The 144,179-nt window shown below is 44.6% G+C and overlaps 1 protein-coding gene across 1 annotated transcript in view; it reads left to right on the top strand.

Moving 5' to 3' along the window:
- Window positions 1-136,939: 136,939 nt before the first annotated feature.
- Window positions 136,940-144,179, top strand: part of SLC24A3 (solute carrier family 24 member 3) — a 654,625-nt gene continuing 647,385 nt past the window's right edge. Inside the window, exon 1 of the mRNA XM_066234658.1 lies at window positions 136,940-136,998. The gene's annotated coding sequence lies outside the window, so the exon portion shown is untranslated. The remainder of the gene's footprint in view (window positions 136,999-144,179) is intronic.

Here is a 144,179-nt window from a genome sequence, read left to right as displayed (position 1 = left end):
ATTCTATTGACAACCCTGAGGACAACGGCAGGGAGATACTTCCTTCTTGAAAAGAAGCTTTTTGGGTGACGCAGTTCCAACCCTCAGGTCCAAAAGATGAGGGTAAATAACTTAGGTTGCTGCTGCGTGGAAGCTAGAGCAAGTTGAAGAGTGGACTTTCTAGAGACCTTTCCCAGTGGCTTTAGTTTCTTTCTCCTCCCCCACATCTACTTAGGTATAACTAACAGATAAATGTGTGTATATACTTAATGTACACAATGTGATGATTTGATATATGGATACATTGTGAAATGATTACCATTATCAAGTTAATTAACATATTTATCACCTCACAGAGCTACCTTTTTCTGGTGCTAGAATGCTTAAGATCTATTATCTTCAATAATGTATTATTAACTATATAGCCACTCTGTTTTCCATTAGATCTCCAGAACATATTCATTTTATAACTGAAATTGTATACCTTTTGGCCAACATCTCCCTGTATCCCCCACCCCCAGGTCCTAGCATCCACTATTCTACTTGCTGTTTCTACGAGTTCAACCTCCTTTTCTTTTCTTTTAGATTCCACGTTTAAGTGGCACGACACAGCATTTGTGTTTGTTTGGCTGAACATCAGTTTCTATTCACTTTGAGTGAGAGAGACTGAAACAAGATCCAGGAGCAAAGATGGACCTTCCTGCACGAAGGGCAGGCCATTCTGGAAAACAAAAGCATTTCCCGGTGGCCCTGCACCTCTGAGGATTGGGCTGCACTGTAGAAACACCCTCACCAGCGCATGTGATTCATAGTCAACCTTGAAACATGTATGCCTTGCTGAATAGAAAAACAAAATGCAGATTATACAAGGAGAACATCCTCCTGGTTTGAGGTGATGGATCACACAGCTCCAACCTCATCCTCCTAAAAATGACCTTCTTTTTTTGTTTGTTTGTTTTTTGTTAGTTTTTTTTTTCATTTTCCTGAAGTTGGAAATGGGGAGGCAGTCAGACAGACTCCCGTATACGCCTGATCGGGATCCACCTGGCATGCCCACCAGGGGGCGATGCTCTGCCCATCTGGGGCATTGCTCTGTTGCAACCAGAGCCATTCTAGCACCTGAGGCAGAGGCCATGGAGCCATCCTCAGCGCCCAGGCCAACTTTGCTCCAATGGAGCCTCAGCTGTGGGAGGGGAAGAGAGAGACAGAGAGGAAGGAGAGAGGGAGGGGTGGAGAAGCAGATGGGCACTTCTCCTGTGTGCCCTGGCCGGGAATTGAACCCGGGACTCCTGCACACCAGGCCGATGCTCTACCACTGAGCCAACCGGCCAGGGAAAAATGACCTTCTTGATGGAGATTTCTCTCTCCTTCTCTGGCCTGAGTAGGGACACAGCCTGAATCCATAATAGCATATTTTGTCAGAAAGAGACTGAAAATCAACAAAACTTTCCTAAAGGCTTCTGGATGACAAAATAACAATGCACACTGAAAGGAACCACAAATTAGACAACCTGGTTATAAGGTTTGTCCTGTTTTATATTATTGTTGGGATGCTTTGCAAAGGATGCACTCTTCTTAGGCTCCAGCTTGCTGTTGTGTCAGACCCTCAGAGGAAGTTGGGAAGTTCATGAAGAACTTCCCAGGCACCATTGACTCCCTGAAATGGAAATTGAATATCTGTGTGCCTGTACATTTTTTGGGAATAGAGTCTATAGCTTTCATGAAATTTTGAATGATGTTTTGGCATCTCCAACTGGTAGGTACCATCTTAGCCCCTATAACTGAGTCCCACACTCCTGGACAATTCAACTCCTCAAATCCAAAAGATTGAATGCAAGAGACAATGGGTGGATCTTGTCTCCAGTTTCCTTCAATGGGTGACTGACCCCACGAACAACCATCTCTTTCAAGGGGGACAAAACCACACTGATGACCAGTTCAGGACACAACCCCAGTAGAAGTGGTGCTTCGACTTTTGGTATTAATGTTTGATGGCAGAGCCAACCTCTGACTGGCTCTTGACAAGACTGCATACAAACTGAAGCTCCTTATTTTATGCTGTAAAAACAGGAAATAATTTTGCTTAAACTTCTCACATCTTTTCTTCCCAGACTCCAGTTGAATTGAGTTTTTAGAATGTTTAGCTAATTTTATTTTTATACACACTCAAAAGTGGGGATAGCTTTAACTCTAATCTGTTTTATGTCCTCAGATGTTTAGAACAATTAATATTATGAAAACAATAGCACATAGCCCCAGGGGTAGCTGTGCATAGAAAATGACACATTGGTATAATTTCCCCAATAAATGGCTTATCATTTTTGTCAGCAAATGTGGCTCATGCATAATTGGCAAAATTGCACAACTACTTTTGCAAAGAATCCACATTGGGGTGTCAAAAATAACTGATCCCAGTGTGATTTCTCAAATATCAAAAGTGATTGATGGGCATCTGCAAACTAAAATAATGGTTTTGAGTTCCCACAGGAAAAACAATGCTATTCTTGGGATGGAGAGGCCAGAATTATGGTGCTGCATTAGGCAGCAACCAGTATGTAAATTTAGGTGATTCACATTGTCTGTCCAGATGCTGGTCTGGGAACTCGTCTATAGAGTGAGGCTCTCCAAGGTCCAGTGTGACTTTGATTTCTGTAATTCGATTGGCTATGAAGAAGCCTTGCAGGGAACATATGGCCTTAAATATGCGCAAAAGGAACAAGGGACAAGATTGGTGTTGTATTAAGAAAGGTTTTAGGCAGTAGCTGATTTAAAAAAAAAAATGGGACAATGATGATCTTCATTAACTATCTGGAATGTTCAAGTGGACAGTCCCAAATCTATACAAGGATTGTGTAATTTCCCACCTATCTTTGACTCCATCAAAGCAAGTAAACATGAGCGGATCTGCAGAAACAAGAAAGAAGTCTCAGCACTTGGGATAATTAGGGTCACACTTTCACTGGCACTCTCATGTATTTGACCCACTGTACTCTCTCCCGTACTCACGGCAGGATCATTTCAGATTGGACAACTATGGGATACATTTCTCAGGATGATTCATAATCACTCAGTGTCTACCCCTGGAGAAGGCACAAGATCCTAAGCCAGTGGTTCTCAAAGTGTGTGCCAGGGTGCACTGGTGCGCCCTATGGTATTCCAGAGAAATATGTGCCTGTTGAGGACCAAAAAATCAAAAGGGTTTCTGGAGTTTAGATTTTGGGGGACAGAGGTGTGGGGAATTGGCTGTAAACTGACAGTCTGCCCAACCCCCCACCTCACTTGCCTAATTAGGTTGCAAAAGGCTGTTAAGCTGTGGTGCTGGATTGTTTACACTACCCCCCATGTTCCCCAGAAAGACTGGAGGCAAGTTTCTTCTATCCTTTGATTGGTGTAAAGTTAAGATTATATGTATGTTGGAAGTTTTCTGCACTCAACACAATTAAGAGTAAAAAGAGAGAAATTCTTCAATGTAGTGATGAAGAAATGAGAGTTTGCCTTTCAAATATATGCCCAAACATGAAGAAATCGCTGGGACACATCAGTCTCTAGTTTCTCATAAACACAAGAATGAAAAAACTTAACACATTCACACTGGGACCTGCTGAATTTACTAAATCTTATTAAGAATGTATCTGTATATATAAAAAGATAACTTTTTTGTTGTTTTTTTTTAAAATTTTTTAACCCCTCTTTTTTACGAATCTAAAAAGCATAACTCAAAATATGTTTTTTAATGTCAGAATAAATTTTGTCATATTTATTTTGTTTAATTACCATAAAAGCACGATTGGACTTTATATATTTTTTCTTTAATATTTGACTTAATTATTATAACATATTTCTCAGAAATTTGTATATAGTGTGCCTACAATTATTTGTAGAATTTTAAATGCACCCCAACTTCAAAAAGTTTGAGAACCACTGTCCTAAGCTAAGGAAACAGTGTCTTTCTAGGTAGCTCTAGATAGGGATCTGCTGAGTGATATTCACTTGTAGACACTGGGCAGCAGTCCTGCCAACGGTCTGCATGCTTCCTCCAGGTCTCACTTGATAACTTACTATTGGGCCCTGACTGGTTTGCTCAGTGGTATAGCATCAGCCTAGTGTATGAATATCCTAGGTTTGAGTCCTGGTCAGGGCACACAGGAGAAGCACCCATCTGCTTCTACACCCCTCCCCCTCTTGCAGCCATGACTTGATTGAAGCAAGTTAACACTGGGCACTGAGGATGGCTCCATGACCTCTGCCTCAGGGGCTAAGAAGAGCTCAGTAGCTGAGCAATGGTGCAATGCCCCAGATGGGCAGAGCATCACCCCCTAGTGGCCTTACCAGGTGGATCCTGGTCTGAGTGCACATGGGAGTCTGTCTCTGCCTCCTATCCTCTCACTGAATAAAAAAAATAATAATTATTGTTGGCAAAACCTAAAGTCAGCTTGGCCCAGTGGTGATGTGGCAATAGCTGAGTGTTCATCTGTGGTGTCTAGTAGCAAACTCAGGTTTGAGTTTCAGAAATGTTTGTAATAGATGAAAGTCGCAGTGACTCCATTAAAACTGGGATCTAACAGAAGGCATCATTTTAGAGGATTTTTCAGTGGGGCCAAGCAGAGCTGAGTACAAAAAACAAAGAGGCAGCTTGGTGAAAATAAAACTCAATTATTTTATCCCTCATATATCGAATGTTTTCTTTTAGGCCCAGCCAGTGAGTGACCTAGAAATTTATGGCTAAGAAAGTGATATTTCAGCATGTTTCTGAGTAAAGCAATTTCCTGTAAATATTATCGTCAAACATAAATATTATGCTAAACATGACACAAACGCCAATCAGGTACAGAAAGCCTATCCTAAGTGAGCTTCCAGGGAAGCTGAGTCTATAGATAACCAGCACACGTAGTGACAGGGGTGGGGGTGTTTGAAGAGCAGGAACCGTGACAGGATGGGGGAGCCTGTCAGGACTTCCACAGGATGTTGCACAGGACACTGTGAGCACAGCTCAGTCAGGAACCAGGTTGGAAGGGCAGACTGGAGCCAGTGCCCATTTGGGTTGTTTTCTTGTCACAGGCTGCGATAGCGTTAACCTTTGTAAAACTGACATTGACTCACATAACAATGTTGAGCTGTTGGAGGCCCCTGGTGGTCAGTAGGTTCCCAGGGGACCATATCCCAGCCAGCCTGTCTTTTGAAACTTTTCAGCTATTTATCGAACAGCTCTTACATAAAAAAGCTCTACAAGGCATTACAAAAAAATTCTAGAATTACTTTAAGTATCTTGAAGTGTGGAGACAATTAATTATAAGTGTCTTAAGACAGATGCAAGGACAGAGAAAATCAATGCTGAGGAGACAGCTGATGATTGTCACTATCTGCCTCTGATAGAACTCTGAACTAGACAGCGAAGGCTGGACCTGAATTTGATAAAATGATTGTAGGTGACATTCACTGGTTAGGATCACTCCCTGTCTATTTTCTAATTGGCTTAAGCCAGTTAGCATAACCTGTCCACTTGGCCATAATGGCTTGTCTAGGAACGAGAAAGTGTCCACTGGGCTGATGTGACATAAAGATATTTCTTTTGGTTCCTGGGAAAGCAGTTACCTGGGGGCATGTTTCCTTTCTGTTAAATGTGAACAAGAAAACATGCAGCCGTTAGAGGCCTCTGGCAGCCATCTTGGGACCCGGAGGAGAAGAGGCTTCAGAATTAAGGCTGAGAGGTGAGTGACAGGCTGAGCCCGGCCGGAACTTGCTGCGGGACTTCTCATTCACCTCGTAGTGCCGCTCGCATGTAGTTCTCTGTTACCTACAACAGATGAAAGAGCGCAAACTTACTAAAACGCCGGTTTTAAATTAAGAAAAAACATCACATTTAATGGAGAAACATTCAGAACGTTCTCATTAAAGTCAGAAACAAGAAAAGATTGCCAAGGTGCCTCCTATAATTCAATATTGTTGTACACTGCATTAGCCAATGAAGTATGACAGATAATGAGAAATGATTTTTGGAAAGGAAGACTTACAGATATTATTATTTATAAATCAGGCTATTTTCTATTTGGAAAACTTAAAATAGTCAATCAGAAAACTATTGTAAGAATGTTCAGAAATATGCCTGAAAATCAAATAGAGGGAAAAAAATCTGTAATTCTTCTACATATCAGTAATAGCCAGTTATAAAATATAATAAAAAATGAGTTTGCTCACAATTGTAACAAATAATATATAGAAATCATACTTAAAAATAACCGGATTTAACAAAAGGCAGATATTTTAGAAATATATTTGAATAACCCACAATGTTAGTGGGTAGGCAGCACACTCAGATATTGCTGTCAATTTTAACAAAAATGGTATATTCATTTTCGGAACTCAGTGAGACAATGATTACCAAAAGCTTCCACAACCTAAAAGCACTTTATTTTCTAGCCTTTATTTGTCTAGTAATTTCTCTGAAGGAAATTGCTTTGATCTGTTGAAAGATTTAGTTCCAAGGATGTTCATAGAACTATCTTTTATAAATACAGGAAATCATTACAATGTAGCACAAAAGGATTAGGTAAATTCATTCTGGTATATTGTATTCATACACAATGGGCTAGTTTGCAATTACTGAAAACATGTAGTAAAAGGATATTTATTGGTGGAAAAAGATATAGATGATACAGTAATTGAAAAAGCAGATGACTAAGCACTACGTCCAATGTAACCTCATTTTATAACAGAGGTGACATCCAGTGGGTAGGGATGGGGAGGAAAGGACTGGACTAGATGTTCCACGGATTGGCACGTGGCACTGAGGCATATGTGAGTCTCTACAAGGTGGCAGTTCTGAAAGGAAGGATGTGCAGAGAGACGACAGAAAGGAAGTGCTCCTTGCTTCTGTTATGGAACTCTTCTCCCGGGGCTTCCTATATGATCAAACACACTAGTTCCTTCCTTTTTTTTTTCCTTTTTGGTGACAGAGACAGAGAGACAGACAGAGAGAGGGACAGAGAGACAGACAGACAGAAAGGGAGAGAGAAGCATCAATTCTTCATTGCGGCTCCTTAATTCAATGATTGCTTTCTCATATGTGCCTTGATGGGGGGGGGTGTTCACCAGAGTGAGTGACCCCTTGCTCAAGCCAGTGACCTTGGGCTCAAGCAAGCAACCTTGGGCTTCAAGCCAGCAACCTTTGGGCCTAAGCCAGTGACCTTTAGGCTCAAGGCAGCGATCATGGGGTCATGTCTCTGATCCCGCACTCAAGCCAACAACCTCAGGGTTTTGAAGCTGGGACAAATTGCATCCCAGTCCAAATCTCTATCCACTGCACCACCACCTGGTCAGGCACTAGTTTCTTCACTTTGAGAGACATTCTTCTGTCTTTTCATGCTTTTTGACTTTCTATGTTTGTTTATGTGAATTAGACAAAATAGCTTCTCTTTCAGTGTTGGAAACGTGGCCTCACAGGGAAGTGGCGTCTGAGCCGACTACATATGCAGGGTGGTTTGGAAGTTGGTTGGAAGCCAGTGGCTGCTTAAAGCATCTGGGCACTGGCTTATGGAGCTGGCGCACCTGCATGGAACCCTCACCACCCTATGGAGGTGGGACGGGGTGGAAACAATGCTCTCACGGCGCTTCTAACCCCGGACACTCCTGCAGCGCTGGAAGGCTCCTTTGGCTTCCCAGTCTCTTCTCTTGTTTGCTGTCAGCAACTGTTCATTCAGTGCTCAGTTGTCTTGCAGGAGTAATTGCTACCTACATACATGTATTTTTTATTTTGCTCATGAAAGCAAGTTCAGCATTCTCCTACGCCACTGCCATCTTGGACCTCCAATCAACATTGGTGTTACGGTCAATGTCTTCTGTGAACCTGAAGTCCACAGGGAAAGGAGAGCAAGTTAACTGCAGGACCCTTCCACAAGAAGCACATGTCTGTGTTTCTAATGCAGCAGGGAAGCAGGAAGGCTTGGCCTTAGTCTGGGGACAAAGCAGATGGTTTTGTATAGGGCAGTCTTTAGGTTGGTGACTATCTCTACACTCCAGGAAAAATAATTGCACTTTAGCTAGGCCTTTCTTGATTAATTCTAGTAGAGGGGATTTTGGTGGCATGCTGGTTAATGGGGCAACCTGTTGATTGAGTCTGAGCTTCCTTCATATGACAATGCTGAGCTGGCCACTAGCCAGGTGGAGTTAGTGCCTCTCTCTGCTTTCCTTTAAGATTTATCATCTACTGAGCAAATATTGACTTCTTGACTGAACTTGTAATGTCACTTGCCAACAGAATCAATATTTGTTTGATTACATATCTGGTGACTGAGTGCAGGGAAGTGCACTGTCTGTCCATCAGCTGGAAAACCTGTTATGGGAACTTCCTTTTCTTATTTTTTTCTTAATGGGAATAGTGTATTTTCATTGTTTATATACAAAATATCATTTCAATGTGAAATCAGATTTATTTAGATATTTGACAGTTTTTCTTATAACATCTTTCAAATCCCATGTGTATTATATCACAACACATTTTTTTTAAAGTTTATTGAGGGATAGTTGACAAATAGGATTGTATATAAAATGTATAATGTTATGTGATATTCACATGCATTGTAGAACGTTTGCCAAGATTGAGATAATTAACACATTCATCACCTCCACAGTTAACTCTTTGAGTGTGTGCTGAAAATACTTAAGATCTACTCTCAGCAACTTTCAAACATACCGTACTGTAATATTAACTGTAGTCACCATGCTGTACATGTTAAATCCTCAGAATTTCTCTTCCTAGAACTGAAAATTTTTACTCTTTGACTTACATCGCCCCATTTTTCCTTCTGCTCAGCCTCTGGTAACCATTATTTTATTCTCTGTTTCCATGAAATCAGCTTTTTTTTTTAGATTCCATGTACAAGTGAAATCATATAGTATTATCTTTTTTTGTCTGGTTTATTTCACTTAGCATAATACATTCTAGGTCCATCCATGTTGTTGTGAATAGTGGGATTTCCTTCTTTATTATAACTGAATAATATTCATATATATATATGTATATATATTCGTCCATTCATCTGTTGATGGTCACTTAGATTGTTTCTATGTCTTGGTTATTATAATCAATGTTTCAATAACATGATGAACATGTGGTGCAGATATTTCTTTGAGATACTGATTTTATTTCCTCTGGATATATACCCAAGAAGGGGATTGCTGGATCATATGGTAGTTCTATTTTTGATTTTTTGAGGCACCTCCATCCTGGTTTGCATAGTGGCTGCACATAGTGGATACATTCTTATCAACAGTGTATAAGGGTTCCCTTTTCTCCAGTCCTTCCCAATACTTGTTATCTCTTGTCTTCTTTCTTTCTTTCTTTCTTTCTTTCTTTCTTTCTTTCTTTCTCCTTCCTTCTTTCCTTCCTTCCTTCCTTCCTTCCTTCCTTCCTTCCTTCCTTCCTTCCTTCCTTCCTTCCTATTTCTTTCTTTCTTAAAATATTTATTTATTTTAGAGGGTAAGGGAGTGAGAGAGGGAGCAAGAAGCATCAACTCCCATATGTGCCTTGACCAGGCAAGCCCAGGGTTTTGAACCAGTGACCTCAGCATTCCAGGTTGACTCTCTATGCACTATGCCACCACAGGCCAGGCTCTTGTCTTCTTTTTTCTGAATTAAAATTTTGGCAGTACTATTTTTTAATAATATATAGATTTCAGGTGTTCAACCTGAAAATACAACATCTGCACATTGCATCCATTGTGTGCTCACCACCTGATGTCTGGTCTTCTCGTACTATATATTTGACCCCCTTAACCCTCTTCATCCTCTCCCTACCCCCTTCCCTTCTGGTAACCACCATACTGATGTCTGTACCTATGAGTTTGTTTGTTTTTGTTTGTTCATTTGTTGATTTTTGTTTTATATCTCATATGTGAGTGAAATCATATGGTTCCTGTCCTTTTCCATCTGACTTATTTTACTTCCATGATACTATGAAGATCCATCTATGTTGACGTGTTTTGGTAATAACTCTTCTAACAGAGTGAGGTGATATCTTATAGTGGTTTTAAGCTTCCTTTTCTTTTTTTTTCTTTTTCTTTTCTTTTTTTTTAAAGAGACAGAGCTAGAGTCAGAGAGAGGGACAGACAGGGACAGACAGACTGGAATGCAGAGAGATGAGAAGCATCAATTATCAGTTTTTCGTTGTGACACCTAGTTGTTTATTGATTGCTTTCTCATATGTGTCTTGACCGTGGGCCTTCAGCAGACCGAGTAACCCCTTGCTCAAGCCAGCAACCTTGGGCTCAAGCTGGTGAGCTTTGCTCAAACCAGATGAACCCGCTCTCCAGCTAGCGACCTCGGAGTCTCGAACCTGGGTCCTCCACATCACTAGTCCGACGCTCTATCCACTGTGCCACTGCCTGGTCAGGCAAGCCTTCTTTTCTTTTAAGTCAGATGCTCTCCAGTTCATTGAGAGAGGCCCTCAGAACAGCAGGATTAGTATTCCTGAGTAACTTTTTGGAAAGGCAAATTCTTGGGTCTCACTCCTGTCCTGCTGAACCTGGAGCTTCAGGGTGAGGCCAGCTTGTGGAGTGCTAGCAAATGTTTAACAACTGAAAAAAAAAGCGTATATTTATGTACATAAGCTTATTATAAGTCTTACTGATATGTAGAATATGTAGCACATAAGTTACCAATTATAATATAAAATATTCAATACTTCTTACTATAAATTTAATGTGGCAAATTTATTTTCACAGAATTCTTTTGTGTCACATACAACCGATGGTTGCAAGTGATGAATGAGTATAGTTCCAACATGAATCTTGGTTGTTATTTTTGTTTCTATTAAGGAGTAAGATGAAAGTAAAACCAATGAAGATTTATATTGTTTCAGAATGTCACTTGTTTGTCAATGACATGAGCAACTTCTTTGCTAAATCAGATAATAGTTTCCATATACTGGAAGACTGTTTCCTCTAAATTATTATTTTTTATTCACAATGAAATAGCTACAGGCTAACACACATTTCAGTTTAATCTATTTTATTAAAAACTTCTCTATTACTTTGTTACATCTATACAATCAACAAAATAATAAACTAAGTCCAAACTTGTAGCATTTTCCCATTTCTGTGCTGTGAATACTTCTAACATGACCAATTTCAAGCCACATACACCGTAGAATGCGAAGGCAAGAGATGTGCACACCATTTTGTTACATTTCCATCATACGGATGCAATAGACACCCTCAAGAGCAGACATAACAGAAACATGTAGTAAAATAATTAAGAAATGCTTTTAATGTAGTTCTCAAAAATATACTTTATTTTTTCAAGGAATTGTAGGTTCACAGCAAAATTAAGCCCCATATTTGCACAGCCTCCCTCCCTCCCCCCCCCCCCCCCCCCGTCAATATCCCACACCAAAGCAGGAAAGTTGTTAACAGTCGATGAATCTACATGCTATTATCACCCAACTTCAAGAGTTTCCATTAGGATTCACTCTTGGAGTTGTACATTCTTAGGGTTAGCACAACTGTGTAATGACACTTATTCATCACTATGTGTCATGCAGACTAGTCTCACTGCCCTTGGAATCCTTCGCTCTCTGCCTATTCATTCATTGCTCTTTCTCCTCAAACTCTTGGCAACCACAGATCTTTTTACTGTCTCCATAGTTTTACCTTTTCAGAAGGAATTACCTAGTTTGTAAAAACATTATTTTACTTTATACATTTGAATCATTTACTTTTTTAAATGATAGCTGTGATTCACAACTGCCTTGCAAATTTTCTGCAAATGTAACAACCCACTCTCATGAGGTGTTACAAATTGCTTCAGTACACCACTGGGCCAGTAATGGGTGTTTCAACAACCTTTCCAGGTGATTCTGATAATGTTAAACATTGAGACCCACAGCTTGAGCAGATGCTGAGGACAAGAAACGCATTGAGCTTGGATCTGGCCAACCAAATACTGCCCTTCAATGTTTAAGCAAATTCAGATTTGGGGAGGAAGGGAGGAGTGTGTCTAAAAAGGAAGAGAGGAATGAGAGTAGGTTTTGACTTTAAATCTGATTTTTTTTCTTCCATATTTGGTAAACTATTAATAGATATCCAAATAAACCTGAGACGAAATTATGACTCAGTTTGTCCTCTCTAAACAAAACGGCAGCTGATACAACCACTCAAATAACTTGCCTTCTAGAGTCTAAAAAATGGGTTGATTTATTCAACAAATACTTATTAAACATCTACAATGTGCGAAGCACTACTTTGGATGTTGGTGATACAGAACACTGAACAGAGAGACAAGGACCCTGACTACAAAGAGTTTATATTCAGGATGAAGACAGTGAAAACATCAAGTAAAAGTCAGATAAGCACAATAACGGCTGGGTCTCACTCCTGTCCTCCTGTGATGTTGAAGCAACATCACATGCTTCAATGTAAACTGAAGAAAATTATGCTGTAGAGGGCGATGGGTGAGAAAGAGCCATATTTTGGGTGGAGTGCTTATGGAGAGGCTCTTTGAGGAGGGGATAGTTCAGAGAACAACTTAATGGTGAAAGGAATCCAGACATGAAGCTACCTGAGTGAAGAGCACTCAGGCAGGAGGGACCACAGTTGTAAAAGTCTACAGGGGAGACAGGCTCGATGTGTCCCAGGTCTGCCTGGCAAGGAGGCCAATGTGGCTGCAACAGAGTGAACAGGAGAGAGTGATGAAGAGGTCAGGAAGACAGGCAGGGGCCAGATCAGGTAGGATCTTTTAGACCATGGCAAAAGTTTTGCATTTCATTCTAAGTGACAGAAAGCCTTTGGGAGCCTGTGGCAGGGGAATGACTGGTGTCATTTCTGCTTTAAAAAGATCTCTGGCTGCTCAGTGGAGAATGGGCTTAGGAAGCAGGAGTGGAAGCTGAGAAATGTATCAGGAAACTGTAGGAAGAGCTCTGGGGGCAGGTAACTCACCTTGGGGTGGAAGTGGCCAGGTACGAGGGGCAGTGGAGGGATTGGACTAGTTGAGGGATTGTGACAAATTCTTTTTTTTGTATTTTTCTGAAGCTGGAAACGGGGAGAGACAGTCAGACAGACTCCCGCATGCGCCCGACCGGGATCCACCCAGCACGCCCACCAGGGGCGACGCTCTGCCCACCAGGGGGCGATGCTCTGCCCCTCCGGGGCATCGCTCTGCCGCAACCAGAGCCACTCTAGCGCCTGGGCCAGAGGCCAAGGAGCCATCCCCAGCGCCCAGGCCATCTTTGCTCCAATGGAGCCTTGGCTGCGGGAGGGGAAGAGAGAGACAGAGAGGAAGGGGGGGGGTGGAGAAGCAAATGGGCGCTTCTCCTATGTGCCCTGGTCAGGAATCGAACCTGGGTCCCCTGCACGCCAGGCCGATGCTCTACCACTGAGCCAACCAGCCAGGGCCTGTGACAAATTCTTTTAAAAAACAAAATGGACCATTAACCCTACCATCTTTAGCAAACTGGACTAAATTTATTATGTTTATATAAGCTAATGTCTTACCCATATTGGTCAATTGATCACTTTCTACCTTTTTATAGAATCATGTGTACAGGGTCTTAGGAGGGTGGAGTCCTCTTAACAGGGTTGGTGGCTGAGGAGGCAACACTCAGCAGACTCTCCATGAAGCTAAATATAAACCCCAAGTCCAGCAAGGGCTTAGGTCGGTAAGGGCCATGCAGAAAGTCAGAATGGAGATCACGTCACCAAGCCCTTGCACCTGTGAGCAGGTGGGAACCGCTAGTCCTGGTGTGCATTTGTAGCATTCCCTCCCTGCTTGGATTGGTCGGGTGAGCCCCTGCCAGGGTCTGGGGACGACGTCTTTCTCATGCAACCTGGCCAAGTTTGGTGTTTGCGTTTTGCCAGGAATGGGCTTGGAGGGTAACTCTGCCGGACTCCGGCCTGCAGATTGCTTCATCTGTGGTGAGCGGTCAATGTCCTGTGATGTATATGGAGAAGGTGCTGTCACCAGGGGATTCACAGGGATTCGCTTTCTGAAGCTGAGGTCAGTACTGTGATGCAGATTTTTTTTTTTTTTGTATTTTTCTGAAGCTGGAAACGGGGAGAGACAGTCAGACAGACTCCCTCATGTGCCCGATCGGGATCCACCCGGCACGCCCACCAGGGGCGATGCTCTGCCCCTCCGGGGTGTCGCTCTGCCGCGACCAGAGCCACTCTAGCGCCTGGGGCAGAGGCCAAGGAGCCATCCCCAGCGCCCAGGCCATCCTTGCTCCAATGGAGCCTTGGCTGCGGGAGGGGAAGAGAGAGACAGAGAGGAAGGAGGGGGTGGGGGTGGAGAAGCAAATGGGCGCTTCTCCTATGTGCCCTGGCGGGGAATCGAACCCGGGTCCCCCGCATGCCAGGCCGACGCTCTACCGCTGAGCCAACCGGCCACGGCCTGTGATGCAGATTTTGTAACGTGTTCAACATAATTAATTGTGTTCACTGATTTGAAAAAAAAAAACCCCACACAAAACACCACGAACACAGAAACACCTCAGTATTCAGGACAGGCGCACCTCGCCTTGCGGCCTTCATCGGTGCGCTTTGCAGAGTGTTCTCATCGTCGGGGCAGGCCCCCGCCAGCAGAAGATTACAACTCGCTAAGGCTCAGATGATGGTCAGCATTTTCTAGCAATAAAGTACTTTTAAATTAAGGTATGTAGGTTTTTAAAAACATAATGTTATTGCACTCTTAATAGACTACAGTATAGTGTAAACACAACTTTTAGGTGCACTGGAAAACCAAAAAATTCATCACTTGCCTTATTGCAATATTTACTTTTTTAAAAAATTTAATTTTATTTTAATTTATTGAGTGTACATAGATTCTAGTGTCCCCCCGAATACCTCCCTACCCCGTCCCCTGTGTTCCCCACCACACCCCCCTTGCCCTCCTCCCAGCAATGCTCCCCCCCTCTCGGGTACGCAGAGGGGATCAGAGGACCCAGAGGGAAAGGGATGAGAGGATGGGATGAGAACAGAAAAACGATTATTTGCTTTCTTACGGTTGTCTGACACCAAACCCGTACTATCTCTGAGGTGTCTCTGTATTCGCTGAGATTATGGCATTTCATGTAAATGAACTAATTATAGATGCCTTTAAATGTCAAGGCAACTTGACATTTTTGAGCATTTTGTAGAGAAATCTTCCTAAAGGAGAGAGGAGGCTCTTAAGCAGAGTGCCTCCAAGGTTTAACTTCCCTGATGACTCGAGTTCACCATCCTGACCATCAGTTACTACTTCACATTGTACAGCAGCTACACGGTGACTCCACACCCCGTGAGGCCGACTACTGTGTCCATTCCTTCATTCTCTCTGTGGAGAACTAGGCCCTCTGTTGAGTGTTTTAGGTCACTAGCACCTATTAATGGTACTCAGGGTGAGAATACAAGCAGTCAAGTCACCCTTCACTGTTTCTTGTTAGAAAACTGGAGCTTTTAAGAAGATGGTTTTGTTTGAGAGGTTTTGTCTAAGTTAGCTAGCCTGCTGTTACTGCAGCAGGATCTCCGGAAGTTATATGTTTATGTTTTTCTATCCATCTGACTAGTGTGCACTATGTGTACCCCACCCACATTTGTCTCAATATAAAATCTTTTTCTTGCCTGACCTGTGGTGGCACAGTGGATAAAGCGTCGACCTGGAAATGCAGATGTCGCCGGTTCGAAACCCTGGGTTTACCTGGTCAAGGCACATATGGGAGTTGATGCTTCCAGCTCCTTCCCACCTTTTCTTTCTCTCTCTCCCTCTCTGTCTCTTTCTCTCTCCTCTCTAAAATGAATAAAATAAATAAATTAAAAAAAAGAAATCTTAAAAAAAAATCTTTTTCTTATTGACTGGTTCCTATAAACTGAAGAATAAAGATGAGTCATCAGGATGATAAAGTAAGATGCCTCCTGGACCATCCAAGTGGAAATCAAAGGAAGAAATTGGACTGGCACAGACCGGGACCCCCACCCCTACCTCCCAGTATGGAAAATAATGTCCGTGAGTCCCATGTCACCAGTCCCCACTACTGGGCACACACCACCCTCTCCCAGCCAGCGACAGCTTGGGCAGCCATGTATGGATGCAGACTGGAGTGCTGGGGCAAGCAGTCACAGCTGTACGGCATTGTAAGTTTTCTTAGAACTGGATCATGCACTAAAAAGAACTTGGCTCCCTTGGGGAGGTGACATCATGGAATCTTCTGGCAGTCCCACCACCCTGCAGTGATGTGTGAGAGCTGCCCCGCTCCAGAATTTGTGACAGAAAGCATGTGATGCAGTCATTTACATGAAAACATAAGTGATGTCTTCTTTCCAGTCCCTGATTTTGGCACGCAGCCGTTCTTTCTAGTGCGCTGTGATGGATGTTCTTATCTTTAGCGGCAGCTAAGCCTCCAACAGTGAAATTACAGGCAGCGCACGGACAAGTTTCCCCTGACCGGCCAGACACCAGTGGAGGTGGGAAGGTTCAGGGCTGTCTTTTGAACCAAAACAGAAGAGAGATGAACAAAGAAAGTGTCTGTGTTTTGCCTGCTGTTTGTTCCCTTCTTTTTGGGAAAATATGTAATTATCTTGTAACTATTTATATACAGATGCAGGTAACTTTTTTAAGTTTTCTTTCTTTTTTTTTTTTTTAAAGAGAAAGATCAAAGCCTGTCACCATCTGTGTCACATCAAACTGGAATAGCTTCCGCGTCCTTCCTCTGTATTTCTGCAGTAATTGGTCAGTGAGCTACACAGAGAGCAGATGTGGACAGAGGAGGATGAGACCATCTGGGGCAAGTGCACTCGCTGGGTGGAGGAGGGGGCCAGGCTGCCTTGGGCTGCTAGCTCCTACTTGAGAGAAATCTATGGTCTAAAGACTTCCCTCTGTTCCTCATTTTTCATCCAGACCCAAGGACAGGCACCCTCCTCTGTCCTTTAGGGGCAGATGTGGGCAAAGTCTCTGTGTCCTGTAGATGGTGTAAGTGAACCCATGACTGACATAGGTTTATAGAGCACCTGTGGGTGAGTGAGGCCGTGTGCTTGAGCTGCTGCAGAAGATCCAGGAGCCATCCTTCAAGGGGCTTACAGTTTGGTTAAAAAATACACGACAAAACCAAAATAGAACAACGAAACAATCGGACAAACCACCAAAATTAAATCGTCAAACAGCCACCATCTCAGCATCCCTCCCCGCCTCACCCCTGCAGTGGAAGCACATTCATTCTGTGACTGGTCTCTCTGCTCTTACAGGGATGCTTGTTTGTTCATTGGGGGCAGCAGGGCTTGTGCATTTCTCGAGCTGGAGATGATTAACACATAAAGCCCAATTAATGCGGTCAGGCCTCTCTGTTTTCCAGGTGCAGGGAACTCTGTCTGTAAATCACAGCTATCCAGCGAATGCTTTACAAAGAGTTTTCTGAGCCCTGTATTTCATTTGTGGAGGGAAAAATGCCTGCATTTAACTTCTGCCTTCTAATCTTCAGTTGACAGAAACCAGGAAACTGCTCAATTTCATATGTTTACTTCAAAATACCCTATCTTAGCCAAGTGTCTGGTGTTCCGTTCCATAAATGCAAGGCGCCACCATCATGCCTCATACTTTTTTCCTCTCTCCCTGGGTTGGCTGGTGCTTATGTTCAAAAGGCAGGCTTTCAACACACTGCATTCTGATAGACTGACCTGGATTTCTGCTGGGAGCTGAACACTGCAGCCGAATGGATTTGACCAAACTTGTTTTGCTAGGGGTTTTTTATAGTCTTTTTCAGAAGTGGCCTTGGACATGTTTTATGAGAGGAATAAAGAATATTATTATTATTATTTTTTTTTTCTACAGAGAGAGAGTCAGAGAGAGGGATAGACAGGGACAGACAGACAGGAACAGAGAGATGAGAAGCATCAATCATTAGTTTCTCATTGCGCATTGTGACACCTTAGTTGTTCATTGATTGCTTTCTCATATGTGCCTTGACCGCGGGCCTTCAGCAGACCGAGTAACCCCTTGCTGGAGCCAGCGACCTTGAGTCCAAGCTGGTGAGTTTTGCTCAAACCAGATGAGCCCGCGCTCAAGCTGGCGACCTTGAGGTCTCGAATCTGGGTCCTTCTGCATCCCAGTCCGGCGCTCTATCTACTGTGCCACCGCCTGGTCAGGCATAAAGAATATTATTTAAGAATAATGATACAAGTCAGTCACAGTAAAGAGGGTTTAGAGTTGGATAGAATCTGAGGTTATCTGTCCCATACTTTTAGCTGTTCAAGAAGACTCATGGTCTTCTTTGGGTAACATCTGTTGAGACCAAGTGTCTAAATTAAAAACTTATAACAAATTAGAGCTTGTCTTTTGACTGTCTGTTGTTCTGAGCTTGAATCTCGTAGCTATTTTAATCTATCTAACCAAGGATACTTGTATCCAAAGCGAGGTATGGTCCCTAAAAAAGGAAAGAAACAGATTCTACCTTGAAGCTTCCAGAAGAAATGCAGCTAGCCTGACCCGATTTTAGACTTCTTACCACCAGTACTGTAAGAGAGTAAATTCATGTTGTTCTAAGCCATTAAGTTTGTAGTAATATTTCAGCAACCATGGGAAATCAATGTAGATTTTGGTGTCTGGGAATGCAGTGCTCCTGTAACAGATACCTAAAAATGTGGACGTACCTTTGGGATTGTGTGCTGGGCAAAAGCTGGAAGAATGTTGAGGACCATGATAGAAAAAATTAAGGTTGCCTTGAACAGACTGTTGGTTAGAAATGTGGGTGTTAAAGACCTTGCCTATGAGGGCTCAGGAGGAAGTGAGGGGCATGATAGAGAAAGCCTGTGTTGTCTTGGAGAATATCTACATCGTCATAAATATAACATTGGTAGAGAGAGGAACGTTAAAGATTCTTCTGGTGAGGGCTTGGAAGGCAATGGGAATCAAGTAGTTGGAAACTGGAGGAAAAGAAATCCTTGTTATATAGTGTTGGAAAATTTACCTGACTTTGTCCTACAGGTGTGTAGAGAGCAGAACTTGTAAGTGATGAACTTAGATATTTATCCGAAGAGATTTCCAAGCATCGTGTTGAAAGGGCAGCCTAGTTCCTTCTTGCTGAAAAGAAACAGGTAAATTGAAGAAAGAATTATTAAACAAAAATTAATGAGGACTTAAAATTTTGGAAATTTTTAGCTTAGTCTGATTGCAAAAGACACCAAAATTGGAAGGTCCATTGTTGGGAAAGTGTGCTCTGGAAAGAAGTCAAGTTGTAGCTGGACAAAGTCTTCAGACGGAAACAAAGAACACAATGTTTACAGAGATCTCTGAGTTGATTGGTTTTGTGCTTCATGAATCCCTCAGCCATCTCAGCAGAAGCCAAAAACAGACATGGAATTATCCAGGAAAGATCTCTAGCAGAGTCTCTTGTTTAATGTAGCAAATCCCCATGACATACATGGGAGAACTACCGGTTTTTGAATAGTATGCCATCAGAAACATCAACAGCCATTATGTTTGTGATAATTTGTTTTATAACAATAGAAAATGAATACATCTAACCAATAGCCATATTTCTTGTCTTCATCAGAGTACCTTTCTTTGTTTGTTTGTTTTTAAAAAGACTTTGTTTACAGCAGTTGAATGTTTACAGCAAAATTGAGGGAAAGATCCAGAGATTTCCCATATACCCCTCCCTCCACCCATGCACAGCCTTCCAGGTTATCAACATCCCACCAGAGTGGTACATTTGTTTCAACTGATGTATTTACATTGACACATCATAATTACCAAATCCACAGTTTATATTATGGTTCACTCTTGGTGTTGTATATTATAGGGGTTTGAACAAATATATGTTGGCATGTATTTGTCATTATGGTGTCATACAAAGTATTTTTACTGCCCTGTGTTCTGTCCATTCATCCCTCCCCTATCCTCCAACTTCTGGCAACCACTAAGTTTTACTGTTAGCTTTGTCCTTTCCAGAATATCATATCTTTGGAATTATGCAGTATGTAACCTTTTCATACTTTTCTTTGCTTTTTTTTTCCTTAGAGCTTCATAGTATTTTATTTTGGGGGTGCTAATGTAAATGATACTGTGTTTTTAATTTCAAATTCCATTTGTTAATTGCTAATATATAAGAAAGCAATGGACTCTGTATAGTAACCTTGTATCATTGTATACTCCAAATTTACTATAATTGCTTATTAGTTCCAGGAGGTTGTTGTTGATTCTTTCATGTTTTTACATAGATGGTCATGTCATCTGTAAACAAAAGTTCTACTTCTTCTCAATCTGTATACCTTCTGTTTCTTTTTCTTGTCTTACTGCGTTAGCTAAAACTTCTAATACAATCTTGAAAAGGAGTGCTGAGGGTGGTGCAAAATAATATCTTTGCCTTATTCCTGATCTTAGTGGAAAGCTTGTCTGTGTGTGTGCATTTGCCAATAGTTTTTATCAAGTTGAGGAAGGTCCTCTACTCCTAGTTTGCTGAGAATTTTTGTCAGGAGTGGGTATTTGATTTTTAATATCAACAATTATGCACAGCTCATTTTCTCAGTTTCCTCCCAGCTAGGTGTTACCATGTGAGTAAGTTTTGGCCATTGATAAGCAAGCAGAAGATGTGAGGCAAGACTTCTAAGCTTGTTCCTTAAGTGGGGAAGAGATGACTAGGGAATACCTCTTTGGCCTTTCTAGCCTTTCATTTTACTGTACCTGGAATGTAGATAAGATGGCTAGAGATTAAACCACCATTTTGGACCATGAGGTAAGCCATATATGAAGATAGAAGTCGTGTGATAAAAAAAGGTGGAACAGAAAGAGCCAAGGAACTTATGTTCTTGTGAGTTTATACCATAACTGTCATACCCACTGCAGACTACCAACCTCTGGGTTTGGCATCTGTAATATAACAAATCACCACAAATGTGGCAGTTTAGATCAACACAAACTTATTATATTATACTTTCTTCAAGAGTCAAGAGTTCAGGGATAGCTGGGTTCTCTCCTTAGGATCTTGCCAGGCTGAAATCAACATGTTGGCTGGGGCTGCAATCTCATCTAAGGCTTGGCTGAGGTCTTCTTCTAAGATTACTGGTTATTGGTGGAATTCTTTCCCTTGTAGGACTGAAGTCTCTGTCGTCCCAGGACGACTTTCAGCATCTAGAAGCTACTTTCAGCTTTTTTTCCATGTATGTAGCTTTCAGAAGTAGTTCACAGCATGAATGGCTTTCTTCCAGGGCAGCAGAAATGTGTCTCTCTGACTTTTGATCTCTCCCCAGTCTACAATGATAGAGTTTTATGTAATCTAACCTAATGGAGAGATTCGAATAACCCATCATATTCATCCTGAAGGAAAGGGGATCATACAAGGTATGTATACCATGGAGCAGGAAGCTTGAGTTTATCTAAGAATTTACCTATCACAGTTGACAAGCCCCCAATGTCTGAAACAAGGGTTGGTTGGAAAGTTGGCTTTTTCATCCTGGAATGGGGTTTCTAGCCAGTCCTATGGCCCCCTGGCTGCCAGAATTGCTACAGCCCAGCTCCTCAACTCTCCAGCTCAGAGAGTGCGAGCCATGGCAGAGAGAGAGTAGGGGTCTTCTCGTATTTCTGCAGAGTTTGGGCAGGTCAATAAAAATAATTATAAAAACAACAGCCATGAAAATTTACCAAGAGTTAAATGGTATGCTGGATACTTTGCTAAGTGCTTAGCATGTTGAACTAATTGAATTCTCATAGTAAATGTGCACAGTGGGTACTATCATTATCCCCATTTTGCAAATGAAAAAACAGAAACAGAGAGAAACTGATAACTTTTTCAGGTTCTCACAACTAGCAAGTAGCAGAGCCAGCTTTTGAACGCAGACAGTCTGGAGTCAATGCCTATATGTACACATGAATCAGCTGGGAACCTTGTTAAGACACCACCAGTTCTAATTCAGAAGGTCTCAAATAAGGCCTGAAATACAGTGTTTCTGACTGACTCCAGGTGATGCAGGTCCATGGACCACACTTTGAGTAACAAGGATATAAGCTGTTCTGTGTCTCAGCAACATTGTTGGGCATGTACAACCCTAATTTGAGTGCGGGAGTAGAAGGTGTAAATGCATAAATCTGCACAGATATTGTCAAATTATCCGCATGGGAAGATGTAAGGGTGAAGGTTGGGGGCTAAGCTTCACATATTTAAAGGGGTCCTAAGAAAAATTTCTAGGATTGTAGATGTTCAGAAAGGGCCAATTCTGAATTTACTTATTTCCACCTTTCCCAGGTGGTTCAACTCTAGCGGACACAGAAACTGTCTCCAGGCCCACCCCTTGACTTACCCAGAAAGAGGCCATGTCCCGGTATTTGCTGGTGGTCTGGATGACACATGGGGAAGGTAGAGAAATGTACCCCCAAATGATATAGGTGTGGGAGTTTATTATAATCTTGCTTATAGCCTCTGAACCAGGAGATCATGAACCTTCTCAGGTGAGGTGGAGTCAATAGGGGTGGCTTTTCAGGGATCAGAGCATAGAAGGCTGAGTGGCCTCTAATTGTTACTCAAGTATGAACTGCAAAGTTGTCAGTAGGTCCAGGATGGGTGAGAGGAGGTGAGAGAAAGGAGAGAGACTTAGGCCAGTGTGGACCAGCTTGTTTGGAGGGGGTAGGCTGTGAGGGCAGACTCAGAAGGAGCAGTGGTTCGCAGAGGAACACCCTCCTCAGTTGCTTCACTCTGGCTGGCTGTGGGAAGTGGATGGGAGGTACACCTTAGACAGCTGTGCCTCCTCCACCTGACCACCTACTGCCCAGCTGCTCAGCTGGAGCCGCAGTGGTGTCCCTCTTGTTCTCTCTCCTATGCTTGGAGATTCTTTTTCCTGTCATTCTTCCTCCTGGCTCATTCTGATGCTCATCAACCTCCTGTCTAGACCTTTGCAATGAGCTTTCCACTTGGGTCTCTTTTCTTTCAGCATCTTCTGTCTTGATTGCATCATTGGTCCCAATTCTTTACTCCTCTGTCATAGAGTTATTTACCCATCCCCTTGCCACGGCCTCATGGTGAATGGTGCCTGATGTGGGGCTTGGTCATGTGTCTTGCTTTGACCCCCTAGGATCTTCACAAGTGTGATATAAGTAGAGGCTGAAATGTGCTTGTGCAGTTGGTCTTGCCTTCTTGTGCTTCTGCTATCACCATGAGAAGAAAATGCTCTGGCTAGCTTCAGGTCCAGGGAGGATGAGAGACATATGAAGCAGACCTGGACCCCATTTATAGTCTGAAGCCCAATAGAGCCAATCCTGGCCAAGGTCACTTAGCCAACATGCAAGACTGAGAAATAAATGCGTTTTGTTGTATGCCACTATGATTTTGGAGTGTTTGTTAGTCAGCAAAAGTTGACTAATACATAGTTCTTGTCTATTCTCTCCACTGCCAAAGTCTCCACGGTGAGACACAGATCTATCTTGTTGCTGGTTTGCAATGTCTGATTTTTCCTGCAGGATAAAATCACAAACACTTATCCTGAGGTGTCACCCTGCCTGGCCATTTCCATCTCACTCCACCATAACCCTGACTCACTTGCCATTCAGAGTACTTGACGGTCTGAAGCATGCTTTGGACTTTGACTCCTTCATACCTTTGTTTCCTTTTTCCTTCTCCCTGCATTCTCACCCCGTACCTGTTTTTCCTCTTCCTACTCATTCTTCAAGGTCAGCTCAAATGCCACCACACTGTGAGGCCTTGCTTTACTCTTCCAGAAGTGGCCTGCCTGTTGATAACCACCTGGCACTTCATAGATGATGCTGTAAGGGCACTCATTTCATGGCATTGCAACAGACTGTGCCTGTGACCTGGCCGAGGCTGATAGCTTCAGGGAAGTGACTCTACCTGTTCATGCTTGTGTCCCTCATATCTATGCCTAACTCATCTCCTGGCACATGGTCGATGCTTGAAACAGGTGTAACAAATACATTTTAAGGGCATAATTTGTCAGTCTTCCCTTCCGGGCAGTGTGTTGAGCTTGCGAACAGGAGGTTGATTCTGAGGTCTCATGCAAGCAGCATTCCTGTGGTTCTCAGAGTGACTCCTCCGGGAAAGGAGTTGTGCTTGGCAGGATCTGTGTTAAAGACGCTGCTTGCTCTGTTTCGGGACAGATGGGGGAGCTTGTGGTGCTATCACTGGAACACAATACTTAGAGACAAAAGAGCCAAACTGAAGCCCTGGCCATCACCAGCTAATCCCTTATCTCTTTGAGTTCAGGGTCTTTGTATAATGAAGGTCTTGGATTGGAGATTCTCTTCAGGCTCTCCTGACTGATGTACCGGTGTTGCATTCTGTAGGAGTTTGGAAGCAAGGGGTCCCTCCAGAGTTCCCCGGACCCCAGGACACATGAGGAGCTGTGAAGGATGAGCAGCTGAATTGTGGGAACCAGCCTTTACTGTGGGCAGGGGGCTTGATTCTTACCAACTTCCCCTGTACGTGTGTACCCTGTTCTCCTATTTATTGGATAAAAATGGCACTAAACTTGGTGGCTGAAAACAATAATTTGTTCTTATTTCTCATGCTTTTCTGGAGTGACTGGACTTCCTCGGACAGGCTTTGGTCTTGTGCATTTGCAGTCAGATGTGGCTGGGTGCAGTTATTGGAGGGCTTGACCGGGCTGGATGTCCAAGGTGCCATATCCACATGGTTGGTGGTTGATGCTGGCTGACAGCTGGGGCTGTCCCCAGAGCACTGATGTGGGGATCTCCATGTGGCTTGGGCCTCTTAGGATATGATGGCTTGTTCCTGAGTAGGAACCTCCCAAGAATGAGGTTTCTAGTGAGAGTCCCAGGCAGAAGCTGTAAAATTTTTTATGGCCTAGGCTCAGAATTCTAAGAATATATAATTTTTGCCACTTTCTTTTGGGTGGGCAAGTCACTAAGTCCTCTCTAGACTTAAGTGACAGGGCACAGGCCCCCACCTTGGGAGGAATGTTGAGGAATCTGTAGCTGTCTTCAGTTCAGCCTGGGAATGTGCCAGGAAGAATCTGGGGGTCAGGAAATCTTTTAAGACTGAAGAAACCCAGCAAGCAAACATTTTGGGGTGTCTTAGGAGCTGTTCCAAAGACTGAGAAGAGGAGACTTTAGATTTCGTCCCCTTTAATCAGAACATCTGTCTGAGGTTCAGCTTCAGATAAGGGTTTGTTTGTTTTTTAAGGGTCCCATGGCTTTTAAAGAGAATGCACAATGGAGGCAGAGATGCAGGCATGGCCTGACCTTACGGAAGGAGGTGCTTTCTCAGACAGGGGTTCCCCAGGAGCCTGGGCACAGCTTGGGGGAGCACCCTCCTCTTCCCATAGAAAAACACTTTGGCTCTTGGGTAAATTTCCCCCTGGTCCATATGTCTCTTAGTGTCTGTTGTTAAGTTTAAATACAAAAAAGAGGCCAGACTTGAGAATTCCCCAAGTAGACAAAACCATTAAACCACATAAGTAAACTAAATCTTTCTTGTTTCATAAACATAAGCAAAACTTAGGCTATTTTTTATAAGTGCCTCTGATAATCATAAAACAAAACTTGTCATCTTCCTAAAAATGGGATGAGATAATCACTTTTAATCAATTCTCCGGCATTTGGAGACCCCCATTGTAATAACTAATTATTGTAAAGAAAACAACTTCCTCATTTGCCCTTTGTGAGTCACCCTGTAACAGCGTGCCCCTGAACTTCACGTAAGTTTTAAACTTGAAAACGCCCAGTTCACAAACTGCTCTTATATGCCCAATATACTCTTACTAAATATTATTTATTGATTTGGTGGTTTTAATTTTGCCATGTCTTGATTTTGGACACTGTTCACTCAGTTTCCACGGTGACCTGGGTCTGCAGGGGACCCTGCAGCACTCGTCACACGTCTGTCCTCTGGTGCATCCAGAGCTTACACAGGAGACATTCACTGAAAGTCCTTTCTGAAAAAGCTTACAAGCATCATCTTCTGTGCTGTGACTTGTCATTTGCCCCATGAGACTGAAGTCTCACTGAGGGTTGGGACTGGCTTTTCCTCATCTCTTTGTCCCACTGTTCCCATTCGCACACAGGGGCTCTCGATGCGGCTTAGACCCGGGTTGGAGAGACTGGGAGCTCTGAACCATCTATGGATGGTTTTCTTGGGAGTCTCAGAATAACTCTAACTTCAGTGCTTTGAAGAAGATGTTTTGCTCCTAAAAGGAAGAGAGCTGTCTTTTCTCCTTTGATGGCTCAGCGGCCAGGCTACAGGGAGGAGAGGTGACTCACCGCAAAGGTCAGGGTGGACAGGGAGGGGAGGAGGTCTTGGCTGGCCATGCTGCTGGGGGAACCACTCCAAGGCTGGGCTTGTCATGTTTCTTGCCTGCTTTTAGTCATGGGGTCATTAAGTTCTGTGGCATGTGGCCATGACTCTCAACTCTTAGAAGCATGGAAAGATGGGTTAAAGGCTATCCAGGTCCAAAACCTGTCATAAATTTGTCATGAGTTGATTTCCCTTTTTAAACACTGCGCTGTGCATGTTTATTTGTATGTGTCCAATGCAGGCCTGGGAATTAGATAACTTGAGGACAGTTGGCTGCTCACCACATGCTCTTGGCTCCGCTGGGTGTTAATGGCAGTGGAAAAAATGCAGAAGCATAACTAGTCCCTTGTGAGGGCAGTGTTTGCTCTGCTACTTCCCTATCCCTGAAATTACAGTTGATTCAACTCTTTAAAATGACCAAACTGAATGGTTCTTCCTGGTGTGTGCAGCTGTTTCCTGGTGGCACACATGGAAACCGGAGTGGATCTTTCTGAACTGATGAACCCAGACAGTATTAAGGTCCTGAGCCTTGAATAATTGACTCTGTCTTGGTTTGGGTTTTCCCTCAAAAGTAAAGTCTGAGACCAGGGCTTAAGTACAGGTAGTTTTGTGGGAAGGGAACCCAGGAGGCAAAAGGGAGGAGCAAGAAGGATGAGACAAGGGAGGAGAAAGAATTGAAAGAGTAACATGCTACTGTGAGCAGCAGGGCTCGCTTCTTCAGACATCTGAGAAGCATAGAGACGTCCCCTTGAAGGATGAAACACTGGCACTTGCAACTGGCTTCTCACTCCCTGTTTGGTGGTGGGTGAGCCTCTGGTCGACTTCCCTGCCATCCTGGCTGCTCCTGTGCTGGGCTTAGAAGGTCTTGCTGTGCTGTAGAAGAAAAAAGTGGAAACATAGGTGGATGTGCTCGAGGTGGATGGCTGTCATGAGAGATGAGTTTACACTCTCAAGGAACTCTCCATAAAACTGACTCTATAAAACTTGTACTCAGAGGTGGGCTGAGCAGACATGATGTAGGTCATATTTTTCTTCCAGTAGGGACAACTTTGGATGATGTCTTGAATCATAAGGAGTGTTTAAAATTGACTTGTTATTAGTTAGAAGACCCACCACTTTTGTCTACTCCTGGCCCTACTTCTACCAACTTAAGGTATTTTTTCTCATCTGAGACCAAAAAATTCTATAAAAAACATGTGCTTAATATTTACCTTCAGGCTTACCATATTTATTTTTTGTTTCTTTAAGTAAATCAAAATATTTGAAATATTTAAAAATATAATGGCCAAGAATTTTCTAAAATTAGACACACAAGCAAGAGGCTCAGTGTACCCAGACCAGAAAAATTAACACACACACACACACACACACACACACACACACACGTCACACTGCTAAAATCCAAAAATAAAAATTTGAAGGCAGCCATAGAAAAAAGAAATATTACATAAAGAAGAATAAAATAAGAGTATTCCTTCTGTTTCATTCTTTCCCTCTTTTCTCTTCTTGGGACTTCAATTACATGTATGTCAGACTGCTTGTCCCACAGCTTTTACAGGTTCGCTCTATATTTCACTCTTTCTTCTTTTTGGATTTCATTATGTGTAATTTTTATTGATCTACCTTCCAGTTCATTGATTCCTTGTTCAGCTGTGTCCAGTCTGCTGACAAGCTTAGAGAAAGACTTAATCTCTGAAATTGCTCTTTGTGTTTCTAGCATTTTTATTTGACTTTTTAAATAAAGTAAATTTTACCATATTTATTTATTTTCATTGATTTTAGAGAAGGGGGGAAGAGAAACATCAATATTTCTCTGTACGTGCCCTGATCTGAAATTAAACTGGCAATCTCTGTGTTACCGGGACAACACTCTAACCAGCTGAGCTATCTGGCCAGGGCTCTTTTTGACTCTGACTCTGCTGAAATTCCCTATCTCTTGGCTCATGTTACTCTTAGGTTTATTAGATCCATGTTCATTTTTTTCATCAGGTTTTTAAACATAATAATCATAGTTGAAATCTGTATCTGACAGTTCAAATATCTGAGTTTTGGGAGTCTGGTTCTGTTGGTTGTTTTATCTCCCTACAATGAGTTGTGGGGGTTTTTTTTGTGTGTGTGCATCCCAAAAATTTTTATTGCATGCCAAACATTTGTTGTGAAAAGCAGTAGAGACTGAAGTAAGTAGTATTTACACTTACTTCATAAATAAAGGGCATGCCTCTATTTTCAGGCTGTTAACAAAAGCGGTTGTGTCAATCAACTTAGGAATCAAGCTGGGTTTTGATTATGTTTCTGCTATCATTTCCTTCATCACAGGCTTCAGGTTCCTCTATCAGTGGGAGGCTGATATCTTATGCTTTATGTGGGAAACGGTGTGCCTGGGAGGTTGTTTGTGTTCCTGGTTCATATTCAGCTTTCAACTGTACCTGTGTGGTCAACTTCTCCAACATCTGGACACTCCTTAGTAATAGACTTTGCTGCTCATGATGAGCACTGTGGATGGGGAGTGTCTCACTTTTCCTGCTCTAGCCTCAGGCTTAGACAGGGGCTGTGCACATGAGTTTCAGGGAAAGAAGGGTATCAGTATATTCTTCACCATCACCGTGGAATCCGAACTTTGTATAGTTTAGCTGTGTTGGAGCTTGGTTGGGAGGAAGCTTCTGCTCTTTCCCCAGTGATAGCAAGCCTCTATTTTGTATTAGTGCAAGATCCTGGACTCGTTTTCTTTCTGTACTCCAGCAGTTTAAGGCCATTGCTTCATCTGAAGGAGGGTCTGGGAGGTAGGTAGGATGATGCCACATCTGCGCTGCTGTGCACACCTGCATCACCTGGGGGCACTCACTCCAGTCTCCTTTCTTGCACCAATCCTTCCCATGGGCTCCTGGTGAAGGCTCCTGGCAAAGATACTGTGATGACTGTAAACTTCATTTGTGTCTGGGATTCCCAGTAATTCTAACCTGACATGTGGACCCACACTTAACTTTTTAGAATTCACTAAAGTTGTGGCTCACTTTTTCTTACCTGCTGTTGTGGCGGCCTCCTCCACAGGCCGTTGCACTCTGACAGAGGTGAAACCGAGTATGTCCCAGCTCTCCTCAGAGAGGCTTTCCAGCTTTTGGAATTTAGTTCATTGGGTTGTCTATAACCTTAACTTTTTGATGGGCTCAAAAAGTCATGTTTTTGTAGATTTCCTAGCTTTTCCTCATTGTTAGGGTAGAAGAAGTACTCTCTTGTAAATCTTGACTTCTTTCATGGAAGTGGAGTAACTATTATTTGAACGTCTATTATGTGTAGGAAACTGGGCCAGGCCTTGTTTCTGACTTTGCACCATGACTCACTCCTTTTGACCAGACCCCTGAGATGGGGAACTTACTGGCCACCTTTTTGATTTGTGGAAAAACCATATCCAGGACTTCTCTCTCAACTTTAAGCATCACAACTTTTGGGAAAGAAAGGCTCTGTCCAATTCTGTATCCAATGTTCTGAGATACCGGTCCTCTTGTCTCTGTCCCTGTCTCTGGAGGGCACAGTGGGCACATCTATTTTACCATCTAAAGGCAGTGTGGTAAAGTAGGAAGAGATCAGACATGTTGTCAAACTGCTAACTCCATGAGAGGGTTGACCAGATGTCCCTTCACTTGGGACTGGTTCATACCTTCCAGGTGTGAGAGTTTAAGCAACTCTCTTCAACTCTGGATCTTGGTTTTCTTCTCTGTAAAATTAGAGGTTGGACTAAATTCTCTTAGAATGAATGACCTTCAGACCATGGTGGGCTAATGATTCCTGGGGCTTTGGAATCTACATATACATATGCATTTTGTCACTCAATCGATAATAAAAGAGTAACTGCTATCTTGTGGGGTGATGAGAAATGCTCTGTGTTAAAATCAGTGCTTATATTTGGGAAGGAGAAAACCACTGCTAAGCTCCTGTGGTTTTCAAACAGCCTTTCAACCTCCACCTCCTAACCCCCTCCCCATTTCATCCAGGATGGCTCAGACTTCAAGTAGCTTATTTCTTGAGCTTCCCTTCAAGTGCCTGTTTGAATAAAAAGTTTTGTGAAAAACAATCAGTCTACTCAGAAATCTGAGCAGTAGTCGCCTAGAGGCAGGGGTTGGGGAAGGAGACGAGCTTCTGGAAACAGTGGAAGTGTTCTGTGTTCTGACTGTGGTGGTTGTTATATGGGTGCATTGTGTACTTGGTGAAACTCATTGAATTGTGTATTAAAATGGGTGAAATGTGTTGTATGGAAATTAGACTTCAATAAAGTTGATTTAAAAATCAAAAGCCTCTGCTTCTGATTAGTGTTTTTCAAATTGTTAAATATCCATGCTCCTCTTGATTAGACTAAAAACCTCACGGTTCTTTAGTTACTTAAAATTTCAACAACAAAAAATTAATTACAGTGGGAAAGAGTAAATCGAAACAAAGGTAATTTTAAAACATGCTCTGTTAATTTGGAGATAAGAATAATAAAGCAAGTCCCTGGCTTCCAACTACTCAGAATTTGTGTTTGCATTTTATACTTTTAATTTCATTGTGGGCGTGCTTGTGTAAAAACAAAGGATACTGATGCACTTAAAGTTCCCTTGGCTCCCACCGCTTCATCTAGTTCTGTTTTTGACCTTCTTCCTTGCCTCCCCACCCTTTCTTCCTAGAGGCGATAGTACAAAAGTCTGGTATGCAGTTTTCCAGTACATTTTTTGGACACACACACACTACATAGACTTGTTTTGAACTTTTATTTGAAAATTTATGCAGTTGCTTTCAGGGTACACAGCTCCTTCTGCAAGTTGCTTTTTTCAATCAACATTATATTTTTGAGATCTCACCTTGATATGTATCTAGGTCTAGGTAACTTTTATTACTGTTGTGCAGATTTCTATCATACTAATATACCACAATTAGTTTCCAATTATCCTTTTTTTTGGTTATTGTTAAGAACAGTGTGGTCATGATCATCTTTTTTATAAGCAGATGATTTCTCTAGGCTGCACCTGCAACTGGAGTTTCTTGATCAGGGGACCAGACATGCTTTTTCAACTATACAGTGCATCCCAGCTCCTGCCCAAGGATGCTGATGGTCACACTTTCCCTTTGGTTCTAAAACAGGGTTGGCAAAGGTTCTCTTAAAGGGCCAGAGAGTAAATATTTCAAGCTTTTCTGGCCAACAAGCAAAATTGAGACTATTATGTAGCTATATAAAAGGTTGTTATATAGGATATTAAATGATTATAACCATTTGAAACGTAGAAACCGTTCTTAGCTCTCAGGCTGTGGCAAAGCAGTGGCTGTTGCATCTGGCTCATGTGCTCTGGTTTGCTGGCCCTGCTCTAGACTCTTCCAGTTCTTGACAATTTGCTAATTTTAGCATAATTTACTAATTAACAGATAAATTAATATAGGTACACACACAGCATAAGAAGTTTGGGTGTTGGCACATGCACACTTTGTTTTTTTCCTTTTTTATTGTTAATTTTAATGGGGTGACATTGATAAATCAGGGTACATAGGTTCAGAGAAAATATCTCCAGGTTATTTTGACATTTGATTATGTTGCATACCCATCACCCAAAGTCAAATTGTTTTCCGTCACCTTCTATCTGGTTTTCTTTGTGCCAATCCCCTCCCTCCACCTCCTCTGTCTCTCCCCAACCCCAAGTAACTACCATAATCTTGTCCATGTCCCTGAGTCTCATTTTTATGTCCCACCTATGTATGGAATCGTATAGTTCTTTGTTTTTTCTGATTTATGTATTTCACTCAGTGTAATGTTATCAAGGTCCATTCATGTTGTTGTAAATGATCTGATATCATCATTACTTATGGCTGAGTAGTATTCCATAGTATATATGTACCACATCTTTTTTATCCAGTCATCTATTGAAGGGCTTTTTGGTTGTTTCCATGTCTTGGCCACTGTGAACAATGCTGCAATGAACATCGGGCTGCATGTGTCTTTACATACCAATGTTTTTGAATTTTGGGGGTATATGCCCAGTAGAGGGATTGCTGGGTCATATGGTAGTTCTATTCTTAATTTTTTGAGGAACCACCATACTTTCTTCTATAATGGTTGTACTACTTTACATTCCCACCAACAGTGAATGACGGTTTCTTTTTCTCCACAGCCTCTCCAACACTTTTTATTACCTGTCTTGTTGATAATAGCTAATCTAACAGGCACGAGGTGGTATCTCATTGTAGTTTTGATTTGCATTTCTCTAACAGCTAATGAAGCATCTTTTCATATATCTGTTGGCCATTTGTATTTCTTCCTGGGAGAAGTGTCTGTTCATGTCCTCTTCCCATTTTTTTTATTGGATTGTTTGTCTGTTTGTTGTTGAGTTTTATGAGTTCTTTGTATATTTTGGATATTAGGCCCTTATCTGTGCAGTTGTTTGAAAATATCATCTCCCATTTAGTTGGCTGTCTGTTTTGTTGTCAGTTTCTCTTGCTGTGCAAAAGCTTCTTAGTCTGATGTGGTCCCATTCATTTATCTTTGCCTTCACTTCCCTTGCCTTTGGAGTCAAATTCATAAAGTGCTCTTTATAACCAAGGTCCATGAGTTTAGTACCTATGTTTTCTTCTATGTAATTTATTGTTTCAGGTCTTTTATTTAGGTCTTTGATCCATTTTGAATTAATTTTAGTACAGGGGTATAAACTGTAGTCGAGTTTCATTATTTTGCATGTGGCTTTCCAGTTTTCCCAGCACCATTTGTTGAAGAGGCTTTTCTTTCTCCATTGTGTATTGTTGGCCCCTTTATCAAAAATTATTTGACCATATATATGTGGTTTTAATTCTGGGCTTTCTATTCTGTTCCATTGTTCTGAGTGTCTATTTTTCTGCTAACATCATGCTGTTTTGATTATCATGGCTCTATAATATAATTTGAAGTCAGGTATTGTAATGCCCCCAGCTTTGTTCTTTTTCCTTAGGATTACTTTGGCTATTCGGGGATTTTTATAGTTTCATATAAACCTGATGATTTTTTGTTTCATTTCATTAAAAAATGACATTGGAATTTTGATAGAAATTGCATTAAATTTATATATTGCTTTGAGTAATATAGTCATTTTGACTATATTTATTCTTCCTATCCAAGAACAAAGAATACTTTTTCATTTCATTGTATCTTTTTCTATTTCCCTTAACAATACTTTGTAGTTTTTATTATATAGATCCTTTACATTCTTTGTTATGTTTATTTTTAGGTATTTTATTTTTTTTTGTTACAACCATGAAGGGAATTATTTTTTTGAGTTTGTTTTCTGATGTTTCATTGTTGGCACATAGGAAGGCAATGGACTTTTGTATATTAATTTTGTATTCTGTGACCTTACTATACTCGTTTATTGTTTCTAGTAGTCTTTTTGTGAAGTCTTTGGGGTTTTTGATGTACAGGATCATATCACCTGCAAAAAGTTAAACTTTTACTTTCTCTTTCCCAATATGAATGCCTTTTATTTCTTTTTCTTGTCTGATTGCTCTGGCTAGAACTTTCAGCACTATGTTGAATAAAAGCAAAGAACGTGGACAGCCCTGTCTTATTCCTGGTCTAAGGGTAAAAGTCCTCAGTTTTATGCCATTTAATATAATGTTAACTGATGGTTTATCATAAATGGCCTTTATTATGTTGAGATATTTTCCTTCTATACCCATTTTGTTGAGTGTTTTAAACATAAAATAGTGTTGTATTTTATCGAATTCCTTTTCTGCATCTATTGATAAGATCATATGGTTTTTGTTTTTTGTTTTGTTGCTCTGGTGTATTACGTTAACCATTTTATGTATGTTGAACCATCCTTGTGATTCTGGAATGAATCCCACTTGGTCATGATGAATTATTTTTTAATGTGTTGTTGTATTTAATTTGCTAGTATTTTGTTTAGTATTTTAGCATTTGTATTCATTAGAGATATTGGTCTGTAGTTTTCTTTTTTTGTGTTGTCCTTGCCAGGTTTTGGTATGAGGGTTATGTTGGCCTCATAAAATGTGTTTGGGAGTATTGCTTCTCCTTCAATTTTTTGGAAGACTTTGAGTAGAATAGGAACTAAGTCTTCTTTGAATGTTTGATAAAATTCACTGGTATAGCCGTCTGAGCCTGGACTTTTATTTTTGGGGAAGTTTTTGATAGTTGTTTCTATTTCCTCCCTGCTTATAGGTCTGTTTAGGCTTTTTGCTTCTTCATGACTCAGTCTAGGAAGATTGTATTGTTCTAGAAATTTATCTATTTCTTCTAGATTGTTAAATTTGGTGGCATACAGTTTTTCATAGTATTCTACAATAATCCTTTGTATATCTATGGTATCTGTGGTAATTTCTCCTCTTTCATTCTGGATTTTGTTTATATGAGTCCTTTCTCTTTTTTCCTTAGTGAGTCTTGCCAAGGGTTTGTCAATTTTGTTGATCTTTTCAAAGAACCAGCTCCTTGTTTTATTAATTTTTTCTATAGTTTTTCTGTTCTCTATTTCATTGATTTTCTTTCTTCTGCTGGATTTGGGTTGCCTTTGTTCTTCTTTTCCTAGTTCTTTATGATGTGAAGTTAAGTTGTTTACTTGGGATCTCCCTTGTTTGTTCATATAGGCCTGTTGTTATATGAACTTTCCTCTTATTACTGCTTTTGCTTCATCCCTGAGATTCTGTTATGTCTTATTGTTATTTTCATTTCTCTGTATGTAACTTTTGATCTCTGCTTTTATTTCTTCTTTGACTCACTCATTTTTTAAAAGTATGTTGTTTAGTTTCCACATTTTTGTGGGTTTGTTTACCTCTTTTTTTTAGTTGAATTCTAGTTTCAAGGCTTTATGATCAGAGAATATGCTTGGTATAATGTCAGTCTTTCTGAATTTGTTGATGTTATTTTTGTGGCCCAACATATGGTCAATTCTTGAGAATGTTTCATGTACACTAGAGAAAAATATATAATCTGGGACTTTGGGATGAAATGTCCTGTAGATGTCTATCATATCCAATTGTTCTAGTGTTTTGTTTAAGGTCAATATTTCTTTATTGATTTTCTGTTTGGATGAACAATCTAGAGCCATCTGTGGTGTATTGAGATCTCCAAGTATGATTGTATTTTTGTTGGTTTTTGTTTTTAGGTCAGTCAGTAGCTGTCTTATATATTTTGGTGCTCCTTGGTTTGGTGCATATATATTAAGAATTGTTATGTCTTCTTCATTCAATGTCCCCTATATCATTATGAAATGACCTGTTTTTGTCTCTGATTACCTTTGTTGTCTTGTAGTCAGCATCGTTAGATATGAGTGTTGCTACACTTTTTTTTTTTTTTTTTGGATGTTATTTGCTTAGAAGTATTGTTTTCCAACCTTTCACTTTGAATTTGTTTTTATCCTTGTAACTTAGATGTGTTTCTTGTAGGCAGCATACAGTTGGATTTCCTTTCTTAATCCATTCTGCTACTCTGTGTCTTTTTATTGGTGAGCCCAATCCATTTACATTTAGTTTAATTATTGACATTTGAGGGTTTCCTATTGCCATTTTATATATTGCTTTCTGATAGTTTTGTATCTTGTTTGATTATTCTCTTTTGTTTTTCTATTATTTGTTTTTGTTTGATTTTAATCCATACTTCTTTCCTTTGTTGCTTCTTTTTTCAAGCCATGTGCTTCTGTGGTGGTTTTTCCAGGGTTGGTTACCATTTAGTAATGGTAAGGATACATATCATATTTATTGTAGTACATTATCTCAGAGTGCTTCTGCACTCCATCCTCCTTTGCTACTGTTAATCTTTGTCCTCTTCCCTTTTTTTTTTTTTTTTTTTGTTGTCACAGATTAAACTTGTTTTTATTGTGATCTTGATGGAGCTTTTACTTGTAGTTTTGTTCTTTGTATCCGGTTGGAAAACCCCTTTTAATACTTCATAAAGTGGGTATTTTCTCATGATAAATTTCCTCATCTTTTTGTATCTGTGAATGTTTTTATTTTTCCTTTATATTTGAAGGATAGCTTTGATGGGTATAGGATTCTTGGCTGGAAGTTCCTCTATTTCAGAACTTTAAATATTGGGGTCCACTCTCTTCTAGCTTGTAGAGTTTCTGCTGAGAAATCTGATGATAATCTAATGGGCCTTCCTTTATATGTTGTATTCTTCTTTTCCCTGGCTGCCTTGAGAATTTTTTCTTTGTCATTGGTTTGTGCCAATTTCATTATAATGTTCCTTGGAGTAATTTTTTTGGGTTAAGATAACTTGGTCTTCTGTTTGCTTCTTGAATTCATGCTTTAGCTCTTTCCACAGGCTTGGGAAGTTCTCATCTATTATTTGTTTGAATATGTTCTACATTCCATTTTCTCTCTCTTCTCCTTCTGATATACCCATTATTTTTATGTTGCTCTTTTTGATGGAGTCAGATAATTCCTGTAGGGCTTTCTCATTTTTTTTCTTAAATTCGTGAGCCTCTCTCCTCTTCTCTCAGTAGTGCCTCTAGTTGCCTGTCTTCTATGTCACTAATTGTTTCCTCTATCTGGCCTGTTCTATTAGCTTGTTACCTCGTTTTTTAGTACATGAATTTAGTTTTTCATCTCTGTTTGATTCATTTTCATAGTTTTAATTTCCTTGGTGATGAATTCTTTCTGTTCATTTAATTTTTTTTTGAGTTCCCTTAACCATCTTTCTGTGCTTTCTTGTATATCCCTGCATATTTTTAGGTCTTCAATTTTATATTCTCTGTCATTTAACTCCATGGTTTCCAAGCTATTGAAATTTTTTTCTATAGATTTTTTTCTCATCTATCTGAGCTACATCTCTGTCTTTTGTATCCATGATATTTGATTTTTTTAATGGCATTTGAGAGTGGTATTGTTGATAAAAATAATAAAAAAAAATTTTATAGTGAGATAGAGAAGAAGAAAGAAAGAAAAAGAAAAAATACAGTGAAAAATAAAAATTCTATTGTATTAAGTGGAACAAAAACTACCTAGAATGGAGAGCCAGAGTTGGGGGAAATGCTAATGATATGAAAAGTGAAGTAAAAAGCTCACAAAATGCCACAAAAAAATTTGAATCCAGAATAAAATAATTTGTTTGTGAGTGAGGATCAAATGAGAGAAAAAGTGAATGAGAAAAGAAGAAACCAAGAGAGAGAGAGAGAAAAGAAAAAAAGAGTTAAGGTTTTTGGATTATAAACCTCATAGAATAAAAAAGAATGGAAAATGTAACACCTATGGGTAATGAAGTTCAAAATGAAAAGAAAAGAGTAAAATGGAAAGAGGATAAAATGATCAAGGTGGAAGAAAAAAGATCAAAAATGAAAGAATAAATGGAAAATGTTATAAAGACTGGATTTTTCCTGGTTTTGAGAGGTTATCTTCTTTCCTTTTCTTCTTTCTCTCTCTTTATGGCCAGTGGCACTGTACTCCAGGTTCTGCCCCTATGACACTCTTAGGCAGAGCTTTGCAGTTGATGTGTTGCTATGGTGATGACATAAATTAGGCCTCAGTCCCATTGGTAGATGGGGTTTGTTAGCATTTGCACGCTCTGACAATGGGAGAATTCGTTTTCCCGGAGCCTCTCCCCAGATATCTCCTTCTGGAACCAGCAGCCTAAAGACCCAGCTGTGAAGTTGCCCCAGCCAATGCCTGGAGAGTAAGAGGCTCTAAAAGCTGCCAAATCCTCTCTTTATCCCCACTCAATGCAGGGTTCTGGGTAAGGCCTTGCCAGCCAGAGCCACCAGTGTAATCAGGTAGGGCTGGGAGCTGATTGCTTGCTGGTAGGAAGATGTCTCCATCACTGCCTGCAGAGCAAGAGGTTTTAAAAGCTGCCAAGTCCCTCTTCCAGGTTCACTGAAAGCACAGCTCTGGATGGAAGCTTTGTCAACCAGAGCCACTAGCTTAAGCAGGTAGAGGGGAGAGTTGACTTCAGGTCAAGCTCCTTTATAAGGTTCCCCAGATATGTCACGTTAAATCTGCCTCAGCGCTTCATGGGTCTGCTCTCCACAGGCTTCTCCTTTTTTGGGAAGCCTACAGCCCAGCCCACCCAACTTTCACAGTGTTCTCTGAGGTCTGTTCCATGGGAGGGTGCTATTTAACCTGTATTGGCTGATAGGAAGTTGTCCCAGCCACTGCCTGTAGAGCAAGAGGCCCTAAGAACTATCAAGTCCCTCCTCCAGGTCCACTTAAATGGCAGCCCTGGGAAAGAATGCTTTGTCAGCCAGAGCCACCAGCATAAGCCAGCAGGGCAGTGAGCAGACTGCGGGTTAGGCTCCTTTCAGCGTTTGGTGGGTCTGCTCTCCAAAGGCTGCCTGCAAGTTGCCTGAGTGCCCTTCCCCCCAGCCTTTCCTTCATTCTCTTCCACAAGAATGTGCTTTGTTAGCCTGTATGGTTGGTGGAGGTGTCCCGGACAGGTCTGGCATAGGGAAGCCAGTTCTTGTGCACTTCATGCACGCCATTGTTCAGGGAGCAGGGATTATACAGAAACCCTGGCTACAGCCCACGCAGAAGGCCACTGCTGAAGTCCCCGACCTGGCCCCTCCCTCCAGGAACATGGGCACCCACGCCCGAGGCACCAGATGGATCCACTCGCACACTGTCCATGGTCGTCGACTGGGAGACCAGGAGTAACAAAGCTCAAAATAACTCTGGTGTCAGTCTCCACAAGCAACCCAGTCAACCACCTCTGCCATGGTTTGCTGCTGGTGTTAGCTATGTGTTGGCTGATCCGCGGGCATACGCTCTCCTCAGCTTGAATATCTCTGCCCTAGCCAGCCTATTCCCTTGCCCCTCACCCTCCCTTCCTCTCAGTTCCAAGTGAAAGCAGCCCTTCCTCAGGTCAGTGAGAAAAGCAGAATACTCCGTTCTCCATCTTATTGATATTTCCTTCAGAGTGGATTACATATTCAGCCACCCTTTTGCCCAATCGTATCTTTGTTTGATGTATGTGTATTTCAGATGCTCCTGCGATTGTTTTTCTGTCTCTAGTTGTTGGATTTGTTTAAATTTCAAGGAGAGGTATCGGAAGCACCCTTCATGGCACCATTTCTCTGATGTCACTCCGGCACATGCACACTTTGATTGAAGAAATCCCCAGACTAAATGGCACCATTTTCAAAAAAGTTGCTGTCCTGGGTTTTTAGGAACAGTAGCTGAAAAATGGCCCCATTTCGAACCCCAAGGCGTTCGCATACTGCTGTACCCTCAGTGTGTGGTGTGCCCCTTTCCTGGTTGAGCCAACACATAGTAGTGATGCTTCTGTCTCCGTAGGTGTTTGTAGTTGTACAAGGACCTGTGTTTCACACATACTATGATTCTCGCAAGCAATGTGACGTGTGTGTTGGGCAGAATTTCTCCAATGATCTCGAGGAAAAATGCAGTGAAGTATTGGAGGAGAGTAGAAGGAACAGTCTCAAAAACAGGCAGAGTCCTGAGAAACACAGACATGAAGAAGTATCAAAGGGTTTGACTTCATCTTTCTAAAGATGGAGGGATGTGAGATAGGCAAGGCTGAAATAGGGGTGACCAACCTCACTCTGTTTCCTGGGACAACTAGAGGAGGCGAGATTAGTGGAATAGATGGCAATAAAAAAAAGGCTCATGTTAAAGCAGTTTTTCATAAAACCCTGGTCTTAGGCAGTATTTGGTATGGCCATTTCGTGTTCTTCTAATGACTGCATTCAGATTCACCGTGATAGTGGACATCCACCTACTCCTTACTATTTCTTGTCAAGGGTCGCTATGATCTCTTCCTCCAGGGACTTTAATGGCAACCTCTGGGAGATGGCTGCCTTGGGGGACTGTGTAAGTTTCCTCATTGGTATGAGGACAATCATTTCTGGGGGAGATGTTTCAGGGAGGGGCAAAGAAAGAGTGGGTGTGCTCCTGTGCACCAGATAGAGGGTGACTAGAAAGTCTATCCCTTTTCAAAATGTCAAACTAACGTAGAAAACACTCCTCCAAGTCTCAGTGCCTCTAACATCCTGTCAACCCCACCAAGGTGGATCCACCTAATGCCACAGGCTTCCTGTCCCTGATAGATACATGAATTACAACTGCCCTTTTGCTGTTCCTCTTTGCTGCTTGACCCCACCCTTAATTACCAGACAATCTCCCCTGGGACAAAGGAATTTCAGGAAGCTGGTCAATCACCCCAAAGAGGAGTATTCCAGAAAGCCGAACATACCAGCACACCCTTGCTCGAGGCTATCCCCAACCCTATAAAGTTTTACCTCAGTCTGCTTTTGGGACCCTTCTTTCGGAGAAGTGTCCCAGCAGGTCTTTCTTCTCTAATAAAGCCTGCACACCTGGAGTTCGAGTGCCGTCTCATTCTTACAGTCCCCACATCCTCACCGCCTCTTGCAGTCCTCCTCTGCAGATGATGACCACCACCTTGCTTTCCTCTCCAGCAAGCACACTCCCCACTCCTGTCCTAGCCCCAGTGGTCTGACAGCTCAGAGAAGACATGGCAATGGAAAGAGGAGGGCAATTCACTGGAGCGCTTCAAGGCCAGTCTCCCGAAGAGGGGGGAACTGTATCCCTGAGGGGGTGGGCTTGTGCCAGGGCTAGGTGAGGCAACCTCATGGAGAGACGAGCTGGAATTGTTGGAGCTGGTGGACTAAGTGAGACTCCTGCTTTCTTTTCTGGAACTTTCTACTTATGCCCTCTGTCCTTGCAGCAATGACTGTGCAGGGTCTGGGGTGGTAGCTAGTGGGGTAGGTAATCAGGTGCCAGTTTCTAATCACTGGTTGTGTGATCTACTGACTCAGGTATTCTGCCCTCTACCTTGAGCAAATAGCTCAGCAATGAGCCCAAATCCCTGGAGCTCAAATTTGCTGCTGCCCACATAGAGGGTTAAATGAGACTGTTTGCACCTTGGTGGAAGTCTTCTGAATGGTTCTATGAATAATGAAGTAAGCATATTCCCTACAGTGTGGGAGAGATATAGAGGGAGGAACTCAGAGGTGGGGGCTCTGTGAAGAAATGTAGCTCATTAGTGAAAATATAGCTCATAGAGGGTGTGAAACTTGTCATCACTCACAAGTTTCAATATTTAAATTCTAATTTCATTAAATATTGTCAGGCTCTTGTGTTGATTCCCAACATATAACCCGGGTTTGCGGGAGAGTCTTTCACCTGTCTGCCTTTGGAGATGCTGCTGCGTGAGCCAGAAGCAGGCGTCTCTCTCCTGCTCCTCCCCTGGTCCTTATTCATAGCCTTGGGCACCCCTCTCCATCCCTCCTGTGCTCCCGCAGCACTGGACACCTGCCACAGCATCTCGCAATGGGCTGTAAATGCTTACGCACATATCTGCATCCTCCAAGAGGTGAGGAATAGCTTCTTCATTGCCGTCCTCACAGCCAGCACTATGCCTAGGACTGGGCTGGATGGAGCTGCAGCGACCTCCGAAATGGCCAAAGGCACAGACTCAAAGGGAGTCTTGCCCCACCCCCGGTCCTCAGAGAATCAGAGTGAGGACAGCGAGAGTAGTCATCAAAGCAGGTGGTGCAGGTGAAGCCAGGCAGGAGGTCAGAGCCGAGGTCTGTGAGGACCAGGTCCTGGGATGAGTTCCGGAGGCTGACTGGGAACCTTGCCAGAGTGCCCAGGCTCATCTGTCTCTGTGGGCAGAGGATGAGGAGGTCAGGCAGGGGTCTGAGGTGTTGGGATGGGCCAGAGACTCTGCACTGGGGCATGTAGGGTCCAAAGTAGGTTCTAGAGGTTCACCCTAAGGGGTGCCCAACCTGCAGGGCAGGTCCAGAGCATATAGAAAGCTCAGGAGTGGCTCCAACCGGAAGCTTCCACAACTCGGGCACGTGAGGCAGATTAGCATGTGCCAGACACCAGCCAAGCTTGGCTGCCATCCAGCTTCATCCAGGGCTGACCAGGTGATGTGCAGGACTCGGGTCTGGAGGGGGCAGGAGACACAAAGAGGTGGGCCTCTCTCAAGTGGAGCTCAAGAGAAAAAGCAACATGGCTTTTATTAGCCTGGATGCCCCCAGAAGCAGGCCCTGAGACAAGGGTTCCAGGACAGGCGGTTAATTTGGGAGGTGAAGGGTACATTGGTTAGAGAGTAGGGAGGGAGGCAGGACAGGGAAGGCAGCCGAACAGGTGTGGTATAGCATGGGGTCCCTCTGGCGGCCCTGGAGCTCTGTCTTGCTGGCAGCCAGTAGAGCATTCCCAGTGCCGCCTTCATGAGGAGTGAGGGAGCTCGGGTCTTACCCACCAATTCCCATCTGTCGTTGGTTGATTTCTTGTCCTCCATGGATGTGATGTTAGCTAAGTGATGTTAGCACCAGAGCCCTCAGGCTAAGAGGTTCCATGTGCTGGGACTTTGGGGGTGGTGTGCCTGAGTTGATGGGGACAAAGGTCTGGGCAGTGCCAACAGCATCTGCTACAGACTTTGCTGCGAAAGCTCGTCCCTGGGCTGTCAGACACCGGGACAATTGTTTTTCTTCCTTTTCAAGTGAGGGAGAGGGGAGATCGAGAGATAGACTCCCACCTGGTCCTTGACCAGGATCCACTAGGCACCCCTCGTCTGGGGCCGATGCTTTGCTCATCTGGGGCCATGCTCGCAACCAAGCTATTCTGAGCACCTGAGGTGGAGGCCATGGAGCTATCCTCAGCACCCAGGGCCGATGTGCTTGATCCAATTGAGCCATGGCTGCAGGAGGGGAAGAAAGAGACAGAAAGAGAGAGAAAGAGAAGGGGAGTGAGAGGGAGAGAGAAGCAGATGGTTACCTCTCCTGTGTGCCCTGACTGAGGATTGAATCCAGGACATCTACATGCCAGGCTGATGCTCTACCACTATGCCAATTGGCCAGGGCGGCCACCAGGGCCAGTTTTGAGCAGCTGCATGTGCGCCTACAAGTACACTTGAGCCAGCTGCTGATGCATGCCCTACCCACTGACCTGCTGTGGCTGAACCTGCAGGTGTTTCCGCTTGACTGAGCCCCTTGAGCAGAGAGGCCTACTCCTGACTCCTCTACCGTCCTCTGTCTTCCAGGCTTGCTGTGGAGAAGATCCTGAAGAGCTCTGGATGGCACAGAACTAAATCCAGCTTGGGATGGTCAGAGAGGAGAGGGGACCATCTGCTTGCTTCGGGCCTCTGAGTCCACCATCAGTGACCAGTGTTTCCAGGTGAGATGCCTGCCCCACCTGAGCCCCTGTGAGCAGCAGCAGCAGCAACAGCAGCTAATATCTGTCGAGGTCCTTCTATCTGCCAGAGACTGTGCTTTACATACTTGTCTCATTAGGTCACTGTTACCTTTGGAGCAAAACTCACAAATCCAATGATTCTATTTTTCTTGAGCCTCTATTCTTTGACATCACTTCTGCATGGGACACTTACCTGTTACTGTGAATGGGCAGCTGTGCTACCACCAAACCCAGAGCTGGTTGTGCCACAGAGGGCTCAGAGCAGGAAAACAGAGGTGGCCAGACTGAAGACCTCATCACTGAGCATGGCCTGCTCCAAGGTCACATAGCCCAGTCTAGAGCTCCACCCCACCTTACTATGGATTTAAGAGCAGAATTGCATTCATTCCTCCTTCACACAGCCTCTCCTGCTGGTACGGGGCACTTTCTAACAAAATTTTGTTTATGTATAGAAAATGTGTTTGCCTGGTGTCTGGGCATTTTCCTGGTATTTTCTTAGATTATTATTATTATTTGTCTGTGTGTGTAGGTGAATGTCATAGAATTGTCATGTAATCTTTTGTCTAGGAGAAAAGGTGAATTTCTGGCAAGAATTCTGTGCCTATTAGAAAGAGCTTCTTGACTGGCAAGGCTGGCTCTTGGGAAAGAACACTGAGGGAGACTGAGCAGTCCTGCCTTGAGCACCTGCAGCTGCCCACAGCTTGGGGGCGGCGGCCTGGAGGCAGGGCTAGGTGGGGTCCTCAGGGGCCTGCTCTGCCCGATCCCTCGTTCACGAGAGCTGCATGTTCACTCCAGCATGAGGGCATTCCAGGAACAGGATTTGGACCGCTGCTAGAAAGGATTTTTCTTCCCCAGATTTTTTTTTTTTTCTAAAGCTGGAAACGGGGAGAGACAGTCAGACAGACTCCCGCATGCACCCGACCGGGATCCACCCGGCACGCCCACCAGGGGGCGATGCTCTGCCCCTCCGGGGCGTCGCTCTGTCGTGACCAGAGCCACTCTAGCGCCTGAGGCAGAGGCCAAGGAGCCATCCCCAGTGCCAGGGCCATCTTTGCTCCAATGGAGCCTTGCTGCGGGAGTTCCCCAGATGTTTTAATGTGTTTTATTTTCCAATTTTGAAAAGTGAGAGTGAGGTTTTCCCGGCTGACTGTGGGGGGAAGGAGCAGGGTCGTGGTCACTCCCTGGCTGCTGTCCTTCCCTTCACCTCCCACATGCTCATCCCGGCTGTGGGCCAGAGAGCCCAGGCCCCCACAGGGCTGCCAGCCTTCTCCTTCCAGGCTCCCAGGATGTGTGGCTCTGTCCTGATGAGCCAACCTCCCTTCGGCTTGGGTTTCCAGGAGACAGAAACCCTGAGGGTCTCATATCTATGTCTTCTACTCGTCCACATCCAACAGAAAGCTATTCCGTGGTTATTTTTCCTGACTGCTCCCCAATATCATCTGTCCCTGGAGTTAACATGAAAGAAAGATGCCAAACCTTTCCATCAGTCCCTGGGCCAGACCAACATTCCAGGCTGGGCCTCATTCGCTCTGGGAACTGAGCACGAGAAGACCTGGGTGCAGGGGTGCCTCTGGAGCCCACCCTCACCACGCTCTACTCCGTCATCAAGGCCATAGCCATGCCCACACAATGACGCCCGGAGGAAAGGGTGGTAGGGGGCAGTGATGGAGGTGAATGTATCATGGGTTGCCAGGCCAGACTGCATCGTCAGATACACCAAGAAGGTTTAAAAAATGATAGGATCTTGAGTTTTATATCAGTTAGCTTTTGCTGTATAATAAATGACTTCAAAACTGAATGGTTTAAAACATCAGCCATTTATTTAGCTCATGGTCCTGTTTGGGGTGGAGGGTTCTTCTGCTCTGCACCTGCTCATCCGATCTTGTTCGGGGTGCTTGGGCACCATGGTCAGCTGGCAGGTTGGCTGAGGCCTGACTCCTCTGGAATGGCCTCCCTCACATGGCCGGTGGTTTCAGGTGTCAGCTGGGTGCCCACTGCACCTGGGCCACAGGCCTCTCTTCCTCCAGCTGGCCAGCTCAGACTCATCCATGTGGAGCCACTGAGTCCAGGAGCAGCCAGAGTGGGGTCCCTTTCAAGTCTCTGCCTGTGTCACATTGACTGAGGCCCTGGTGGTGAAGCAAGTCACACGGACAAGCCTAGAGTTGTGGGACAGGACCACCTAAGGGTGTGTCTATGAGGGGTATAGACCAATTGTATTTGTGTTATAGCAAATATCTACCACAGAGTTTTACTTCAGACTCACTGAAACAGGCTCTGGGAGGGGGGCAAGCCCTAGTTTTAACCAGTCCCCTGGGGAATTCTCACACAGCTGCTCTACAGAAAGTCAGCTGGGACCACTGAAGACAATGAGTGTGAACTGAGACACCTGCAGCGGCCAGCATGTTACAGAAAGATGAGACATCCCAGGTGGTGGATGACAGGGCCTTCTCAGTCGGGGCAAACAGGATAGTGCCCGGATGTAAGAAATTCAAATTCAGTTTTCTTAATGTACAGACCATGCCAAACCCCACAGGTGTCCACGTGGCATGTGGCTGTAAGCCAGTGTCCCTCATAGACTCAGTTTTATTAAGATGATTTCCCAACCATTAGAAAGACAGGTGGCCAGGAATGAGGGACCGAGCGTTACTTCACAAAGACCCCCATGCCCAGCCCAGCCGCCCAGCCGTTGGTCTTCACACTGGAAGCTGGCATCTGGGAGTCCTCTCTTCCTGTCCTGGACTCAGCTTCACTCTCCTGTGAAAATCTCCCGGCTGTCCCCTACTTTATTTTTCCTCTTAGCACTCATCACCATTTGACATCTGCTTTCTCCGTTTATTGGTTTACTGCTGTCCCTCTCTCTCCCACAAGGGCATAAGCTCCACGGATTCCTGTCTGTTTTGCTCACTTTGGTGGGCACTTGATGAATATTTCCTCAGTGATGGAACCCCTATGCTATTGTTTTTCAGTCTGATCATGTCTCTGTGGGGGCCAGAGTCTGGCCTCAGGAATGGTGCCAGCCTGGCCTCTGGCCTCTCTCCGCGCTTGCTCTGTGGCCCGAAGCCGTGCTGACAGATAGGTTCCTCTCACACATGCCCATCTTCCTCCAAATCCACTTGCACTGCAAGAATTTTTCCTTGCAGATTCTCAGAAGGTGAAACCTCCCATTTCCTCCGAGCCAGAGATGGTCTGGAGGCATAGAAAGGAGGGAGAAAACACTGGGCCTGAGAGCAGAAGCTGTGGCAGACCTTTGCTTTAGGTGCTGCCCCGCCAGCTTCGTCATGAATTTATTCGATGAGAACATTTAAGTTCTGCTCTCTTGACAAATCTGTTATACAATACAGTGTTATCACTACATAGGCAGTCCCCCGGTTACGAACGAGATAGGTTCTGTAGGTTTGTTCTTAAGCTGGATTTGTATATAAGTTGAAATAGCTACATTTACCTATTAAATGCAACTTAGACAGATCTTTGTCTTAACACTGTATTTATTTTTACCTTCTTGTGTGTATAAATACTTAAACATTTTCAAATACAACCTTAAACAATCTTGGATGATGCAGAAGATGATGGGCTTTTTGGAGAGGGTGGGTCTGGTGTTAGAGAGTCAGGGTTTGATTCTCGTGCTGGAGTCAGTTTCTTGAAGCAGGCATCAGGGGAAGTTTGTACAGAGCTTCCCTTTTTCTCATCATAAATGGCCCTGGAGCATCTCAGACCTTCCGTAACTGTACGGTAAACTCTGGTGAACTTCTCTGTATCAGGATCTTGCTCCTCTAACTTTGCCATTCCTGCTTCAATGAGACAAAATGTATCAGCTAACTCTTTTGTAGAAAATTTTTTGGTTCTGGAGTTTCTAGGTCCCTCTTTTTTCCTCTCAATTCTATCATCAGCATGTTCTAGTTTCATATGGTCTTCAATGGTTAGTTCTTTGCCAGGGGAGTTGAGTAACTCTGCGATGTCATCTTCACCAACGTCTAATTGCAGCTGATCACCGACAGCCCTTATGGCCAGGTCAGGGGAGGCCAGTGGGTCCACCAGCTGGGGCTGAGCCCAGGTGACCTGAGGAGATCTGTGCTATGCTTCTGTGCTCCTCTGTGGGACAAGAGTTCCCCATCTTCTCCTGCTCAGAGCTCGGCAGGAGGGCAGGCTGGCCCACCCGCTACAGCGCCCCAGTGTTAACCAGATCTTTGGATTGGGCCCCATGTTGCACAAGGACTGTGTTTGCTCAACTTGGCTTCTGCCTCCCGAGTGTCCTTGGCTTCAATGTTGAAAGGCCAATCCCAGAGGCCAGTGGGTGTTGACTCTGTAGAAGGCACATGGGGAGGGCAGGGGCCTCTCTCACCTCCCTCCCGGAGGTGTCAGCAGCCCTGCGGGAGCTCCTACAAGAAAAGACTGAGGACGAGAGACCGACAGAGGCAGGAAAAGGAGACACGGCAGTATGAGTGCGAGCTCAGCCCTCGGCCTGGGCATCCGAGCCGAGAAGTTGGCCTTGTTTTCCCGCTAAAGGAAGTCTACGTGGCTGTCTGAACACTGAGGCAGGAATCCTATAAGGCTGCCAGTGGATTCATAGTCAACTTCAAAATGAACCATTTGACCCAAGGATGATCGCGGGGGGAGGGAGAGGCACCCACCACTTCAACTCTCTGTGTCCAGCCCAGACCTCAGACCTGAACTCCAGGTTTGTCTATACAACTGCCTACCTGGCATCACCACTCAGCTATCTCATAGACACCCCACATTTCATATCCCCCCAACAAGCTCCTGACCCACTGCAGCCTCCTGTCTGCACCGGAGCCTCCCAGTCTTTCCTGTCTCCATCAATGGCAGAGCCTCCCTCCCAGGAGCTCAGGGAAAACCCCTTCCATTCACCACCGACTCTTCTCTCGTCCACCGCACATGCAATCCATCGGCACATCCTGCTCGCTGGGCCTTCAGATATTCCAGAATCTGTGCACATCTTTACGCCTCATGGCCACCATCCTGGCCTGAGCCATCATCACCTCTCGTTTACTGTGTGGCAGTCTCCTGTCACCGACTCCTTACCACCTTTCTTCAGCACAACAGCCTGAACAAATCCTGAGAAGGTTGGGTTGTGGCATCCTCTTCTAAACCATCCACGACTTTTCCTCTCACTGAGTAAAATGCATAGTCCTCGCTGTGGTCCTGCCCATTCTGGCCTGCACCCTCTTTGACGTCTCCTCCCAGCCTGATTCCCATGTTCCTGCCGCAGGACCTCTGTGCTGGCTGCACTGTCCTCCCTGAGCCAGCACATGATGGCTCCTCCCAGCTCTGCTCAGGCAGGTGCCTTAGGGCTCAGCAGACGCTGTGATGCCTGCCCACAGCCTCTCAGTACTCACCTTTCTCATGTGGGTAATGGCTTCCTATTGGGGGCACCTCCGCGCTACATGGTGTGCTCAGTCCTTGCGTGGACAGGCAGGGGGGCATTTGGAGAGTATCCTAGCTTCTTCATCCCTGTGTGGGACAACTGTGAGGCATGTACTGATGTACTGCATGGTTGGTCTCCTAGAGGTTCCCACCAGCAGGACTGAGTCCCAATGGTCCAAAGTGGTATCTGAATTGATACCATGCTTTATTTACTTTCTTTCTTCCCTGTATCACTTCCCCACTCTCCTATGTGTTTCCTGTGGTCAACTTCCAAGTAAATCATTCACTCTCAAATCCTTATCTTAGGGCCCACTTCTGGGACCCCCAGACCAAGGCAGTCTCTACAGTGTCAGAGTCATCCAGGGAGAGCATCCAGATGGCAAGATACTGTCCTTACCTTGTGACCCGAAGCTCAGCATAAAGCCTTACTTTCCCAAAGAGACTCCTCCTGCACATGGCTTCCACATGGACCAGAGGTCATAGGTGTCGAAATGTAAAAACAGACACAGTGTAGTGGCCAAGAAAGAAGTCCTGGTGTGGTTCCAAATGGTCACTGTGCTCTGCGCTCCCAGGCAGGGACTTCCTTACTGGAGTGACAATTTACTGTCCTCATCCAGCAAGGAGGGAGAGGAGACCTCAGTTCTCAGGGGTCTTTAAAGTCCCGAGTCCAGGCGTCAGACTGCGCTGGTAACAATGGCTGTGAAGCAAACTGCCTTCACCTTGGGGGCTTAAGACAATGACAATATTTATTTTGCTCACAGATTTGTATTTTGGGCAGAGCCTGGTGGAGCTGCCACACCTCTGCTCCCAGGGTGTCAGCAGGGGCGCCGTGGCGGCCGAGGGTCGGTTCGCCGGCACTCCTGTCTGGGAGGGGACTGCACGGACGCGAGCCGCAGGTCTTCTCAGGCGTCATGCTCTGCGCTCTGCCATCTCTCCACCGGGTCGCTGGAGCACGATGACTTCACGGTAGCCTGACCTCTTACCTGGTGGAGCGGGGCTACAGAGTGGCCTGTCTCAGGTAAGGGAGAGCTTGGTGGAAGTCGGGTCACTGTTTATGACCCAGCCTAGGAAACCATGCAGCATCGCTTCTGCTGCATCCTGTTGGAGGGAGTCAGAGTCCACCCACATCTCTGCCATACAAGTCTTTGCATCAGGTCTGTTGGTATGATGCTCCTCATTGACAAGAGCTTCTAGTCTGAAGTGAAAGCTGTCCAGACCCAGAGAGGCTTTGGCTAATCATGGTGTAACAGAGGTCTCGGCTGAGCGAGAGCTGGGCCCTGTCTGCTCCAGCTGGAGAGGGCGGGCTGCCTCCCAAGCCAAGTGTTTGTATGAATTCCTATACATGATTTGTGTTATTGGGAAAAAGAGTAGAAGAGGACAAGAGATGGAGGGAGGGAATGGCAGGGAGCTGACTTCTGGCCCAGCCTCTGGGACTATTGGGAGAGCCAGAGACAGAGAAAAGAGTCTGTCTTCATGAGGAACTTCTGTGAGGTGCTGAGCGTGCCAAGGCCTCAGAGTCCTGGCGATGAAGTGCAGCCCGACAATGGGGAGCATGGAGTCCTGTTCGCTCTGGCCAGTGGGGTTTGGGGGGCTGGGAGAATCGGGACATACATAAGTGTGTCCGCAGAGGACACCCACAGTGATGGGCAGGGACCACAGCCCAGGGCTGGAGCAGAAGAATGTGGGGACACTTGCTCCTTTCTGCCTGTAAGACAGCATTCTGGGCACCTCCCAAAATAATGAGAGGAGATGGGAGAGGACCCTTGTCCCTGGGTCACCACTGCAGGCTTGGAGGTGGTAAGAGTCTGGTAGAGATGTGAGCATGCTTTTCCCGTGTTCAAAGTCTGGTGTTGAGGAAGTGTAACAGCATATGAAAGGTACAGTCATGTCATAGCCACATGCAGGGAACTGTCATGGCAGTGTGTGTGTGTGTGTGTGTGTGTGTGTGTGTGTGTGTGTGTATTTGGTTAAAAAAGTGGCAGACAAAGAGCTGAGTGGGTAAGAGTAGCATTTATGCTGAGAGCTCAATCATTCTCTGCACAGTTTGGTGCAGGAGACATGCTTGCAAGGCGTGTCTGCAACACTGAGAAGCCATCGTTCCCATGGTTGGTGGATGAATCTCAGAAGAAAAGCAGATGGGCCTTTCCAGCTAAAACAAGAGGCTGCAGACTTTAGTGTTTCCTTGAGCAAGATGTGGCGCCCCTGGAGGCACCAGGGGGCACTGCGGCAGCCTCGGGCTTGTCAAGAAGGCACTCCCTGTTTAAGGGCATACAGTTTTAATGGCATTCACAGGGAACTTCGTAATTTTTTTTTAGGGAAAATTATCAGACTTTGAATGCTACCGTGTCCAATATATTTTATCATTTAAGAAAATGCTCTCTCTTTATTTAGCAAAATACACATTTACTTTTGAAAATCTAAGAAAAATTTGAATAGTCAAATAAAGAAAATAAAATCACTCTATAATGTAACACTCAGATATATCCAATATTAATAGTATACATTTAAAAAACAATACACTATAAAGTTATAAATATTTGCATTTCTGCCCTTGTTTTCTGAGGAGGGAGGCCGGTCTTATGCAGGGTAGAGTTATTGGTAGACAAGCTGAGTTATTGGACAAGCTGAGAGAGGCCATGCTGATCTATATAAGAAAGGGCATGGAGACATCCTATGGAGAAAAACACGAGAGAATGGAAAAGGAGAGGAGAGAGAGGGAGCTGGAGGGGGAGTGAGAAGGAGAGGAAGACGGAGGAGGAGAAGGCAGACAGTGAGAAGAAAGAGGGTAAGAAAGCAAAGCTCGTGGGCTGGGAGTTGGGGTGAAGAAGGTGAGATGGAAAAGAGAAAGGGAGGGTGTCCAAGGAGCTACAGTGTGGCGTAAATTTTTAGGAAAGGAGAAGTTTGCAAAAGAAAAAATTTAAAGAAATATTTGTTGCCATATAACATCAGAAAACTTTAGTAAAAACATACATTATTCTTCAGTTCTGGCCTGATATAACAACAGTTTTGAAACCTGAAAATGACTTACTTTTATTTGGGATATTTATGTCTAGCTATATAATCCCATATTATTTTTAAAAATTCAAAATAAGATCTTATTCTATATATTATTTTATAATTTGCCCCTTTCTCTTAACAATATGTATAGAACATAGTTTTTCATGATCACCTAATATTCCCACATGGAACTGTATCATCATTTACTTAACTCATCCTTCATTGGCTATTTGGATTATTCCCATTTTTATTTATTTTTTATTTTTTATTTTTTTGGTATTTTTCTGAAGTTGGAAACGGGGAGGCAGTCAGACAGACTCCTGCCTGCGCCCAACTGGGATCCACCCGGCATGCCTACCTGGGGGCAATGCTCTGCCCATCTGGGGCGTTGCTCTGTTGTGACCAGATCCATTCTAGCACCTGAGGCAGAGGCCATGGAGCCATCCTCAGCGCCCGGGCCAACTTTGCTGCAATGGAGCCTTGGCTGTGGGAGGGGAAGAGAGAGACAGAGAGGAAAGAGAGGGGGAGGGGTGGAGAAGCAGATAGATGCTTCTCCTGTGTGCCCTGGCCGGGAATTGAACTCGGGACTCCTGCACACCAGGCCAATGCTCTACCACTGAGCCAACCGGCCAGGGCTGATTATTCCCATTTTTAAAAATGTTCTTGGCCCTGGCTGGTTGGCTCAGTGATAGAGCATTGGCCCAGCAGGTGGAAGTCCCCAGTTTGATTCACAGTCAGGGCACACAGGAGAAGCAACCATCTGCTTCTCCACCCCTCCCTTTTCTCTTTCTCTTTCTCTTTCTCTTTCTCTTTCTCTTTCTCTTTCTCTTTCTCTTTCTCTTTTTCTTCCTCTTTCTCTTTCTCTTTCTCTTTCTCTTTCTCTTTCTCTTTCTCTTTCTGTCTCTCTTCCCTTCCCACAGCCATGGCTCAAATGGTTTGAGCAAGTTGGCCCTGGTCACTGAGGATGGCTTTATGGCCTTGCCTCACATGCTAAACAAATAGCTTGGTTGCTGAGCAACGGAGCAGCAGCCCCAGATGGACAGAGCATCATTCTATAGCAGGCCTGCCAGGTGGATCCTGGTGAGGCCACATGCCAGAATCTGTCTCTCTGCCTCCCTGCCTCTTACTTAATAAAAAAAAAAAGTTCTAAACAATGACCACCTCTATAAGTTAATGCTTATGCACACATAGGATGATTTACATATACAATGTGTTTTTTTTAGGATACATTTCTTGAAGTAGATTTGGTAGGCCAATGGGAGTATAAAATTTTATAGCTTTTACTTACCATCACTGAACTGCCTTACAGAAAGGTTGACTAATTATATTCTTATTGGGAAGATAGTGTTATAAAGTAGCTTGATCCGCAGGTTACATAGAGACACCAAGGTAGAAATATTAGGAGGAGCTTTATTAATAAAGCTGGCAACATACATGGGTTACAGCTCACCCAAATCATGCAGCCTAGAATATAGCTCTGAGGCTGGTTATATAGACAGGATCCCACACTGGTTGGGGGGAAAAGGAGGGGGCAAACAGTACAAAAGTTATTTACTGATAAGCTTGCAACATTTATCTATAGGATCTATTAAAAGGAAAAACATTCCTACATATCAAGACCACAAGATAACACAGTAGCAATAAATGTTGTTTTACATATCAAAAACATTCCCAAATCTTCTAGGGTTCAAAATTTATCCCTGTCACCTTAGTAGTGGGAAATGAAATGTTTAGTCTAGGATAAGGAGAGAAGCTAAATTAAATTACTTCTGCTAAAAGTGTTGGGACTAGCTTATTAAGAAACCTAATAAACTAATCTCTGCTTGCTTAGTTTACAAGTTTTGTACATATAAAAAATCTCAGAAGGATGATTATTAGAAAACATATAAAATGTTACAGAATGCAGGTGTTTCAAGCTAGGGGAGTGGACTCGTGATCCCTTTGTCTAGAGGTATACCTCACTCTCATGACGCTAGGAGGGGAGGAAGAGTTAGAATCAGTGTAGGATTTTTAATTAAGATATGTAAACATTGTCTCCTAAAGGCTTGTAAGGAAGGGGAAGAGGAAGTTTTCAGATAAATCCTATCTTCTTTTCTCTGTCTAGCAAGTGGCCTCAGTCCTTCCAGAGAACCATAGTTAAACTATGATTAACTAACTATTGCCCCTTAAATCTCTTTTTCTTGTTTTTTTGTTTTGTTTTCTTTGGTTTTTTTGTTTGTTTGTTTGTTTTTTCTTCTTAGAAAGGAAGGGTAAGGGGCCTGGTTCTTCTTTTTGAAATACTGGTGTCAACAGTTTTGCAGTTCCTTGACACCTTATCACAATAGCTCCCAATCTATTGATCCCAAACTATCTCCCCTTCTTCTGTAACTATTGTATCCTGAAGGTAAATCAACTAGAATGTAAACTCCAGGAAGGCAGTAGCCTCCCTGACTCTACCTAGCATAGATCTTGACACCTAATAGGAACTCAATAAATATGTTTGAATGAATGAACAATTGATTGAGGGCATAAAGGGATTTGGACATCCCTCAAAGACTGGGACTTATCTAAAGCCCTCAAATGTACGGTATACTGCCAAGCATGGGGTAGGTGCCCGATGCTAACTGTCTCCAGGAAGTTGGTCTAAGTTTAACGATATTGCCATCTGGGAGTCAGTAATTCCTTCCAATCCAAGAAACTAAATCGTTTACTTGGGAGTCCCTGATTCCAGAAGAAGTCTATCACCCCAAGAATAGCCATACTAGTTATACTCCCTGGAGGACTGAGTCCCTATACTCACCACACCATCCATCCTACAGACCTCTTTTGATAAGTTCTTCTTGGGGTGACCTCCTCCACCTGAGTAAATCTTTCTCTTCTTCCAATAACAGATCCATGGCCTTTCAGACACCTTATAGCTGTGCTGTGCTGTGCTGTGCTGTAAAGGTCGAGGGATGGGAGGCATCTGGCACAGTGCCTGGCGCAGAGCTGGTCCTCAGATGTGGTGGCTGTTCCTGTGATTAATAAGTCCTTCACACTCAGTGTTCCCCCTCATCTCATATACCCAAGAAAAAAACATTGCTCAATAACTAACATTTTGTTAGTTTTTAAGTTTAAACCTCTCTATGCTGCTCTGAGTGAGGTGCACTTTTTCTATTTTATAGTTCAGGAAACCGGAGTTTGGAGGGTAACGTGACATTCCTCCATCTCACGCATTTAGTGGCCCGTTTGACCCTTGGAGAGAGCGTGTGCAGCCAGCCCCTGGGTGGCCTCTGCCTTGAGCGGGGCTGTCCTCCTCAGAAATCCGCACGGGGACGCATAGAGCCGGCAGTGACTCTGGGGCACTGCTGCTGGTCTGGGAGCGTGTGACAGTCCCAGGGAAGGAGGGAGCCATTTTGGGGGCTCAACCTCATTCTACTTTTTTAAATTGTAAAAACAGCATAACATAAAATGACCACCTTAACCATTTTAGTGTTAAGTATATATATATTCACATTTTCATGAAACAGATCTTCAGAATTTTTTCATGTTGCAAATCTGAAACTCGATACCCATTAAACAAAATTTCTCTCCCACCTGCCCCCAGACAGCTGCTGCTTGTTTCACTTAGCATAATATCCTCAAGGTTTGTCCCTGTTGTGGCATATGACAGGATTTCCTTCCTCTCAGTTTCTTTCCTTCCTTCTATTCCATTGTATGGATGTGGAGCACACTTTGCTTATCCGTTCCTCCACCGAGAGACAGGGGCTGACTCGGCTGAGGAGCCCCTGAGGTCAGCCAGCCCAGTGGTAGCTCGGGGCCACACACTGCCTAGGACAGTGATGGGCAATCTTCTGAGCGTGGTGTGTCAAAATTCGCCAAAAAACCAAGCATAACTCGGGTGGTGTGTCACTTAGAGAAAAAAACCGTAATTTCACGATATTTATAGTTTAAATAACAAAAATGTATAATTGTAATATATAACTGTATCAGTAAACCAAAAACTAATTATTTAATTTACCTGCTTAGTGACTTCTTTGTTCATCTGTCAATCGGTTTCTTTTGTTGGTCTTGATATTATTTAACTTGCGTGGGGTGCCGTGAACTAAGATAAGTGAGAGGGAGGAATCACTAATAAACTTGCCTATTAAACTTTTTTGTTGCTGAATTTCATTGGCTAAATCTTCAATTGAAGGTCAGTCTTTTGTACACTTCAAGCCCAAGCAAGCGTTACTAACTTCATCTGTCAATCTGTTTCTTTTGTTGGTTTTGATATTATTTAACGCTGAGAATAAGGTCTCACAAAAGTATGTAGAGGAAAAAACTGTGAGTAAAGCCATTGCTATATTTTTCAGGGTGCTAAAAGTGTCTGGTAATCGGTTCCAGGCACTCCAAATATCCTGTTCATAGTGGCATTCCTCTTGATTCTCCAAGCGGCACCTTTCCAGATTCTCAAGCTTTGACCTCAAGTCGACAAACACCTGAGCCCAGATGCTGTCTTGAAATTCTGCAAATAGCATCTTATGTAAATTAAGATGGCTGCTGCTATTTCTTTTTTCTTTTTTTTTTTTTTTTCTTTTTCTGAAGCTGGAAACGGGGAGAGACAGTCAGACAGACTCCCGCATGCGCCCGACTGGGATCCACCCAGCACGCCCACCAGAGGTGACGCTCTGCCCACCAGGGGGCGATGCTCTGACCCTCTGGGGCGTCGCTCTGCTGCGACCAGAGCCACTCTAGTGCCTGGGGCAGAGGCCAAGGAGTCATCCCCAGCACCCGGGCCATCTTTGCTCCAATGGAGCCTTGGCTGTGGGAGGGGAAGAGAGAGACAGAGAGGAAGGAGGGGGTGGGGGTGGAGAAGCAAATGGGCGCTTCTCCTATGTGCCCTGGCCGGGAATTGAACCCGGGTCCCCCGCACGCCAGGCCGACGCTCTACCGCTGAGCCAACCAGCCAGGGCCTGCTGCTATTTCTAATGGTGGGAAACAGCACCCATAGCACAGGCCCTCTCGCCTCTCCCAGCCTCCCCTTTACTTATCTCAGTAATGATGGTCAATTAGAAATCCACAACACCCCAGAATGGTAGATGGGATGATGGTTGCTGTGGTTATGTGGTAATGGTGGCCACAGGGCCCCCAGAGATGCATCCCCCAGGAGTTCCGCTGCTCCCTGCTCTGCCGGCTGGAAATGAGGTCAAAGATCCCCTAAGGGCCTAACCGAAGTCCCAGAACTAGACGCTCTGTGCCAGAGTTCTGTTGTTTTGGCCTACAGACCTCCAGCACATAAACTACAGCCAATGTTTTATCCTCGGCTACTGCACCTGGCCGTGCAGGAGCCGAGGATGAAACATCCTTCTTGGCATGCAGCCTCATACTTCTCTGGTGTGCGGCCGCATGTCATCGAAAATGGCTACATGTGTCAGTGCTGACACGCATGTCATATGTTCGCCATCACAGGCCTAGGAAAAGGAAGGCTACCCCTAACGCTTCTCTCACTGACACTGGGAGAGGTTCTTGTGTAGAAGGAGCAGTTGTTGAGGTTTGTTGCATCATGGTGACAGTATGTAGAATGAGCAATGCTCATGTTGACAGTGGACCCCGACTGAAGGCCCGGCTTTACTCTGGTGGACTCAGGGTCTGGGTCCAGCCCTTGGTGCGGTCTGGCTTCATGTGTTTCTCCATCGATGCCACGCTGAAGGGATGTGGGAGTTCCTTTGGCTAGACGCAAATATTTGTCCTGCCTGCTCAAACCCATCACTTGTCCATGTTTTCTCAGCAATGCCGACATCAGTGGAAAAGGAAATGGGCTCAAGTTGATTGATTTTTCCTTTGAATGTGAGTGTTTCTACTCTTGGGAATCTTCACTGTGAGCCATGACTCAATGTCCGAACAGCAGCCGTACCCGCCCTGGTGTGACGGTTAACAATTGGTGTTGAGGGGAAAGAGCCTTCTGTTTTCTTCTGTCAGCACTCAGATCATGGCTGCTCTGTGGGGAGACCATGTCTGGTGTTGCTAACTTACCTAGAGGATTGTTACGTGGGCTGTGCAGAGCACACTGAGACATAAGAGGGGCAAACACACCACATACACACAAGCACACACACACAGGAGAGAGTGGTTTCCTGTTCACAGCTCTTCAAACCTGATTTTTGTGTGCGTCTAAATAGATGCTTAAGAGATGGTATCTATGTGGCAGACCTATTTTCCATCTTACCAAGACTGCAGGTGTGACTTTGAGTGAGTGATTTAACCATGGAGAACTTCACTCTCATGCTATCCAATGCCAGCATGTGTGAAAGTGCCCAGCACTTAGTGGGCACATAATAAATTCTTAATTTCTTCAACATGATTTTCTTTTTACACTCATGGCTACCTTTTAAGTGGCTAATTGTAAGGACAGTCATTGTCATCTGTGCTGGTCTGGTTTGCAGCCTTTTAAAGGCATCCAAGGTCACCTTAGGAAGTCTAAGAGACAAACCTCAGGCTGTCTCCATTCTTTTCCAGATAGAAAATGGAAAAATGTGGTCAAGCATCCACATGTTTGGTCTATAAAACCCTCAAAACTTTCAACTGTTTGGTGTTGGGAGGGCAAGATGCCATCTAAGCATGTGAGTGTTGTAAAGTCACGACTGGCAGTGCCACTGGGGCATTTGGTTAATGGGGTCACCCAAGAGGAATGACCCAGGCTTTGTAGTCTGACTCATTTCTTCTTGTCCTTAGAAAATATAGTTTTTTATTCTCGCTCTGGAATTTTAAAAAGATTACTTTGAATTAGCTGATTTGTAGTGGCTGGATGAAACTTTTGGAAATTGTATAAATATCTGACTTTGTAAGGATTTAAATTTGGATACTGGCTCCTCATTTAGACCAAACTTAGTTGGAAGGAAATTCTGGATTTACTGGAGAGAAAGAAATAAATTATTTGTTTGCAAAATCACATAGTTTTTAAATAAAAGCTAGATCCTGTGTAGCTGTCTCATCTACATATTAACCAAGAAATTTTTATTTTTCGCTTTCCTTAGAATACAGAATTATTTTCAGTGCTTTTCACAACAAACAAAAGTTATAATATTAAATGTTTCTCTGGGGAAAAACAACAACAACAACAACAATAAACTCTCACCACTATTGTTGCCTTCATCCGTGGCGGCAGAAAGCGTGCTGAGACTGTGAGCTCCACTTGTGGGACGCTGCTTATACGGATGGTCTCAAGTCTTTATTCTGCCCCACTCCTTAACGCTTAGCTCAGCCATGTGACTTGATTTGGCCAATGAGATGTAAGCTCATGTGTTTGGGGCTTGTTCTCTCGCGATAACCCCTAGAACACGCCTCAGCTAGCTGGCTGGAGTATTACAGATGAAACACAGTCACAAATTCCCTCATCCCAGCTGAGGCCATCATGGCAGACACAAGAGCCTAGACAAGAGCAGCCAGCCCACCCATAGCCAACCAGATGTGTGAGAAGGTCTAACCAAGATCAGCAGAAAGACCCAGATGACCCACAGACTCAGGAGCAATAATAAATGACTATTTTAGGCCTCTGCACTTTGGGGGTGTTTTGTTACAGAGCACTGTTGTGACAGTTGATGATGCATGCTAGCTGTGTGACAAGCGACATGTCACTCCATCTCTTGGAGCATCATTTTCCTCACCTGAAATATGGAGAAAATAGTTCCTGTCTGGCAAGTGGGTTGAGCAAATTGATGTGGACTATTTTATCACTGAACAATTAATATATAGCCCCCTTAATAAGTAGGGTCTATGATTGTCCTGCCTTTATCAAGAGTAAACAAAGTGAGCCCGGTAGCTGATGTCTGGTCGAGCCAGTGTGGCTTTCCTGACTTTTGCTCAAGGTCCTTGGGATAGACCCATTCAGAGAGAAAGCCCTGGGATGCCCCACTTTGAAAACAGAAGGAATTCTGCTGTTAGGAAATAACTTTTAGATCTGGATTATCATTTTGGCCCCACTTTTTATTTTTGATCTTTGAGAGAAGATAAAGTAAGGATCAAAGAAACCTCCCAATTTTTCTAGACTGAATTAGTCTCTTTAATCCTGAACTTTTGGATAACTACATAGGACCTGCTGATTATCTCTTAAGCAAGGATATTTGAGTTGCGGAGGGGAACATATATAGTTCAGGAAAATAAATCCCACTGTGTCAATGCGTCTGTTCAGGTAGACACAAGGGATTGAGCATCTGGGGCCCAGGGCCGGGTTGATGGAGTTGTTGACTTGCCCTTTGGGATCTAGTCTATATTTCTCTTTCTGCCTAAGAGATAAGACAGCTGCCCAGTGAGAAATAGGCCACGTTTCTACTATGTGCCTCTAAGCTTCCTTGCTATGTTCGTACAAGTCTCAACATCTCAACTCTCTGTAAAATTCACTCAGCATTGGAGCCTAGCTGAGCATGCAAATACTCAATAAATGACTGTTGGATGGATAAACGGATAAAAGAATTTACCCTTACCACAAGATGGCAGTCTTCTATAGTAACAGCTGCGACCACTGAGTCAGTATCTTAGGACATGCTTACAGAAAGGGGCTGTAGGAACCACTTTGTTCAGTTCTCTCAGCTGATGAAGAAATTGCCTTGGAGACGTGGAATAGCTGTTCTGAGTCATCCAGGCAGTTATGTGGGGGGTGCCCAGGGCAGGAGTCCACCTCTCCCCTCTGCTATGCCAGCATTCCTTCCTTTCTGGCCTGTTGGTCTCTTACCCAATATTCCCTTGCCTAGGTCACCTTATAATGTGTGGCCCAGGCCATGTGCTGGTCCCATGTTCTTAGCATTTTAACTTCAATGTGTGTATTGTTTCCTTTGGGAAATTCCTTAAATTATTGGAATTTCACTGAAGTCCTGGATTTAATAATTATACAGTATATATATATATATGATCTATAATCTATAAATGTATATGCATAATTATTATGATATAATAAATAAACATATATACACACACAGATACACACATAATATCCAGCCATTGCATAAAATAACTTTCCACTCAGTCAATTAAGCTCTGCATATCCCATGGGGGGGGGAGCTCAATGTTTCCATGGTAACTAATGCATTGCAAAGTGGGGAGTGCAGAAAGGAACTTGGAAGAGTATTTAAAAATGACACCATACCCGAAGCTAAATAAAATGTGCCATCAGTGGGACTTGGAGGGGTCCATACGTTTTTAATTGCCGTCTGCTCAGGAAAACCCGCAAATTTGACACGCAGCTTTGCCATTCATAGCAATCAAAACCCAAGGTGTCCAGGTTACCTCATTCTCTGCTGATGGCGCAGAGTAGTGGAGAAGCTGCTTGGTTCTTGTTATGAAAAAGTTGAAGGAAATGTTTGGGTTTCCAATTCCCCATTTGCCTGGAGACTTCAAAGAATGCAAGGAGGTTCCAGCTTCCCACCCGGGCCAGCACTTGCCTGGTATATCAGCTATGCAAATTAGTGCCCAACCACATGCCTAAGGCTCCTTGGTGAACAGGTTAGACTAGGTAATGAGCTGGTGAGCCACAAAGGACTTTAAGGAGCTGGGCTCCCAACCTCACCAAGGCTTCTTCCTCCTTATTCTTACCCTCCCTCTTTCTCTTCCTTTCTCTATCCCTCCTTCCCTCTTCTCTCCCTCCCTTTCTCTCTCTTTTTCTCCTTCCCTCCTCTTTTCCTCCTCCCCTCTCTCCTTTCTTCCTTTCCTCTCTCTTTCCTTCCCTCCCTTCCTCTCCTTCCCTCCCTTCCTCTCCTTCCCTTTCTTTCTCTTCCTCTCTTTCTTTCTTTCTTTCTTTCTTTCTTTCTTTCTTTCTTTCTTTCTCTCTTTATTTCCTGTTCTGTTTTGATTTTGCTCTCCATCCGCATTCTTCTTTTTCTTTTTCCCTCCCTTAGTCTGATTTTCCTTTCCTGTGAATGCTTCTAGCACCCACCTCCCTGTGAGTCCTTACTTCCATCTGGGTCACCCAGATGCTGTTCCCCTGGTATTCTGTTGCTGCACACACATGCCTTATCCCTCTGACCACACCAGCGTTCCGGAGGTCAGCACACCTTCTCCTTCCAGCTCCTCGCACAATGCACCATGATTGCCTCACTGACTGGCCCAACTCAGTGCTCCTCAACTTTCAGCATCCCTCAGAACCCCCTGCATCGCTGGGCTCCATCTCCTAACATATGATATGCTAAGTCTGGGATGGGGTGGAGACTGAGAATCTGCATTTCTAACTAGTTCCCAGGTGACACTGCTACTGGTCCAGGGAGCACACTTTGAGAACCATTGACCTAAGTCAACAATGGACCTTTGATTAAATGACATCTTGTGTGATTTATTCTCTCTCTCCCTTTTTAAAAAGTAGAATTGGCATCATGCTGCACACACAGTTTTGTTGGTTTAGCCTGCCACTATTCTGTGGTGGGTGTTCTCCAAGCCCCCACACAGAGAAGCTCTGGGCAGTTAAATCCCTCTGAGGGCAGTGGTAATGGGGAAGGGGTTTTAGTTTCTCTGAACCAAATGGGAGAATTTATGGGAAGTAAGTCAGAGAGTTCCATGGGAAAAGCCATGCTTGCTCAGGCTGGTCACACCGACCTGAGCTCAGGAACCAAATCAAGGCACAACTTCGCTTTTGGTGGCTGGGGTGTGGCCAAGAGGGACTCTCCACTGCTGGTGAGCTGAGGCAGCTCCTGGGAGACAGCCAGGGCCTGCGGTCTGTCCTGCAGACGCCCCATCAGGGAATACTTCCGCAGTGTGGGATGGGCAGGTCCGGGAGACAGCCGGGGCCTGTGGTCTGTCCTGCAGACACCGCGTCAGGGAATACTTCCGCAGTGTGGGATGGGCAGGTCGTCCTGGGTGCTCCAGCCCTGACCCTGGGGCCCAGACCAGCTGTAGGAGGGACCCATCAGTGCTGACGGAGGAGTTGGGCAGCCAAAAGCGGGTACAACTATAAGGAATGCCTCCTCAGATTTGAAAAGTGAACCACAGAAATGGACATTTTTGTGTGAAGAATGCCCAAGAGTCTCATCTTGATTTTCCATGAAGTTTTGGACAGCAAAGTAGATGTATTTAAGAGGAACATCTTATCCTTGAAAGAGCACCCCAGGAACACTAAGGGGCCCATCCATAAAGGCTCATGTTTGATTTTAGCGACCACTGTGGGGGACAGTCTATCTAAGCCTCAAGAGTATAAGTACATCCCATGCATGTGTGTGTGTGTGCATGTGTGTGTGTGTGCTCTCACATCTAGGGGTCGTTAAGGCCCCTACAATAATTCTCACCCCAGGGGTCCAGAGCCTAGGGATACATGCCCAGGTGTCCTTCTTCAGGCAGCCGGCTCTGGGGGGTCTACATGTGATTCCTAGGGGCTGACTCCCCTTGCTCAGCAGCAGCCTCAGCACTACCCCCCTCCACCTTTTCTTTCCCCTCAGCTCCCTCACCTCCTTAAGGTTACCCTCCTAAACAGACAACCTACAACAAGTCCTTGTCTCAAATGTCCTTACTTTTGGAGAAGCCTGAACTAAGAGAGGTGATGTGATTTGACCCATCTCTTCTGGCATGTGACCAGGATCTCCATTCTGCTTGGCCATCTTCCAGTTCGCAGATATGTCCCTGAAATCTCACGGAAGTCATTGAGTGAGAGAAGAGGGTCCACGGGTTGAACTGGGTCTCATGGGAGCCTAGAGTTCCAGGTAAGGGTGCGGGACATGCAGAGAGTGAGACGAGAGTCCCGGGTAAAGGTGCGGGATGTGCAGAGAGGTGAGAGTCCCAGGTGAGGGTGCAGGATGTGTGGAGAGATGAGAGTCCCGGGTAAGGGTGTGGGACATGCAGAGAGTGAGATGAGAGTCCCGGGTAAGGGTGCGGGATGTGCAGAGAGGTGAGAGTCCCAGGTGAGGGTGCGGGATGTGTGGAGAGATGAGAGTCCCGGGTAAGGGTGCGGGATGTGCAGAGAGGTGAGAGTCCCAGGTCAGGGTGCAGGATGTGTGGAGAGATGAGAGTCCCGGGTAAGGTTGCGGGATGTGCAGAGAGGTGAGAGTCCCAGGTAAGGGTGCAGGATGTGTGGAGAGATGAGAGTCCCGGGTAAGGGTGCAGGATGTGTGGAGAGATGAGAGTCCTGGGTAAGGGTGCGGGACGTGCAGAGAGAGAGACAAGAGTCCCGGGTAAGGGTGCGGGACGTGCAGAGAGAGAGACGAGAGTCCCGGGTAAGGGTGTGGGACGTGCAGAGAGGTGAGAGTCCCAGGTAAGGGTGCAGGATGTGTGGAGAGATGAGAGTCCCGGGTAAGGGTGAGGGACATGCAGAGAGAGAGAGATGAGAGTCCCGGGTAAGGGTGCGGGATGTGCAGAGAGGTGAGAGTCCCAGGTAAGGGTGCAGGATGTGTGGAGAGATGAGAGTCCCGGGTAAGGGTGCGGGACGTGCAGAGAGACGAGAGGCCATACATTCAGCATCAAGCAGGGCAGCTCTGTATCTGAGGTGTGGAGTTTTCAAGTAAGACACTTAAACACATGATTCTGCTGCCAGTAATTCTCCATTCTCCCAAACTGCTGGGTGTGGGTTGAAAGCCTGCCTTAACAAGGGTGAAAGCTTTTACCCAAAGCGGCTGTGAGCAGCACTCCCTTTGTGCACCTGCCGGGTGACTGTGGGGCTCTTGGCTGGAGGAAGGGGGCTGCCGTGCCCTGGTGCCATACCCTGGGCGGGGGAAGAGGGAGGAAGTTGAGCGGGGCTTCAGGACTCCCTCCCAGCCTTTCTGGTGGAGTGGAAGAGAAGGCTTGGGTCCTGACCTTGGCAGTACGCTGAGCCAGCCACTCTGTTGTATGATGCCAGGGAAAATATCACACAATCCTGTGTCCACAGTATTCCTGTTCATCTAAAACCAGGTTAGAGAAAACATCAAGGGCAAGACAGAAGGGAGATAGATATCACAAAATTATACCAAGCTGCTTAAATCGGGCTCTATAGGCAGGGCGAGATTGGACATAATGGGTTTGTTTTTTTTATTTAAAAATGTGTAGAGTAGGCCCCAAAATGGACACCTTGACTGTTATGTAGAAGATGTGAATGGAGCTGAAAAGCCTTAGTCAGAGACCTGTCTGTGAGTTAGATTTATGCACCCTGCCATTTCTACATGCAAATTTCCTCCAGGGTTGGCGCTCTCTGAAGGCAGCAAGAGGGTGTTGGGCCGGCTGCCTGGACACCCCTGGAGAGTGAAACTCAGTACGTCTGGGACGGGTCCCGGCGTCTGGATGTCTCTTTACATGCTCCCTAGGTTATTGCGATGAGCAGCCAGGCCTGGTCACTGTCACCCCACCTGGGTGTGCTGGTCTTCTTAGTAGGTCATTCGCAGCAGGAGCCACCGTGGCGAGTTCTGGCATCTTAAAGGTCGTGGGGCCACTGCTGTGGTGCACCCTGCAATCCACAGTGCCTGGGAAGTGCAGCAGCCATTATGCCTGTAAAGCAGGGGTGAGGCCAGAGTCCTCTGATGGGAGTGTCCCACGATGGGGACAGAAGAGCTGCTTAAAGCCCAGATTAGACTGAAATAGCTGCCAGTGACCTCGCCCGCAGCTCTCTCGTGTCAATTTGAAATGTCCTGAGTTCTAAAGTTTCTCAGGGGAGTAGGCAAGGCAACCCGCCTCCTTTCTTCTACAACGCCATGGGTCATCCTTCCTCCTGATCGGATGCTCAAGGCCATGTCTGCACGTGGTACTATTTCAGCCCGGAGGAAATAGAAGCGTGGACTGAGGAAGGCTTTGCTCAATGTGGAGGTGGTGTTCCAGGGTGTGAAGAACTGGGAAAGGAGAGGGCTGTGGCGAGAGAAGAGGGACGTGGAAAGAATGAGATGGAGAAAGAAATGGAAAAGGACATGAAGGGAAGGGGGCTCGAGGCATGAACTGGGCAGCAAATGGCAGCGACTCCCAGCAGAGCGGCGCTGTGCCCAGGGGGTACGGTGATCTGCCCGTTCCTCCAGCTCACGGGGCACATGGAGCCCCAGCGGTGCCACTGCTCCCTGCACCTTGCTTGTCACACACAACACCTACATGCTGGGAGGTAAAATGGAAGGGGAGGTGTGAAGCACCCCACTTTTTCAGGAAAAGGCTGAAACAAAACTAGAGGACAGTCATCAGAGTCACTGCAGGTGCCTTTATGAACCTAGAGCAGGGGTCCCCAAACTAAGGCCCTGCAGGCCGCATGCGGCCTCCTGAGGCCATTTATCCGGCTCCCGCCGCACTTCCGGAAGGGGCACCTCTTTCATTGGTGGTCAGTGAGAGGAGCATAGTTCCCATTGAAATACTGGTCAGTTTGTTGATTTGAATTTACTTGATCTTTATTTTAAATATTGTATTTGTTCCCATTTTGTTTTTTCACTTTAAAATAAGATATGTGCAGTGTGCATAGGGATTTGTTCATAGTTTTTTTTTTTATAGTCTGGCCCTCCAATGGTCTCAGGGACAGTGAACTGGCCCCCTGTGTAAAAAGTATGGGGACCCCTGCTCTAGAGGGTGGGAACTGAACATGCACTGAGTAGATGGACAGCTGATTTCTCCTATTCTGGATTCAGTTACTTCTATGTGGGACTCTTCTCTTCTTTTGGCATTTGATTTTTTTCAGGCTAAAAGACAATTTGCTTGGTAGCCATGCTCATCCCTCCACTGCTTATTATTTCTGACTACTGGTTCTTTACGTGTTCTTCTCTGCAGTGGTGTCCCTCTGGTCTCTCTGGCTCACTAAGGGCTCTGGGTCATCACTGCTCACTCACTCACTCACTCACTCATTCACTTATTCACTCACTCACTCATTCACTCACTCACTCATTCACTTATTCACTCACTCACTCATTCACTCACTCACTCACTCACTCATCCACTCACTCACTCACTCACTCATTCATTCATTTATTCACTCACTCATTCACTCAGTCACTCACTCACTCATTCATTCACTTATTCACTCACTCACTCATTCATTCATTTATTCACTCACTCACTCATTCATTCACTTATTTACTCACTCACTCATTCATTCACTTATTCACTCACTCACTCATTCATTCACTTATTCACTCACTCACTCATTCATTCACTTATTCACTCACTCACTCATTCATTCACTCAACATCTACATGTTGAGCACCTATCCCACTCTGTTGGGCACATCCCTGCTATTTTGGTACCATATCCGTCTCACCCTGTCCTCACATTACAGTCACTTCAGAATACCTTTGTCTGGACCTGTCTCTGACTTACTGCATCAAAATTTCTGAGTTGGGGATCCAACCGATTCTGAGGCTCACTCAGGCCTTAAATCCACTGGGAAAGGTGCTCTCTAAGCATTATTATTTGGGTAGTCAGAATTCCACCCTCAGTGGAGACATGAAAAGCATCTGCTATCCTTTTTCTGCTCTGAGTGGCATTTGCTCCATGGACCCTACTGCTGCTGGACAGCTCCTCCTTCCCCAGACCCAGACCTCACTGCTCAGGCAGCCTCGGCCTCGACTTCTGCAGCTTTTGTAACACCGTTTCCTCTCCATGCCCCTCTATACCTAAGGGCAGAGTTGCCTCTAGCTGTCGCTGATCTCTGTGTGGTTTCTCAGTTGATCCATCACCCCTGTAACCAATCTCCTGTAATGAATTCCCTTTATTTGAAATGCCTAAGGTGGTTCCTGTTTCCTAAAGGGATTCTGACACAAAGTAAAGTATGGTGGAAGGCATCAATAAAGTGGGAACGTCCCCAGCCCCTGTGAGTGGCACATATGGTGTACAGGAGGCAGATCGAGGTTGCTGGGGAAAAGACGCTCATGCCTTGCATCCAAAGCACCCAGAATAGCTTGGTGGTTCATGGGCTACCTGTATCGACACCACCTGGCTGTCACCTCCAACCTGCTGAACCAGATTCTCTGGCTGGGGTCAGAAATTTTCCATTTAAAGAGGTTATTCCATCTTGACTTCAGGTGGTGAACACACAATACAGTGTACTGATGATGTTTTGTAGAATTGTGCACCTGAAACCTGTATAATACCAGTATCACTCCAATAAATTAAATAGAAATGAAAAAAATTTAAAAAAAATAAAGAGGTTCCACCAGAGGCTGATATGTATCCTGATGTGCGTAGCCATAGGCTATAGAAAGCTGAAAATGACCTGACCCCCTCAGAGAGATGGCCGCGCTTCTTCAGGGTCCAGTTTAAGTTCTACTTCTGACTCATGACCTCTTTGAGTAGGCTAATGTCCTCTCATCATACTGGACAGCCCCATGAAGAACAATTAACCCATGTTGCTAAAGCACAAACTCACATGCATCTCTCTCAGTATCACAGTGTTTTTGAAACCGGAGAAGAGGCTTAGTACATTACAGCAGTGTGACTCAATGAGCATGGATCTCCAGCGCTCTCAAACCTGTGTTAGGATCTCAGATCAGGAATCTTGGCTGTATACCTAATTTCTAATGATCATTACAGCAGTGTGACTCGATGAGCATGGATCTCCAGCTCTCTCAAACCTGTGTTAGGATCTCAGATCAGGAATCTTGGCTGTCTATCTAATTTCTAATGATCATTACAGCAGTGTGACTCAATGGGCATGGATCTCCAGCTCTCTCAAACCTGTGTTAGGATCCCAGATCAGGAATCTTAGCTGTATACCTAATTTCTAATGATCATTACAGCAGTGTGACTCGATGAGCATGGATCTCCAGCTCTCTCAAACCTGTGTTAGGATCCCAGCTCAGGAATCTTGGCTGTATACCTAATTTTTAATGATCATTACAGCAGTGTGACTCGATGGGCATGGATCTCCAACTCTCTCAGACCTGTGTTACGATCCCAGATCAGGAATGTTGGCTGTATACCTAATTTCTAATGATCTTCAATATTTTGACAGTAACCTTTCTTTGTAGGAAAGTTGTGAAGAGTAAATGAAACAACAGGTATCAAACTCCCATCACATAGCAGTCATCAAACAGCAGTTGGTCCCCCCTTCCCTTCTCTTCCTTCCTCCCCCAACCTGACAAAACTGCAAAAGAGGAGAACTACTTGGGTTTCCACTTGGCTTAGTTATTCATTCTGTTATCATGGTAAACCAGGGATCTTGTTGCTTGCTATAGATATTTTCTTCTTGGATACTCCAATGACACACAATATTTATTATTATTTTTTATTGTTTTCTTTATCTAGCTCCTCTGAGATAGGGACTGCACTCCCTATAGTTCAAATGCACCTTTCCGAGCATATCATAGATTTTCAATATTTAGAGATTTACTTCAATTGCTCCTCCAGGTATAACTACAACCTCTCATACAGGATTAAATATGCAAGATACGTGCTTTTAGAAGTAGAATTGAGTTCTCTCAGGCACTATGCTTGCAATTTGAATAGCTGCCATTAGGTGTCAGTAGAGCACCGTGGAATACTATTGATGTTATTTGGCCACTCATCAGACATAGAGATGGATGTGGTACTATCCACTTGATCTGGTGGGGGTGGGGATGGAGGTTGGAGAGTAGAGAGTAAGACCTTTTACCAAAACAACATTGTAAAACTTTTAGCTAATCATCAATTAGCTGCATATCTTGTGATTGCTCAGCCCACTTTTTTTTCTGTGTAGCACTTCAAGTTTTATTTTATTATTTTATTTATTTATTTATTTATTTATTTATTTTACAGAGACAGAGAGAGTCAAAGAGAGAGATAGATAGGGACAGACAGATGGGAATGGAGAGAGATGAGAAGCATCAATCATCAGTTTTTCGTTGCAACACCTTAGTTGTTCATTGATTGCTTTCTCATATGTGCCTTGACCGTGGGCCTTCAGCAGACGGAGTAACCCCTTGCTCGAGCCCGCGACCTTGGGTCCAAGCTGGTGAGCTTTTGCTCAAACCAGATGAGCCCGCGCTCAAGCTGGTGACCTCGGGGTCTCGAACCTGGGTCCTCCGCATCCCAGTCTGATACTCTATCCACTGTGCCATCACCTGGTTAGCACTTGATGTTTTAAATTACATCTTTTTACTCTTTTCTGCATTTACATTCCATCCACATCTTCAGATAACTCTTGCTATCCTATGGCCCTTAATTTTATTTTTACTAGAATGCCTACCTGTGTTCACTTATCTTTCAGGGTGAGGTGTTCTCTTTCTCTTAACTATGTGAATCATTTACTAACATTCTTTTTTGGAATAAATGCTTAATTACTCCATACAGTCATATGCTCCCATTCTCTCTAGGAGAAATCCAGACTCTGTAGGACTACAAGCTGCACCATTCTCTATCAGGTGGCTCTTTTTCTTCCTTAATATTTGAAACTGAGCAAAAAAGAACATAGAGAGAGCTTTTAATTATGCATGACCATGGATTTCTTCATTGTGATCTCATGAGAAATTTGTGTGGGTTATTAAGACACAACTGTAACTTTTTTTCCCTAAGCATTATATAAGATTATAATTGCCAGGAAAACCTCTCCGTCCATCAAAATGGATTCTAAAACTCTTTGAGTGTGAGAAGATATGTGTGTGTGGAGATGAAGTTCAAGAGCAGAAGTCAATGTCTGTCTTCTGTCATAGATGCCCTAGGCCTTATGGAGCCCCTTCCTTGTCCTGCCATCCCTTGAGTTCAGGTCTGAGGCTCTACATCTGCTTACTTTGGAACTCATGTCCAAGAGGAGAAACGGAACCTGGTGACTATATGAAAACACAAACATCATTGTAATGGCACCTAACGGAAATCACTGGCTTTAAAATAATGCCTGTTGAGAGAAGCTAGTGAAAAATACTGGTGGAGATAAAATTTTCAGATGCCATTTTGTGGCGGCTGGCCTCAGAGTTTTATATACGTTACACTAAAACCACCCTTACCATCCTATCCTGGTTATCTACTGTTGTGTAACAAGTCACCCCAACTTAGTAGCTTAAAACAACAATCATTTTATTGTATTGTGGGTCAGAAATTCAGACCAGGCTTAGCTAGATAATTCTTCCACTCTACTCCCATCACTCAGGCCATTTGGTGGTATTTAGCTGTTGGTAGGCTGGTCTGAGGGTCCAGATGGCTTCATCCCACGGTCTTGGTAGGGGTGGCTGGAAGGCCGGGCTGGGCGGCAGAGTTGACCAGAGCACCCACACATCTCCTCTTCAACATGCACTTTTGGCTCCCAGAATGTTCCAAGAGACCCAGAAGGAAGCTGCAGCTCTTTTTCTGATCTTGCTTTGGAATTTCCAGAATCACTCTACCACATTCTTTTGGTCAAGCATATAAATCTCTGCGGGAAGTCCTGATACAGAAGGTGGGAATTAGTGTAGCAAATACTATGTGGCCATTTTCCCTCTAGCTCACCCACTTTATATTGTCTTTTCAGTAGCAGTTATCACCTTCTAATGCGCTATGTGATTTACTTGTTTAGTGCTTGCTATACATCTGTTACACTTAAATGTAAGTTCCACAATAAGAACCTTTGTCTACTTTCTTTACTGGTGTATCCTAGTGTTTGGAACTTAATGGGTGCTCAATTGTCGAATGCTGAAAGAATTATGGCAATTGATCTTCTCACTACCCTTTGAGAAAGCTCCTGTTATTATCCCCATGTTACAGATGGAAAACTGAGGCAAAAGGAGGTAAAGTCACGTATTCAAAGTCAAACAGCTCATAAGTGGCAGAACCAGGGCTCGAACCCAAGTCTCTCTGATACAGTTTTGTAGATCGGAAGTGAATTCCACACCAGAGAAGAAAATAAGCACACAAGAGGGCAAGCCAAGAACTATAATCATGGCCTTTCCTCGCTTCCTAGGCCAAGTAAGTGACTGGCTCAGGGTCCGTGGTTTTCTCTTGAAGTGGCTTATCTTAATATCTGGTTTTGCCTGCTTTTTGCTGGAAAAACCTAGAGAAAAACTGCTGTGAAAAACCCAGTGCAAGTGCTTGCGGCTCCTCTCCGGCCCGTTGGCACTGCCAGCCACCGTGGGACTCTTCGTGTGGAAGAGGCTCGGTACCTGATCGTGCAGTCCAGCCAGGCTGAGCAGTCACAAGCAGCAGCTCTCTCTGCACCCCGCTGAGTTATTCCCTGTAGTGTCCGTCTGGCTATATTTAGATGTGATATATGGTCTCTGTGTTTGTTAAGACGATGACGTGACCTAGGGGACAACGTCGCTAAAGCCACTCGACTCGTGCAGCGCCCCCCCCTCCATGGCTGCAAGCACACCTCCTCTCCCACCCCCTCCTCCTGCTGAGATGTCAAGCTTCCCAACCTCTCCTGGGAGCCCACTGGATGCTCCTTTATTTTGTCATCTCTGGAACTGCAGCACTGAAATGATACTCTCTGACTTTGTCAGTTCTGGTGAAATCTGCTCATGTATAGATATAAGCATGCTGGCACATGTGGAGGGCCAGGCTCTGGCAGCTGGAGAAGCTCTCCACAGCTTGTCCTACAGTTCTGTCCTGTCCCAGCTCTGGGACCCTCACCCTCCCTGTCTTCTTTGCTGAGAGGTAGCCCTGTTGAGGGAGCTGGTCGGAAAGTGACATTTCTAATTGGTGATGTTGGACCCCAGGGGGAGAGGTACCGCCCAGCAGAGCTGGGCCTTACCAGGTGGATGACAGAAGCCATGGCCGGCGGGACAGCAAGCAGGGCTTGCAGAAAGCGGCAGATAGATGGGGAGAGTATCCCGCAGCCAAGGCTCCATTGGAGCAAAGATGGCCCGGGCACTGGGGATGGCTCCTTGGCCTCTGCCCCAGGCGCTAGAGTGGCTCTGGTCGCAGCAGAGCGATGCCCAGGAGGGGCAGAGCATCGCCCCCTGGTGGGCGTGCCGGGTGGATCCCGGTCGGGTGCATGCGGGAGTCTGTCTGACTGTCTCTCCCCGTTTCCAGCTTCAGAAAAATAAAAATAAAAAAAAAAAGATGGAGAGAGTAGTTGGATCCAGAAAATCACTGACTGGGGACTAAGGTGAGATGCGAGAAGCTAATTGTAGGAGCAGAGACAGAACAGATCTGAGGTCCAAGGGTGGGGCCACTCATTCATTCGTGGGCTGACGTTTTCAGCAACCATTGCAGAATTCCTACTGTGTGGCCAACACTGGCTAGGCTCTGAGGATGCAGAGGGGAAAGCACACAGTCCTGGTCTGGCCCTCACGGCATCTCCGACCCTCAGGGAGGCTGCTGGTGCGGGTTGAGCCGGCTGACACATGGCTGTGCAGTTGTCGGGTGCTGTGTAGGAGAGAGGAGGCTGGGCGGGGTGGTAAGGGCCTCTCTGGACACCTGGGGGAGTAAGGCTGAGTCAGAGAAGAGGGCGGAGAGCAGTGTTCTAGGCGGGAGAAGGGCGTTTGAGAGGGCTGTACAGGTAGCGAGAGTTTGGCACGTTTAAGGAGCTGAGCAAGGCCTCTGGCAGAGGCGAATATCATAGAGGAGGGGGTGGGGGCGCAAGCACAGCCACTCCACAGTAGGGCTCGATGGGCACAGCAGACACTGCTGCAGCTCGTACCCCAATAACTTGTTCAATGTGCTGTGTGGTTTCTGAGGCCCTGTTGGGAACACACTGCAGTGTGTACCCTTCCACACTTCTGGAAGCCACTTCCAGGAAGCCTCTCTGGATTACCTTACTAGAACTAGCCACTCTGGTCTTTTGTACTGGGTATTGCACGCGCACACATGCACACACACACACGCACATACACACACACACACACACACACACACACACACACACACACACACACTGCCGGCCCAGACTTTCTGGGCTCCACAATGCCCCTGGCTTCCCCAGTTAGAGTTCCTGAAGGTTCTGGCAGGCAGGAGGGCTGGGCAGGTCTTCCCTGTGGGGGGTCAGCCTTTGGAGAGCTGGGCCCACAGCCCAGACCTGGTTGCATTTTCTTTTCTGCCATCATGATCTTCTCAGCTCACTTTTTTTTTCTGAAGTGAGAAGTGGGAAGGCAGAGAGACAGACTCCCACATGTGCCCGTCTGAGATCCACCCAGCATGCCCACTAGGAGGCGATGTTCTGCCCATCTGGGGTGTTGCTCTGTTGCAACCAGAGCCATTCTAGTGCCTGAGGCAGAGGCCATGGAGCTATCCTCAGTGCTGGGCAAACTTTGCTCCAACAGAGCCTTGGCTGCAAGAGGGGAACAAAGAGAGAGAAAGGAGAAGGGGAAGGTTGGAGAAGCAGATGGGTGCTTCTCCTGTGTGCCCTGGCCAGGAATTGAACCTGAGACTTCCATACACCAGGCCGATGCTCTACCACTGAGCCAGGGCCTCAACTCACTTTTTTAAAAAAAACTTGAAGTAACATTTCATAGAATAAAATTCTCCATCAACCATCACCGCTATCTGCTCCAGAATACTTCCCTCAGCCCGTGAAACACCTGTACCCATTAGTCCTCACTGTCCTCCCTCTCAGCCCCTGCCAACCAAGATTCTGTTTTCTGACCATGAGTCTGCCTCTTTTGGGAATTTCATGTAAGTGAAATCATATAATACGGGTCAGCCACCTGTTCTCCACCATCATCTGTGTGACAGTCAGCTTCGGTCAAGGATGATCTGACTGCACCTACCCTCCGCTGGGTCCAGGTTTGTGTGAGGGATGCTGGGAGCCACATGCCATCCCTGAGTGGGGGACAGGTCCCGAACGATGGGTGCTCCTCTCCATCTTGTCTCAGGTGGGCAGTTAAGAGGCGCATGCTGCATGGGTCCACAGCATGTCGCATCAGGGAGGAGCCCATTTGCTCACAGCCGTGACCAGCTGAATAAGGCATCACTGGGTTGAGTTCTTCACCTCGGCTTGCCCATCCTATTCTGTGTGCTAAGCACCCCACCTCTGCAAACACAGCAAACGAACCAAAGAACAAAAGTAACATCTTGCATGTAATCCTTGTTTCAGATGTTGTTTTATAGAGGTTGGGAGCAAAGCCAGCCCCAAAGAGAAAAATCCCCAGAAAGGGACTTGTATCCTCTGGCTACGGCTGGCTGGGCCAGTGTCGCCTGAGAAGGTGGTGACTGCAAAGGCTCTGGAGTCAGTCTCTACCTCTCAGGTGACCTTGCGCAGCACTTAGCACCTTTGTGCCTCAGTCTCTTCATCTGTGAATGGGTTAATAATGTGTTCTACCTTACAGAGTTGTTGGGAAGTTTAGTAAGATAATGTGACAATGTGTGCCAAGTGTTGTGGGCAGGGCCTGGGACTCCACAAATGCTGTTCTGATTCTCTGGGAACAATTGTTTATTCATTTTCTGTTGCATGAGGTTTCAGAACTGTTTCTATATATTTCTGCATTGCTGATTCCAAATCGGAAATCCGTTTTTTGGTGCATGCTCTAGTTTTTAATTTCTTTCTGTTACAGTTAATGGCATGTATTGGTTTTTAAATTGGAGTTAAAGGGCAACGACTCTTGGATTGAACATAACCACAAGGCAATTAATGTTTTACAAACATCACTTTTACATAATTGTAGTTGTTTTTAATTGTAAAAAATTATTATCTGATAAAAGCACCCTCTTATTTTGTTTTAAGATTGAATCATGGCTTCTTCGAGTAGGAGTAAATGTAAGAATATTCCTGACACTTTCTGTTATATATGTGGCTGTTACACACTTCAATGTCAAAGGCGCAATATTTCATCATTTGTGACACGTGCATGTATTGCCTATTTTCAAGTTCCCCTTGGCGATCAAGACAAGAATTGGGCTCCTCATATTGTGTGTCACAATTGTGAGAAAATGCTTCATGACTGCACAAAAGGAAAACGCAAAGGAATGCATTTTGATATTTCCATGGTTTGGCGTGAACCTAAGGACCACAGCAGTGACTGTTATTTCTGTCTGATCCATACAAAGGGCATCGGCAAGAAAAAACGGCATATGATCACATATCCTAATATTCCTTCAGCAATACGACCTATCCCACACTCTGAGACACTCCCGGTTCCAGTCTTCAATGGTTTCATTTCTTCTAAGGATGAAGAAAGTGAACATGGTGATCAAGTGTATTTTGATAAGATGCATGAGGAAATGGTTGTAGAATCTGAAGGGTTTTCTTCTGATGCCAAGCAGTCATTAACCCCTCAGCAGTTTAGCCAACCCGAATTGAATGACTTAGTAAGAATGACATAAAAATTGTCCTTGACTTTCTGAAGTATGAGGAGCATAACTGGATCATCTGCATGGATCTTAAAATGGTAAATTTTCTGTTAGGACAACAGAGAGGTTTCACGAAGTATCCTTGCTTTCTGTGTGTGTGGGACAGCCGAGCTCGGGTGAAACACTGGACACAGAAGGAGTGGCTGAAACGTGAAGCTCTGGAAGTAGGGATGCAAAATATTGTGAATAAATCTGTAGTTAATCAAGACAGGATCCTTTTTCCCCCACTTACATCAAACTTGGCTTAATGAAGCAGTTTGTTCAGGCTTTGAATGGAGAAAATGAATGCTTTCAACATATTATTTCTGTTTTTCCTGCCTTGTCTTTCGAGAAGATAAAAGCAGGTGTATTTGATGGACCTCAAATCTGAACCCTCATACGTGATGAAGAATTTGCCAGGAGGATGAATAAGGAGGAGAAAGCAGCATGGCAGTCTTTTGTGGCAGTTACAAAGAACTTCCTTGGCAACAAAAAAGCAGAAAACTGTGAACTTCTGGTCCAAAGGATGCTGTTGGCTTTCCATGACATGGGATGTAACATGAGCGTTAAGATTCACTTCCTGAACAGTCACTCTGATAAGTTTCCCAAAAATCTTGGAGCTGTTAGTGATGAGTAGACTACTGGACTACTGCTGGAGCATCAAACGAAATTGTCCTCAACAAGTACACAAACACAAGAGCTACAAATGCAAATTTTTGCCTGAATAGAATTTAAATAAGTTTTGTGCAAATTTTATGATTAAAATAAGTGTTTCAATATGTTCTATTTTGAAATTGTAGACAAATTCTGATGCAATCATATCTTTTAGTGTATTAGTGTATTTACTGCATTATATAAATTATTATATTTTCACAAAGATGATACCCAAGAAGACATTCTACTTCATTATGTTAAACTAAATGTTGAAAAGTTTACAATAAGATGAAAACCTAAAGTCTTGAATTGCAAAAAAACCTGTAGCTTACAGAGAAAAACTAATGTCAAATTTTAGATCAGCACACTCGAATTAGGTAAGAACAAGTATTTTTGTGGATGCAACAAAAATTTTATTCCCCAGTGTTATGGGGCCCTTTCAGCTCTAAAGCTCTTCTGAGCAAAAGAGACCTCCAGTCTCACCTGACTGCAGCCTTCCTGTCCCCAACACTCCAGTCCTGCACTCTCTAGTTGAAATAGCAATTAAATAAAATGATAAATTCAGTTTCTCAGTAGCATTTCAAACGTTCAGTGGCCCACATGGCTGCCGGCTCCGGCGCTGTTTGGTGCAGACACAGGACATCTCTGCTGTCGTAAGAGGTTCAGTGGACAGCGCTGCTCATTGTTCTTTGACTCCTCACGGTCCTTTCCCACCCCCGGGCCTTTGTTCACAGTCTTCCTTCTGCCAGAGTTGGCCATCCATTAGCTGTTTCCTATTCCCAAATTGTACTGTTCTTCTATATGAAAGGTGAAGACACCCCCACCACCACCCCCGGTCCCTGGCCAGCGTCATCTCTGCCCCACCAGGCTCAGCTGGTGACTGACTCTGCTCTGCTGCCTGACCAGTTCCACAGGGCTCCTCACTGCCACCTGGGCTCTGGTTCAGTCCCTCCTGGGTTTGTTCTGCATGCCAGGCTGGGGGACAGCAGGTAACCAGGGTGGGGCTGTTCTCCTGTTCTCCCGGGGACAGCAGAAGTACAAGAGGTTGGGAATAGACATGTCGGCACTTCTGACTATATCCCATGGACCAAAGCAAGGCCTGCGACTGAGCCCGAATCAGAGAGTGTGAACTCCCCTCTGCTGAAGGTTGAGAGGTTGGAAGGCAGGGGCATGGAGCCAATAACCTGATTCGTCCTGACCTAGGAAGCCACTTTCTCTCTTCTCATCTGGCAACTTGGCTTGGTCCTCCAGCCTCCAGAGCCCCCCACCCCACTGCAGCTCCCCTCATGTGGACAGCATCCCATGCCCGTGACGACTCTTCTCCACCTCCCTGCATACTACGCTTCCTATAAACACCTTGGTGTTGGACTCTCGGCTGCAGGGCAGGCACTGCCTGAAGTAGGATCACTGAGAATCAGGACCCCCATTCAGGCACTTGCAGGCCAACTGGAACCTCATTTCTGCCGGTCAGTGAGTCTTTAACGATATATTTTAGGCAGTGTGAGAGCTAAGTGTTTCTCGTGCAGTCCTGACATCGGCCCCTTGCGATGAACTCGGACAGGGTGCTGGTCTGGGAGTCAGGAGACCTGCGGTGGGCTCCAACCCTGTCAGGTCACCTTTGGACAAGTTCTCCCCATGTCTGGCCTCCAGCTTTCTCATGTGTCAGGTAGGCGGTCAGGCTAATGGTGCCTATGGCCCCTGAGGGCCCCGAGAGGCTGTGGTCCAAATCCTCACTTTGTCGCCAGTTGAGGCAGCAGCTGACCTTGAGGGGCTGTGTCCTGCTTCCTGATGGCTTTGCTTTCCAACTTTTCCAACCTCTCTGCCGAGGAAGCTGACATTCAGGCTGCTGAAAAGGTTTCAGGGCCACATTTCCCAGGTGTGATGGGGAGACCTGAGTGTGGACTGGGCTATGGCTGGACATTAGCCTGACTTGGACCCCCACAGACCACTGTCAGGGTGCGAGAAGGCCTCTCTAGGGCATCAATGCCATGTTGCTAACTCACGTCACTCAGTCCAGTTCCAACAGCGTTTTAGGGTGAATTCAGGATTGCTCCAAAGACACTGGGCTTCACCCATCCAGAAGCCTGACGTTGGCGCCTGGGGCTGCCTCCCACCCCTGCTATATCCACACCGGAATCAGAATAGTGCTGATTCATTGCCACAAACTCTGGGCTTTTCTTCCTTGGGAAACAAACTGACTCACATTTACCTGAAAAGATATGCTGCTGGTGTAGAAGTTCATGTTTGGAGACAAGAATTTTTCTGAAAAGAGCCCAGGAGCAGCTGGGACAGTGATGTCCCTTTGCTCACCTTCAACAGTGGAATTGGCCGAGTAACTCATGGCTGCTGGGAGGCCACTCCCTGTGGGACCATGCTTCTTTGGAAGCAGGACGTATTCTCTAGGGTCAGGGTGTCTGCAACAGGCTGCGACTAGATGGACGAATTTGGAGAGGGAGGGAGGAGGGCTGGGGTGCGCTGCAGGTGCATGGGCGAGACGTGGGCACCAGAGCAGAAGGGAGCCACACTGACCTGTGAGGGAGAGGCAGGGAGGAAAACCTGCCTAACGGGGCATCAGCCAGTGCGGGCTTGTGCGCATGAGTCAATGTCTAATCGGCTATTGCAGGAATCCAAGGAAGACAAAAACGCCCAGACAACTCGATGAAGGAAGTAAGATTTATTTTGCCAATGGAGCAGAATGACCCTCAAAAGAGGGACCCAAGCACATGCTCCCCAAAGTTAGATTTCTCACAACTTAGATACCTTTTATAGAATACAGGTTTTCATGCAAGGGGCTCCTGATCCCTTTGTCTAGCAGTGATTTTCAAACTTTTTTGAGCCGCGGCACATTTTTTACATTTACAAAATCCTGGGGCACACCACCTACCAAAATGACACAAAATGACACTCTAACACAGTACATATTATACATATAGTTAATAATACAGTTTCTAAGTGTATTTATACTCACACCTGACTATGTCTCATGGCACACTAGTGTGCCGCGGCACACCGATTGAAAAACACTGGTAGAGGTATACGTCCCTGTCATGACTTCAGGAGGGGAGGGTGAGTTTAGGTGGGTTCAGAAGATAGGTGTTGGAATTTTTAATTAAAGTATGTGAACATTGTCTCTTAAAAGCTTTTAAGTAAAGACAAGGGGAAGGGGTTTTCAGATAAGTTCTATCTTCTTTGCTCTGTGTAGCAAGTGGCCCCAGTCACCCTTTCAGAGACCTATAGGAAGTAGTTCATCTATAACTGGCTGACTCAGTTGCCCCTGCAGGCTTCCTTCCCTTGCATTCTTCTTGTTTCTTCTTTCTCAGAGAAGGGGGGCCTGCCTCTCTTTCCTCACTGCGATTCCCGTTTTATCCAGTCTGTGCGGCAAGCACCTACTATGTGCTACACACTGTGTGAGAATCTGGGTAATTTAAATGAATACAACACTTGAGACCACAATGTTCACTGTAACTGTTAACTCTGTATAATACAACCAATGTTATATGATAGCTATCTTCCTATATGCTGGGTGCATGGGCTCTTATTCTTACTGTGATTCTATGAGATAAGAATTACATTGACTACATTTTATAGAAAAGAACCCAAGTTTCTGAAGTTAAATAATATACTTTAGGTTACAACTAGGAGAGTGTGGTTTGGGGAGAAAAACATCCATTAGACCAGTGTGGTCCAATAGAAATGAAGTGACTCATGGGAGCAATTTAAAATTTTCTGGTGGCCACATTAAAAACAATAAAATAAAGCAGGGGAAATTGATATCAATAAAATATTTTATTTAACCCAATATGTCAAAAGCATTACTATCTCAACAGGTAATTAATATAAAGATTATTATTATTTATTTATTTATTTGTATTTTTCTGAAGCTGGAAACGGGGAGAGACAGTCAGACAGACTCCCGCATGCGCCCGACCGGGATCCACCCGGCACGCCCACCATGGGGCGACGCTCTGCCCACCAGGGGGCGATGCTCTGCCCATCCTGGGCATCGCCATGTTGTGACCAGAGCCACTCTAGCGCCTGGGGTGGAGGCCACAGAGCCATCCCCAGCGCCCGGGCCATCCCTGCTCCAGTGGAGCCTTGGCTGCGGGAGGGGAAGAGAGAGACAGAGAGGAAGGCGCGGCGGAGGGGTGGAGAAGCAAATGGGCGCTTCTCCTGTGTGCCCTGGCCGGGAATCGAACCCGGGTCTCCCACACGCCAGGCCGACGCTCCACCGCTGAGCCAACCGGCCAGGGCCTAACATTCTTTCTTTTGTTATACAAAGTGTTGAAATTTGTCATGCATTTTACCCTTATCTCAACTGGGACCAGTTGCATTTTAGTGTGCAGCCTATGGCCTCCATACTGGACAGCACAATTCTAGAAGTATGCATGAGGTTTTTATGGGAGCTGGGCAGGGGGCACTCCTATGAAGCCCTTATCTCAGGGGTCGGGAACCTTTTTGGCTGAGAGAGCCATGAATGCCACATATTTTAAAATGTAATTCCATGAGACCCGTGTATGTTATGCATTATCCAATAAAAATTTGGCGTTGTCCCAGAGGACAGCTGTGATTGGCTCCAGCCACCCGCAACCATGAACATGAGCGGTAGGAAATGAATGGATTGTAATGCATGAGAATGTTTTATATTTTTATCGTTATTATTTTTTTTATTAAAGATTTGTCTGCGAGCCAGATGCAGCCATCAAAAGAGCCAGATCTGGCTCGTGAGCCATAGGTTCCCATCCCCTGCCTTATCTCATAGATAGCTTTAAAGGCTAAGTGCCACCTGACTTGGACCTAAGGACACAGATGCCATACAATCAAGCACACACTTCAGGGGACAAGCCTCTTCACTCTGGGTCCCAGGAGCATGAGAGGCGGCCCTAGGGGTGAGCCAGGCAGAGGCGGAGGGGGTGTGTGCCAGAAGCAGGAGTAATAATAGGGTGCAGGAGCAGGTCCCCCCCTACTGTCACCTGTTGAGAGAACTGCAGCATCTGGGGCACTAGCCTGAAGAGGACGGAAGGAGAGCAGGTTATGGTGGGCCCTGCTTGCTGCCCCAGGGAGGCTGACTCTCCTTCTGCAGCTGCCGTGGAGTAGTGACAGGGTGACGTCATTGTGAGCAGGCCTTTCAGTAGATGCCTCAGGCACTGTGCGCCGAGACCCGGAGACAGGCAGGGAACGCATGCGTGAGCAGAGAGACCTGGCTGGGAGCTGACCTAGGGCAGGGGGTGAGCATGCAGGGAAACCGAGGACTGGACTCTGGGATGCGTCAGGTTGGAGAGAGGGTGAAGGGAGAATCCAGCCGACTCCCACCTGCGAGGGTGGCTGGTTTTTCTGCAGAAATCCTCAGCCACTGGGGCGGAGGTAGAGGCCCAGGATCTGGAGCACACAAGCTTCCCAGACAGAGTCAGAGATGCTGATCTGAGTCAGGAGGCAACTGGAACCCTGTCAAGTGTCCTTGTCACCTGGGTTCCATCCCCCTGCACCTCCCCCAGCCTGGCACAAATGAACCGCCTCCCTGTGCCCTGTCATCGCCCTGCAGTGCTCGTGAACATGGCTATTTCTGTCCATTTTTATTTCTCTTGATGGCTCCATTGTATTGGAAATTCCCTTCTGTGGGATGTGCAGATCTGGGGGATCCCCTGAAGGCCAGTCCTCCAGAACATCTGTGGTGGAAGAGAAGGAGCCACAGCTCCAGCATGGCGCCTTCTGGCTGAATTTGCCATCATTTAATGACAGTCGTAGTTCCACTACACCAAAGCATTCTGCTTGCTGAGAGGGCCCTGAGATTCTGCATTTCTAATAAACCCAGGGGAGCCTTTGTTGCTGGCCCGTAGACCACACCTGGACTTTGAGGGGCCAGAGGAGGGGTTCTCAGCCTTGGCCACTTACTAGAAAAGCGCCAGGAGAGACGAATTCCTGATGCCAGGGCTGCACTCCAGCCCAGTGGCAGGACAGCCTCGGGAAGGGGCCCGGCCCCAGTCACTGCAGGTCTCTGCTCTTGCTTCCATGTGCAGAAGGCTTCTCTATCCAGCTGGAGAAAAGAGCCCTGGAGGATGAGACACCGTGTGGAAGAGAGACCACAGGAAGGAGAACCTGAGCCTGGACATGAGTCAGCCGTCCCACCAACACCCCACGGAGCAGAGACGAGCTAGCCCCACAGAGTCCTGGTGGATCCCCTCACCCTCAGAGTCATCAGTTGGTATTTTAAAGCCAAATGGGTGTGGTTTGTAAGCCGCTAAGTGTGGGACGATTTCTTATACAGCAGTAGCTCAGTGACACAACCCACAGGACACTAAGTGCCTCGGTTCATATTGGTAACCCTTACATGCTTAGCATTTAATGAGGGATTCAGAGAACAGTGGATAAATACTGAGTGGCAGGGAAAGGCTGAAGTGAATATCACAGTGTTGTCCAGGCCAATTAAAGGCAGGAAGACAAGGTTTGCTGTTTGGACTCATAGTCAGTAAAAATCAAAACAGAATAGACGATGATCCCTCTCCTCCCTGGAGGGGCACCAGCTTTCTGCTGAACTTGCCGGACTCTGCCTGCTACTTCCAGCTCTCTGCTCTCCCCACGGTCCAGCTTCCGGACACATCCTCGCTGCTCAGAGCAGTGGTCATGGTCAGTGTGGGGCAAATGGCTTCAGGGAGCTCCCTATAGGGAGCAGGGGCTCAACCTGGCTTCTTGTGACTTCTTCATGGCAATTCTGACTCCTATGGGTCCCCAGGGGCTGTCACTCACCTGCCATTTCCAAAGATGCAAAGACCGGGGCTTTAAACGTCCCTGAAGGTAAGGCACTGAGTCTCCGTGGTGGCCCAGGAAGGGAGCTGCTGAGACAGGTCGGGAAGAGGGGAAGAGGAGTGTCTTGTGGTTAGAGATCTTGTAGCTAAGGGGCCTTTGCACAGAGCAGCTCCTGACCATGCGGGCCTGGCCCTTTGGGACACTGGCACAGCTTGGAGAGGTGGCACTGGGAGCTGAAGAACTTTGTGGCCACAGTGGCTTTAGTTCTTGTGGGGGCTCCTCCCTTAGCCCTGGGACCTGCTGCCGCCTCCAGACCCCTTGTCTTAGTTGGGGTGAAACAATGCCCCACGGGCTGGGCTTAGGGGACGGATCAGTGGGATGTGCCCTGCCCTTGACGCCTGCCTTACACAAGTCCTTTTCCAGTGGATCCCACCTCCATCCAGAGCCCAGTCCCTGAGGAAACGTCCACTCAGCACCTCTTGGTGCTAGGCCAGGGCCAGGTGCTGGGCTGCACTCAGGATGTGTGAGTGAGAGCCTCTGGGGGACAAGGAGGTTACTGGGTGGCACCTCTCACAGTGGCTCCTGAGCAGTGGCAGGCAGTAAGCTCACTGGGACCGGCTGGAACCAGACAAGCATTTAGAAACTTCTATGGCGTTTCAGTGTTGCTGCAGCATCCACACTTATGATTTTGTCTTATGAAAGGGTTAGTCTGTGATGGACTGGAAGGATAAGAAATCAGATCAACCACCAAGGAGAAGCAGCGCTTGCTGGGCACCGTGGGCTGTGTGTGAAATGCAGGAGACCCACTCGGTGCCCCCGGTTTACACTCCTGAGGCAGCAGGGAAGGACCTCTGCCCCTCAGGGTCGCAGCGAACAGTGTTCAGCTCTCCCCTCCCCGCGCTTCCGCCATCCCAGTGGTCTCAGCTGTGGACTCTGGGCCAGCGCCTTCAGCAAAATGTGGAGTGTGATGGAGTTGCGCCTTCTCGGGTCTCTCCTCAGACCCACCATGCCGAGAGTCCTGGGGTAGGCCTGGCAGCTGCCCCCAGCCTTCCAGGGGGTTCTGAGGCTCACTTACAAACATCATTCTAGACCAGTGGTAGTCAACCTGGTCCCTGCCGCCCATTAGTGGGCATTTCAGCTTTCATGGTGGGTGGTAGCGGAGCAACCAAAGTATAAATAAAAAGATAGATTTAACTATAGTAAGTTGTTTTATAAAGATTTATTCTGTCAAACTTAGTGAAAATCCGACATAAAGTACTTGGTAAGTAATTATTATTATATGCTTTAACTTGCTGTAACTCTGCTTTATAAATTTTATAAAGTAAAGTTACTTCCCTACTTTATAAATCACCATTACTGTGGAACTGGTGGGCAGTTAGAAAATTTTACTGCTAACAGAGATATAAAAATGGACAGTAGGTATAAAAAGGTTGACTATCCCTGTTCTAGACACTTTTATTCTCGGCTTGTTTGGGACTTGTTCACTTTCACAACTATATTCTAAACTCCTTAAGGGCAGAGACCCCAGATTCTACATCTGTCTCCCCCACAGCTCCCGGCCCTGCATTGAGACAGGGACTGGATAAACTCACCGCCAACATACCATCTCCCTAAGCTTCATGCTCAGCAATCACCGTACCTGTTACAGAGCTGGGCAAGCCCAGAAGCTGAGGGAGGGCGACAGCACCGATTTTAGGAGCGGACAAGGCAAGTATGGGGACAAGGAGTATAAACCAAGTATGGGGATGAGAAGCCCTCCTCCCTCGCCCAGGCATGGCTTCTACCGGGCATGCCGACTCAGCGCCCTTCAGACCCTTCTGCACTGGTTTGCCAACCCACCCGACCCCAAACTCTGAGCAGTTTGGCTGTGGCCTTTCACAGGGCCTGCTGGGCCTTTAAATTTACAACTAGAATGTTGAGGGGCTACCGGCAAAAAGAGACTAGCTCTGTTTGGCGACCTGGGCAGTCAGAGAACTCTGACATCCGTGGACATCCTGCCCACGGCACACAAAACAGAAGCAGCCTCAACATTTCTCATATGAAAATACACTCTGACCATCTGCTCGACAACGCCCCTGGCCCCGAGGTTATTAAGTGGTGTCAGGGACAGCCCCTTGGAATGCTCAGGGTGTGAGACCACGCATATCCCAGTGGGGCCAGGGGTTCCGACGGTGGGGCTGGCAGGGCCCGTCTGCCCCTGCGGTCCGGGTCTGGGGAGTGACTGTGCCATACGGATTGAGTCTTGATCTGGGTCTTGCTGAGACCTGCCGGGGGAGGGCTGGAGAGAACATGTGAGCTGGCAGACTTCCTATCCCCACCAAAGTGCTAGGTGCATTCACTGAAGTCAGGAGCTAGCATGGAACAGACCCGTGAAAACAGGTGGCTTCTGTCCCCAACCCCGTGCTAGGGCCTGACCCCACTCTCTCGCCTCCCCTTCCTCTATGGGAAGAACAGGTGGCAGGTCCTATGGTCCGGCTGTCCTCCACTCCTGAAAGCCCCGTGCTCAGCCTGGGGAGAGCTGGGTTCTTGGCGCTGACAGAACTCTGGAGAAGCTCAGGGCAGCCTGGCCGGGCAGCCTTCACATCTACATCTCCGGTCCCTCCACCCGGCTGCTTTCTTTCCTTCTGTCAAGATCTTGGGTTCTGTGACTCCAAACAACTATTTTGGAGGAGGCAACATCTAACAGCAAGTGTCCCTAATACTCCTTCTTTTCCTGCTTGTGTATCTGTGGGCAATAAACAAAGGAACATTAAGCATTGCAGGGTGCTTCTGATTTGGAAGATAAATCACCCCCTTACTTGACACTGTGACTTAGAATAAAAGCGACTTTTATCTCGGTCCCCAGCTCTCTAGCATTCTCACCCCCCACTCTGTCCCTGCTCTGGTGCTGGCTGCTGTCTCTCCACCACGCCCAGCTCCTTCCTGCCTGCCTCCAGGGTCCACGTGGGGCTATCTCTCCACAGGACACTTCACCTGCCCATCGATTCTCTGTCCCATTTGGGTCTGAGCTCACACACACCGTCTCCCCAGAGCGGGCTCTCACCTCCATCTGCCTGTCCGCTGTCCTGGCCCCGGGTACTTGCTCTTCCATTCCCTGCTCTGACTTCTTCATGGCATTTGTCACTCTCTGTCTTTACACTTAGGGGCATGCTCACTGCTGTCTGCTTCCCTGGGACAAAGAAAAGGGACCAAGTCTGGCTTTTTCCCTCCTGGACCCCAGTGACCTTTCCCACAGTGGGCATGCTCTGAATGTTATTGTAACAAATGATGAGTTTGGAGACAAAAAACTGTATTTGTTTTCTGTGGCTGCTTTTAACAAATTACCACAAATCTAATGGCTTTAAACCAAATGAATTGATTCTTTCTCCGCTCTGGAGTCCAGAAGTCTAAAGTCAGTTTCACAGACTAAAGGGTTGGCAGGACTGTACCTCCCCCGGGGATACACACACTCCTTGTGTATTCCAGTTTCTGGTGGCTGTTGCTGGTGCCCTTGGCTTGAGGCTGCATCACTCCGACCTGTGCTCGGTCTTCACAGTGCCTTCTCCTCTGGGCGTGTCTCTGTCAAAACTGCCTCTGCTCCTTTCTTATAAAGATGCCTGCGATTGCATTTAGGACCCACCAGGATAGTTCAGAGAAAGTGACTGCTCTCAAAATCTTTAACTGAATCATACTATTTGACTATATAAGGTCAGATCTGCAGGTCCCAAGGATTAGGAGTTGGGCATATCTTTGAGGCTAACATTCAGCTCACAACAAATGGGCATCATAATACTTGCCTTACTCACTGCACAAAATTGTTGGAAAAATCCAAGGTCACTTGCAATAGGATATGCATTGAAACTGAACAATTCTCTTCAGATCTTTCTTCCTATTCTTCTCCTTCTCCTTTTTCTACTTCTTTTGCAACGTACTAACAATCACTTCTTTCTTAGTGTGAATAAATTGATTTTATTCTTGTGAGCATAGATGACATGAGATGACACCAAGCAGGATCACTCCCAAACAATTCTTCTATTGGCCATGTAATGCTTGCTGGTGGCCGAGACCAGGCAGGTTCACATCGGATATGGGCAGACGTTAGAGGAACTGCGGAGCCAGAAAGCGTTGGTCCATTCCCATTTATTGGAGTCTCGCAAAGACAGGGGAGCGAATAAACAAAGGAAACCCTGCTTTTCACTGCGAAGGGCAAGGGATCAGGAAAACTGCACTTTGCAATGGTGGGAGAGTGATGGGGAGAATCATCCGTGAGGGAAAGCACCCATAGCTTTTCATAGAGATACACCTGTGGCTTTCTGCTACGTGCTCACATACTAATTGAGCAAAGTGTTTGCAGCCGGTAAACCAGCGAGCAAGCCTAACATTGCTGTTTTCCCCACAGCCAGTTAATTAAATCTTTGCTCTTAGTGATTCTGAGAAGGCAAAAGGCAACATAGAAGTGAGTGCTTGCAAGCATGCCACCACTGGGACATGGGATAGGGCAAGCGCGGGGCAGCTGTGTCAGGCTTGCTCACAGGTTTACCGGCTGCAAGCACTTTGCTTGCTTAGTGTGTGAGCGGTGGCAGAGGCACGGGTGCACAGCCTATATAAGGCCATGGGGGTTTCCTCTGGGTGGGGATTCCCCCAGATCTCGCTACTGCGGTGAAGTGCGGTGGGTTTCCCCGGCTCCCTGGCCCTTACTGCGAATAGCAGATTTTCCTTTGTTTATTAGCTCTTTCCCTTTTGTTGTTTATTTGCTCACCTGTCTTTGTGAGCCTCCAATAAATGGGTATGGCCTGATACTTTCCTGCTCCGCAGTTCTGCAGTTCCTCTACCGTCTGCCCGAATCCAGTGTGAACTTGCCTGGCCTCGGCCACTGGCATTTTACAGAGAGACAATACTGAAGACACTGTGGGCACTTCCTGGTTCCAGCTGGAATCACCTGTGGTGCTTTAAAGTCCTGACACACCTGGGTCCCCTCCCAGAGCTTCTGATGAAATTGTTCTAGGTGGGGCCCACACATCAGGGAGATTTTAAAGCTGTCTGGATGATTTTCATGTGTAGGCCATGTTCAAGATCATTGTGATAGGCTCTAATTAGAACTAGGCTGTAACTCCATCCAGGCATGATGAAGATAACAGTCTCAGGTTTGAGGGTCCAGCCAGGTCATTTGCTGGGAAGAGGGCAAATGGGGGTTTCTTGGCAGTTCTAAAGAGACAACACAGCCCTACATGTGGTTTACATATAAAACAGGAGCACCCAGCTTTCCGTGGTTCTCTGGGTTTGGGGAGCTGGTGATATGGCCCCTGGGCCAGCCTTGGGTTCAAGCGGGTTTTGCCTCCCAGCCCCTGCTCTGGTCCTGCCAGGGCTCACCATCTCATGGATCAGTGCTTCTCACACTTTGAAGTGCACGTGGATTGCCTAGGATCAAGAGTCCCCAAACTTTTTACACAGGGGGCCAGTTCACTGTCCCTCAGACCGTTGGAGGGCCGCCACATACAGTGCTCCTCTCACTGACCACCAATGAAAGAGGTGCCCCTTCCAGAAGTGCAGCGGGGGGCCGGATAAATGGCCTCAGGGGGGCCGCATGCAGCCCGCAGGCTGTAGTTTGGGGACGCCTGCCTAGGATGTTCAAGTGCAGACTCGGATCAGGCGGCTCCAGGGTAGAGCCTGAGGTTCTGCACCTCTCAAAGCTTCCAGGGCTGTGCTGTTCCCCAGGCCCCATTTTAAGGAGCGAGGAGCACCAAGGTGGTCTGCATTAGCACCTGTCAATCAGGCTTTGCCCAAGAACCTTCTGAAGTTCCGTGGGGCTACTTCCAGCTGGGATGTAATTGCTGCCCATTATCTCTGCTTCCTGATCAGTCATAATGTTACAGCAGCAGGCACCATGCCCTGGCTTTCTCCTTGGAGCCATGGTTCTCAAGTTTTCTGGCACAGTAGAATTATCCAAGGAGCATTAAAAACTACTGATGCCAGGACACCACTGTAAGCTCGGCTTTAATTCAGCGGGTGTGGCATGGGCGCTGGGACTGTGAAGTCTGCCGCTGACTCTAGCAGAAAGCCCAGGTTGAACACGCTGGCCCCAAGCCGTGGTTCTCAAGTGTGACCAGACTGCAGCCGCAGCATTATCTCGTGGGAGCTGGGGAGGAACGTGAGTTCTCTGGTTCCATTGAGACCCACTGAGGCAGCGAACCTGGCAATCAGTGGTCTAAATGCATCCCAGGGCATTGATTCTGACACACCTTGAGTTTGAGAGCGGCTTTTTCTATTGAGGCGGCATAAAGCTGGCTGTAGCCTGACTGCTGCTGAGGGTGGGGAAGGTGAGGCACAGCTGTGGTTTCTTGGGAATCCCTGAGCAAAACCAGTAGCTTCTGAGGGGCTCCTCGGACCCTGGGACACCAGGGCCTGAGGGACTGTGCAGTGAGTCAGCGCCCTCTCGGACGCCTGTGCGCGGGGGTTGGCTGCTCTGGTGATGGAGGCCACCTTCCAGGGCCAGATGCAGCGGCTATTTAAAGTCTCAGCTGAATAATATTTTCCGTCATGTGGCACAAACTTGACTTCAGAGTCCCTCAGAGCTGTTGAGGGTCATGTTTCTCAGCTTATCTGTGACTGTCTGGACCTGAGTCCTGGGACAGATCGTATGTCTCTGTTCTGCTTTCCCATCCTAATTAAAGTCTAATGAAGGGGCAGGGGGGGGGGGAGAATGACCTAGAGTACCCCTGTCCTTGCAGGAACTCTCCTGGAGCACATGGGACTATCGCAACCCCTCATTCTATGTCAAGGGTGGCTCAGGGGGGTGAGCCACGGCCCAAGTTCACGCAGCTTGTCCATGACAGCCCCAGGTCTCAAATATAAATCTCTGGGCCCAGTGGGCTCACTGTGCCAGCCCCACTGTGTTTCAGGGGAGGCCTCTTGACAGTCCCACATTCCTCCCTCACAGGCTATGAGCCCGCTTCCTGCAGGGCGATTTCAGATTTAAAGTTAGGTGATTCACTGCTGGGGCAAAGGAGGCTCCTGCCTGCTACCCACGGTGTGGGGGGGCGGAGCTGACAAAACACATCCTGAGAGTCGGGGCCCTCGTCACCCCCTGGGCTGGACAGGGACAAGGCCAGATGGCCCCTTGTCAGGCTCCTAGGAGCGGCCAGCTGACAGGCCCTATTGGGAAAACAGCCATGTTAGGCTTGCTCGCTTTCCTTGTTTAGTGCGTGAGCATGTGGGAGAGGCACGTGTGTATGGCCTATGCAAGGCTATGGGTGCTTGTCTGTAGGGCAGTGGATTGCAGATGGCGGATTGCCTGCCCAACACTGTGAGGGGCAAAGTTCATTTAAAAATTAATTTTGCTGTTCATTTGCCTGAGAAGCTGTTTCCCCTGCCTGTGTGTTTGTCCACCATTGTGAGACTCTATTAAATTGTATGACCCAATGCTTTCTGATTTTGCGGTTTCTCTATCATCTGCTCAAATCCAATGTGGACCTGCCTGGCCTTGGCCACCGGCATTACAGGCCCCCTCCCAGATCTAGGCAAAGGCAGCCTCTGCCACGGGCTCCCTGAGACTCAGGCTGCTCAGACATTCGGGGCAGACGCCTGCTTTCCCAGAATACTCAGAGAAGAGCCACCTGCTGCACGGTCACTGTCTTCAGTAGGCAGCTGGCACACTGGCTCCCAGTGGAGGCATGCTCTCAGGGTCAGTCCCTGGAGGACTGGGGGAGGGGGGGAGAAGGGACTGTTGAGCTTCCATCTCATCATCAACAAAGGCCTCGGTCAGGGGCTGAGGGCTGTCCTGGTTGAAAAAAATGGCGCTGGGCTTTGTATCCCACCGTGAATACATTTGGGAAGAGGGTAAGCCTGGGCGAGGAAGGGCACTGCCAGCTAGAGAGCACTGTCTTGGCCTGATGGAGGGTCTAAGTGGACCACGGCACCACCACCACCACTGCCACATGCCAGGTCCCCGAGCCCGACCCAGGTTGGCTAAGGCGGGCTCTGGCTGAGGACCGCATGTCAGGCAGCAGAGCCAGCATGGCTGCCAACAAGGCCTAGACGTACCTGGGCTCCAATCAGCCTCACCACTTACTGGCTAGGAGGCTGGGAAAGCCAGGCAATCGCTCTGTGACTCAGTTTCCTCAACTGTAAAAGGGAAGTACTATTAGCACATATTTTGTTGTGAGGACTGAAGGAACTATCATGTGGAAAGAATTTTAACTCAGTGTTTGGCAAAATGCTTAATAAACAGCATTTTGCTCCTGGAAAAGGGCTCCGTGTGCTGAGGAATAGCCTTGAATACAAAGAATACTGAGTTGAGAACAGATATGGACTTTGGGATAGAAGGTCAAGAGGGTGAGTGTGTCTCTTCTTTGTACATGCATGCAGGCACACACACATACTCACCCCCCAGGGAGGATCTGTGGTGTCAGGAATGCAAAGAATAATAGCCGTTAATACTTAGGCTTTGAGTTCATACAGCAATTTGTGACGCCCCATGAAGAGGTTGGAAATCCACAGGTAGGAAGACCTGCCGGGCCGCCCAGGCAGGGTCCCCAGCTGCGTACTCGCAAGTTCTCTCCAGTGGTCAGGAAGATGCAGGGCAGGGTTCGGGGGTGTCTCTCTATGTCTCTTGGGACTTTTCTGGGCCCCTGAGATACGTGCAGATTTGATGGGGTCCTCAGTGGGGAGGACATGAAGCACACAAGACTGCTGGGAACGTGGCTGTGGTCAAGAAGCAGGCAGGAATGTGCAGCTCCGGGGATACCTGAACGAGCAGGTGCCAATCATAGTCTAGAGCAGGGGTCCCCAAACAACGGCCCACGGGCCACATGCGGCCCCCTGAGGCCATTTATTCGCCCCCTGCCGCACTTCCAGAAGGGGTACCTGTTTCATTGGTGATCAGTGAGAGGAGCATAGTTCCCACTGAAATACTGGTCAGTTTGTTGATTTAAATTTACTTGTTCTTAATATTAAATATTGTATTTGTTCCCGTTTTGTTTTACTTTAAAATAAGATACGTGCAGTGTGCATAGGGATTTGTTCATAGTTTTTTTTATAGTCCAGCCTGCCAACGGTCTGAGGGACAGTGAACTGGCCCACTGTGTAAAAAGTTTGGGGACCCCTGGTCTAGAGAGCTCCTGCTGACACTTTGATGCTGCACGTGCCCACCTCCCCAGTCCCTCTGGTTTTATAAGCCCCCGGTGGGAAAAAGGAGAGGGAGAATTTCAGATTAAAGCTGAAATGACTGAGTTTATCCTGTCATTGCGATTGATTGGGCATCCTCACCCCCATCGGGAGGGATGAGGGTACAAAATAGTGAACTTTATGCTGGTTTGGAAAAAAGGGGCCATTGATGCTCCTGCATTCTGAACCTGAATGTCCATACCTGCCACCTTTGATCCTCTTGAAACCCATCACCCACTTGGCATTCCCACTTCCAAAGGTTTCTGCCGACTCTACCCCAAAGATAGAGAGCAGAGCGTTTCAAAGGTGCGAGCATATTGTGGATATTAGCACAGTGTAAAAATGTGAGAATGACAACGGGCAGCATTAGTCCTGGAAGAGGAGAGGATTACAAGCAGAAGGCACTGAAACAGGATTATCCTGAGAGGATATTCCTGATGCTCTTACTAATTGTCTCAGTTACTATGCCCCACAAAGTCCTCACGATCGCTTCCTGTCTGTTATGTATGGCATCATACAGGTGATTAAAGAGCTCTTGAGCAAGTCATATTGGCTAATTCCTCTAATAGTGGGGATTTTTCCCCCTAAAAGCCTATAGACACTGCTTTGGGAAGCTTCCAGCAGGTGATAAGCTCCATGTCTAACACAAGCCTGTCCAAATCCTATGTTTACAGTATTAGAGTATCATGTTTCCAAATGCAGCTTTTCTTCACAAGGGAGCGGGCTGGCCGGCCCTTTGTGCTGGGTTTAGCCATTTGAGGAGAGCGCACTTCAGACTGCAGGTTCCTTGCCCATCTCCAGTGTGTCCCTCCTGCCTGGTGACTGATTCACCCCTTGCTGTGCTCTCAGACTCTTCTGGGGACCTTGTCGTGCCTCTGGATTTGGAAAGAGATTTTGAAAGTTTAGGCCAATTTAAGAAGTCAGACAAAGAAATCTGGTTTCAAATCGCCGCATAGCCACAATGTATATGACTAGGGCAGGCTATTTCAATTACCTTGGCTTCCTGATGCGAGAAAGGGGGTGCCCATGGATCCTAACTCACAGCTCTGTTTTCCCCAGGGCTGTCTAGTCAACACTTCCAGGGTTCCAGTCACATGATCACAGCTCATTTCTCCTGGAGTATGAGAATGGCGCCCCCTGGAGCTGCGGGGCCTGGTTGGCCTTGTGGTGGAGATAAGTGAGAGCATGCCTGAAGTGCTCAAAACACAGCACTTGCCAGTTCTGGACTCCCAGCTGTCCACGAGCAGCCTCGGTGTTGCTTCTGTGGCACTGGGGACCCATGCACTTCAGTCGCTGACAAGCTGCTGGGAAGACAGGACTGAATCATCCCAAAGGCTTTCAATCCTGATGGCGTCTTCCATGGGGGGCTGTGATCTCCATCACAGTCCTAACAGATGCCATTGTCAATCCTGATGGCGTCTTCCATGGGGGGCTGTGATCTCCATCACAGTCCTAACAGATGCCATTGTCAATCCTGATGGCGTCTTCCATGGGGGGCTGTGATCTCCGTCACAGTCCTAACAGATGCCATTGTCAATCCTGATGGCGTCTTCCATGGGGGGCTGTGATCTCCATCACAGTCCTAACAGATGCCATTGTCAATCCTGATGGCGTCTTCCATGGGGGGCTGTACTCTCCATCACAGTCCTAACAGATGCCATTGTCAATCCTGATGGCGTCTTCCATGGGGGGCTGTGATCTCCATCACAGTCCTAACAGATGCCATTGTCAATCCTGATGGCGTCTTCCATGGGGGGCTGTGATCTCCGTCACAGTCCTAACAGATGCCATTGTCAATCCTGATGGCGTCTTCCATGGGGGGCTGTGATCTCCATCACAGTCCTAACAGATGCCATTGTCAATCCTGATGGCATCTTCCATGGGGGGCTGTGATCTCCGTCACAGTCCTAACAGATGCTATTGTCAATCCTGATAGCGTCTTCCATGGGAGGCTGTGATCTCCGTCACAGTCCTAACAGATGCCATTGTCAGTCCTGATGGCGTCTTCCATGGGGGGCTGCGATCTCTGTCACAGTCCTAACAGATGCCAATCTCAAGTCTGATAGAGTCTTCCATGGGAGGTTGGGGGAGAGAAGGGAGTTCTTTGGGCACAGAATTGAGCCTCAGAGTTGGAGGCCAGGAAGGCATTCAGACATTTCAGAAAGGAGAGATGTCATTTCCACTTTCAGCAGGGATGGAAAAGAAAAAGTTTGGCTAGCCCTACCACACCTCCTGGAAGAGGTACAATGCAAAGGAAAGTGCCACTGCCCTTCTCTACTTGACGTTCAGTCTGAGAGAGTTGGAGGTCCAGCCACATGATTGCTTGGTGGCACCTTATACATCACCTACTGTGTGAATCTGAGTGGTCTGTGGACATCCTACTCGTGAGCTGCTCTTGTTTTTCCTGAAGAGTTGCTGACTCTGGAGCTGTTATGTAAATTCTCCCTGCCACTTTCTCTCCTGGGTCCTTTTATCTTTCATTTTATTTTGTTTTTATGTATTGATATAAATTTTAAAATTAACGTACAGTAATATTAGTATTTTGGGCATAGAATTTGATTAGTTTTTGGCATACAATTCTATGAATTTTTTTTTGTATTTTTGTATTTTTCCAAAGTGAGAAGTGGGGGGAGGTGGACAGACAGACTCCCTCGTGCACCCAACCAGGATCTAACTGGCATGCCCACCAGGGGGCGATACTTGGCCCATCTGGGGCAGTGCTCCGCTGCAACCAGAGCCATTATAGTGCATGAGGTGGAGGCCATGGAGCCATCCTCAGCGCCCAGGCCAACTTTGCTCCAATGGAGCCTTGGCTGCAGGAGGGGAAGAGAGACAGAGAGGAAGGAGAGGGGGGAGGGTGGAGAAGCAGATGTACGCTTCTCCTGTGTACCCTGGCTGGGACTTGAACCCGGGACTTCTGCACACCAGGCTAACGCTCTACCACTGAGCCAACTGGCCTGGACTTCAATTCTATGAATTTCAACATGTGTATAGATTCATGTAATGTAATCATTATAAAAATAGTTCCATCACCCCCCAAAAAAATATTCCTCCCACAAGATACCCTTTTATAGTCTCATTCTCCCTCTACACCTAACTCCTGGCAATCACTAATCTGTTCTTCATCATTAGTTGTGTATTTTTGAGAATGTCAAATAAATGGAATCTTACATTATATAACCTCTAAAGACTGGCTTCTTTCACTCAACATAATGGCTTTGATTTTTATCCATGTTGATGCAAGTACAATAGTTCATTTTTTTTTCCTGGTAAGTAGTGTTTCATTGTATGGATGTACCAGTTTACCTATTCATTCACTCGCTGGATTGAACTGCTTCCAGTTTGGGGGACTTTGAATAGAACAGCTATAAACATTTGTGTACAGGTTTTTATATGAACATAATTTTTTTTCATTTCTCTGATTGTAAATACCTAGAGATGGGATTTCTGGGTCATGTTTAATTAGGTGCAAGTTTAACTTCATAAAGAATAGTCCAACTGTTTTCCAGGGTGGCTGGACCATTTTGTATTCCTCCCTGTAGTGGTCTCCCATTCTTGCCAGCAATTGGTATTTTCAGCAATTTTAAAAATGCAACAGCTTTATTGAAATAAAATTTACATATCATGCAAGTCACCCATTCAATGTGTACCAATTTAATGGTTTTCAGCACATTCACAGATATTTGCAACCCTTACCACAATCAAAAAGAAATCTTATACTCATGAAGTCTTTATCTATCACCTCCTATTCCCCTCCATCTACAACCCTAAGCAACCACCGGTTGTGTCTCAATACATTGGGCTATTCTGGACACTTCATAGAAAGAAAATCATATAACATGTGGCATTTTCTCTCACTTAGTGTAACATTTCTGAGGTTCATCCATGTTGCAGTATATATCACCACTTCATTCTTTTTAGTGGTCAAATTATGTTCCATTTTGTAGATATACCATATTGAGGTTGTAGCCAAATTTTTGCAAGTGTGACTACTACTCTTGCAAACATTAGTGTACAAGTGCTTGGTGTGCATATATGTTTTTATTTCTATTGGATGTATACCTAAGAGTGAGGTTGTTGGGTCATGTGGTAATTCTATGTTCAATCCTTTGAGGAACTGCCAGAATGTTTTCCAAAGTAGCTGCATTATTTTACACTCCCATTTGCAATGAAGGAGGGATCTGATTCTCTGCATGCTTATCAATACATTATTACCTGACTTTTTGATTACAGACATTGTAGGTGACTGTGAAGTAGTACCTCATTGTGATTTTGATTTGCATTTCCCTAATGCAGTGGTTCTCAAACTTTTTGAAGTTGGGGCTCATTTAGAATCCTACAAATAATTGTAGGCACACGATATACAAATATCTGAGGGATATATTATAATAATTAAGTCAAATATTAAAGAAAAAATATAAAGTCCAAGCATGCTTTTCTGGTAATTAAACAAAATAAATATGACAATGTTAAATTTATTCTGACATTAAAAAATATTTTTATGTTACATTTTTGAGTTATGCTTTTTAGAATTCATAAAAAAGAGGGGTTAAAAATTTTAAAAATGACAAAAAAGTTATCTTTTTATATATATAGATATATTCTGAGTAAGATTTAGTAAATTCGGCAGGTCCTAGTGCAAATGTGTTAAATTTTTTCATTCTTGTGTTTATGAGAAATATGAGCCTGATTTGTCCTAGCAATTTCTTCAATGTTTGGGCATATATTTGAAAGGCAAACTCTCATTTCCTCATCAATATATTGAAGAACTCCTCTCTTTTTACTCTTAATTGTGTTGAGTGCAGAAAACCCCCACCATACATATCATCTTAACTTGACACCAAACACAGGATAGAAGAAACTTGCCTCTAGTCTTTCCAGGGAACATGGGGGGGGTAGTGTAAACAATCCAGCACCACAGCTTAACAGCCTTTTGCAACCTAATCAGGCAAGTGAGGTGGGGGTTGGGCAGACTGTCAGCTTACAGCTAATTCCCCACACCTCTGTCCCCCTAAAATCTAAACTCCAAAAGCCCTGTTGGTTTTTTGGTCCACAACAGGCACATATTTCTCTGGAATACCATTAGGGTGCACCTGGAAATCTTCTAGGGCACATCAGTGTACCCTGGTGCACACTTTGAGAACCACTGCCCTAATGACTAACAATGTTGAGTATATTTTCATGTGTTTGCTGACCATTTGTATATTCTCTTTGGAGAACTATTTATTAAAGATCTTTGCTTATTTTTTTTAATAATTTTATTTTTTTAATGGGGCGACATCAATAAATCAGGATACATATATTCAAAGATAACATATCCAGGTTATCTTGTCATTCAATTATGTTGCATACCCATCACTCAAAGTCAGATTGTCCTCTGTCACCTTCTATCTAGTTTTCTTTGTGCCCCTCCCTCTCCCCCTTTCCCTCTCCCTCTCTCTCTCCCTCCTCCCCCCGTAACCACCACACTCTTATCAATGTCTCTTAGTCTCACTTTTATGTCCCACCTACGTATGGAATAATGCAGTTCCTGGTTTTTTCTGATTTACTTATTTCACTTTGTATAATGTTATCAAGATCCCACCATTTTGCTGTAAATGATCCAATGTCATCATTTTTTATGGCTGAGTAGTATTCCATAGTGTATATGTGCCACATCTTCTTTATCCAGTCATCTATTGACGGGCTTTTTGGTTGTTTCTATGTCCTGGCCACTGTGAACAATGCTGCAATAAACATGGGGCTGCATGTGTCTTTACGTATCAATGTTTCTGATATTTGGGGTATATACCCAGTAGAGGGATTGCTGGGTCATAAGGTAGTTCTATTTTCAGTTTTTTGAGGAACCACCATACTTTCTTCCATAATGGTTGTACTACATTACATTCCCACCAACAGTGTATGAGGGTTCCTTTTTCTCCACAGCCTCTCCAACATTTGCTATTACCTGTCTTGTTAATAATAGCTAAACGAACAGGTGTGAAGTGGTATCTCATTGCAGTTTTGATTTGCATTTCTCTAATAGCTAAAGAAGATGAGCATCTTTTCATATATCTGTTGGCCATTTGTATTTCTTCCTGGGAGAAGTGTCTGTTCATGGATTTTTTTTATTGGATTGTTTGTTTGTTTGTTGTTGAATTTTATGAGTTCTTTGTATATTTTGGATATTAGGCCCTTATCTGAGCTGTTGTTTGAAAATATCATTTTCCATTTAGTTGGCTGTCTGTTTATTTTGTTATCAGTTTCTCTTGCTGAGCAAAAATTTCTTAGTCTGATGTAGTCCCATTCATTAATTTTTGCCTTCACTTTGTTGTGCCTCAAGTTGCTTGTCTTCTATTTCACTAATCCTCTCTTCTATCTGGCCTGTTCTATTAGTTAAGCTTGTTACCTCATTTTTCAGCTCGCGAATTGAGTTTTTCATCTCTGTTTGATTTGTTTTTATAGTTTCAATTTCCTTGGAAATATATTCTTTGTGTTCTTTGAGTTGTTTTCTGAGCTCCTTAAATTGCCTTTCTGTGTTTTCTTGTATATCTCTGAGTATTTTTAGGATTTCTATTTTAAATTCTCTATCATTTAACTCCAAGGTTTCCAATATATTAAATTTTTTCTCCATAGATTTTTCCTCATCTATCTGTGTTACCTCTCTTTCTTTTGTATCCATGATATTCGATTTTCTCTTTCTTAATGGCATCTGATGGTGGTTTTGTTGATAGTATTAATGAGATTTAATAAAGAATAAAAAGTTAAAAAAATAAAAATAAAAAATTGAGGAGTTTTTTTAAAATTAATAACTAAATAAAGAAAAAGAAAAGAAAATAAAAAATTTAAAAAGGAAATTATTCCCCCCCTTTTTTCCTCTCCTCTACTCTCCCCTCTTTCTTGAGAAAATCTTGTGGTGAACTGTGAATTATATTGTACTAAATAGAACAAACAATGCCTGTAATGGAGGGCCTGAATTGGGGAGAAGTAATAATGGGGCAAAAAAAATGAAAAAAAGAAAAATAGGGTGTATGAACCCACCAAAAGCAAATAAGGAAAAAATTTGGGTCAAGAATAAAATGATTTTCTTTTAGGTGTTGGTTGACTAAGAGTTATGATGAGAGGAATAAGAGGGAAACAGGAAAATGGGGGGACAAATTAAAAAATTACTATTGTATTTAGTGGAACAAGAACTAGATAAAATGGAGAGCCAGGGATGGGAGCACTGCTAGTGAGTTAAAAAGGTGAGGTAAAGAACCCCCAAAATGCCACAAACATAAGTTTGAGTCCCAGATAAGATAATTTGTTTGTTATTGAGGTTTGAATGAGAGGAGACATAAAGGAGAAAGGAAGAAACTAATATAGAGGGAGAAAAGAAAGAGAGAGAAAGAAAAAAAAGAGGGAACCACTAAAAGAAGAAAAAAGAAAAAAGAGGAGAGAGAGAGAGATAGAGAGAGAGAGAGAGTTAATGGTTTTGGAGTGCAACCCTCATAGAGAGAAAGGAAGAGGAAAGAAAAGATAATGGGAGATGTAACACTTGTGGGTAGTGTAATTCAAGGAGAGGAGAGAGTAAGACTGGCAGAGAGTTAAACGACCAAATTGGAGGAGGAAAAAAAAAATCAAGAATAAAGATAAGAGAAACAAACGAACAAATATAATAAAATGGGATAGGTTATAAAGTCTGCGGATTATTCTTGATTTTGAGAGGTTATCTTCTTGCGTTTTCTTTTCTCTCCCTCTTCCTGGTCGGTGACTCTGTACCCCGGGTTCTGCCCCTTTGGCACGCTCAGGTAGAGGTTTGCAGTTGATAAGTCTCTATGGCGATGTCATGTATTGTGCTTCAGTCTCGTTGGCAGTCGAGGCTAATTAGCATTTATAGGCTCCGACAGTGATTGAGTCCGTGTTCCTGGAGCCTCTCTCCTAGTCTTTCCTTCCTCAATTAGTAGCCTGATAATCCAGCTATGGGTTTGCTGCTGCCTCTGCCTGGATAGTAAGAGGCTCAAAGAGCTGGCAACTCCCCACTCTATTCCCACTCAGCAGAGGGCTCTAGGTAAGGCTCAGTCAGTCAGAGCTGCTAGCATAATCAGGCGGGGCTTCTGCCCACTCAAAGACCTCTGGCTCTGCCACTCTTTCTGGTAACACAGGCAGGCGCCCACTCCTGGGGCGTTTGGAGGAAACTCTCGCTCACTATCTGTGCAAGACCAGGATATCAGGCTGGCAGTCTCACACTCTGAGTGAAACCCCTGCCCGCACGGAAAAGTTCTAGCGTTGGAATTGGCTCTCGCTTTCTCCACATGCGCGGCTTTTTCAGGGCGCTGGGGTGGCCTGGAGATTCCGCTTTTGGCCCACACAAAGGCCCCTGACTCTGCCTCTCTGTGGGATAACATGGGTGCCCACTGACGAGGCACTCAGAGGAATCTCTTGCTCACTATCTGTGCGCGCAGACCAGGATATCAGGCCGGCCACCTCACCCTCTGAGTGAAACTCCCGCCCGCATGGAAAAGTTCCAGGGTTGGAATTGGCTCTCGCTCCCTCCCTGTGTGCGGCTTTTTCAGGGCACTGGGGTGGCCTGGAAATTCTGCTTTTGGCCCACACAGAGGCCTCTGACTCTACCCCTCTGTGGGATAACACAGGTGCCCACTCCTGAGGTGCTCGAAGGAATCTCTTGCCCACTCTCTGTGCGTGCCAACCAGGATATCAGGCCGGCAGCCTCACACTTTGAGTGAAACCCCCACCCGCATGGAAAAGTTCCAGCATTGGAATTGGCTCTCGCTCCCTCCCCATGCGTGGCTTTTTCAGGGTGCTGGGGCTGCCGGAGATTCTGCTTTCAGCCCACACAAAGGCCTCTGACTCTGCCTCTCTGTGGGGTAACATGGGGGCCCAATCCCAGGGATTTTGAAGGAATCTCTTGTCCACTATCTGCGCGGAGATCGGGGAAAATGGCTGCCCCACTTGTCTTTCTTTGTCTGGGTTTGGCACGAATGTTAGCTTGTATTGCCTGGGTTGCCACAGGCATAGTTTTTCCTCAGCTTGGATCTCCGTGCCACAGCCTGGTTTGGCCGTTTGTGCCACGGCCTGGATCTATTCACCCCCTTTGCCTGCCTTAGTTTCTATACTCTCAGTTCCCAGTGAAAGCAGCCCTATTTAGGTTAGCGAGGAAGGCGGAGCATTTCTTACTCCCTATTTCCTTCGGGATTTGATTATATATTTAGCCAATTTTTTCCTCAACCATACCTTTGGGTGTATTGTGAAACATCTGGAGGCTCCAAGGATAGGTTTTTCTGTTTCTGGTTGAAGATCTTGTTGAGTTTTGGGGGAGATTTATCAGTATCGTTCCTACCGCGCCATTACTCTGACGTCATCTCTATCTTTGCTTATTTTTAAAATTGCTTCTATTTTTGTTGAAGTGGTAAGCATCCTTTATACATTCTGGATACAAGTTCTTCTTCAGATATATAATTTGCAAGTGTTCTGTGGGTTATCTTTACACTCTCTTGAAAATGACAAACTCTTGATGCACAAAAGTTTTTCATTTCGATCAAGTCCAATTTACTTATTTATCCTTGTGTTGCCTTACTTTTAGCATATTTAAGAAACCATTGCCAACTGCAAGGTCATTCAGCTTTGACCCCCCCCCCCATCCCATATTTTCTTCTAGAAATTTTATAGTTTTAATTTTTAAATTTAGGTGTTTGGTCCATTTTGAGTTAATTTTTAAAATATTTATTAATTTTATTGAGAGAGAAAGGTAGAGAGAGGGAGGGAGAGAGAGAGACCAGAATATCAATCTATTTCTCTATGTGCCATAACCAGGGATCAAACTGCCAACCTCTGTGCTTTGGGACAGTATTCAACCAACCAAGCTATCCAGCCAGGGTCCATTTTGAGTTAATTTTAATGTATGGTGTGAAGGGTCTACCTTTTTTTTTTTTTTTAGGTGAGAAGATGGAAGATAGTGAGGCAGACTCCTGCATGCGCCCCAACCAGGATGCACCCAGCAACCCCCATTTGGGGCCAGTGTTCAAGTACTGAGCTATTTTTAGTGCCTGAGGCTGTTGCACTCCAATGGAGCTATCCTCAGCATCCAGGGCCATGCTAGAACCAATCAAGCCACTGTCTATGAGAGGAGAGAAGGTGGAGAGGGAGTGGAGAGAAATAGATTGTCACATCTGTGTGCCCTGACCAGGAATCAAATCTGGGACATCCATACACTGGACCAATACTATATCCACTGAGCCACTGGCCAGGACCATCAATAAAAATATATGGTTAAGCCCTGGCCGGTTGGCTCAGCGGTAGAGTGTCAGCCTAGCGTGCGGAGGACCCGGGTTTGATTCCCGGCCAGGGCACACAGGAGAAGCGCCCATTTGCTTCTCCACCCCTCCGCCGTGCTTTCCTCTCTGTCTCTCTCTTCCCCTCCCGCAGCCAAGGCTCCATTGGAGCAAAGATGGCCTGGGCGCTGGGGATGGCTCTGTGGCCTCTGCCTCAGGCGCTAGAGTGGCTCTGTTCGCAACATGGCGATGCCCAGGATGGGCAGAGCATCGCCCCCTGGTGGGCAGAGCGTCGCCCCTGGTGGGTGTGCCGGGTGGATCCCGGTCGGGCACATGTGGGAGTCTGTCTGACTGTCTCTCCCTGTTTCCAGCTTCAAAAAAAAAAAAAAAAGAAAAATATATGGTTAAGATGAAATGAAAATATCATCAGCCTCTGCCAGATGGAAGAAAAGACCCAGCCCCTTCCCTTATAACTACTGGTTATCCCAGTTCTAACCCAGATATTTGCTGAACAAGAAAAACATAATTGATCTGATACTACAGTTGGAGGCCACCCTGGTCGGTTGTCTCAGTGGTAGAGCATCGGCCTGGCGTGCAGGAGTCTCGGGTTCAATTCCCAGCCAGGGCACACAGGAGAAGTGCCCATCTGCTTCTCCACCCCTCCCCCTCTCCTTCTTCTCTGTCTCTCTCTTCCCCTCCCGCAGCCAAGGCTCCATTGGAGCAAAGTTGGCTCCGGCACTGAGGATGGCTCTGTGGCCTCTGCCTCAGGCACTAGAATGGCTCTGGTTGCAACAGAGCAATGCCCCAGATGGGCAGAGCATCGCCCCCTGGTGGGCATGCCGGGTGAATCCCAGTTTGGCGCATGTGGGAGTCTGTCTGACTGCCTCCCTGTTTCCAACTTCAGAAAAATACAAAAATAAATAAATAAATAAATAAATAAATAATAGAAAATAAAGTTGGAGGCCTTGTTGGCCCTTGAACATTTACCATTTCTTTAAGATAATAAGAACAAGATAAAGATAATGGATAATATAGTTGTAATAATCTGACTAATCAGAATGGTAGGAGAGACATATTCTACCAATATTAGTTCAATTAATAGCAGTAAAAATTGGTATAGCCTTCATAAAAAGAAATTTGAAAAAAAAAACCCACAAAAACAACCAGCAATGTTAAAGCATTCATATATACTTGGGAATCTACCCCAAAGTAGTAACTCTAAGATGAAACCATATACTAAAAAGGGATTATTAAAGGATTATCTCTAGCCTTTCCTGGGTTGTGCAGTGAATGTGGTTGAAAATTATTATCACCAATTCCCATTCAAAATTGAATTGGGGCATTTGCAAGGTGAAGAGTTCTAGAGATGGATGGTGGTGTTGGCTGCATAAGGATGTGAATCTACTTCATGGAACTTACTGACCCTTAATTATGGCTAAGATGAGAGAGAGGAAAGAAGAGAGAGAAAGACAGAAACACCTATCTGCTCCTGTATGTGCCCTGACGATGGATCGAACCAGCAACCCTGCACTTCGGGATGAAGTTCTAATCAATAGAGCTCACTGGCCAGGGCAAAGGATAGTCTTTTTAAAGAAAGATGGCAACGGAGTAGGTAGACATTCTAGCTGCCACCTCCCAGGACCAAATTGCATTACAATTTAATTTAAGAACAATCATCTTGAAAAAACAACTTTGGACTAAACTAAGAGGAGTCTATAACCAAGGATCACTGAAGAAGCCACATAGTCTTTTTAAAGAAAGATGGCAACGGAGTAGGCAGACATTCTAGCTGCCACCTCCCAGGACCAAACTGGATTACAACTTAATTCAAGAACAATCATCTTGAAAAAACAACTTTGAACTAAACTAAGAGGAGTCTATAACCAAGGATCACTGAAGAAGCCACACTGACTCTGGTAGGAAGGGTGGAGATGTGGAAAGGACTGCCTGGCTCCCAGAAACCAGCAGCAGCTGAGGGTCCAGAGGGTCTCTCATGGCAGGATGGGTTGCCCTGAGAGGTGTGGGTCCTCATCCCCAGGCCTAGAACCAGCCTAGAGCCCCAGAGACTAGAAGAGGCACCCAGATAGCATTTAGCTGTAAAAAGAGCTGGGTTTCTGTCCGTGAGAAAGAGAGCTCTCACATGCAGACTCCATTTTAAAGGGCCCACACAGAAAACCTTGTTCACAGCTACTTACCTGGGGCTCTGGCAGGGGAGAGCTGAGAGGACTGGAGTTGTGTGAGGAGAGTGTAAAGTTGGAGGCCCAGGGAGAGACACATGGGGGACGGCCATCAGAACCCCTGTGCTGAATCATTCTCTAGTACTGCAGTAGCCATCTTTCTTGGGTGGAGAAATCCCCTCTGAGTGGCATCAGCCTGGGGAAAAATAGCTGCTCTACCCTTGGGAGCTGCTTATACCCCAGTCATGGTGATGGGTCATTCTGAGAGGTCAGGAAGCAGAGGGTGCATCAGTGACTCAGTTTTCTGGTGTTGAGACTGGAACTCTCCCACCACACTCTCCTGAGTCTATGACTGGTGCTTCCACCTCACAAGAGACTCAGTTGAAACTGTGAGTGGGCAGACCCTCTAGGTCTCAGAGGCCACACCCACCAGACTCCTGGGGCCACACCCTACTGAGGCCTGTGAAAAAAGTCTGGACAGACTGACACCTGGGGCCAAGAGGTAGAGCCATACCTACAACCATTTCTAATTGCTAAATTGCCACAGGCTCTAGACTCTAGCAGAGGTGGGGTTTTTTAATTCATTTTAGAGAGGAGGGGAGAGACAGAGAGAGAGAGGAGAGACAGAGAGAGAGAAGGGGGAGGAGCTGGAAGCATCAACTCCCATATGTGCCTTGACCAGGCAAGCCCAGGGTTTCGAACCGGTGACCTCAGCATTTCCAGGTCGATGCTTTATCCACTGCACTACCACAGGTCAGGCCAGCAGAGGTTTTTTCAATAGTTGAGCCCAACAAGCAGCCAGCAGACAGGCTACAAGAGACAAGACTCAGGGAAACTTGGTCATTTGAGTGGACTTTCCCCCAGGAACAGAGTGGGTAAAGGCTAGCCTAGGAGTGTAGCTTGGTATTTTTATGTACATCTGGCAGAGGCAGCCACAAACTCTGAATTGCTTGTAGCTCCAAAAAAGGTTGCCGAGGGCCCTTCACAGGCAGTATCTCCCACTGGTCTGTGCTGGGTTCCTGTTTGGGAGGCCCAGGGATGGCACATCCAGGGGCCAGCTGCAGAAAGTATCAGTTCAGGACCTAACAACCCTTGCTAGAGTGGTATCCTAAGGAAAAGTTTGTCATACCTGGCTCAGCTGAGGTGAGTTCTACTCTCTGTGATCAGCACCAGCACAGCAGCTCATGTGCATTGGATAGAGTGGAGCTTCTCAGTCAGCTGGCCTAGGCACTGGATATTCAGTCCAGCTAGGCTAGATTCCACAGGGGGAAGGGAGAGAGGCTTGGACCATGGATATTTAAAATGTAGGTCCCTGTGAGTCTATTTTTGGATCTGGTCAAGGGACTTAGACACTTTCAGAAGGGCACAGTCAGCCCCAGAAGACTCTCTCAGTCTTCTTCCCTGAGACTGGGATCACAACAACTGAGAGAACTTCTGTGGAGGGGACTGTTGGCTATACTCGGTCTGAACCTGCTGCTCACCTTGTTGGAGAGAAATAAAATTTGAGTATCCAGCAGTAGCTGAGGGATCAAGCTCTGGAGTAGGGGTCACATTCCCTGTACTGAGCTCCTGACCAAGAGACCCCTGAAGTAGGGGGTCCCACAAACATTGCATTCACAACCTCAGCTGCCCTAACCCACCAAGTGTACAACCTGTAGAGGGGTTGGTTGAGTGAGGCCTATCTGAGCCCACACTATACTCTTACTACAGAAGACTCTGTGGGAAGGCCAGGCAGCTGAAAGAGGAGGAGCAGCTGAAAAGTGGAAATAAATCTTACAGAGCTTGGGGCTTTCACGGAGCTGAAGTCATCTGTAAGCAGGAGGAAGCTGATCCTTATACAAAGGTTGGCCCCTCCCATATTACCCAGACACAAAAAACACAGACACAAACAATGAAAAGTTCAGTAGCTGAAGACTGGTAGCCCACAGCAGGTTACAAACAAGAGCTAACACCAACCCTAGAAGAACTAGAGCCAACACTACTGGTAGTGAGTGGCAGTCAGCACCAACCCTAGACTCAAATACCTACACAAGCAGCACATCCAAAGGTTGAGTCTAGCAGGCATCAGACACTGTGGAGAATAAATACACCCAACAGGACAGACATGGCACGGTGTGTAATACACATAATTGAGGTTAACCCTTAGAGCCAACCAGATTGAAGGGATAACCATACCCACAAAAGCAACAACTGCATCTAATACTCACATACAACAAGAGGGAAAATAGTACCCTCAGGAAGCATTCCTAGAACAAGGAAAACAAGTGGCCTGGAGAACAGTACCACTGAGCCCATCTTTTTCATAAAGACCACGCAAATATTTCAAAGTCAGACAGCACTACCTAATACACAGACAAAATTGGCAGACAGAGAAATGCAACCCAAATTAATCAAAAAGAGAAATGCCCACAAAAAGAACTGAATGAGATAAAAATGACCAAAATACCAGCTGCAGAGTTTAAAACAATGATTTTTAGGACCTTAAGGATCTTAGAACAACAATGGATGGACATAATGAGCACCTAAATAAAGAGATAGCAAGCGTCAAAAAGGACACTGAAATCATAAAAAAAAAAAACAAAACAGTCAGAAATCACAAATACAATATCAGAAATGAAGTCTGCACTAGAAGGAATTAATAACAGGCTGAATGAAGCAGAGAGTAAAATCAGCCATTTAGAGGACAAGATAAATGAAAGCACAAGAGCAGAACAACAAAAGGAAAAGGGGCTCAGAAATTCTTAGAAAACTCTAAGAGAGCTCTGTGACAACATGAAGAGAAATAACATCTGCACCATAAAGGTTACTCAAGGAGAAGAGAATGAACAAGGAATAGAGAATCTGTTTGAAGAAATAATAGCAGAAAATTTCCCTAAATTGATGAAGGAAAAAGTCACACAAGTTCAAGAAACACCGAGAGTCCCATTAAAAGGAAACCAAGGAGGCCTACAGCAAGACACATCATAATTAAAATGTCAAAGTTAAGAGACAAAAAAAGAATACTAAAAGCTGCAAGAGAAAAGCAGTTAATTACCTACAGAGGAGCTTCCATAAGGATGACATCTGACTTCTCAACAGAAACACTTGAGGCCAGAAAGGATTGGCAAGAAATATTCAAAGTGATGCAAAGCAAGAACCTACAACCAAGAATTCTTTATCCAGCAAGGCTATCATTTAAAATTGAAGGAAAAATAAAAAGCTTCCCAGACCAAAAAAAAAAAAAAAAATTAAGGAATTCATTACAACCAAACCAGTGCTGCAAGAAATGTTAAGGGGCCTGCTATAAAAAGAGCAAAGAAAAAAAAAATAGAGAAAAAGAGGATTGTAGATTTAAAGAATAAAATAACAATAAACAACTACATATTAATAATAACCTTAAAGGTAAATGGATTAAATGCTCCAATCAAAAGACATAGGGTAGCTGCATGGATAAGAAAACAGGACCCAAACATATGCTGTCTACAAGAGACCCACCTCAGAACAAAAAATACACATAGACTAAAAGTGAAGGGATGGAAAAAGTGTTTCACACAATGGAAATGAAAAAAAAAAAGTTTGGGTCTCAATACTTATATCTGACAAAATAGGCTTTAAAACAAAGACTATAGTAAGAGATAAAGAAGGTCACTACATAATGATAAAAGGAGCAATCCAACAGGAGGATATAACCATTGTAAATATTTATATGCCTAATGTAGGAGCACCGAGATATATAAAGCAGATTTTAATGGACATAAAGGGTGAGATCAACAGCCACTCTATAAAAGTAGGGGATTTCAATATCCCACTAACATCACTAGATAGATCCTGCAGACAGAAAATTAACAGAGAAACAGCAGCCTTAAATTATACACTAGATTAACTAAATTTAATAGATATCTTCAGAACCTTTCATCCCAAAGCAGTAGAATATACATTCTTTTCAAGTGCTCATGGTACCTTATCTAGGATAGACCACATGTTAGGACACAAAATAATTCTCAATAAATTTAAAAAGATTAAAATCATATTAAGCATTTTCTCTGATCACAATGGCATGAAACTAGAAATCAACTACAACAGAAAAACTGAAAAACACTCAAACACTTAGAAACTAAATAGCATGTTATTAAATAACAAATGGGTTAACAACAAAATCAAGGAAGAAAGTTATAGCACTACAGAAATGCCTTAAGAAGGTAGAAAAAACTCATATAAACAACTTAACCCTGCATCTAAAAAAACTAGAAAAAGAGCAACAAATAAATCCAAGAAAAAGTAGAATGAAGGAAATAATAAAGATCAGAGTGGAAATAAATGACAGAGCGTCTAAAAAAAATATAGAAGATCAATGAAACCAAGAGCTGGTATTTTGAAAAGGTAAAGATTGATGAACCTTTAACCAGACTCTTCAAGAAAAAAAAGAGAGAGGACTCAAATAAATAAAATTAGAAATGAAAGTGGAGAAGTAACAACTGACACTACAGAAATACAAAAGATTGTAAGAAAATACTATGAAGATCTGTATGGCCAGAAATTGGACAACCTAGGGAAAATGGATGAATTTCTAGAAACATATAGTTTTCCAAAACTCATTCTGGAAGAATCAGAAAACCTAAACAGACCGATTACAACAAATGAAATGGAAACAGTTATCAAAAAACTTCCAACAAACAAAAGCTCTAGATCAGATGGCTTCACAGGCAAATTTTACCAAATATTCAAAGAAGAACTAATACCTATCTTTCTCAAACTATTTAAATACTCAAGAGGAAGGAAGACTTCCCAGCTCATTTTCTGAGGCAAGAATAATCTTCATTCCAAATCAGGCAAAGACACTACAAAGAAAAAACTATAGGCCAATATTCCTGATGAAGTTAGATGCTAAAATTCTCAACAAAATATTAGCAAACTGGATCTAGCAATACATGAAAAAAATCATACATCATGATCAAGTGGGATTTACTCTGGGAAGGCAAGGCTGGTACAATATTTTCAAATCAATAAATGTGATTCATCACATAAACAAAAGAAAGGATAAAAGTCACATGATAATATCAATAGATGCAGAAAAAACATTTGATAAAATACAGCACTCATTTATGATCAAAACTCTCAGCAAAGTGGGAATAAAGGAAAAATACCTCAACGTGAAAACATCATCTATGACAAACCCAGAGCCAACATCATACTCAGTGGGCAAAAATAAAAAGCAATCCTCTTAAAACCAGGAACAAGGCAGGGGTGCCCCCTTTTGCCTCTCATTCAACATAGTTCTGGAAATCCTAGCCACAGCAATCAGACAAGAAGAAGACATAAAAGGCATCCAAATTGGAAAAGAAGAAGTAAAACTATCATTATTTGCTGATGACACAGTACTGTATGTAGAAAACTCTAAAGTCTCAGTCAAAAAACTACTGGACCTGATAAATAAATTCAACCAGGTGGTAGGATATAAAATTAATATTCAGAAATCAGTGGCATTTTTATACACCAACAATGAACTATCTAAAAGAGAAATTAAGGAAACAATCCCCTTCACTATTGCAACAACAAAATAAAGTACCAAGAGTAAATTTAATCAAGGAGGTAAAGGAAAATTATAAAACATTGATAAAAGAAATCAAGAAAGATACAAACAAGTGGAAGCATATATACCATGTTCATGAATAGGAAGAATAAACATCATCAAAATGTCTATATTACTCAAAGCAATCTATAAATTCAGTGCAATTCCTATTAAAACACCAATAGCATACTTCAAAGATATAGAACAAATATTCCAAAAATTTATATGGAACCAAAAAAGAACACAAATACACTCAGCAATCTTGAAAATGAAGAATAAAGTGGGAAGTATCACACTTCCTGATATCAAGTTATGCTACAAGGCCATCGTACTCAAAACAGCTTGGTATTGGCATAAGAACAGGCATACACATCAATGGAACAGAACAGAGAACCCAGAAATAAACTCATGCCTTTATGGTCAATTAATATTTGACAAAGGAGGTAAAAGCATACAATGGAGTAAAGACAGATCTTTAATAAATGGTATTGGGAAAATTGAACAGGTACATGCCAAAAAATGAAACTAGACTACCAACTTACACCATTCACAAAAATAAATTCAAAATGGATAAAAGATTTAAATGTAATTCATGAGACCATAAACATCTTGGAAGAAAACATAAGCATTAAACTCTGTGATATTTCTCATAGCAATATTTTTGCTGATTAAAGGACAGGATGAACAAATGGAACTATATCAAACTAAAATACTTTTGCACAGCAAAAGACACCATGAAGAAAATAAAAAGACACTCCACACAATGGAAGAATATATTCACCAATATGTCTGTTAAAGGGTTAATAACCAAAATTTATAAAGAACTTGTAAAACTCAACACCAGGAAGGTAAACAATCCAATTAAAAAATGGGCAAAAGAACTGAATAGACACTTCTCCAAAGAGGACATACAGATGGCCAATAGGTAGATGAAAAAATGTTCAAAAGCACTAATCATCAGAGAAATGCAAATTAAAATCACAATGAGATACCACCTCACACCTGTTGGAATGATACTCATTAACAAAACAACACAGAATAAGTGCTGGCGAGGTTGTGGAGAAAAGGGAACCCTCCTGCACTGCTGGTAGGAATGCAGACTTGTGCAGCCACTGTGGAGAACTGTATGAGGTTTCCTCAAAAAATTAAAAATGGAACTGCCTTTTGACCCAGCTATCCCACTTTTAGGAATATATCCTATGAATACCACATCACTGATTCAAAAGAAGATATGCACCCTCATGTTTATGGCAGCATTGTCCACAATAGCCAAGATATGGAAACAGCCCATGTGCCCGTCAGTGGACGAGTGGATTAAAAAGTAATGGTACATATACACAATGGAATACAATGCAACTGTGGAAAAGAAGGAAATCTTACCTTTTGTGACAGCATGGATGGACCTGGAGATAATTATGCTAAGTGAAATAAGCCAGGCAGAGAAAGAAAAATATCATATGATCTCACAGATATGTGGAATATAATGAACAAAGTGAACTGAGGAATGAAATAGCAGAGGCGGGTCACAGGCACCAGAGGGATAGCAGTCAGGGGGATGAGGGTGTGGGATAGAGAAGGTAAAGGAATTAGTTAAACTACATATACATAACACAGAGATATAGATAACAGGACAGCAAATCCTGGAGGGAAGGGGGAGGGAGTTAGGGGGAGGGTGACTAAGGGGATATAAAAAGGGACACAGGTGTGAGGGAGTTATATTTAGTGGGACAGTTGAATCCATGTAAACACAATAAATTAAAAATTAATAAAATTTTAATAAAAGGATTATCTCTAATAGCCCAACATGGAATACAACCCATTTTTTCCCAAGTAGGGAATATTTCATATATTATGGTACATAAGTAGTACGTTATGGACTATAGTCACTTTAAATAAATATTTTAAATATTATGCAGGAACATACAAAAATGGATCAGTTATTTATTGCTGTGAAAATTTAACAATTAATTAGACCAGATGAAAGCTTTTTGTGCTTAAAAGAGACCCAAAATTTCTGGATGTTACCCAAATGAAAAGGATAAAAAAAGAAGTTGCAATTGTTGAAGCTTATGATTAAATAAATAAAAGTATTTCAGGTTTGTACTCCACCCAGCATGTTAAAAAAAATCCACCAGTAATAGATATGTTTATATTACCATATTACTAAATCCTCATTAATTTTATTATTTGGGGAAGGTGTATGTTTCTAAGTATACAAACACTATCAAGTGAAATTAATTTTACCTCTTTGATATGAGCCCAGAGAATTTTGTTTTATAGCATTAAGAGAAACCTCCACAGCCCTGGCCAGTTGGCTCAGTAGTAGAGCGTCGGCCTGGCGTGCAGAGGTCCTGGGTTCGATTTCCGGCTAGGGCACACAGGAGAAGCGCCCATCTGCTTCTCCACCCCTCCCCCTCTCCTTCCTCTCTGTCTCTCTCTTCCCCTCCCGCAGCAGAGGATCCATTGGAGCAAAGATGGCCCGGGCGCTGGGGATGGCTCCTTGGCCTCTGCCCCAGGCGCTAGAGTGGCTCTGGTTGCAGCAGAGCGACGCCCTGGAGGGGCAGAGCATCGCCCCCTGTTGGGCAGAGCGTCGCCCCCTGGTGGGCGTGCCGGGTGGATACAGGTCGGGCGCATGCGGGAGTCTGTCTGACTGTCTCTCCCTGTTTCCAGCTTCAGAAAAATACAAAAAAAAAAAAAAAAGAATAAAGTAGCATTGACCAAAAAAAAAAAAAAAAAAGAGAAACCTCCAGAACAATGTTGAATAACATATAATCCTGTCCCACCTAATGGTATTTCAGTCCACAACAGACTGCATATATGAGGGTGGTCCCATAAGATTATAATGAAGCTAAAAATTTCCATTCATTATAGCCAATGTCGTAGCAATGAGCCACAGTGCAGCATGCTGTTCATGCACTGCCAGAATATAAAATACAGCACACACACTTATGTACAGAATACGTGATAATAAACAGTTGTCACTACTTTATGCATTTACTATACTACCCTTTTTTCTTTTTTGAGAGAGGCAGGGAGAGAGAGAGAAGCTGAAATATTGAGCTACTTCTTTTTATCATTATTTTAGAGTGTACCCTTTTTACTTGTAAAAAATAAAGTTTGCTGTAAAACAGTGTGCTGTGTTAAACCTGCAGCGCTCTCATACATCTCGTGTTTACTGCACCTGTTCATGGCATCATTTTCTCTTGTGCTTGATTTGATCTCGTGTTGTTTTGTATAGTAACATGCTGCACAGGCTTGTAGCTTAGGAGCAATAAGCTATACTAAATGACTTAAATGTGCAGTAGGCTGTACCATCTGTGTTTGTATAAGTGCACACTATGATGTTGGCACAAGGATGAAATTGCTTAATGGTGCATTTCTCAGATCATAGCCCTGTCATTAAGAGGTGCATGACTGTCATGATATAAGACAATTATTTCCTATTCTAGAATCTTTAACATTATTTACTATGTGAACTAATGTAAAGGAGAAAAAATATGATTATAGTTAATCACATTTAGCAAATGCTGAAAAGACAATGTATAAAATTCTACATTTAATCTTTATAAAAGTTCTAACCGTAATTGGAATAGGAGAGTACAAATAATAAAAAAAGTATTTTTTCTAAAACTACTAATAAATATCCTATTTTGTATGCCATTGCAAAATATATTCAAATAGTCACTTAAAGTGACTATACCATACATACCATAATTTATGTACTACAATTATATACCATAATTTGCTGACTTTAGTTCAAGAATTACTGTGTTAAATTGAATATCCTTGAAGATTCAGGGGGTGTTTTTTGTTTTTTTGTTTTTAGATTTACTTATTCACTTATTCATTTCAGAGAGGAGAGAGTGAGAAAAGAGGGGGAGGAGCAGTAAGCATCAACTCCCATATATACCTAGACCTGGCAAGCCCAGGGTTTTGAACACGTGATCTCCGCACTCCAGGTCGATGCTTTACTGTGCCACCACAGGTCAGACCTCTTTTTTTCTTTTTTCTTAGAATTATTCTTGATTTTGAGTTAATTTTTGTATGCGGCATGTGATTTAGGTTGGGATTCATATTTTTGCATGTCGATGTCAGATATCCAGTTTTTGAAGACTTTCTTCAGGTGAACTGCTTTTGCAATTCAATTTTGCTTTTCTCAGTCTGTCAAAAATCAGTTGGCCATTTCTGTGTGGGTCTATTTTTAGACTCTCATTTTGTTCTACTGTCTTAATTACTATTGCTTTATTAAAAGTCTAAAGTCAGATATTGTGAATCCTCTAATTTATTCTTCTTTAAAAAGTGACTTGGCCATTCTAGTTCCTTTGTGTTCTATATATATTTAGAATCAGCTTGTCTGTATCCAGAAAATTCTGTTGGGGTTGTGATTTATATTGCCTAAATTCCATACAATATCAACTTTTCCACCCAAAACAGTGTATCGCTCTGGGAACTGAATCATCTTCACATTCCTGGAATAGATCCTCTGCAGTTGTAGATTATTCTTTTAATATACTGGTGGATTCAGCTTGCTAGTGTTTCATTTACAATTATATACCCATAAATAAAGTTAACCTAGAGTAGTGTTTTTGTTTTGTTGGTTTTTTTGGTGCATTCTATAAAGATTTTGCCATATGGCTAAGGTAGCTTCATTGAATAATTTTGGAAAATTTTCCATCTTTTCCTATGATCTGGAATAGTTCGATAAAGGAGTTATCTATATTATTCTGTCGACGTTCTGAATTTCTGCGTACCTAAAAACATGTTTCCTTAGCAGGTGATTGATTTTGTGGGTGGGTGCAGGACTCTTTGAATACTCTCCTCCTTCAGTCACCTTTAAACACTTTCTTACAGCCTTACACCTTCAGTATTGCAGACAGAGGCCTGACTTTAGCCTTTTTTCCATTGTAAATAATCTGCTGTTTCTTTCTATAAGCATGTAATATATTTTTCCATAATTGGAATTCAGGAATATATATTTTAAAATTTTCTAATCTATTATATTAACATAGATTCAAGTGTCCCACTCTGTATAACACCCTCAACCCCCCACCCCCACAACATGCCGCCATTACACCCCCTTTGCCTCTCCTCCCTCATCTCCCTCCCCACTTCCCTCTGGGACTTGCTATCTTGTTATCTGTATCTATGTGTTATTTATATATAATTTAGATAATCCCTTCACCTTCTCTGATCCCATCTCCTCATTCCCCTTCCCTCTGACAGCTGTCCCTCTGCTCCCTGTGACCTTGCCTCTGTCTCTATTCTGTTCCTCAGTTCACCATGTTCATTAGATTCCACATATAAGTGAGATTGTATGATACTGTCTTTCTCTGCTTGGCTTGTTTCACTTAGCATAATAATCTCCAGGTTCATCCATGCCATCTCAAAAGGTAAGATTTCATTCTTTTTCACGGCTGCATGGTATTCCATTGTGTATATGTACCACTGCTTTTTAATCCACTCGTCCACTGACAGACACTTGGGCTGTTTCCAGATCTTGGCTATTGCAAACAATGCTGCAATAAACATGGAGGTGAGGTGCATGCCTTTTTTTTTGAATTAGTGTTTTGTAATCCTTAGGCTATATGGAATTCAGAAATTTCATAAAGAAATGTTACTGGAATTCTGGGTTTTATTTTGTTTTCTGTTTTTTATTTTTTAAATTAGAATTAATTTTACTTGGGGCTCTCATTTCCTTAACCTGAAGACTCAAAACCACTCAGATCAACCTTCTTTTTTGATTTCCTTATTAGTAGTTTCTATCTGTTCCGTTTCCCCTTCTTGTGAACTTTTTGTTATTCATATTTATATATCCTGGCCTGTCCTTCAACTCTCTTATGAATTCCACATCATTTATAAAATTCTTTTTCTGCTTAACCTCCCCAAATACTAATTTTGTTCTCAATGAAGAATATTATTTTCTTACTTAGTCTGTTGAAATTGTAATTTCAGAAACCAATATTCAAGTTCAAGAAAATATTTTGTTCTGCATTGAATTGAATGCCCTTGGGAGTTCTCATTTGCTTTCTATTTAAGGTCTTCTGTCTCAACCATCAGCTCTATCTTAACAGTAGTCATCTGCTCTCCTTGTTAAACTTGGTCTTCTCCCTGAGGTTGCTGAATTTCCTTAATCCAGTGGTTCTTAACCTTAGCCACACATGAGAACCACTCTAGGGAGGTGTTAAAAATTCCAATGCTCAAGACACAGTGAAACAAGTTAATGAAAACTCTCCAGGGATGGGATTGAGGTGTTGGTAGCTTTTTAAACTCACCAGGTGATCCCAAGGTATCAGCCAAGAGTAAACACCTCTAAAGTCTCAAATAGTTTCCATTTTATTTATCTATTTGTGGATGGGTATTCCCTTAGAATGTGTAGAGGGAACAGCTCTGCTGTTTAAACTGGCAGCTTTTGGTCTTATGAGTTGGTGGTGGTAAAAAACCTGTTCACTCTGCTGGACAATGAGAGGACCCTTTGCTGTCCTTAGGTCTCACTGGGGACAAGTCAAAGCACTCCCCCATCCACAGGGGCTGATGTCAGTGCATTTCAATGTGTGTCATCCCTCTAGGTTCACAATAACTTGTTGACTAGACAGGCTCTTTAGAAACCACATGCAGTGAGGTGAACAGGGTCAGGCAAACCTTTTCTTTGAAGGTGATCTTTGGTTGTACCTTGCTAGTGGTGTTATTCCAGGTGGAGAGATGGAAAAGGGGAGGTGAGTAGCCATGCATGTAAGCAGCCAACTTTCCAGAATCCTCTCTGAGATTTTTCTTGGTAATTAAAGTTTTATCACAATTTAGACTTTTAGGATCAGGCGATTAATGTAAATATCAACTGTTCATAACCTTAAATTGGGTTCATAAATAAAAATTTCATGTACATACATGTAACAACATGGACGAATCTCAAATACATTATGTTAAGTAGAAGAAGAAAGACTCACAAGGCTACATATAGTATGATTCCATTTATATGACTTTCTGGAAAAGATAAACAATAGAAATAGAAAATAGATCAGTGGTTGTCAAAGGCTATGTCAGAGGAAGGGACTGGCTTTAACGGGGCACTGGAGGGAAATTAGGGATAGCAACCCTCTCTTCTTGATTGTGGTGGTGGTGGTTTCATCATTATATGGATCTATCAGAACGCATAGAACTTTGCTCTAAAAATGGCACTTTTTTGTTTTCACGTAAACTGTATCTCAATAAACCCTCTTGGAAAAAAAATCTCATGTACCTCCTTCTCCATTGTAGTAACCTTTTGGCACATGCCCTGAAGCCTAGTAGATCTCTCAGCCTTTGTTTATCCTGTTTAGTCTGCCAAGAAATTCCTGTTTAACCTATATGTGGTGGGTTAGATGCTACCTCCTTTGGGAAGCCTTTTACAACTAACTGCTAAAGACTTCTCTCCATGCTTCTCTGGAAAGGAACACAGTGGTTCCTGCTATGGCGGCCCTCCTTATGAGGTGTTGGGACTTGCTGTCTTGTTATCTGTATCAAGCGCTGGAAACACTTTTCAGATCACCTCCTTATGAGGTGTTGCAGGAGCGTGTCCATGTGCTTGTGTCCCCTGCTAAACTATAAGTCAATGAAAGCAGGGATTCAACTTTTTCATCATTGTGTTTCCATCACCTAACTCAGTTCTAAGTATTGAGTCACCTATAACAAAGCAAAGGTAAAGTAGCTACCATCCAGCACAGGTACCTGTTCACTAGGAACTTGTGTTTTTAAAAGCCTTCCATGTAGCCCCTAAATATCAGGAAATGTTCCCCAAATTACTTGCAAAATCCTTGCACTTGAACATGTGTGTTCTGATGAGTATCTCACAAAGCAGATGGACACACCACTGAGTTTTCAAACCTGAAGGGTGGGTACCTGGAGGAAGATATTTTGAGAAGACAAAAGTGAATTTGCTGAAAATCCATGGTCCATAACACCTCATTCATTTTTATAGCTGCAATCAACAAGAGGACTTGCTCTGTTTGCTTTCCCTGCATGAAAATATAGTTTCAGAGACTGATGAAAAGTGTTTCCAGCGCTAGAATCAATACATCTGATTACATCTGCTTTAGTGCTCGTCTCTCCCCAGTGAACACTGCCAGGAAAGATGGGGATGGAGATGGAGCCCCAGGATCCTGATTTTTCCCTCTCAAAAAGCTATCTGTTCTAACAAAATGCTTCACTTATTGTGAAGAATTGGAAGTCCAGGTAAGGGTCTGAGAAGCGGAATGACAACGTTGAGGCATTTTCTGTAAAGCTGTCGTGCCTGACCAGATAGGGTTACCCACCCACTCTCCTGAATCACAGTGCTTTTCCTCCGAATTCCCACCGAGGGGATCTTGTAAAAGCTCTGAGTGCAGCTGAGAGATGCCCCTCGGCCTCTCACTCTACGCTCCCATGGGACTATTTCTCAAGATAGAAGGTGGACGCCTCCACTAAGAGGAGGGGCTTCACCCCCCACCCCGCGGCTGAGCCATTTAAACGCTGCCATCTCAGGCCACACCCTTGAGCAAGAAATGCAACTTTCTCTGCTTGTCTTTTTTTTTTTTTAATTTTTATTTGTTGAGTTTAGAGAGATATATTAGAGAGAAAGAGAGAAACATAGATATGTGGTTCCACTTATATATTTATTGATTGATTCTTGTGTATACCTTGACTGGAGATTGAACCCACAACCTTGGCATATTAAGACAACGACATTAACTAACTGAGTTAGGGCTTCTATTTGTCTTTAACTGAATGAATTTCTCTTCTGCATTTGGCTGGGTGGTGGGAACTTTCTCTTGGTCAACTCAGGGTTTCTCTTCCTTTTGCTTCAGAATTGCATGTAAGTTCTGGGAAGCTGCAGAGGGCCAAAGTATCCAGAGGTGAGGGATGAAGGGAGGCTGTAATGTTGTGATTTATAATAAGTAATATATATGTCTCTGCTCTTGGTTCCTGACACAAGGTTCTGAAAACCTTGTGATTTCCTGTGTGGTAAGAGTGCTCTTTGTTTTATTGAGGGGACTCTGGGTGGGCTATTGGGTGAGGGCTGGTTACCTGAAACAGTAAGCCATGATTAGGAGCTTAAAATTTTTAGCTTCACCCATTTCCCCCATTCTCTTGAGAAGGGAGAGGAGCTAAAAATGGAGTAATAATTGAGCATGCCTATGTGATAAATCCTAAAAATACAGGTGTGATGAGCTTCTAGTTGACTTACACATCCACACTGGGAGTGTGACACACCCCAACTCCATGGAGACAGAAGCTCCTGCACTCAGAACCCTCCCAGATCTCCCCCGGGTATCCCTTCATCTGCCCGCTCATCTGTACCCTTCGTCATATTCTTAAATAAACTGGTAGAGCAAGTAAATGTTGTCCTGAGTTCTGTGAGCCACTCTCATGAATTAATTGAACTTGAGAAGGGGGTCTTGGGAACTTTTGATTTTTAGCTACATTGGACAGAATTTATGGGTACACTGGGACCTACTTGCCATTGGCATCTGAGGTGGCGTGGGGGCAGTCCTGTGGGACTGGGTCCTGGACTTGGGGGATCTGACGCTGTCTCCAAGTAGATAGTGTCAAGATTGAGTTAAATTGTAGGACACTCAGCTGGTGTCACAGAGCATTGGTTGGTGTGGGGACAAACCTCCACACATTTGGTGACCAGAAGTGAAGTATTTGTGTGAGGAGTAAAAAAGACACACAGGAAAGAAAGGCATAGTAAGGAAGACTGGGTTTCCACTAACACAGGTAGAAAGTTAAAGTTTTCCTTCTCAGAGCACATTCCGTTCTCCACTGTTCTCACTTCCCCACTGTGTACTCCTCTCTGACCCTTGCTCATGCAGGTCATTGCCTCCCAGATCCCAGACCTCCAGTTCCATCGCCTTATCCTTCAACCAAACTGCTGGGTCTCTCCCCCACCCTCACTTCTTACACAAAAACATTTTAGTTTTTCTTATCATTGAGCAAGGCATCTCTGAGATGGTCTTGGCCTATCCATTTATATGCTCAGAGCTCTTGTGTGTCTTCTTCCTATAGGAACACTAATCCCATCACTGGGTCCCACTCTCATGACCTTATCTAAAGCTAAAAACCTCCCAAAGGCTCCACTTCCAAATACCATCCCAGTCTGGCTTTTTAGCAGAGGCATGGAGCAAGTCTGTGCAGTTCCTAGGTCCATTGGGAAGTGAGGCACAAGGTTCCTGGCTCCCTTGCGTTTCAGTTACTACCTCCAACTCCTAACTTACCTGAGTGGAGGTGGATGGGTTGTGGAGTCCAAGTCCTTATCTCAGGGCAGCCATGAGACTCTAGGCCACTAGATGTCACACACACACACCTACATATATATGATATATATGTGTACACACATGTAAATATACATACATACATACATATATATGTGTATCTACACACATATATGGTCAAACCATATGAAATTGCCAATTTTATTGATCAAAAATGGTAGCAGTTTCATACTAAATTGAATTAAATAGAATAAATACAGTATGGGCTATTCTCACCAAATCATAATTCGTAACTTTCAATTCGTTCACCAACTTTGCAAAAATTTTTGTTAATGTGTTTCCAAAAAAATTGTATTCCTCCTTGATGATTTTTAGTTGTTCTTACAAACTAATCAGAAGCTGTTGTGCTTATAATTTTGAATAAATTGTTTCTAAGCCACTGCCATGTTTTATTTGGAAGGTTGTTTAAGAGGTTATAATGTGTTATTTCTAAGTTTTTAAAATGTGGAGAGAAGAGAGTTTTTATAGGCAATACACGTGATTTTTTTAAAAATCATATAATGTTGAGAACATATCCAAACATCTTTTATAAAATACTGACTTCACAATATTTATTTCTTTAAAAAAGCAGTTTTTCTTCACTCTTTGTTTAAACACCATCTTTACCTTGAATGGATAGACATGGCACTTATTTGAAAAAGAAGTATTTGTTATGTAGTAGAACAATGACAGCCACTTGTCATCTCAGGAAAGGTTGGCAAATTCAAAACACTTGTCTTTTTTTGTAAAAGAAAAGTGTATAACTTGTCTTTAAGTCTGCCAAATCTTATAACTACTTTGCTATGAGATAACATACAAATCTATGTATGACACAAAGAACTTTCAGAGTTAACCCCTTAACTCTGCTCAGGCTGCTGTAGCACGATACCATAAGGCTGGGTGGCTTTAACTACAGAAATGTACTTCTTGCAGTTCTGGAGGTTGAGAAGTCCAAGTCAAGGTGCCAGCAGATCTGGTGTCTAAGGAGACCTACTCAGTGACTTGTAGATGGATGTCATCTTGTGTGTTCACATGGGCTTCTCTGCTGGGTGCTCACAGAGAGAGGTTTTGTCATGTCTCTTGCTCTTCTTATGTGGGCACTAATTCCATCATGGGGTTCCTACCTCAAGACCTCATCTAAACCTAATAATCCCCTAAAGGCTCTACCTCCAAACATCATGACATTGATGGTTAGCACTTTACAATATAAATTTTGGGGGAACTAAATTTAGTCCATAACATTCCCCTTATTTATAGAGTATTGTAAAAATTCTACTTGATCTTAAGGATCTTAATCTTATAAATATGCCAATATTGTTGACATCCTGCCGTCCTTGGCATACTTCCGGATGCAGCATATTTGCAGTAAGAGTTTGCCCGTGGCTGAGAAGTGAGTGAGTGTGTGTCTCACAGGCTGCGCTGTCTTGGCAGCCTTGTTGCAGAATTCTTTTTTAGTCCCCTAAACCTCGTGTTTAATAAAGAACTCAGTTGTTGAGATTATATTTTTCCTTGAACATCTCTGCTATAGTGACTCACCAAAAGTACTTCTTGTGGATTTCATTATTGAAACCGACCTGGCAAATCCCATAAGCTAAAACTTGTTAGAAACATCTGCACTTAATTTGTGTACAACCTCCCGCACTGCCTGCTGTTCAGATGGTTGTTTCTTCAGCGGTGTTTTTTTTTTGTGAGTATTCCAATGGCGTTTGCTGGCTAAAGAAGTGTAGTTACCATACTGTTTTCTGTGCATTATTTTCAACACTGTTTTATTGTTGTAGAACGACAAGTGTTCTCCCAAAGTTAAGTGACATTTTTTGTTCATTACTAATAAAAAGATTTATGAAACTTTGTAAAGTCCTGGACGGAGACTTTAAATATCAATGAAAATATATCAGTATTTGTCTTCTTATTTTTGAAGCTTTAAAAATGTCTTGCCAAACATAATGGCTTTATTAGGTCATTTTCAAATTAATTATGTCCCACAGACAGTGATTTGAGTAATTTTTCTGAAATCCTCACAAAAAGCTACAGAGAGAGCTAGTGCCATCCACGGGGAGAAAGTAGCCCTTATACTCAGTGGCTCGTTTCTGGTGTTAGAACATAATTTCCTGAAACTCCAGTTGAAAAGGGCTCCAAAAATCTTAAGATAAAATATAACTTAGGGTTATATCCATCAATAATAGATATAAATTTTTATTTTAAATAGGCTTATTTAAGCTAAATAAAAATCACTGTTAATCCCTTTGCTTTACAGAATTCCAATTCTTCCTTCTGAATATCCGGGGACTTGGTGTGTGAGTGTGCTCAGAATTGATTGCATCCTCCTGTGCTCTTTACCCTAGCTTCCATGATGAGTTATTAACACAGAAGCAGTCAGATGCTTAGTTCTGTTGAGGATTTCCTAGTTACGTCTTATTTCCAAAATATAGTTGACCCTTGAACAACACAGGGGTTAGGGGCACCAACCATTGTGCAATTGAAAATGTATAATGACAGTGGCCCTTCACACATGCTGCGATTTCCAACCCTGGGTTGAAAATATATATATTGGTGTTTGGCACCCATGTCAGGCTGCCAGCCAGTTCCCCTAATACATCCTTTTATTTCTCATCATTTCCATCATGCCTTTTGGATGAAAAATATATCAGTCTGAGTTTGGTCAGGAAAAGAGACTCACTGTGTTATAAGAAAAAGGAAGTAGGGTTTACGTGAATGTGGGAGGAGCTAAGGGGTTGACAGTAGCTGAAGCCCAAGGATGGAAGTGACTGTCACTTATCCCTCAGAGCTGGAAATACTGGGACTCTCAGGGATGTCTGAGAAGCTGCCATGTCTACCTACCAAAGTGTAAGCTTGAGATGAGGTCCGTGAAACAGCCATATTCAAGAAAACTGCTGCATTTGACATGACTTCCCACGAACTGTGGCCTCTGCTTTACTTCTGCCTTCCCACATAAGCTGTTCTCACTGGTACTGAATTTTTCTTATTCCAACCTGGAACCTTGCAGGGGATCGAGTGCTAGGGAACATGGCTCTCAGTCTTAGCTGAAAATCCTGGTGGTGCCAGTTGACAATAGATGATTCAGTAGAACTGAAGTTTTTTCTGTTTACTCTGTCAGCTACCAACAAAGGGCTTTACTTACTGAATCTGTTTGGTCCTTATAATAACATTGAAGAGTAGGAGCTCTTCCAGGAACTCAGATGTGAAGTGGCCAGGACAGGGTGGGAGTTCCAGAGCCCATGCTCTAGGCATCACGTCTCACAACCGTCCATGCAGTTCCCTCCTAACCATGTGCTGTTGTCATGGGCTGTACACCTGTCTCCTCCACAGGACTGTTGGCTCCTTGGAGAGGAGAATCTCTCTTATTCATTTTCAATTCTTCAATTAGTTAGAATTTTTGTATACCTCTGTATAGCATCTGTACATAGAAGGAATTCAGTATGTATTAAAAAGTTAGATTGTTTAGATCTTGAAACAATAAGACAAAAATGCAGATTAGAAAGTGGGTAATCATATTCACCAATAAACACCATTCCTCCTACCTGACATTTAGGATATGTGTAATTAAAATTTTTTTTTCTTTAAATTAAAGTTGATATACAATATTGTATTAGTTTCAGGTGTTCAGCATAGTGATTAGACATTTATATATCTTACATAGTGATCACCTTGATAAATCTAGTACCCATCTGACACCATATATAGTTATTACAATACTATTGACTACATTCTCTACAATATACAGATGATATATTATAGATTTGTTCACCTGAAACCTATATAATTTTATTAACCAAAGTCACTTAAACTCAACTAAGAAAACAAAACAAAATAAAAAATAAGAATTTCCTTTAACATTTCTTGTAATACTAGTTTGGTGGTGATGAACTCCCTTAGCCTTTGTTTGTTTGGGAAGCTCTTCCTCTGTCCTTCGATACCAAATGATAGCTTTGCTTGGTAGAGTAACCTTAGTTGTAGGTCCTTGCTTTTTTTTTTTTTTTTTTTTTTGTATTTTTCTAAAGTTGGAAACAGGGAGGCAGTCAGACAGACTCCCGCATGCGCCTGACCAGGATCCACCCGGCATGCCCACCAGGGGGTGATGCTCTGCCCATCTGGGGCGTCACTCTGTTGCAACCAGAGCCATGCTAGTGCCTGAGGCAGAGGCCAGAGAGCCATCCCCAGCGCCCAGGCCAACTTTGCTCCAATGGAGCCTTGGCTGCGGGAGGGGAAGAGAGAGACAAAGAGGAAGGAGAGGGGGAGGGGTAGAGAAGCAGATGTGTGCTTCTCCTGTGTGCCCTGGCCAGGAATCAAACCCGGGTCTCCTGCACGCCAGGCTGATGCTCTACCACTGAGCCAACCTGCCAGGGCCTAGGTCCTTGCTTTTTATTACTTTGAATATTTTGTGCCAATCCCTTCTGGCCTGCAAAGTTTCTGTATGAGAGCTCCCTTATAGGTAGGTAATCAACTGCTTTTCTCTTGCTACTTTAAAATTTTTCTCTTTGTTTTTGATCTTTGGCATTTTGATTATGATGTGTCTTAGTGTGGGCCTCTTTTACTTCATCTTATTTGGATCTCTCTTTGTGTCCTGGGCATGTATGTCTATTTCCTCCACCAGGTAAGGGAGTTTTTCTGTTATTATTTCTTCAAATAGGTTTTCAATTCTTTGTTCTCTCTCCTCCTTCTGGTACCCCTATGATGCCAATGTTGGTATGCTTGAGGTTGTCCCAGAGGCCCCTTAAACTATTCTTATTTTTGGAGGGGGATTCTTTTTGCTTTTCTTATTGGGTGTTTTCTGCTTCTTTATCTTCCAAAGCACTGATTCAATCTGCTGCTTCATCTAATCTATTGTTAGTTTCCTCTAATGAATTCTTCATTCAGTTATTTTATTCTTTATTTCTGACTGGTTCTTTTTTATGGTTTCTGTGTTGTGTTTTTAATGCTGTTGATGTTCTCACTAAATTTCTCCACCATCCTTTAAACCATTGTTTTGAACTCTATATCTATTAGATGACTTGCCTCCATTTTATTTAGTTCTATTCCTGAAAATTTCTCCTGGTTTTCCATTTGGGGCATGTTTCTTTGTCTCCCCATTTGGGCTACCTTCCTGTGTTTGTTTTTATGTATTAGATAGAGCTGTTACGTCCCCAAGTTTTGGTGGAGTGGTCTTACATGGTTGGTGTTCTGTGGGGCCCAGTGTTCCTGGTCGCTTGAGCTGGGTGCTCCAGGTGTGTCCTTTGTGTGGGTTGTGTGTGCCCTTTTGTTGTTCTTGATCCTTGATTGCTGTTAGCACATCAGTGGGAGGGATTGACCCGAAGCTGATTGGTTGTGAGGACTGGTCATGGCTATAGAGGAGGAACAGCTGTGCAGGGGCTGATGCCATTAGCATGATTGGCTGTAATGGGGCTCTGGCACTGGCAGTTTGCCCTTTGAGTGAGTCATTTGTGATGGTGGTTGGGTGCTTCTCTGGTGTGGTCTGAAGCTGGCCACAAGGTATGTTGGTTCTGAGGTGTCTAAAGAGGTGCAGGTCAAGGTCAGCCACTGCCTATACTCTTCCTGGGGCCAGCTGGTGTGAGCTACAGAGCTATCTGCAGATGGTTGCCACTCATGCTGGAATTAGAGGTGCCCAGGAGAGGCCAAACTGTGAACTGCAGCTGGCTGTAGCTATTGCCGGGCGTGGGGCTGCTTAGCAAAAGGAACAGGGCACTCTGAGGCCACATGCTTCTAGTTTGGGTTCTATGAACTTTTGAGAGGTCTTAGGAGAGTCTGCAGCCTGACCCAAGATGAGCTATTTATATGGAAAAGCCATAGATAGGGTGGAGCAGGGTGAACAGTATTAATCAGCTTAATGGAGACTCAGTTATGGCACCTACCCTAACCTGCAGGGGGAGGGCTCAGCAAAGGAACAGTGGCTTCTGTCAGCACTTCTGTCTGGGCGAAAGCTTCTTCTCCAGCCCTCACTGCAAAGTCAGACAATTTAGTTCTTCCCTTTATGTCCCTGCTACCACAGAGGTGGAACTCAAGAGATAGTGTGTCCATCAGCGAGTAAGTCCTTGCCCTGCTCCTTTAAGAGGAATGCCTGGGACTCCAGCAGCCCTTTGCTTCACTTAGCCACAGTCTCTGCTGGATTTCACAGCCAAAAGTTATGGGAACTGGAATCCTGGTGTGGGGATGAGATCCCTCGCTCCTCAGGGGGCCTCTACAGCCAAGATACCCCCCTGACTTTTAACCTCTATATGTAGGTTTGGGACCAGCCTATTCTGCATTTCTGCCTCTCCTGCATTTCTGCCTCTCCTGCCAGCCTCCACGTGGCTTCTGTGTATCCTTAGTTACAGGATTTCCGTTCAGGTAGTCTTCTGGTGGTTCTCAGCGACAGATGTTCTATAGATTAGTTGTAATTTTGATGTGGTTGTGGGAGGAGGTGAGTAGTGTTTACCTACTCCACCATCTCTTTTTTTTTTTTTTTTTTTGTATTTTTCTGAAGCTGGAAACAAGGAGAGACAGTCAGACAGACTCCCACATGTGCCCGACCGGGATCCACCCGGCACGCCCACGAGGGGCAACGCTCTGCCCACCAGGGGGCGATGCTCTGCCCCTCCAGGGCGTCGCTCTGTTGCGACCAGAGCCACTCTAGCGCCTGGGGCAGAGGCCAAGGAGCCATCCCCAGCGCCCGGGCCATCTTTGCTCCAATGGAGCCTTGGCTGTGGGATGTGAAGAGAGAGACAGAGAGGAAGGAGGGGGGGATGGAGAAGCAAATGGGCGCCTCTCCTGTGTGCCCTGGCCGGGAATCAAACCCGGGTCCCCCGCACGCCAGGCCAACACTCTACCGCTGAGCCAACCAGCCAGGGCCCCTACTCCACCATCTTGACCAGCTCAGGTTATGTGCATTTTGAAATGGAAATCCTTGCCATACTCACCAAGCCACTTTATTTAGAGGCTTGCATCTGGTTCCTCCTTGACTGCAGACGGGGCTCCCCTCCAACCAGGAGGAAGACTGTTTTTATGTTATTCTTTTACTGATTTTGAAATCTAAATCTGCTCAGGAATATGAAGAAAAGAACTACGATGGGACCATGTTCATGCTGCTGCCCACTGTGAACAGCACAGAACTTCCCTGTGATTCAGAGGAAAGTTTGCATTTAAGAAAAGCCTCTGTCAGTTCAGTCTCCGGGATTTGCTTTTATGCTCAACCCCATTCAATCTGCATCTCTCAGCTTCTAAAAATACAATCTAATTTTTGCTTTCCTTTCAACTTTAAATGGACATTGACCATTTGCACCCAGAAGGCTGTCAGCAGAGGCGCTTGGGGAAAGAGCGTATTTAATCTTGTGAAGGAAATAGAACGTATACGCACCCATCAAACTGAAGTGTGACGCCTGGGTTTGGCTCCCACCACCCCCACATGCGGTAGCAGCTCCCAAGACTCAGCTATGAATCCCTGTCACTATCAGTCTTGTTGATGGGAATAATTGCTAAAGCTTTCCTGCTCTGCAGACTATGCCCCAGCCGAGCCTGGGCTGCTGGTTCTGTCCTATTTGCTGACTCAGAATAGCTATTTCCTGACCAGGTTACAGGGGGTAGAAAAAAATGGACCTTAGTCTCTGCTGGTCTCTTTCACGTTCTGGCGGGCCTTTTTTGGTCTTTGGAGCATGGCCCAGTCTCCAAGAGTTCCCACTGGCCCCTGGAATGATCTGGTAGTAGATGGATCAGTTGCAGCCAGGTCATCTCTTCTTAGGCTACTAATCTATCGTTGGTGCAGCTGGCTCCGCCTAGACCCCCGCCTCAGAAGGAATCATTGGCAACCCTGAGGATGGAAGTGTGTGCCGCCTCGGACTCCAGGCGTGGTGTCACTTTCCGGAGTGCTGTGTCTGCAGCTAGAGTCAGATGATGCAATAATTGTCAGATAATTTACTGCTGCCACTCTCCTCAGACGCATGTAGGCCACTCTCTAGCAAGACACGGTGCATGTACTTTTCCTTCTCAGCCTTTGAGAAAGGCCAAACTTGTTTTCTATTCACTTACATTCACCAGTGATGTAAAGAGGGAAGAGAGGCCACTTTTACATGGTCACTGCTGCTAGTTCCTCCTCCCTTCTACTCTCCTTGTTCCCTCCTCTTCACTTCTTCCTCCTCTTTGTCTCCTTTCTCTTCCTCCTCCTTCTGCCCTTACCCTTTCTGTCTTTTCTTCTCCTTCTCCTGTCCTCTCTTTCCTCTTCTTCCTTTCTTCCTCCCTCCCTTCCTTCCTCCTTTCCTCTCTCCCTTTCTTCTTCCCTCTTTTCCTTCTTCTTTCTTCTCTTTCTTCTTTCTTTCTTTCTTTCTTTCTTTCTTTCTTTCTTTCTTTCTTTCTTTCTTTTTCTCTTTCTTTCTTTTTCTCTTTCTTTCTTTCTTTCTTTCTTTCTCTCTTTCTCTCTCTCTCTCTCTTTCTTTCTTCCCCTCTTTCTTTTTTAATGATTTCTGGGTTTAAAACTAAAAAGCTCATGGACTCTCAGGCACTGCTGGTTGAGGTGTAATTGGTATGACCATGGTCTTTCAGTGTTTTAGGAATACGCCAAAAGGAATGCGTATATTTGTGCATCAAAAGATATGTACTAGAATTTTCCTAGCAGCATTATTCATCATAGCCCCCAACTAGAATAGCACAACTGTTCAACAGTAGAATTGATGACCCATCTGTGCTATACATACACAGGGCCATAGGACAGCACAAAATGCATGCAACACAGCTACATGCAAGGACACAAATGAATCTCACAAACATGACCAAGACATAAGAAGCCAGGACAACAGAGTGCTTTTTTTTTTTTTTTTGTATTTTTCTGAAGCTGGAAATGGGGAGAGACAGTCAGACAGACTCCCGCATGTGCCCAACCGGGATCCACCCAGCACACCCACCAGGGGCAACACTCTGCCCACCAGGGGGCGATGCTCTGCCCCTCCGGGGCGTCGCTCTGCCGTGACCAGAGCCACTCTAGCGCCTGGGGCAGAGGCCAAGGAGCCATCCCCAGCGCCCGGGCCATCTTTGCTCCAATGGAGCCTTGGCTGCGGGAGGGGAAGAGAGAGACAGAGAGGAAGGAGGGGGGGGGGTAGAGAAGCAAATGGGCGCTTCTCCTATGTGCCCTGGCCGGGAATCGAACCCAGGTCCCCCGCACACCAGGCTGACGCTCTACTGCTGAGCCAACCAGTCAGGGCCCAGAGTGCATATTTTTGAGTGTGACTCCAATAACATAAAGTTTGAAAATAAGAAACATTAATTTTTGGTGTTAGAAATCAGAATGGAGAGGGGGCTGAAATCGGTGGGAGCAGGAAGGTCTGCTGCCTTCTTTTCCTTTGAAAACAGTTGTATGAGGTCCCGTTACCCAAGACTGCAGCCGTTTTCTAGGACCGTGAGAAGATGCAGAGAGAGCTGCAGAGGAGGCATTCCTCAGTGGCAGCTCAGACCTCCAACCACCTTCATTGAGGGTTCTCAAAAGAAGCCATTTGAATTCTTTGATTTGTAGCGTTCTGCTGGGCATTTCCTTACTAAAGAAATGTTGAAATGCTCAAGCTGAGTCCAGGTCCCTGGAGGGCTGGCCTGGAGGAAGGGTGGATTTTAAGAGTGATACAGATTAGTTTTCCAGTCTAAATGAAGAAGATGCATTTCATGTTTTTAGAGAGAAAGGGGGGATCTGAATGTACCAAAATACTCAAGTGAGAGAACTGTCCCCTTGGTTAAGGGCTTTCCAAGGCCCTGAAATGCAAGTCTGCCTGAGACTATGATCCGGCCATGAGATGTGGCATGGGGGAAAGATGTCCCAGATGACCACTGAAGTGGCCGAGGCCCAGCGAGTCAGCACAGCCAGGGAAGGGGCTGAACACCTAATGACCTGGGCATTACATTTTGAATGGTGTGAAAGAGGAGGTACATGTTGTCCCCAAGAGGCTGGACACAGACATCTTTAATTTCAGTGATTACTGGTGAGGGCTACGTCAGTTAATAATTCATCACGCATGTCCACAGCCCTGGACTATACCATCAGACCGGTGTGTTTTGAGAAAATGGTGGGTGCCCCTGTGTTCATATCCATCTCCCTAGCTAGTTTATAAATGCCTTAAAGATAGAAACTCTTAGTTAAAGTTTCTCTAGCTACCTTATGTGTGGGCTTCAAACACTTGATCTTTTAATTCAAAAATATTTGTCGAGCTCATAATCTGCCCCAGGGCCTATGCCGGACACTGAGGATTCGGCAAAAAACATTTCTGCAAGGAGGCTTGTATAAATTAATGCAAGCCAACCCATACTTTATGGGGATGTGCCCACTGGTGCCTCCATGCGATCTGTCCTTACCACTAGAGGGCAGCTGAACAGACCCTTTTCCAAGAGCCTGTGCTATCCCAGGAGACATTGCCTTGAGCCTGAGAAACCAGGCTCTGGAAACCACCTAAGACCTAAGAAGGAGGCCTCGTTGGGAACAGTCTATTCCTTGTGATTCTTTCTGAGTCGTGTACTTGGGATTGGGCTTTGTTTTAATGTTTTTCCCAAGGCATTCTGCAAATTGGAAAATCACTCAGTCATGCTAATGGTGACAGCGTGAGACCTCTAAAAATCACTGCAGTGCCTGTGCTCTGGGGACACTGCTTTTTAAGCTGCAAAATGTCTACAATAATGAACATTTTTTTCCCAGCATGAGAATGCACTAGGGGGCTCCCAAGGAAATGGGACAGGCTCTTTTCCATGGGGAGTTTCTCCCCTCCTCATCTCTAGGGTAATTATGAAACAACTGATTCTCCCTAGATGATGGAGATGGTGGAGGGAAATCTACTCAAGGTATGAGCAGAGCTTCAGATTGTACTAGTTTCTTGGTCCATGGGCAACTGTGGTTGAGTAGCTCATGAAACAGCTCTGGATATTAAGAAATAGCCACATTCTTCTAGCGTGTCCTCAGTTGTAGAGAGGACAACTTTTAAGGAAGCTGGAGAAAGGGAAGGGAAGGCATCAGGCATGGGTGACTTCAGCTGTTTGAGTTTTAAAAGTGACATATTTTTCCTTCCCATTGAGTTGGGACAGTCACTTCTGCTGCTTCGACAGCCAGCACGGGGTTTGGGGGTGGCATTAATTCCTCCATTGTTCTCAGGACAACGGCAGATTCTGCACCTCAAGAAGGAGGATTTAGGGTATTCAAAGACTCATTCCCTCATTTTTCTTTTGAGTGCTACCCAACAGAAACCAAGTCCGAAACAAAGACCAAGGTCAAACAAACGAGAACTCTCAAACCAAATCCTCCCGAAGGAGGGACTGAGACACCAGTCTTAGAGTCTTATCTTGTACCAACTGGTGCCACACAAGAGCCTTCCAAGTTTCAAATGGCATAAAACCCACACAGCGGAGACAGAGGATTCCCAGTGTGCACATTGGTTCGACTTGGCCAGTCGTGGAGCCCACTGCTCCCTCAATGACCTCTTCCTTCTGCCAGCAAAGCTATATGGACAGCTGATGCTGTGAGGGGGAGAGCTGGGAAAGTCCCTGAGATTAAAAAAAAAAAAAGAAACAAAATAAACAAACAAACAAAATCTCCGGACAATGCTGGGAAGTCCCTGCAGTCCCCGCCAGGGGTCAGCCTTCCCCCAGTTTCTCCCCAATAACGTGAGACCCAGGAGAGCTGGACTGTCCAGGTCCAAATCCTCCTTGGCTGGCTTGCCAATTCTGATACCAAACTCAGGTTGGGTTGCCTACCCCTCGAAAGCCAATACTCAAGAGACAGGGTCTGGTGGAAGAAGGGCAGGTTAATTCAAGAGCCGGCTGCTTGAGAAGATGAGGACTCCGGTCACAAAGACCATCTCACCGTCTCAGGGCAGGCAGGGGTCTTATGAGCAGGAAGGAGAAGGCAGAATGAAGGAAACCGGAAGGGGTTGTGGGCTCTTCTTCAGGGTGCTGTGTGTGAGCGAGCAGTCTGCCCCATAGAGCCTAGAGCCAAGCCACGGTCTGGGTTTCCTGGAAGGCGAGCAGATCTGCTAGAGCCAAAATACCTGAGGGCTGGAATCAGCTTCCTTTTGAGGTTAGCTGTTAGAGTCCTTTAAGCAAACAGGCTGTTTATCAGTAGCTACCTGTGAATTTACAAGTCATCCTTTACAGAAACAATGTTAAAAGAATAGTGGGGCAAGTTGCATTAGTATATGAAGGTTCTAAGAAGTCCCGCAAAAAAACAAGCTCTTTAACTTGGTTTCACCAAACATTCAACCCTAGAAACCATCTTCTCTTTTTGTTCATGGACACTGTTAGGAACCAATTTAGGGAAACGTGAAATAGAGCATTAATCCTGTTTGCACAGCCTCTCACCTTCACAATAACAGCCAGAGCTAGAGTAGAGGAGTTCTGCATTGACTGTTGAGAAAGTATTGGCTGTTGGCTCAGTGGTGGAGCATCAGCCTGGCATGTGGATATCGTTGGTTAGATTCCTGGTCAGGGCACAGAGAAGTGACCATCTGCTTTTCCACCCTTCCCTTTTCTCTCTCAGTCTTCCCCTCCTGCAGCCATGGTTCCAGCATGTTGGCCTCAGGTGCTGAGGACCATTCCATGACCTTTGACTCAGATGTTAAAAAAAATATCTCTGGTTGCTGAGCAACAAAACAACACCCCCTAGTGGGCTTGACAGGTGGATCTAGTCAGGGCGCATGAAGGAATCTGTCTCTGCCTCCCCTCCTCTCACTAAAATAAAAAAATAAATAAAAAAGTGTAATTCTTTCAGGTTGACCATTTAATTTAAATATATTTTCATAGTTTCACAATTTTGTCTTCCAATGATAACTAATATAAAATAATATAACTAAATTCAGTAATTACTAATAAAGTGAAACTAGTTTTCTTTTAATGTAAGAGTGGCAAGGACTCTTCCCTTGATGGGAGGAGCTGGCTTAGTTTTATGTACATAGTTGTAACTCATTTTTTACAAACCTGTGTTTGAGAAAATGCATAAATCAAACTTTTAAAAATTGCCTTAGACAATCAGTAATGCTTTCATTTTAGTTGATACCAATCTGGCATTAATTTATTTTTTCCCCATTTTTATCCCCCTAATGTTTTAATCAGTTAACTAATAATCAGTCAACTTCTAAATGCACAGACACCTAGCAGCAAATATGTAAATAAATGATCACTCTCTAGACTTTCTTATAGCTTTGAATGCAGAGCCTGCTGTATTCTAAACACTTAATAAACATTTTCTAAATGAATAAGCACATTTGTTTGTTAGATCTCTTCAGTGCAGAGTACACCCAAATATGGGAATATTTTAGCAAAACCTAATGTCTGCAGTCAGAGTTTCTGGTTGGGACTCACTCCATCCTTTAGAAGAATGAGAGCACATGTGGAAAGTGCAGATACAAAACTTTTGACTGAACAAGAAGTTCTCTTGTAAAGCAGTTTCAAGTAGATGGTGGTGGTGTGGTCAGGTCGGCGCAACGAAAACAAAATGCATCAAGATTCTGGAGAGAGCCAGACAGGGAAGTCGCACATCTCTGAAGCAGTGGGACATGTTGTGAACGTCCTGTTTCAGTTGTTTGTTCTTTGTGTCATGCCTTACCACAGCGTCCTGTCCCCTCTGCGATTGCCCAGATCAGCAGCATTTGGACAGGTCCAGGTATCTGTCAACAGCTGTGCCTTCAGCGTGGTGTCTGGCACCTTACAGCACTGGCCTTCCCAGAGGTGCCCCGCCTGTCAGCTGTTGATGAATGCTGCTGTTGGGCAATGCCCATGTCCACGTGGTGTGGGAACCAGGGGAGGTGTCACTGACTGCCTGGCAATGACAGATGACCTGGCCAGGAGGGCCGAGTCTGTCTCCTTCTCTGCTCTGCCCTGCCCTTCAGGCCTGGCCATCTCCTCCGTCCTCTCTCACCTGAGGTAAAAGGAAGGACAGGCCGATGCTAAGCAGTGGGGTTACCTGTCTGCACGGGCCGGCCGCAGGCCAGCATCCTCGGGGAAGTTGGGAAGATGTCCGGCCCGCCTGGGAGCCACGTGACACGGGGGTGCCTTGTCTGGTGCACAGGGACCGGGTACAGGAGAAGCACCAGGATGGTCAGTGGCTCACTAGATTCACTTGTTTCTCCTTGGTGATGCCCGGAGGGATTCCGTTACTTTAGTCCTCATACAGTATTTTCCAGAGAGATTTAACATACATACTGTGTCTAAAGTGCATTTAAGAAGGGACATCTTGATGAAACTTCACACGTGTCTGTGTAGTCAGCTTGAGCTCCCATAACACACAGCAGAGAGCGGAAGGCTTGTACTTTCACAGGGCCGGAGGCCGGAAGTCTACCATCAGGTTGCCAGCAGGGTGGGCGTCTGGTGAGGCTCTCTCCTAGGGTCATGGATGATCACCTTCTTACTGTGTCCTCACATGGCGGAGAGAGGGAAAACGTGAGCCCTGTGGTGTCTCTTCTTATAGGGACGGCAATCCTAATAGATCCGTGTAACCCTTTCTGACCTCATTTAACTTGACTTACCTCCATAAGGGGCCTCTCGCTAACACAGTCACATGGGGTTGAAGGCTTCAACATTTGAATTTGAGGAGAGGCAGTTGAGTCCATGGCACATGTGTATTACCAGAACCCAGATCAAGGTTCTGAACCCTCTCAGCTTCCTAAAAGTTCCCTTGGTCCACTCTCCTAATCATCCCCCAGGTAACCACTATTTTCACTTCTATTCCATCAATCAGTTCTTCCTGTTTTGAATATCATATAAATGGAGGTACACTAAGTAGAAACTGTTATGTATAGTTTCTTTTCCTTAACGTTGTATCTGTGAGATTCATGTCATTGTGTGCACTCATAATCAATTTATTTTTCTATTGCTGTGAATATTATATAAATATTTCCCAGTGTATCCATTCTCCTAGTGGTAAACCAACTATGAATACTACTGTATGTGGCTTTTGATTTTCGTTGGATGTAGACATGCTTTCTCTTGGGTTCACAGTATGAGCAGAATCACTGGGTCATTGATTTAAGATTTTAATGCAGTTAACTTGAGTATATATGAGTTGACAGAACAAGAAAGTTTTGGCTATAAACAAAGTGTGAGTGTCCCAGGTGTCAATCAATTGAAAGTATAAATGGAACTTCATTAACATCAAGGAGAGGTGATCACTACAGGCTGCCTGGCCTTGAACCTTTGCTCTGCCACTTAAGTACAGCTACTTAAGCCCTCTGTGCCTTGGTTTTTCTCATCAGTAAAATGTTGATAATGACAATAGTACCTACTTCCCAGCAGTGGTGTGTCTATTTTTTTTTTTTTTTGTATTTTTCTGAAGCTGGAAACGGGGAGAGACAGTCAGATAGACTCCCACATGCGCCCGACCGGGATCCACCCGGTACGCCCACCAGGGGCAACGCTCTTCCCACCAGGGGGCGATGCTCTGCCCCTCCAGGGCGTCGCTCTGCCACGACCAGAGCCACTCTAGCACCTGGGGCAGAGGCCAAGGAGCCATCCCCAGCACCCGGGCCATCTTTGCTCCAATGGAGCCTTGGCTGCGGGAGGGGAAGAGAGAGACAGAGAGGAAGGAGGGGGGAGGGTGGAGAAGCAAATGGGCGCTTCTCCTATGTGCCCTGGCCGGGAATCAAACCCGGGTCCCCCGCATGCCAGGCCGACGCTCTACCGCTGAGCCAACCGGCCAGGGCCGGTGTGTCCCTTTAACTCCCAGAGAAGTTTGTTTTTAATACCACCTCTTTTATGTGACCAAATAATTTTCAGTATGAGCCATGTAGAAACCAATGATACTCATGCATTTCTTAATCTGTGTTTTAGTTTTTAAAATAATTAACAATCTAGCCCTGGCCGGTTGGCTCAGCGGTAGAGCGTTGGCCTAGCGTGCGGAGGACCCGGGTTCGATTCCCGGCCAGGGCACACAGGAGAAGCGCCCATTTGCTTCTCCACCCCTCCGCCGCGCCTTCCTCTCTCTCTCTTCCCCTCCCGCAGCCAAGGCTCCATTGGAGCAAAGATGGCCCGGGCGCTGGGGGTGGCTACTTGGCCTCTGCCCCAGGCGCTAGAGTGGCTCTGGTCGCAACATGGCGATGCCCAGGATGGGCAGAGCATCGCCCCCTGGTGGGCAGAGCGTCGCCCCTGGTGGGCATGCCGGGTGGATCCCGGTCGGGCGCATGCGGGAGTCTGTCTGACTGTCTCTCCCTGTTTCCAGCTTCAGAAAAATGGAAAAAAAAAAAAAAAAAAAAAGAAAAAAAAATAATTAACAATCTAAAAAGAAGAATTAAGTTTTAAGGATATTTTCCAAGTTTGGTGAAACATTTCATGTATGAACTAAAATTTTCACTTATCAAACAAAACTATTATGTCTTGAATCTCATACTCAGTTTTACTGTTTTAAATTTTAGTCACAAACAAGAAAACTCCAAGTTGTCACTAGACACAAATAAATGATTCAAGTTCTGTGTCTTGGTCTTCACACTCACTTGTTTTTTCCAGTTCTGTCTACAGCAAGCATATGCTGAACCACAGGAGCTGGGAACAGGAGCTGAGCCCCAACCTCCAAGTCCCAAGCCCAGTGGCTTTGAACTGACTCTCAAAGTGAATGCAGGTACTGAATGCACATGTTGGAGTCCAGCTCAGATAAGGGGAATTCTCAAATTATGTTCCATGTGGAGTACAACGTTTATTCAAGGGGAAGTAATAAGAAGGTGCTAATTTGAAGTTTACGTGCATGCTATTAAAATTCAGCAGTAACTACAGCAACTATTTCAAACATAGACCAATGTTGGGGAGGAGTATTTTATCACTGAAGCTGTTCAGAATAACTGGCTCATAGAAATAATAAAAGAGGGAGATGAACTTCTGGTTGATACAACTTCCACTTTAACATTCTCTCCTGATGATGCATCTGCTTCTCTTTGTGCACCTGGGGCCGAGAACTCCCGCCGCCATGCTCCTGGGACCCCACTCTCTCCAGAGACTGCCCTGGAGTTAACAAATATTAACTGAGCACAAGGATGGATAAGACATCACTCCCTACACTGAGGCCAGAAGAGTGAACAAATCAAGCCCTTGACCTTATGTTCTGGGTGGGGAGAAAGGGAAAGATAATAAAAAATGAGGAAATAAATATATCAGATGTTAGGAATGATAGAAGTTGTGAACACTAAAAAAAACAGATTAAGGAGAGCAGAGAGGGGTGTGGGGGAGGGTCCAGTTGTAATGGGTGATCAGGGGAGGCCTATCTGAAGTGACATGTGAATCACACGGACTTCCGGGTAAACAGAGGCCCAGGCTGAGGACAGAAGTGTCAGGCTCTGGAGGGAGCACCCTGGGAACAAGAAAGGGGCTCATGTAATTGGGCCAGGGTCAGAGGGGAGAGATGTAGGAGATGAGGCCACGGGAGCAGGGATGGAACAGGTGAGCTCTTACTTGGCCTAGTGGGGACATTGAATGCTACTCTAAGGGAATGAGAGTTTACGAGGGGCTCAGATTTGAATAGAGAAAGGGCAAGGGCAAGAACAGGAGACCTCTCAGCGACAGCCCAAGACTGACCCAGAGTCTAAGACAAAGGTGGTTTAGACCAGGAACTAACAGTGGAAGAAGAAGTAATAAAGTAAGGCAGAGCCAGTGAGACTTGCTGTGGGATTGTGTGTGTGTGTGTGTGTGTGTGTGTGTGTGTGTGTGTGTGTAAGAAAGAGAGAGAGAGAAATGGTCAAGGATGGCCACCTCTGGAAGGGTGGGAGGGCTGTTGGCTGAGCTGGGGAATGCCTGAACTCTGGGAATGAGCAGATTTATAAACAGTGTTATAAATGTGTTGGCCATTGTAGGGCCAGTAGCCGTGGCTGGCCATCGTGGCCATTCACATGCAGATTCTCACTGGATTCAGGCAGATGGTAAAGAAAGAGTGGAGCCAAAAAAATGGTGGGCCACTCATTTACTAAAATCTTGCACTGGCCGATGAGCAAACACACAGGGTTTCCTAAGCCACTGATGCATCCTCCGGTTCCACAACCAGGAGTATCTTCTCCAGTTTCTCCTAGAACCAAAGGCCTCAGCAGTCTCAGCAGAGCTCGCAAAGCCCCTCAGCTCTGGTTCCCCATCTGCACACCTTCTCTGTCCCTGACAACATGGCTTCTTCTTTAGCAGTCTGCATTCTCTCCTCTCTCACTCTGCAAACATGGCTTCTTTCTCAGCACTCTGCTTTCTCTCTGCCAACATGGCTTCTTTTTCTACCTTTTCTCCTTCTCCCTTTCCAAAACTTTCTGGCATGAAAACCTCTCCTCCAGCAAACATTAGCAAAACAATGGACTTTCCCAAGCAGGAGGGTAATTTGCAATTTCACAGGCCACATATACCTGGCGCTGCCCAATCCCCAGTGCAAACTATAAGTGAGCTAACATAAAAATCATATTTTACAAAGTTATTTGACCAACAGCCATTATTACTATTATTATTAATTTGTATTGTCTACCTCTACTCATTAGTGTGTGAAATACAACGAAGCAGGTTTTTCTCTCCGAACATTAGTGCCTAAAATAATGCCTGGCACATAGTAGGTGCCCAATTAACATGTGTGGAATAAATAAATGAATCATGAAAAATATAAAGTAGGCAGTGCATTGTTATTTTGCAAAGGAAACTTATTTTTATGGTGTTTTTCATATTTTAAACAACTTCAAGTAATAAAGTTGTGCATTCTAATTGAAATTCAGAACAATTCAGAATACAATACAATATAATGAAAATTCTTTTCATATCATCCCCCACTCTTCTCCAGAGGTACATACATACAGTTATGTTAGCTTTGTATCATTGTAGAGATGTTTAATTTAATTACATACATGTGTCTCAAATAAATATATAGTTTTGTTTGACTTTAGATTTAAGTAAATAACAAACTGTGGGAATTTGTAGGTTTATGTAGCCAAATATTGCAATCATTTCCTTCATGACACTGGAGATTTGTGTGTTCATAGCCCTTATATTCTGATTTTTAATAACTATTTGTCCCTGGGAGATTTTAAAATTTTCCTATTTATCCTTAGAGTTTAGAAATTTACCAACATAGATCTAGATGAAATTTTAAAGTTATCACGCTCAGTCATTTTTTCAGTCTGAATATGTGTATACCTTTCTTCAGTGCAGGTAAATATCTATTCATTTTCTTTGATTATTTCTTCCTTCCCATTTCCTCTGATCCTCCCCTCTGGAATTCCTATCAGACTACTGTTAAATGCCTCCTGCATTTTCCAACAGTCTCTTAGTACAAGCCTCCTGTCTGGTTGTCTTTCATTCTGTGTTTTGGCTACAGAGAATCTGATAAGAAAGAAAAACAGTAAATACAAAAATACTGGCCTGCTACATGACTCATCTGTTCATATAAAGTGTTTTGTGGGAAGAATGTCAATCAAGAGAAGAGTCATTTCTTCCATATGTGCCTTGACTGGGCAAGCCCAGGGTTTTGAACTGGTGACCTCAGCATTCCAGGTCGATGCTTTATCCACTGTGCCACCACAGTCAGGAAAGGAGTCATTTCTTTATCACTTGAAGACTTTATGTCAGCTGGGACCTCCTGTTTCTCAGAACTTACTTAAAATTGCTTTGAATTTCAAATTCATGACTTGTTGAAGTACCAAGACTATCCCAAGATGTCTGTGAGTTTCAGGGTGTGCTCAAACCCTGATGGCCTTCTTGTGTTATAAAGTAGTGTAATCCGTGGGTTACATAGAGACACTAAGATAAGTTATAGGAGAAATATTAGGAGGAGCTTTATTAATAAGCCAGCAACATATATGGGATATAGCTAACACAAATCCTGCAGCCCAGATGATAGTCCTGATGCTGCTTTTATAGAGACAAAAATCACATACTGGTTAAGGGAAAAAGGAGGGGGAGCACAGTACAAAAGTTTTTACTGATAAGCTTATAACATCTATCTATAGGATCTATTAAAAGGAAAAAAAAATCTTACACATCAAGACCATAAGATAACACAGTAGTGATAAATGTTTTACATACCCATCAAAGACATTCCCAAATCTTCTAGGGTCTACCATCCCTGTCACCACAATAGTGAAAAATAAAATGTTTAGTCTAGGATAAGGAGAGAAGCTAAATGAAATTACCTTTGCTAAGAGTGTTGAGGCTAGCTTATTAGGAAACCTAATAAGCTAATCTCTGCTTGCTTAGTTTATAAGTTTTGTACATATAAAGAATTTCAGAAGAATGATTATTAGAAAGCATATAAAACATTACAGAATACAGGTTTTTCAAGCAAGGGAAGTAGGCTCGTGATCCCTTCGTCTAGAGCAGTGGTAGTCAACCTGGTCCCTACCGCCCACTAGTGGGCGCTCCAGCTTTCATGGTGAGCGGTAGTGGAGCAACCAAAGTATAAGTCAAAAGATAGATTTAGCTGTAGTAAGTTGTTTTATAAAGATTTATTCTGCCAAATTTAGCAAAAATCCAACATAAAGTACTTGGTAAGTAATTATTATTATATGCTTTAACTTGCTGTAACTCTGCTTTATAAATTTTATAAAGTTACTTCCCTACTTTATAAATCACCATTACTGTGGAACCGGTGGGCGGTTAGAAAATTTTACTACTAACAGAAATACAAAAGTGGGTGGTAGGTATAAAATGTTTGACTACCCCTGGTCTAGAGGTATATGTTACTCTCATGACTTCAGGATGGGAAGAAGAGTTAGGATTAATGTAGGAATTTTTAATTAAGGTACGTAAACATTGTTTCCTAAAGGCTTTTAAGAAAAGAGAAGAGAAAGGGGTTTTCAGATAGGTTCTATCTTCTTTGCTCTGTGTAGCAAGTGGCGTCAGTCCTTCCAGAGAACTATAGAAACTAGTTAAACTACGACTAGCTGATTTTTGTCCCTTGCAAGCTCTTCTTCTTGTTTTTTCTTCCTCAGAAAGGAGGGGTAAGGGGGCCTGACTCTTCCTTTTAAAATATTAATGTTAACAATTTTTGCAATTCCTTGGCACCACACTTATACTGGAGTCATTGCTGTGTGGCACAAAATATTTTTCTACCATGTATTTGTCCAGCTGACAAACTCAGTCCTTGCTTCAGTTTAATAGTTATCTTCACACAAAATATGATGTATCTTTTTTTTTCTTTTTCTTAAGTGAGAAGCGGGTAGGCAGAGAGACAGACTCCCACATGCACCCCAAGGGGATCCACCTGACAAGCCCCCTATTGGGCGATGCTCTGCCCATGGAGCTGTTTGAGCTATTTAAGCACCTAAAGTGAGGCCAGGGAGCCATCCTCAGTTCCCAGAGCCAACTTGCTCCAATCAAGCCATGGCTGCAGGAAGGGACAAAGAGAGAGAGAGAGAGAGAGAGAGAGAGAGAGAAATGAGAGGAGGGGAAGGGTGGAGAAGCAGATGGGCGCTTCTCCTGTGTGTTCTAACAAGGAACCGAACCTGAAACATCCATATGCTGAGCCGACACTCTACTGCTGAGCCAACCAGCCAGGGCCTGATGTTTCTTAAAAGTTAGGCAAGACTGCCCTGCCTAATGGATCATATTGTTAATGTAGGTAGCTAGGTATCAATAAGGGAAGGAAGCCAAGGGACTCAAACATTGAAGAGTCTGCTTGCTTCACTGGGAAGTTGCAGTTTTGACACCCCAGGGGATTATAGCCTTGCCTTGCTAAGCAGATTAACACTGTCTCCTATGGAGGAAGGAAGGACCAGTATTTCAGTCTCCCCAGGGTACAAACAGTTCATCCAAAGACTATGAGGGGAGGAATAACAGCAGCAGGAGAGAGTCCTTTGCTGAGTGTATGTGCATTAGAGGCCAAGATGGCAGCCATAGATGACTGTGTCTAGCTTGGAAAGAGGATCCCATTGGTGGAGAGGAGGGCCCAATAGGAGCTCATGAAAAATTAAAAAATTGATTGGTTTGTTTAAAGAATATAACCTAGGAGGAACAAATGAGACCTCTTTCTCTCTCTTTCTTTTCCCACTTGGAAACACATGCTTGCCCTTTGTTGGTGAGTTCTCCAAGAAGCCTGGCAGCCCTAGAAGCCCCACAGCTGCCCGGCTGCTGGCAGCTGTGTGGACTCCAAACAGGCCTGGCCGGACACAGTGCCAACTGGAGCGCAGCTGAGAACACAGACTGCTGAAGGACAAGGACAAAGACTGGACTGGACTGAACTTTGATATGAATTGGATCACGGCACAGAATTTCTGGACACTGGCCTTTGTCCTGGGTCTAATGAAAACTAGGTTGGACTCTGTCCAGGGTGGGGCAGAGGGAGATGAGACACGTGGAACCTGGGAGCAGCCTTCCATTTCAACCCCATTTCAAGTAAATCTGACCAAGGAAACCTCATCCCCTGTACGTAGGTCTCCGGAATGCTCTCCTCAGACTCTGTGGAAGAACACTATGCCCATTGCTATCAATACAACAAACAATTTATTCTGTTATATCTTAATTCCTTTTTATTAAAGTGCTTTCCAGACACTCAGCCACCTGAGTCTCCTCCGTGACCCTTTTTTACGCAGCATCACCGACTCCCCCTTCCTTGCGGCCCTCCCTGCTCCCAAATATTTCCCCTCTGTTAGCTCAGCTTCTGCTATAAACAAACTTAACACAGCCCTGGCCGGTTGGCTCAGCGGTAGAGCATCGGCCTGGCATGCGGGGGCCCCGGGTTCGATTCCCGGCCAGGGCACATAAGAGAAGCGCCCATTTGCTTCTCCACCCCCCCCCTTCCTCTCTGTCTCTTCCCCTCCCGCAGCCAAGGCTCCATTGGAGCAAAGATGGCCCGGGCGCTGGGGATGGCTCCTTGGCCTCTGCCCCAGGCGCTAGAGTGGCTCTGGTCACGGCAGAGCGATGCCCCGGAGGGGCAGAGCATCGCCCCCTGGTGGGCAGAGCGTGGCCCCTGGTGGGCGTGCCGGGTGGATCCCGGTCGGGCGCATGCGGGAGTCTGTCTGACTGTCTCTCCCCGTTTCCAGCTTCAGAAAAATACCAAAAAAAAAAAAAAGGGGAGGAAACAAACTTAACACAGAACTGTCTGCATCCAGGGCAAAACGCTCTCAATCAAACCCATTATCTTATAAAGCAGAGTGGGTTATAAGTAGCAATATTTTGTTCTGTTTTACATGGCTACAGACTATGCCTGGTGATGCGAATTGACTTCTTTTAGCATTCCGGAGATGGAAGGGAACTTAACATTTTCTAGCAACCTGAATGTAGCTAATTACAGTACTCTTCTAAGAGTTGCGTTTGTTGCTTTAGAACCTCCTTCCAAACACAGTTTTGACCTATAAGACACCTCCTGAATAGCTGGTACACCTAGGCAGTTTTTACTATCCATATTCTACCTAGAATCTGGCTTTCTGTGGTTTCTAGTTTTCTTCTCCAGAGAAGTAAAATCAATAGTGCTTTGTGGGCAACCAGTGATAAGGAGAAACACTGTGGGAAATAAAGAAACTCAGAGTTTCTCTAGTTGTCTGAGAAGATGATGTGTCTTTTAGGAGTTGCATTTGGCTTTAAAATAGGGGTCTGTTTGTCTCATGTAAGAGGATGTGTAAAGGTGGGCTTCCCAGACTACTTCAGCATAGGCAGACATCACCCTTGACCCAGTGTCTTTCTCTCCTCATGCTTGTCTCTTTTTAGTGTGTGTCTCTGGCCCTTAAAATTGCAAGACAGCTGTGACAGCTCCAGCCATCACCTGCTTATATATCAAAGCCAGAAGTGTTTGCACAACTACTCCTAGCAATGAGAGAGGCTAAGAGATTGCTTATAGCTGTCATAGGTTCCATTGTA

The sequence above is a fragment of the Saccopteryx bilineata genome, chromosome 6 (genome assembly GCF_036850765.1).
Source record: "Saccopteryx bilineata isolate mSacBil1 chromosome 6, mSacBil1_pri_phased_curated, whole genome shotgun sequence".
Taxonomy (NCBI): domain Eukaryota; kingdom Metazoa; phylum Chordata; class Mammalia; order Chiroptera; family Emballonuridae; genus Saccopteryx; species Saccopteryx bilineata.
This window is presented reverse-complemented; position numbering and strand designations above follow the sequence as displayed.